Consider the following 144179-nt stretch of genomic DNA (forward strand, 5'->3'; position numbering starts at 1 on the left):
TAGAAGGAACTGTTGTAATGGTCAGAAATGAGAAAGAGCGCATGCAACCTAGTCAGCCATCTACTTCTCTTTCAGCACAAGACCTTTACCCCAGACAGCATCTGTTTAAAAAAAAGACTTACCCAACTCCAGGCTTTGCCCTTGTGCACTTTGACTTCAATTCTTCACCATTTTTTAAAAATACAAACTTCTGTCAGATCTGTGTGGAAAATCACACACAACTCTGGGAATACCCGGCTGTCTAACTCCTGGAGTTTATAAAAAAATTCTTCTATATAACTCCCTCTTTATATCCAGTAGAATTGATTAACTGATTATTTTTGAAACAATCTGTGACTTCATGGTTTTTACTGGTCAGAATATCATCCCCTCTTTAGATGATATACTTTTATGACAATACAACCACTGCTAAAGATGAAAAAGTGTTTTTATGTGTGTGTGTTTTTGCATATTCTTAACGCAAACAAACTTTTTCTTTGAGAAAATGTCTCCTTTTTCATTAAGCTCACCTCACATCTCTATCATTTTTCAAACTAAGCAGTTCCACAGTAGTTTACAGTTGATTTCTAAAGCCAATTAATTTGTATACAAATTTGTTTGTGAAAAAAAAACAACTTTTTTTATACATTAAAATGGAAGATTATTGGATGTTTTTGAAATTTTAAAAGAAAAGGCTTAAATTAGATCAGCAAATAAGGGGGAACCAAAAAGCAACAATCCTGGAAACCTTTGCCGATGACCTGTAAAGAAATATCGATGTGGACTAATTTATTTCAATAATGCAAACCAACAAGAGCACTGTAAATTAGATGATCACAGTCCTCATTAGGCAAACATAACAAGCATAAAACAGTATTTTTTTTAAAAATTTTATGCATGTGTTTCACTTTCACAGACAGCTCAAGTAAAGGCAGATAACAGATAATCTATACACTGTGATGTAAGGGCAAACCTTCTGTAAGAAGCTGAGGTGGGGCTGGGTGGGATCTTAGAGGCTGCTGTTCCCTGGAAAAATCTGGCACACAATCTGGAGCGCAGGCATTATCCAAGAAAACCTGCTTTAATGCAAAACCAGGGTGCCGTGTAAACTGGAAACTGGCACGTCATCAAAACACAGATCATTACTTCCAATCAGACCCTAAGAAATCCTTAAGTTGGTGAAGTCATGACTACTATGCCATGGTATCATCCTCATCATTTTTCCCCCACATGTGAGGCTGCAGATATTTAAGTCAAAGGGAAGAATCTGACTCAGAGTCATCTGAGAACAACAATTTCTGCAAAATCTGAACAGCTGAATAAGTCTAAATCTTACAATTTGCTGGTCTGCTAACTCAGCTCTGTCTCAGTCACGATACAATCTTGAAAAACATTCAAGCATGAATAAAGGGGAGGAAAAATAAAAGCCAAATGTATTTAAGAATACATTTGTAATGTTTGCAGAGCTCTGTGTGCAAACTGCTGAGTTTGCACACAGAGCTCTGCAAACGTTTTGGTTCTTCTTCCAGCTTTCATTATTGACTGATCTCTGTGTAAAACTGAGACTAAAACCGGACGCACCCTGACACACTCAACACGCTCAATGTAAAGAGCAACTTGGCAGCCTGCATGTGTCGTACTGGGTACGTTTATGATTCACTTAAATATTTTCCTCCCAAAATTTAGTGATGTGAAAGGGAAAACACGACATACGCAATAAATCTGTTTACGTGCCTTTCAGTCACAAACTTGTTCATGAACTTCTTCGGCAAAGCCAGACAGCAGACAGTAAGGTGGTTTTGTGGGCTGCAGATAGGAAAACGCAACATCCAGAACGCAGGAGGGAGAGAACTCGAATAAAACTCTCGCTTTAATTGGCGATTAAATAAATTCAAAAACACAAAGTCCAAAAACCTCCGATATAATCAAACACTACGAGTCAGACAAGGTAATTCTGTACAACAGAAATGGACCCAAAGCAGATGACGTGTCGAAGAAGAAAGGGAGGACTGTTTTATTTATAGCCTATACTTACAACTCGATGGGAACAAGAAACAATCCGACAATCAGAAGGTCAGAAATGAAACAAGGCACCAGTGAAAACTTTTATAAAACAAAACAGGAAGCAATCCAAAATATATCGACTAAACACACAGACAACAGAAAGGAAACAAACTAATCGAGTGGGAAGGTAAGTAAGTAAGTAAAATTTATTTATATAGCACATTTCACACTGGAACTCTTTCCCATGTTGCTTGTCTGTGTTTATTGTGCTATGGTGTGTTGATATCTGTGCATTCCTGTATTATCCTTTTGTGTTACACATTTCAATGTTTTTTTTCCCCCTAGCCTGACCTGTCTCCCCAATGTGATGTTTGTGTATTGTATGTACGGTCGGCAAGGTCTGTCATCTCGGTTGTGGGCAAAAGACCTGCAACTGACAAATAAAGGCTATCTCTCTCTCTCTCTCACACACATATAAAAATCACAAAGTGCTTCACAATAAAATCAGAAATACAAATAAAATAATATAAAACAGTGAAAAAATTAATTAAAAGCTTGTTTGTTTATAAATGTCTTCAGCTGCTTTTTAAAGGAGTCAATGGAGTCTAGACAGTGTAAAGACAACAGCAGGGAGTTCCACAGCCTCTGTGCCAGTGCCTGAAAAGTCCGACCCCCACGTGTTTTAAACCTAGTACGCAGGACCACCAGTAACCTCTGACCCGACGACCTAAGTGCTCGGGATGAAGCATGAGGTTTCAGCAGGTCAGAGACATACTGGGGAGCTTCACCGTGCAGAGCTCTAAAAGTTACAACTAAAATCTTAAAATGAACCCTAAAATTTACAGGCAACCAATGAAGAGAAGCCAAAACTGGAGTAATGTGTGACCTCTTGTTTGTGCCAGTTAAAAGTCTTGCTGCGGCATCCTGTACAGACTGAAGGCGATCCAGAGCTGATTTGTTAAGACAAGTAAAAAGACCGTTACAATAATCCAAACGAGAAGAGATAAAAGCATGAATAATCATCTCAAGTTCTGCCTTTGACACCAGTAGTCTGAGTTTAGAAATGTTTCTTAGATGATAAAAAACAGTTCAAGTTGTTTAGAGTGTTTCTCAAGAGACATTGAACTATCAAATATAACACCTACGTTTCTGAGACTCGACTGAAATGAAGGGTCTAAAAAACTGATATGCTGCTTAATTTCTGAGAGCATGTGATCAGGTGCATTAATCAAGGTCTCTGTTTTATCTGCATTTAACTGGAGGAAATTGTCATTTAACCATTGTTTGATTTCTGACAGACAATTATTTAAACACGACAATTTATAAAACAGAAGTTTTGAAAGAACAGTATAATATAATATAATAAGAAATAAAGTCAAAACAGAAAGCGAAATGTTATACAAGACTGAGTCTCAAATGATAAAGCCAAAAGCAGGAAGTTATAATGACCAAAAAAAACAACAACACAGCACTAAAGAAACAGAAACCAACCTTACCATAAACCACAAAAATAACAAATCCCAGGGACCATCACAGACAGGAGGCTTTTTCTTTAAAGCCAAAAGAGGGTTTTACCCTGGCAGTGAGCAACAGAAAATCTGCCCTGAAAGGAGGAATATCAGACCCTCGTAACCACGAACACAAATCCAAATAAATGCCACATTTACTTGAGATCAGAGAAATAGATAAGAAAGGCAATAAATATGACTAGACTGAACAGCAAAGCCACCCACGATTATTACACATTATCAGATTTTATTGCCTTGTTCTGATCAGCAGCTGCCTGTAAATGATCTAAAACAACTTCCCCCAAACTCTAAATTGCTAAAGCAGAATCTGCTTATTCGGGGGGTTTTGGTAAGCCTCGGATTTTCTGCTCTTCGCAGCAAATTCAAAAATGGATCATTTTTTAGTTTAATCATTGCGCCTTTACTTTGTTCACTGGAACTGCTGGAAATTTCATTATATTTGTCTCTGACAGGGCTTCATCATTTGGGATTGAGTGAAGAGGAGGGAAAAACACTTACTGCCATGAAAGAGTCAGGAGCTGAAATAACCTTTTTTTTCTGAATCATTACATTTTAGTGCACACACACACACACACACACACACACACACACACACACACACACACACACACACACACAGTCATCAAAAAAATCCATCAATCCTCATTCTTCTACATTAGACACATAACAGACCGCATAATCGAAGCAGTTTGACCACATTTTCAGAAACATCAGGACTCAGCTTCATTTAGTCAAAAATGCCTCTTCCATAGCTTCCACATTTTAGTATCTTCTTATTCTTAGGAAAACCCAAATTTACGGGAAGCACCAAATGTGTTGCGATATTTTGGAGATGGTTACAGACAGAAGAGAAGTGGTTAATGATGCAAGAGGGGCTTCTTCTTTGTGTTAACATAATTTCACCACCCTCAGCTCTCGCCAGAAAACCATTTGCTAAAGAAACAAAAACTGAGCTCATACGTGCTCTCTCTCAGCTACAAGCCTGCGCCTACATCAGAAGCCTCATGTATTTCATGGCTTTAAGTCTGGGTGACGTCTGGGTTTATAAAGCTAAATGGTGAGTGTAAACCAAAGCTAAGTACTTACTGGGAATTTACTTTTCAGAGATTTCTGTTCATTTAATCGGTGTTTACAAGCATGTTGGTCCAGCCATTAAAGCCTACTTACTGTGGGATCCATCGTTGCCTGCTGCGGTTATAAAAAGTCATTAAAATGTTTGTAAAAAATGTAAAAAAAAAAAAAAAAGAAAAGAAAAAAGAAACCAAGATAAATCATTTCAGAACTTTTTCCACATTCAATGTGTCCTATAAGCTATACAGTCCTGTTATAAAACAAACCAACATCTCTTAGTTTACTTTCCAGTAGGAGTTTCCAGACGTTAACTTAGTTGCAGCAAAATCCATCATCTGCGTAAGCATCAAAGAGATCAGTTGGAACACAAAAGAATTTCCAAGACATGAGATGGGTCACGGAAAACAAAGACGACGGTCATCAGTAAGTGAAGAAAACAGGGACAATATGGCACATTACATAAAAACTGGAAAGCCCCTCCAAAACTGGTGAAAAGAAAAGAAGAAAGCTGGTGAGGGAGGCTTCCAAGAGGCCTGCAGCAACATTAGAGAAGTAGCAGGGTCATGTACTATATGTGACAACAAGCTCCATATTCTGTATATACATTAGCCTGGGGGAGTTGGGTTGCAAGATGGAAGCTTTTTCTTATAGAGGAAAAACATCCATTTAGGCTCAATTTTGCAGCAAGTCACTAAAAAGCGTGTGATCTGATGAGCCCAAACATCTGCTGAACAAGGTAGTGACTATTCTTCTTTAGCTAGAACAGAGGCATCTGCTAGAAAGCTGAAATAGAAGATAAATTTCACCTTTCAGCACACCACCACTACACATGCACCCACGGAAAAACAAAAATGGCTGAACCAGAAGATGATTAAAGCTTTGGAGTGGACCGGTGAGAGCCCAGACCCGAACCCAGCAGAACATCTGTGTGGGGTCCTGGAGAGAGCTGTGGACAGGAGATGCCCTCACAATCCGAAGCACTTCCACAAGGAAGACAGTGCAAATATTACAAAGTTAAGATGTGCCACGATGAAAGAAACTTTCCCTAAAACAAGTGAATGCTGTGTTAAAACCAAAAATGTGTTTCCACAAAGAATTAGTTTAACCTCCTAGGACCTGATGTCCACATATGTGGACATCACATTTTGGATTGTCTCAACCAAAATACTAAATTTTGCTCTACAAGGGCCTGATATCCACTTACAAGGACATTATGCTCCCACTGTTTTATCGAAATTTAAAACAAATGTCCTCATATGTGGATCTCACTTTTGTCAAAAACAAAAATCTGGTAATTCTTTGTTTTTACATTCATCAGGTCCCAATCAGAACAAATACCAAAGAGAAATTAAAAATGCATGCCGTGAAAGAGTTCAGGTCTTAGGAGGTTAAGGGTGTCCGTATTTATTTACCAACCAGGTAAAGGATTTCAGTTTTCAGCTGTATTAAGTTACAGGTCACGATAAAGGTGGAAAAAGTTCTGAACTTACTGATCTTGGTCTCACTTTTTATGCACACACACAAAAACAGACACTTTCTTTAGCCACTGTACACGAGGGTCCCACTAGATGGTGCAATTGCACTTCTCATGCAGGCTCACAGTGAGAGCTGTGGACTTGGTCTGCTACTCAATCCATGAAATTTGATTTACTTGTGTGGCTAATCTGGATTTCAAAAAAAGAAAACATGAACAAAAGCAAGCAATATTTGCTGTGATTCTCTCATTGGGAAGGATTTTATAGCTTCCTTTCTTCTGTCTTATCTTCAAAGTGATTTATCCCCTAAGAAACCCTGATGTCTGCCAAAAACCTGCCTAAACTGAATCAATTAAAGTCACTGATCAAACTGTTGTCACTGTAAATGTAATGGTCCTGTACTGAACTTCATTTAACAAGGAAAAGAGTACATAAAATATCAAAACAGTGGCCAAAAGAGCGCATAAATATTACAGTACAACTATTAGACATCTGGTTTTATGCCTTTTTGTTCTAATTGAAAAAAACTTTCTTTGAAATCAACGTAAATCTATTGATAAGCGATCAATCACTCGCCAGTAACAGTAAAGATCCACTTTGTCCAGTTGTCCCAGAAAATTCTCATCACCCATTCAAAAAAACCCAAACCTTGCCCTGAAACCAAACTCAGCCGCTCTACGCTCCACATCACAACAGACCCACAAGTCGCACACACGCAAAACGAGAGTTAACCCCCATCAAAAAGAACGATCTCCTTCATGTGTGCCCCCCTCCCGCACTTCCTCCCTCAGTGTCAACCTCTCAGACCGACAAAGCTTCATCATTTGGTAATTAATATTCTAGGAAAGAGGGGAGCATCAGGAAACAATTATTCAATAATGTATGAATGTAAATGCACACTCCCTCCACACAAAAACACACACATATGCACAAGGGCATATACATCACTGTGATCGACTCTTCCTCTATTCCAAGATCAGATTACCTTCATACATTAATACAACTGGAGTGAAAGCAATGAATGTGCTGGCTTGCACACAAACACTCAGAGATTCAGCTGTGATGGGTGTTCTCGTGCAAAAATCCAACGCGGAGCACCGCGGTTTTAGCTCTCGCAAGCTGATCGGCTTTGTTTGCGAACGTGCATCTTCGTTTATCACATTAAAGCACCAGAAAATGAAAAAAAGTCAGTGTACTCCGAGGTCAGCACGGTGCGTTCACTCAGACTGAGTATTTTAAATATCAATGCAAACACTGTGAGGAGGTTATAGAATCAAAATCTCCTTTAAAAGTTTCTCGTGACAATATATTACATGCATGCAGCTCATGAAAGGAATTGATATGAAACACCCCCACGACAGCACATAGCAGCAAGTTATGGGAACGCACAATACACTACTACAGCTTATGCAAGGTTCTGGACAGCAGGGAAGACCAAAGAGCAGATACAAAAAATGTATTGAAAACAAATAATTTAGAAATTGTCTTGAAGTGGTTTGACGCTGCATTTTATCACAAAAACATATCTCTTTTAAATAGTAGATTCAGTAAAAGATGAGCTTGGAGAACAGTGAAAGGGGTCAACCAGGACACCAGAGCTCAAGTATCAAATTTCTTGGCAGTTAAATTGGCACTGTGGGTTCAGTCTCATTGCAAATAGGTCACAGGTTTGATCGAGATGTCAGATTTTAAGCCCTGGACGGTTAACCTAAATGTACAAGGTCACTTGAGGGATTATTTTTTGCTTAGATTACAGTAGTGGACAGTGTTAGGAACGATGGAGCCACGTGTGAGTACCCCTCTTTGATGTGCCACAAAGCTTAAAAAAAAAAAAGAAAGAAAAGAAAGAAATGAAGATGCCACTGGGGTTGTTGAGGTCCATTCTGAATCCTCACTGGAGTCTGGTCACACAACTCCAGTTAATATCCACACACTCTCTGTGCTGGCACTGACCCAGTCTGTTTGGTAATTGGGATCAGATGAGTGGCAGCAAAAGCGAAGCGACCAGGGTTCCTCCAGGACCCGCGGTAACCTGGAAGCATTTATTTTATGGAAAAGATGTTTAGTTAAAGTGCAGCGCAGCAGCCTACAGCCCGGCCCCTCTAATGACCCTCCAGCTTTCTTGCCCAGGCCTGGAGACAGAGCCCTGTGATGGATATGACTGGCGAAACAGGCGCGCACACACACACACACACACATATGCTTCCAACACTGCGCTATGTGATGGATATGACTGGTGAAAGCTCTGAACACTGCTTCCTGAGTCCTTCACTTCCTTCCTCGCAGGCCTCGGTCAGCCAAGCTGAGCCAGGTTTCACTAGACTAGGGCTGGATTGAGTTGCAGATTAACAGGCTTCCTGTCCAGTCCGTTGGCTGCGTTCATCTGCTTTCCTACAGGTCACTTTTATTGATGACCGAGCAGTGACGTTATTGAGGATGGATGGGTCTCTTCAGGATGGATGAAATGCTGGAGACTGGCCGGGAGTGTGGAGAAAACAGTGTTACCAGCATCAACACTTACACTTTTCCTTTTATCAGCTATTGTCCCTTATCATGAGGATTTACAGAGTACAAACTGGGTTACATTTAGGTCATCGGTAAAATAAAGGCTAAATGTTTTGCAGTTCATTACAACAGGATTTTTCACTTCTTAAAAATGTCTTAAAGGTGCTGAAAAAATGATAAAATGTAACAATGGTCTTAATGACAGATGACCTACTAAAATAGAGCCTTTTCCAAAGGATATTTTACCTGCTGTGGATATAGTACAATATATACAATATAATATTGTTGTACCACAGGTGGCTCTATTAATCTTTAGATTTGAAAATGGAAGAAAAAAAGAGGAAAAAATTATTTGTTATAACAACATTGCTCAAAAAGAATTTTTTTCATGCTTTCTATTAAACAAACTGATATATCTAGAAACCAAGTCCATTGCCATTCCCTCCACCATCTCATCACTCCAAGCCTCCAGCACCACCCACCCCACACCTCTCATCCTCTCTCCTTCCCTCTCCCTCTCTCCTGCTGGCAGCCGTTGATTACTCTCGTCTCCTGGGGGAAGGCTTAAACTCCTCAGAGATAGTAATATCGAGGGCACTACTGGCTAGTCACTTCAGATCAGGGCGGGGGGAGGAAATGGCGACGGACATAAAGCTAAATATATAATTCCTCCCATGCCGGTAATCACGATGTCCAGACGATTTGAAATGACAGTTTAACCACTTTAGACTGAGGCACGCTTTGTTCAGATTTGAGAACCGGGAGGTGTGTGTGCGCGCAAGTGTGTGTGCGCTGGAACGTCTGGTTGGTCCCTGTGATGGTTGGGGAGCCTCTTCGCGGGTGTAGTAGCTATCCAAAGAGGCCCCGTGTGGTCCTCTCTAAACGCACCGAGGGGGTGGGGCGGCGGCCGCTCCATTGAGTTAAAATGGCTCGCATACCAGACAGGAGCAATTCTGTGAATGACTGACGTGCCAACAGCTCCGGAAGGAAACACTCTCACTACCCAGTATTGGTTTACGTGATTATTAGGATATCCAGCTTCCTCCTAAAATGGTCGATCATTTCCCTGTTAGAGGCAGCAAGAGCGCCCACCTGGATTAAGCCTGAACGTGGTCCACATGCCACCAGGCGCAACCAGGCCTCACGCCACGCAGCCCACCAATTACACGCATAAATATTAATAGGCTAATCTGCGCGGATTCTTTTCCTCAGAGCCTGTTAGTACATCCCTGAAAGGGTCAGAGACACTCTAATTCATTTAAATTTTAAGTTCAATTTGCATATGCAGAGATTTTTTTTCCTTCCAAACAGGCTCTCGTTTCCCCCATCATCACATCGCAAGAGGAGCCTGCATTTTGTATTCATACACTGATTGGATCCTTGATGAGATCTTCAGGGTGGCTTCTCACACTCTGGTGCTCTTCACACTCCAGAGGAGATGAGAAGAGAGAGAGGGGAGAAGGAGGAGATGAGAGGTGTGTATGTGGGATCAATCCAATTCTGACTACGTTGAAGTGGTCCGCTCCGTCATCGCCCAACTCCACGTCCTCCTCGTCGGTTTCAGCTGCAGCAGGAGCGCCGCGGCTCGGGCTATAATCAGAGGCGGCACAGAAGGAAGAGAGCAGGCAGAGAGCCTCCATATAATATAGACTCCTGCTCCTTTTTCGAGACATACACAACATAACAGAATTCATATTACGCTATTGTCACCAGATTCCCTCAACATGTATGAATAATGCAGGAGACAAATCTGCATGAAAGGTGAGAGAGAAAGAGCACGAGTGTGAGCGCAGGCGAGTCCACACCCAAGCATTTCACATGCACTTTTCAGTCACGCACGCTGGCTTAGTTTTACTTGCACTATATGTCCATGCCCAAATGCATTTTAATGCTTCAGGTCCATTTTCCTGTGATTAAATTAATTGTGTGTTTGGGCAACGAGTTCTGCCAAACGCGGGTGACCTAAAGCTCTGGGCCTGAACACTTCCTGTGCAGACAGAGAGAGGACGGAAGCTGCTGTTCTCGTGCTACGCTCAGACACCAGAATATATATGTTTTTAAAAACAACCTGAAAGTTTTCCCTGCTAATAATATATACTCACATATCTATATTATTGCTAATATATATTGTAATATATCTATATCACTAAAGCACTTCTGGATGGATGCAAACTGCATTTCGTTGCCCTGTACCTGTGCATGTGCAATGACAATAAAGTTGAATTCTATTCTATTCTATTCTAATAAACACTTTGAGCACTAAAATGCACTTTTAGTTAATTTACCGTACAGCGTTTTTTCTTTAGCCTCTCTAGGTCTGATGGTACCTGTTCTTCAGGGGTGCTACTATCACAACTAATTGAGTGTCATAGAAAATAACAGCCAAGAATATTTGATAAATAGGCTGAACTTACTAAACCTCGTAAACACTTCACATGTATAAGCCAATGCTGAAGTCTTCACAGCAGCAAGGGTCTACACTTCGCAGCCATTTTGAAATGCTTTTGGGCACTTACCTAGGTAGTTAATTTGAAGCACTATCTTAATAAACATTGATTTCATTGGTCACATAGATGCTTTATGTTCAGTCAAATATCACAAAGATGCTCAAAAACATTGAGCATTTTGAGACTAGTTTTTTCCCTCTTGCTAGTTAAACTTATATCAGCATTTCTGCTGAAATTCTGTCAGAGTTCAGGGTTTTTTTTATGTCATCACTCAAGCTTATATACTGTATGTGTAAATACATGAAACTGTTAGTTAGACATAGTGAATAACTAATACAGAAGCTAACTAACATTAAAAAAAAGTTGCGATTATGCTAAAAGTATAGCTAGCAGCTAAACTTTTAGCTAACAATATATTAAAACTAATTCAGTAAATATAGTGAATACCTGCTGAAATACATAGATATAATCTTAGCCAGTGTCTAATTGTTTTTAAAAGCAATTTAAATAGCAAAAAAAGAAACATCACTAAAATTGTTAGCCTGCAGTACAAACCTTTCAACCTTTCATTCTTTACAGAGGAATTCATGAAAGCTAGTTTCCACCGCTGAAAAAAGATAATTTTGCCATCTGTAAGTCAAAAACTCAACTTACATACCAACTAAAACTTAGATTGAAATAATACATCAAAAATTAAACTTTGTGTGGCAAAGGTTTGTTTGTTTTTTTTAAATACAGAAACAATGCTTCCATTGGTTAAAGCAGTAAGCTAATACTTGTGGACAGCAGAGACGTTTAACAAACAGCACTCGAGAGACTTACAGTAGTATAGATCCAATTATCAGTTTGAATATGAGCAGCCTGGTTTTAGTCCATCAACAGGGCTGTTAGGGTGCAACAGTTGCAAATAGCTTAGCACCTACAGGCTAACTGTATGTTAGCAAACTTCACATTTTCTACTTATATCAGTCATAAAGGTTGTTCATGGATTTTAACTCCTCTGCTGTAGAAATTATTCTTATTTCAGTTGGTTTTGGTCCTTGTTCTTGAAAACCTGGTTTTAATAGTCAACACTTTTAAAAAACTTTTTATTTCAGTAAAATGACATTTTTATAAAGGGCGTTGTGAGTAAAAGCAGTGATTTTTGGGTGTGTGTCTGGTTATCTTTTCCTCTGCACACCAGCCTGGGATAAAAGCCTCGGCTATCAAATCAAACGTTTACTGAACTAATTTAGACTTGTATATTTTTGTGAGGAATCGCCAAAGGACACACCAAAGACACAAAGACAAACCTCCGCCGCTCTCGCTCGCACACGAGCGCAGTCTCAAGCACATGCACGCACGTCAAAAGGCGGTGCTAGTAGTAGTAGTAAACATTTGAAAGGAACAGGGGTAATTCACTTGATAAATGCCAACCAAAATGAAGCTATCAGCTGAAAGCAATTTCCTTGTGCTTGCCTGTGTTCTGTGCCAGGAACTTGGGAGATTTTCACCCCTCCATCGATCATGAAGCCTCTGTTTTAGGCCAAGGTACACAATGCCCTCAAATTGCTGACATATGGACCTAGAATCACCACGAAAACCTGCCATTTCCACCCCACCCCTCCTCTGTCCTAACCCAGCCACTCCTCTGCTAAACTCTTGTTTATCCAGTGACTCTGGACTGTTTAGGCCATTAAAGAAAAGCCATTGAAGGAGACAGAGCAAATATTTAAAAAAGTCACAACCTCTAACCAGAAACACAGCGTGGCTACCAAATACCAAAGAGAAATGTGGTTTGTTACGGTTTCTCAATTCATTTTTAATAAGTCTGAAGGCACTCTGATTAAAATGTAATTAGCTGATGCAAAATTGGAGCTCTGTGGTCTCCAATCAACTGTGTAGCTGTAGGACCAAGTGTGTGGGCAAACTTAAAATAAAACCTGTCTGACTTGTGGGCCGCCTGTGACCAGTAGCGGAAGAAGCAAAACAAATCACGATAAAGACGATGACACCGACCACATAATGGCTGTAAACAGCACATACATGAAAGCAGGGTTTGTGTGTGTGAGTGTCGCTGGGTTTCTCATTCAAACATATGTTGGTTTCAACAGCTATTGCGCTACAGTTCCTGAGTGCAGCTATTTCAAGGCAAAGGCCAAGTGCACAACATTAAAAGCCTTCTCCTAATGGACAATTGTGGTGCCAGGGCCTAGGGGTCTGTGCGCAGGAAAAGTCCATTATCACTCCAACTAATGGAGGAGGGAGCGACTTCAAACATAAAGTGGAGAAAATGAAAAGAAAACAAGAGAGAACAAGATGACGCACATGGTACAAAGCAGCGTTTCTTTAATGGACTCCATCAATAACGTTACGTTCCCAACTTTATTGTGTTTAAAAAAGAGAGTAGCCATATTATCAATCCTCAACATGGACAGAAATTAAAGCCCCCTTTTTCCCCCCCTCAAGTGCATTTTTAACAGACTTGGAATCAATGTGAAACAAATGTTTGGCAGCATCTTAATGGCATCTGTTCGGTCGACTCCTACGTCTCTGGAACAAACTCGCTCTCGCTCTTGCCACCAAGACAAACCCGCAGCCAGTTTACATTGAGACGGGTGCGCTTGCTTTTATATAAACAGACAGGCCCTGTGGCAAAGGGTTTGATTAGGAGGAGGCCCACAAATCCCATTAAAAGTCCATTCGTTGCTTTCTCGCTGTTTGTTTGAAGACAGGAAGAGTAACAAGGGAGGAGGGAGGTGACGGGTAGTCTGTTGTCGTTTTTGTACCAGTTTTTGTTTATGCATCACGACGCAGCAAAAAAAAAAAAAAAAAGAAAAAGAAGAAGGTGGTCTTACCCAGTGATGTGGGCAGGAACAAGAGCCCAAGATGTGGTTTGAACAAAAACTACCTCCCCAACATGATCCAGTGACTGTCTATTAACAAGATGAAAAAAAAAAGGAGGATATGTTGCTGCTTTTCAGTGTGTCCTCTGTTTCACGGTGACATAAATAACAAGTTCCACAGTCAGCCTAACAGCTCCTTGGTCTTGGCTGCAAGCTGCTTGTCGATGTCTGCTGCAATGTTGTCTGCCATCTGCTGAATCTGTGTAGGCAGAGAGAGGGGAGGAAAAAAACAAAAGTAATGAAAGTTAACGCTTCAGAGAGCAGAGGTCTAATAAGAGGTGGCGTGAAACAGCTCCAGAAAAGGATGAGGGTGAGCGGAGGTGAGCTCCATTCGGGTGGAGGCTAGTTTCTCATTTTGAATGTAGTTTTCAAATAAAGAAAATACGATCAATAGTTAACTTATCAGTGAAGTGGACTCACTACACTTTTCCTTATTTTCTGTAATATGTGCTCTTATGACAGTGCATGCTGATCAAGCTCAAAGAGAGCTGACATCCTATGGTCGTCTCACCAGCTCCTGCTGGTCAAACCTGTTTGCAAGGGGCAGCCAATCAGGCAAATGTTTCTTAAAGTGGGAGGAGCTAAAACTGCTTGAATTGGATAGAAGATGAACTGAGAGGCTTCACCATGTCCCCGTATAAAATAAAACTTTTTGTAACTTTGCGATGATAAAGTTATCATTTGTCATCAGCTGTATCCTTTCAGTGTTCATGTTTTGATTCCAACAGCTGGTAAACTCTAACTAGGCACTTCAGTTTGGTGGGGGGGGGGGGGGGGGGGGTTTGGAGGGAAAACCTCGGAGCAACACATTTCTGATGAGTTTTTCAAATATATTTTTTTCTTAGAGTTTTGTGCAGCACAACAAAAGTGACTTCTGGTCGTGCTGCATTCAGGGAAACATATCTGACAGAGGAAAAACTATTTGATCTTTTCCTCACCTCAAGCTATACTTTTTTTTTTTTTTTTTTTTTTTTTAAATCTCAGGGAATCCCTCGTCTCCTACCTGTTTTTCTACGAGTCGTATTGTGTCTTCTGAGTGTGCTTCCTTTGCTTTTTTGACCTGTGTGACAGCATTAGAGCGCACTCTCCTCAGTGAGTCTTTAGCCTTGTTGCCGAGCTGTTTGGCTACCTTGGCCAGGTTCTCCCTGTGCTCCCGAGTCACTCTGCAGGGAAACGGGAAAAATGTCAGAAATGAGAGGCAAAACAAAAAAATGAGAGTACAAAAAAAATATAGAATTCAAAGTTACAGGGAAAAAAAAGGGAGATGGTCTAAATACTGAAATGAGACTTCTTGCTGCATGCCAGCAGCTTTGACATCACTTTTGGCGCATGCTGCCATCTGCAAGCACAAACCGCCTGTTATGCATCTGTATTTACCATGTTTATTTAAGACGAGATGAAGTCTAATACCAGCTCGGTTTGACCGCATTTAAGCACGAGCTAGGAAGTAATTACTGTGTTTTGTAGAGTACGGTAAGAAGGTTTTATTAAAAATATCCTGGAAACGACAACATTTCAGTAAGAGACACTAACAAGCAGTCACAACTTTGTGTGGCACGAGCAAATACACTCTGAAAAACAAAATAATGAAAACTAAGGTCCTCACTTGTGCAGATGGGGACGCTAAGTGCTTATAAGCATGACGTCTGATCCTCTTAGCTCTGACTTGCAGCAACCACCAAACAATCTTCCTCAGACCTTAGAGCAGAGCCGAAACATCCGTCATCCTAACAACTTTGCATTCGCTCTGCATTTGTTAATCACTTAGAAAGTCCTACTTCCCATTTCACTCTCCCTCTTTGTCCTTAATTGGCTTTTTTTCCCCTTGTTTTTTGCCTCAGGGACTATTTGCAAACAATCCAAGTGCGCCGTCTATTTACTGCAAACAATACGGCCTAATTACCGATTCCAGGGCCAATCAAGAAGCGCCTTCTCTTTGGAAATGCAAATGTAGGCTTGGAGCGTGCCGAGACTGATTGCAGGGGGAAAAGCAGTCTGACTCTCGTGTCCCTCCTCTGCCAGAATAACACCTGCTGCTCCATGCGCACACACACACTCATGATAATGCATGCACATAACCACAAGACAGCATTCATGCACTGAGACGCACGTGCACGTGTGTATATGTAAAAAAACATACTTTATATACACAGGCAGAGCGGTTTAGTGAGTGAGTGACTGATTGTTTTGTGTCGGGTTGTTTGATTTGGCCGGGGGAAAGAGAAAGAGACTGGCCCAACCCTCACGTCGTCACACCGGGAGTCTCTATACATGTACAGGCAAAAGTCAATAAACCTGTCAGTTTAGAGCACGGAGACGAGTGGAGGAGGAAAATAGAGGAATACCAAAAGAAAAATAAAGGTGAATGAGAAAAAAAAAGAAGTGAAAGACAGAAAGTGCTAAAGGGAGCAAAAATGTTTTCTGGCCTCCGGCGTGTTTGTCTGCGAGTGCGTCAAAGAGAGACTCACTTGGGAACGGGCACCTTGATGATCGTCCCGTCCACCTCTGGGTTTAAGTTCATGCTGCTCTCTCTGAGGGCACGGGTGGCCGCTGCTGTAGCCTGGGGGCACATGCACACAGACACACACACACTGGAGTGAATAAAAAGCAAATCTACAAGTGCAGGTAGTGGCTTAGCTCCAGCTGGCAATCATTAAGGTGTTGTGTGTGGTGTGTATATGGTGTGTGTGTGTGTGTGTCAGGGAAATCCCATGTAGTGTGGAATTGCCTCGGGCCACTGTCAACACTCGGCCCCGTGGGACAGGACTGAGAGGTTGCAGGGCAGGGTGGTGACTCCTGGTGACCCCACAGGAGAGTCTGCTTGTGGATGATAGATCAACACACACAAACTTTGTGAGTTTGTGCTCAGTTGTACTTGAAGGTTTTCTGGTAGAATCATTACCACATTATTGTTATTATTATTATTATTATTAATAAAAGTTATTTATACTTTGTTCGCCTGTGTATATGGGGGTGTATTTATGCATTGTTGTTTTATTACAATGACAAACATGTATATATTTATTCACCTTAATAAACAGTAAATGCAAACATGTTTTACATATGTACATGACACAGACAGGAGCTATAAGATTATGAGTTACAGATGTGAAAGACTCATGAAGCATGAACTACACAAGTTATATTGAAGTATATGTAGAATGATTACTGTGTATAATTTTCCCCCCCGCTTCGGATACACAAAACAAACACTCCTCCCTTAACACTTGTTATCCTGTTGCCCTTTACGAGTCCTTACCAAGAAAATAGGAAGTGCTCAACTCTGCTCAGATCAGCAGGATGCTGTGTTTGTTGCAGGGCGCCCTCTGGTGGACAAACTATGCAACATGAACACTCACAGCATGGTTGAAGGGTGTTTCTCTCATTTTTACTTTTATGAATGCAGATACTGATATCAGCCTGCAGCTATATCAGTCACAGTCTAGAAGTAAGACCCCACCAATGGATCGTTTTTTTTTTATAATAATACAACATCCAACTACTGTTAGCTGCATCTCTATGGTAACCGTTGAATCCTTAAACAACAGCTTGGGATCTGTCTTGAATTTATCAAGATTTATTAATTTCCCCCCAGACTGGAGCTGTCATCATTATAATGAATTAAGATTGGGGGAGATTAAAAGGAGAGCGCTGTGTGGACACTGGTTGAAGAGGCAGCAGTGCTGCATAGAGATAGAACAACAGGATCAGAGAAACTACTGGACCACAAACACACAACAACAACAGTTACGCGAGAAGCTGGATTTTGGTCTTTTTCCCAGAACTAAGAAATACACTTAAAACTCAAAATGACATATTAAGACATGTTTACATGTGTAAAACTGAGACATTATCTACCAAGTGAAGCTTAAGTTAAGCAATGACTGCATAGGACCATAAAGCTACAGTTAAAAGAGTGCATAGACACAATGGAGAGGAACAAAGCCACACTCCTCAAGCTAGCGCAACAGCCTCATAACTCAGTTTGCAAAGCGAGCAAATGTGCAATGCATGTGGAGAAAAGAAAAAGAAAAAAGATTTCCTCCTCTTACTTCAACCGTCACTAACCCATCCTGCTTTCTCAACAGCTCCTTCTGGCCTCATCCACTGGGGAAAAGAAATGGCAGCAACATTAAAGGAATTTATTTGTGTGCATTAAATTAATTCAAGGGGTTTCTTTTCTTTTGTTAAAGTCATTCGGGAAACAGGCCTGCAGTTGCACTCTTTGAGCGAGGGGTGATAGATTCATCCCATACCTATGTTTGATTGTTCTCAGCATCAAATTCATCACCATTTCCCCTCTCTGACGACCACTCCGGTGGTTACTAAAACCCGAGTGGAATTTCTCTGTGAAGGCTGGGCAGGTTCTGGTTAATATGTTGGAAAGGAAGAGAAATTACACTGAAGTTTCACATCAAACGCTCACGACTTGGTTCAAAGCAAATAGGCGAAGGGAGAGGAATGTGTGTGTGTGTGTCTAAAAAAAAATTTAATGCTTAAACATGGACACACACACACACACACCAAATTGCCTCCGGATCCGAGCGTAGTGGTTAGATGTTGTTCTCTGTATCGTCCCAGCCTGCTCTTAATGAATGAATGGAAAACAATGGCAGGGCCTCTGTAGTTCCTGGTAATGGATAGGCATCATTATAAGCCTGTTAGCTCTGAGTACTGACGACTCACCTCTGTGTGGTACATGGGTAACACGGGACATGACAGGGTAGCGTGCGTGTGGATGAGTGTGTCCGTCAGTGTGTGTGTGGTCTGTGGTTTCTAGGGTTTCTGGGAAGGAAAAAAAAGAGACTCCGGATTCAGGTGGAAAACTGACTTCACAGATTTGAGGTGTTGATAAATACTTGGATTTGCATGTTGTTTGTATGCTGTGGTTTCACCTGGAGAACAAATGAGGGAAACCACAGCCCTCAGGTGACTGGCTGTGGAAATAGAAGGTGCAGGAAGATATTTAAAAACAGGTTTTTGTTTGGCAAGTTGTACTGGAAAAAAAAGAAAAGGAAAAGAAAAGCTCTTGGATGTCGTGTGCAAAGACGCTTCTTTTAACTTTTTTTACTGAGACAGATTTTTATCGTTTGCCTTCACTGCCTCTTCTACCCATTTTATATATAGAAGAAAAGATGCAGGCTGTATCTGCTGTCATCATAGCCAGTGTACAGTCACTTTACTTAGGACCTGCTAATGCCCCCAATTAAGGAATCTCTGTTTTACAGAGATGAGAGCAATGAATTATTCTGCCACAGTCACATTAACCTCCTAGGACCTGGCGTCCACATATGTGGACTAGAGATGGCACGATACCACTTTTTTATGTCCGATACCGATACAGATATCATAAATTTGGATATCTGCCGATACCGATATGAATCCGATATAGTGTTTTTTAATCAACAAAACTGTTTTTTAAATATCTTGCTGCATTTTGTTTAAGTTCATACTCAAGTTTAAAACAACAACTACACTAAAGCTATTCTGTTATACCTGTATCCAAAAAAAAATATTTCATAGTTCAGCAATACTGATCAATCTAATAAACTTAAACCTACACCATCCTCCCTATTCTGGTATTTTAAAGAGTACTTAGTGTAAATATTAAGCAATCTAACTAATAGGGTTCCAACTCCCAGCAACAACAAAAATAAATAAATAAAAAATAGGGAACCACCCCTCACACTCCACCTCATGATGATTAATCGACGTAATCAACCTTAATTTGATGCAGTGTGAAAAAAAATGCACAGAAATCAATTATTTTTCAAGAAATATTAAATAGATTCAACATCTTTCTTCAACAAAATTGCAGACTGCACAGATGGTACCTTCCCAAAGTAAAAAGTACTATAGCTTACTAGGGTATATATATATTAGACTTAATAGTTACTATATACAGTAATGGACTTCTATTCATTTTGCATCAAATTAAAACTTTGGGTGTCAGATAATTATTTATTAAAAGCTCGACATTTTAAATGAGAATAAGAAAGAAAAGTATGTCTTTGTGCCCCCTTTTCCCTGTTCATGCCCTATCGGCCCCCCTGGCTAAACTTTGCTAGATCCGCCCCTGCACAGTTACCAGCCGTCAGCTACGTAGAAAAAGATCCTGGAGTAGAAAGTAATATTAAATAAATTCTAACAGCAGCTTATCAAGCTTAAACGTGCTGCTGTTGTTCAGCCGCTGGTTTCCTCTTTCTGGTGCAAAGTGGGCCAAAAGCAAACAAGAGAGGTACTCCCGACAGAAAAGCCGATCAGCTGATCGTTAAGCAGTTTCATGATTGAAGTAGCAGCAAGAAGAGGCAGTAGCTTGTTAAGCTTAACGCAGGAATGCTTTACAAACATTCAGAGATGGACTTACACACTTGCTTTACTTCTCTCGGGGATAACTTTGTCGGAGATGAAATGCCAGGTTGCTAGCGAAGCTCCACATGCTATCCAGACCACCGACAGGTCCCGCATGCCACAGCCGCTCTATCACGTGATGCATACTGCTCCGACGTGCTAACGTTCTGAGGTGAGTTACGGCGTGTTGCAAGTTTTGTGAGGTGCTTTCGTGATATTTAATGGATCGGATTACATTTTTTATTTTTCTCCGATATCCGATCCAGTAATTTAGGTCAGTATCGGACCGATACCGATCGGTCCATCTCTAATGTGGACATCACATTTTGGGTTATTTAGACCAAAATCCTCAATTTTGCTCTACAAGGGCCTGATATCCACTTACGAGGACATTAAATTGCCACTGTTCTATTGAAATTTTAAACGAATATCCTCATGTGTGGCTCTTATTTTTCTTAGAAACAATAATTAGGTTAAAAAACCCCTGGTAATTCTTTGTTTTTACATTCATCAGGTCCCAATCAGCCCAAATATCAAAGAGAAATTACAAATGCATGCCATTGAAGAGTTCGGATCTTAGGAGGTTAATGTTCAGGAACATTTCTGTAGCCAACATAGCACAACAGCAAGCTGTGCAGTTTGTCCACACACTGCATAACCAGACACTTTTAACGACAGACTGCATATAAAATATTTTTGGTGTTTTTGGGGCCGCAAGTGACCATATTTGAAAAGGTAGAGTGCTAATTTATAAGCTAATTATTATTAAAGCCTGATTATTACCCATTGTGGTTCAATCACACTTATTTACAGAGTAAAAATAGTATGGCGGCCTCTTCCAAACCTCCTAGGAAAAGAATTAATGGTTGCCCGGTGATTGCAATGAGGTTTTTGCTGCTGCTGGAGACTGACTCCTAGTAGTTGGGGTGACCAACTGGTTACCCATGTTTTGAGGGTGTTGCTCATCCACCTGAGCAAGGACTGAGAGATTTATTAAGGTTTGCAAATAACTGCAGACTGATCTGAGTCAGTCTGCAGCGGTGAGTGCAACTTGTCTGCCACAGGAAACTCGACTCAATATATTCTGGTTATATTCCTACATAGAAGCAAGGTTGCTGAGTGTCTTGTTGCAGTTAAATTGCTGTTCTAAAGCAAACGTGGCACGATCTGTGGAGGGATTTCTGAATGAGTATTATTCTGATGAGGTTGAATCTGAATGTAAATGCTAATATGAATTTCTATGTATACAGACAGCAACAAAATCTTCTACAAACAACAACAGATTTGTGATTTTCACTGATTGATCCCAATCCCTGTGTTATCAAACACAGATTACACATGATTGTCGACTGGCCCTGTTCAATCGGAGACTGACAGCAGACTGACTCCATCACTTGACTGTCCTCCGCTTTGAAGACAACTTACTGCGAGTCGTCGGAGGCCTGGTCCCCGTCTTCACAGGAAACATGACTGTGAGTTCGTTGCTGTGACAGCGTACTACGGCTTCCCCCTTCGTGTGACTGTAGCATGAAAAAGCTGTGTAAAGTTGAGTGACTCACACTCTACTCGTCATCATTCAGCCCTGTTTTAATGAACACTCCGTCTGAGAATCTTCGGATTAGTCACACCTGTGTTTACTACTACTAATCTGTGTCAACATGGCTTCTGTGAAACACTGACAAGGACCGTTTTACGGCATTATAAGTGCTTTTACGTTTCATTCATAATGTCATTTAAGTATTTTTTTGCCAATATAGTTGCATAACTGTGTTGTTGGCACATTTTTTGCATTAATTGTGGCTAAACGATAAAAGTTTAACCATTCTTAACTTATCCTCCACGGTCATTTCTCAGCTTAAAGTACACTTTCTATTATAAGCAGCATCCATTAGTTCTGTCTCAACTGCCCTCGACCACAAAAAGTACAAAACACGGAGGTAGGCTGCGTACAAACTCAAGTTATGTCACAGCGACGCAACGAAGGCAGTCCAAACATGCAATTGGAAGAATGCGTCAGGTGGATCCTTCGCAGTCCACCCAGATTCACTGCACATTGGTTAATGTAGAGTATTTTTGGAGAAAAGAAAATGACGGTGCAAGTGAACAGTACAGGAATACAGTTTTAAAAGTATGTGCTGGGTTTTATCTCAGTCAAACATCCAACAGTTCAAAACGTTAAAATAACAAAGAATGTTAAAATGTTCAATTCTGACAACGTTTCAGCCAACTTATGTGACATGCAGCTCAGGTCCTGCATGCTTTTAAAGCCTTTACATTAAAACCAAAGAAGTATGTAGCTTCTGTGTGATGCTTGTGGTCACAGACAGACACCCGGTCCTAAAGAAGTCTATGGGAAAATGACCTTTAACCCTGACCTCTATAAACACTTTCCTGCTGAGATTATTCACTCAAGCACCCATTTCAGGTGATATTTTAGTCATTCTAAGTAAGAAGGATTACCCAGGATATGCTCATTTACTAACCTCTGATTGACAAGTCATTAGCGATGAGCACTAGACCTGCGAGTCTTAACACCAATACTTGGGTCCTTCACACAAACAAAGTCAAGGAAAATTCCTAACAACAAAACAAATACAGTCTATTACAGATAACTGTAAAACTAGAAAACCAGCAGCACCATGACAGGATGTTAACACTTTTGGAGGGAGAAAAAAAAACAACCACCTGAAAGATGAAGATTGTTTAGAGGGGTCTTGTTTAGAGACACGGTGGAAGGGAAATGCTTGAGGGAGCAGCTCAGGAATACTGGAGCTCAACGAGTAGAAGGAGTCTCTCTGGGAGGCTCAATGTAAACCTTAAAAAGAGAAAAAAAAAGGAGACTTGGATGCCAAACTGTAGCACTCTGGAGAGTCTGACAAAGGAGATGGCAGAGAGAGAGAAAAACTGGAGAAGGAGATGAAGGCTGTGGAGGAACAAAATAAACTGTAGGAAGAAAGAAAGTGCTGGATGAGGAAAAGGAAGAAGTTAAGGTGGCAATCAAAAAACTGAAAGAGGAGGGAAAAAAACAACTGAAGAAGGTAAAGAAAGACGTGACAGAAGCAAATAGGAAATATGACAAGAGAGAGAGAAAGATGAAAAGACCGAAGCTGAAAGGGGCCAAGAAAAGACTTAATGAAAAGCACAGGCAACTGTGGGAAGACAAGAAAGAATTGGAGGAAGTGCAAAAGGCAGTGCAAGAGTGGCTGAGAGAAGCAGAAAAAGAAAAATAAACTTGGTGAGGAAAAACAAGTTGTGGAGGACACAAAACAAGTATTAAAAGGAAGTGCAGAAGGAAACCGAGGGCAAAAAAGTGAACTGGATACAGTCAAACAAGAAATGGAAGATACAAGAAAAAAAGGATAGGCAGTGATGGAAAGAAAGTGGAGGAGGTGAGGAAGAACCTGAAGGAGACCAATATGGAGACTGAAAATTGGACCAGATGTGAGGAAAGACAGAAAAGGATGAGAGGAAGCAGCTGAAACACAAAAAATGCAGATAGGACGGTGGAGTAAACTCCTCTTCCTTGCCACTTTCTCTTTATTGGCTCCAAGCTCCCTCCGTCTCCTTCATCCTCATCGTCTCCCTCCATCAGCCTTCTACTTTACTGCCTCTTCCTCTCAGGTATGCACAGCGGTCCAGTGACTAACATTATGTTACATGTAGTTTTCCAGGTAAACTCCATCCCAGTAGAAAACAGTAGAATTGTAAACCAGTATAAATAATAATTTTTTAAAAAATGAATCAAAAGAAAATAAATGCATTTTTATTAAAAATCATTGAAAGTTCATGCGTGTGTCGGTGTCTCTTAATAAACAGAATACAGTAATTAGACCTCAGCATGGCTGCTGGTTGCTGGGAAAACACTGGTGGTTATGATTCAAGAAGGACTAAAGCGGATTGTTTGTACGAGTTTCTGTTGTTCCCAACCTTCCACTATGAAAAACACCAACTTATGATATTGTCTGATGATGTCACTGTGATGACTTAACTGAAAAAAAATAGACTGTCGGGAAGTTTAGTTTTACTTTATTTTTACGATCTTAGACATAACTCCTGAGAATTGAGTCATTCTTTTTTCATAAGTGCCCGAATTTCAGAGCGGTGTTTTCCGCAGGTTGATAATATGGTGGCTGTGGGTGGCGTGGGCAGAGTTTCTCTAAACACCTCATAGGCATTCAGAGTGACTGAAATGGGCCTTTAGAACAAACTATTACCAGAATCAGCCCATCCTTACTTTTCACTCCACCTCTCTCAGGTCTGTTTGAGAGTTCAGACCTGGTATAAGGGCTTAAACTCAGACTAAGAGTTTAAATTTAGTTTAAGAATCACCCTCAAATAAAGCAAACTGTTTAAAGAAGTGAAATCATTTATTTCCTGTTGTGTGCTTCCAGATTATACCAACACCGCTGGGCTTGGTTTTTTTAGTTTTTCCTCCACATAAATGACATTTTGGCATCCATCCAAAGGGGTTTAAACCAGAGCCAAATGGAAAACAAATACATGTTAATTTGGGTTTATTTACACAGGCAAAATAGTCAATTTTATTAATGAAATAGTCCTAAACAGTAAGAAATTGCACACATTTCTGTGTCTCTGTAGTGAAACCGGTGACCGTGCTTTATTGCTGTGCACAGCCAATCCCCCAAAGGCCCATAATGAGCCAGGAAAACCCTGGTTATGCATATTTCCGTATTGTATCCTGTCTGAAGCACTTTTCCTCATTCATACATATGTGGAGATATTTTCATTGCAACATTTTCAGATCATTTTTTTCTTGTTTGTCATTTCAAATCAAATCAAATCAAATCACTTTTTATTGTCACATCACATGTGCAGGCACACTGGCACATCACATGCGAGTGAAATTCTTGTGTGCGAGCCCCACAAGCAACAGAGATGTGCAAACACAACAACACAAACGAGCAAAATACAAGAGAATAATACAAGAAGAAAAATTTGCAAGAATAAAGGACTGTGCACATATTTCCGTTCAATATTTAATGAGATCAAAGAAAATGTAGCAGACAGCAGAAAAAGTTGAGCATATCGGTCATTAGCGTCTCTGGATATATGACTGTATAGTGACACATGCAAGCACATTCAGCTTTTCCAGACCACCAGAAAGTCTGGCCACCAAAAAACGTGAAAATCTACAAAGCAAAGGAGGCAGCGAAAAGAAGCAAAAAAAGAAAAATAATCCATTCCTTCCTAACCTGGGGGTAAAATGAGGTCATTTCCTATTCTGTGACAACTCACACTAAGACATATCCGCGCTGCAGTACACACATACAGACTTTTGTTGCTATCTTTCACCCCAGAACAAAGGGCTCCCCGAGTGATCAATCAATTAGCATCTGAGACACAGCATAGTGAGAGAGAGAGGTAGGTCAGGTTTCATTTACAGAGTGATGTGAGATTCGAGTTCTGGTCTGGCTTACTTTTCCTTCTGTGAGGAGGACCATCTATCTGTCTGTGCGTCTGATTATTTTTACAAAGCTTAGTTACTGCGCGCTTGTCCATATGAGACAAACTGATACCGGTAGGAAGAAATCATAGCTGTGTGTGCTCTGTTTGACTGTGTGTGTGTGTGTGTGTGTGTGTGTGTGTGTGTGTGTGTGTGTGTGTGTGTGTGTGTGTGTGTGTGTGTGTGTGTGTGTGAGAGAGAGAGAGATCGTCTTACTTCAGGGAAGCTGCTCATGTTGACCATAATGAGCTGAGGTGACTTCATGGAGATCTGGCCCAGCTGCTTGAGAGGGAACTTCCCATCTTGAGTCGTCACCACAATGTGATCCAGAGCTCCTAAACAAATACAGGTCAATGGTCAATGCCAGTGTTTACTTTCTTCATTTATTTACCTTCATGGACAGTTTAGGCATCATTGTTCTCACTGTGTGCACTGTAGCATCCCGATTTTTCCTTTGTATTCGTATCACAGGATTAACCGTTCTACTGTAAGGCAGATTTAACTTATACATTTAATGTACTTTAATTCTTTTTCTCTTACTGTTGTTTTTAATTATGAAATCCATCTTTCAGAAAGATATGATATGCATTGACCCCAGAATTATAATTATAGATTCATTCTCATTTTCTTTACATTTTTCTTTGAAGGAACCAGACTTTTTTTTTTTTTAAGTAGTATTAAGTAGTAGTTCTCCAGGCACTCTGAAGGTCTTTCAGAGTGTCTCTTTGGACATTGGCTGTTTTTTTCCATTTTTGAAGACCATAGAATCAATTTTAAAATGTATTTTAAGGCATTTTGTTACTAGCATAAACACATAATTTGTATAGTTGGGGGGGAAAAAAAAGCCAAATGTAACATAGTTTGATGGGAATGAAATAATAGTTTAGCACCAACAAGGTAATTCCCAAAGAGCTCTTTGCGAAAAACTTGGCAAATCATGGTTAGGAGAGAGGTACAACAGTCAGCATCCACAGCCATCTTTAAAACACGGCGGAGGCTCGGTCACAGTCTGGGGACGCATTTAAGTGAGTTGTGTTGGCAGAATCGTCTCAAAATTGCTCCAGCAGCACCTGGAAAGTATCCGATTGGCAGTTATTCATTTATCAGCAATGCCAATGATCCCAAACACGCTGTTAATGCAGTAAAAGCATACCTGGATAGAAAAATATACAATTGAATATTGGTCGTGGACTGGCCTCCCCAATGCCTGGGCCTCAACAGTGTGGGATCATTTTGATACAGAACAAAAGGCAGCCAACATTCAAAGATGAGCTTTGAATTAAACTCAAATGAAATGTGTTAAATGTTGTATTTCCATGTATATTTCAACATGTTTGAGTGAATAACTGCACCCGTTTCCCCATTTTTATAGTAAAATATAAAGAAACGGAGGCTGGCTCAAGACTTTTGCACAGCACTGTAGCTGGACATGTTTTAATAACTCATTTCTACGCACACATGCATTCATATTCACATGCATGCTTATGGCTGTCCTCTTTTCAAAACAGTAACCTAATTATCGCCTCTCTGTGACGCATTTAGAGGAAAGCTGTAAATTGTAGCTTTAAAATCAGGTGAAAGCAAATCAAAAAAAAAAAAAAAAAAAAAAAAAAAAGCAGCAGTTACCACCACGAAACAGCCCAGTTGATTACTAACAGAACAGTAACTGTATTTCTGGTTAAAGCCAGGTTAATCATTCATTCTTGCTTCACAGATGGAGGGAAATCTATCTTTAATCACTCCATAAATCAGAAAATACTTTCAAGAGCCATAAAAAAAAAAATCAAGTCTTTTACAAACAAAGTAAAATTTGTCTCTTAAAGATATATTATCAAATGGTTTCTGTAAAAGCCTTCAAAATATAAACAGAGAGGAAAATAAGAGTTTGTTAGCGCTCCTAAATTGGAAGATTTCAAGCTATGAGTATGAAAAAAGATCTCTTTTTGATCGGGTCTTCTAAAATCCTGTACTGTAACATTCGATTTGTCAATTTTAAACCAGCATTTGTATTGCAGTGATTTGCACATTTGCTTAACAAGTGAATGATTCCCAGTCTGATCCATGGAGGAGGCAAACAACGCCTTTGGGCTTGTCTCAGGAGATAAAAGAAAATCTACCAAATCAAACATGCGGAGCGATGCTACGGCGACTACTTACGAGTAACAAAGCAGCTGCAAGTAGCTTTATATCACTTTAAAAATCAATCAGAGGCTTTTTTTCATTACAACCTTTCTGAAAATATATGTATGATAATACAGATGGAGTATTTTATCATTAGATATTAACTACTCTGGAAGAACGACCAAAAGACCAGTTTTGGTCCCAAATGTGTATTTTGGAGCTTAAGCTATGGAAGCAAAATAGCTCAAATTGAAAAATAAAAATGGTCTGACTATAGAGTTTCACCCTGTGTGTTAACACCAGCACTGGCACATAGTTAATAAGATGTTGCTATGGTGTAATGGAATAGATGTGGGGAAAAATCATTTAGTCCTTTGGACAGATTAACAGATAGACAGAGGAACGTGCAATAGCACAGTAAAAAAATATTCATTTTGAGACCACTGTCAGACTCTTAAAAGTTTCCATGATCTATTGTCTCCCCTCTTTGTCAACACTGAACGAAACTAATGCATGTTTGCCAACACAAGCTGACTTCTGTCCCTCCCTCCCTCTCTGCATCCACCCACTCCTCTCCATCCTCCATCTGGCTAACCTCAGACGCGCTTGTTTCCTTCTTCTCCACCTCTGCCTTACATCACTCCCTCCCGGCTCACCCGGTGGGGGGCTGCGCTAGTGGTGTGTGATTGTGGAAATGTGAGGTGAACCGAAGGTGAGCCAGTGGTGTAGTTTTCTCTAAAAGATCAATTTATCATATGATTTCAAGGGTTAAAAGAGAGAGACATATCCAATCAAAAAGTAAGATACAGCTGCAAGGAATTAAAAATAAAAGGTTGGTATGATGTGATAACATGGATATCAGCTGACACGCTGCCTACTTTGCTGCCAATTATACCGTCTCCCTTTTTTACTTTGCTCATGCCCATATCTCTGCCTGTCTGACTTTGTTACCTGCACCTTCACAACGAGCACCAGCACATCTGCAAGTACTTTAAGCAGGCAGGCCGGCAGACAGTCGGTCATTGCTACAAAGATGGATGGTGAGAGGGGGTGGCAGCTGGTTGAGATATCGGATGAAATTTGGCTAAAATGCTCTTTATTTTTTAAACACGTTGAGTTTTTAACGATACCAAAAACAGATTTTAAGCTGTATGCTGCGTCTGGGTGTTGGTGTAATCAGGATACGTACCACATTAATTTGCACTTTTTCCCTCTGCGTCTTGTCATGTCAAATTCTCCTTTTAAAAAGGTGCTGTAAAAATTTATATCAGTTCCCATCTCCTTCGCCTATCTCAGCGAGTGTTTGTCTGAACCGTTGCAAACTTGCTGGCTGTAATGTCGTTCACCCGAGTAAGCCCAGTGCTCAGTTTGAGGTTGTTTGGATGAGCAGTTCTCGCCTTTTGGTAGTTCTCCCTTTCCTGGAGTGACTGCTGCCTGCTCCAGTCAGTTTTTTGAGGAAAGGGGTACTGTGCAAAAGTCTTGAGCCACCTCTCATGGCTTTATATTTTGCTTCCAAGAAGCCAGACTTTATTGTAATTCTTATAAAAGTGATCTTGATCAATAGTTCTCATTTTCTTTGAACAATGACTCATTTTCAGTCCAGTCTTTGCACCCCATTTTTTTGTAATTATTTAAGTCACTTAACACTGTCCTAAGAATCGTTCAAGGATGAACGCCCAACCTAACAAAACACCAATTTTAAATGCACTTTTTTGCTGAAATGAAATTTGCACCAATTTATATTTTTGCACCAACGAGGTGATTACCAAAGAGTTACTAACTGAAAACCTGTCATATATTGGCATGGAGCGCTGTGCAGTGTATGCCAAATTACAGTAGAACAGGAATGAATCCATTCTTAGCAACAGTTCTTAATGGGATGCAAATCCAAGTGGAAATTTTTCAAATTATCATCAGTATGTATGAAGGAGATCAAGACTAGGCTACAACAGTGAGTGTTTACAGGCATCTATAAAATACAGTGGAGTCTCTGTCATCTTCTGATTGACAGTGGTTCATTTTTCACCATAACGATGATTCCAAGCATGCTTTCACTGCAGTAAAAGCACATCTGCACAGAAAACACACTGGAACACTGAGTCATGGATTGCCTCCCCAGAGTTCAGACCTCAATATTACTGAAGCAGCTTGGGGTCGCATTGACAGAGAACATAATAAAAGGCAGCCAACAACCAAAGAAGAGCTCTGAATGTCCTACAAGTAGCCTGGAGAACTATTCCTGAGGACTACATAAAGACATTCTTAGAAAGTGTGACTCAGAGAGTTCAGGCTGTGTTGAAGAATAAAGATGATTACATCAAATACTGACTTTCAAACTTGTACAAACTGACTTTGGATTTGCAAGTCTCCAATTTTCCTAGCAAATTAACAAAACGAGGGGCGGCTTAAAACTTCTGAACAATAGTGTAAATGGTTTTTGTTTCACATAACAGCAAAGCTGTGGAGTAATAATACTGCATCTGTGTGTGCTGACCGGTGTTCTCGTTTACACGTGAAAAGCTTTACTTCTGCTCAGATTGTTGAGGACAAAATGTTGCACTGATTTGAATCCAATGAAAGGCAGCACTATGATTTTGTGTAAGTGCTCTGACCTGTGCCCGGTTGTGTCTGATTATAAGTGTCCTTGTTAGAAGAAATTTACAAATATAGGTGCTGTCGAGAAATGCCAACAGCACAAAAAGGGCGATTACCAACATAACCATTTTCTGACGCGCTACAAACACTAAATATGTTGGATTAGTGCTTCTTTTTTTTTTTTTGCACTGTCCTAAATCATACATCGGCTTCTTAGTCATGAAAACTTTGAGACCTCCAGTCCAAACCTAAACTAAACTAAACTCTGGGGTTTTCCTGCATATAAAATTCTGTTCTATTGGCCTTCTTCCAAAAGAAAATCACCAGGGCTGTGATAAATTAATACTTCAGACGTTTCTTTTTAAAGTGGTTTTATTTTATTTACTCCAGGATAAATATGCTTTTCTTTATCAAATGGCCAGGGGTAAAAGGAAAATGTATATAGCTCTGTTAAGTAAGACTCATTACCGTATGTGGACTGATGTGCTTTTGTGTGTAGTCTCAGCACAGAGCCGCGTTTTCAGCCAGGAAAAACTCGGTAAACCTAATTCTAAAGTTTCCCTAAAACCAAGTCTTCACCCTCAAACAGGCTTTTGAAGGAGTGTGAAAAAAAGGAGGCAGGCCAAAACACTCTTTTACAAAAACCTGTAAAAATTTCATAAATCTGACGTCCAAAACCAGTTCTCACAAAGACAGCTGGACATGTTTTTATTCAGTTTAATTTCTGCAGATCCACGCTCCGAACCAGCTCAATCACACACACACATGCATCCAATGAGTGCATCCTCATAGCCGTGCTCTTTCCAAAACGGTAATTTAATGATTTCCTACATGTGATGTGAGCAGCGGGTGTCCACATGCATTGCAGCTTGGGCGGATTACAATTACCGCAATGAGAGTATATGCTGATTAAAAGCTTAAGAAATGGCGATATCCATGTTTCAGCTTGTTGTTTTTACCCGTCTGCGAGAAACAAGAATGTGAAGTCTACTTTAAACAATGTTTTCTTGGACACAGCGCTAGTTTCCAAGTCACATTACCCATCTGCGATGACCATGAGATGGTGGGCGTAGCACTGATCTCCCTCTCTCTGCATTTATCTGTCTGACTTTCTGCTACGTGTTTGCTGCACACATAAGTACAGACTCATGGCAACAAACAGCAGTACATACAGTCATACACTCACTCTCATAAGTTTAATGAGAGCCAGATGAGAGGTTCATGAAAAACACACACACATACGCTCGGACAGCTGACGTCATCCCATTCCACCATCTCATCTCTGCTGTCAACTCTAAGTCCTGCTGCCTCCCTGGATTACTGTCCAGCTGGACAGAGGAGAGGGGGATGAATGGACCAGAGGAAAGGAGCGAGGGATATATAGATTAGGGGGAGGGGACACAGGAAGGATGACAGAACAGAGGGATGGATGCAAAATAACGGTAGAAAGGACTGGAAAAAGAGGAAGCGATGAAGGGAACTTTTAACTGAAACGTGTTATAAAATTGTAAAAAGGTGGTTTAAAAATTTCTTATGTGGTCTTATCTAGTCAAAAGACAAAGTATGAAGCTGAGAAGCACTGGAAAATTATAAGACAAAAGTAATAGAGGCAGGGCTCCACACAGAAAATGACTCAGAGCAAAAATCAATTGAGTGATAACCGGATTAGAAAAAAGAAAAGTTGGGAATGTGAAAAGCAAAGCTGGACACTGAAGGGTTCATGATATTGTATGTGTCTTCATTCTGTGTAAAAAAAAAAAAAAGAAAAAAAGGAATATTACACTAAAAGCAAATCAGATACGTGTGCGGAAGAAAAGTGGAACAAATTCAAAGTAATTTCAGTTTGAAGTCTGATTCAGGCAGCTGCCTCGTCCCCGGGGAGCTTCCATTACACACCCCACCTCTGACTCCCCGAGCGCGCCCCCATTTATTAAAATGCAGAGAGGAAAAAAAAAAAAGAAAAAGGCTGTGACCTGGATGTACTTGGGGAAACAGGGGCCAAGGCGGGGTCAAGGTAACATCAAATAGGGATCTCTTTATGCTAAGCCTTTTGGCGCCGTGTCCGAGAAAGACTTTGATTCCAAAAGTTTTAAAAACGTTAAGAAAAAGCCCCCCTGTTAACTACAGTGCACGCTGTGCACACTATATTTGGACACTTACCCATTTTTTCCCTCCAGTATGTTAATTCTGAAACGAAATAATGGATACCACATTAAATGTCTTCCTCTGGCATTAATATAACCCCTAAAAACTCATCTGTCTTCATCATAAATACATATTTTCCTTTAAAGATGTGAACAAGAGCAAGTTTTCACATTTTAGGATGAAAATTAGCCCCAACCCCACCTCTCAAAAACATGCAGCTCACCTAAACACTCTAAGGTTTCAGCTGTAATTCGAGCAGGTTTGCAGAAATCTGAAAAGAACTAAGTGGGAGACGTAATTCTTTTAACAGCTTAGGAGCACAAAAGTAAATGGAAAGATGCCCGTGAAGGAAAACAATAATAATAAATGCTTAGAATCATTTACACCATTACCAGCATGATGTCTATCGACTTCTCCAAGGCTTTAACTGTTTATCGTCATCGTCTTTTAGATTCTCTCTTTCTCTCTCGTTCAATTTTAATGGATCGTTTACTACAAAGTTTGATCAGAATTGATTGAAGACCTTTCAAACTATCGGGTTTACAGACAGAATGTCAAAAACATAACCTCCCTGGTGGTGGTAAAGATGAGCAGAGGTTTCTCCAACATCATCTGCAGTACATAATATCATCAAAAGACTCTCTGTATGGTGACATCATCAAAAATTAATATTGGCCGCCTGTGATCTCCAAGCTCTCAGGCAATGTGGATTAAAGACTGATATGATTCTGTCTTTGAAATCACTGCATGGGCTCAGGAACATTTCAGAAACCACCGTGTGTGAACACCGTTCACCGTGATGGCCACAAATACAGGTTAAAGCTCTGTCAGACGAAGCCACACGTGAACGCGATCCAGGAATGCTGCCATCTTCTCTGTTCGGCAAAGTGGAAAACTGTTCTGTTGTCAGATGAATAAAAATGTGAAATTCTATTTGGAAAATATGGACACTGGACTACACAGGAGAGGGACCGTCCAGCTTATTATAAGTACTCAGTTTAAAAGCCAGCATCTCAGATGGTGCATTAAAGCCTACAGAACTGGCAGCGTGTACATCTGGAAAGGTACCATCAACGCTCAATGGTTTTAGAGCAACATGTGCTTCAATTCAGACATCATATCTCAACCAGTCAGTAGCACGGCTTTGTAGCAGAAGGGTGCGGTGCTGAACAGGCCTGCTGGCATTTCAGACCTTTGACCAGCTGAAAATGAAAAATATGACAAAAAAGACCTAGGACTGCTTAGCTAGAAACTCATAGCAGACACAAATGGGACAACATTCCTCTCCCAAAAGTCCAGCAGCTGGACTCCTCAGTCCCCAGATGCTTAGAGACTGTTGTTAAAAGAAGAGAGGATGCAATGCAGTTTAAAGCTTTTATGAGACTTGTTGCTGCAACCACATCTCAAATTCAAAATAAGACAATAATTTTCTTAAAATGTTAGATTTCCTCAGTTGAAATAGTTGATATTATCTATGTTCTATTTTAAAATGTTGTTTCTGCATTTTGCTTCCATTCACATTTCACACAGAATCCACAGGCCTTTGTGGAAGATTCCTCTTTGTGATATCCTTGTTATGTGAGGCACTGGTGAGCTTTTCTGTGCATGAACAAAAGCTGGACGAGCACACAGGTAAAGTTTAGCTGCCACGTGTTTAACTGTCTTAATGTTTTCAGTCTGGACTGTACGTACATGAAGTGATGTCTGAACGTTTCTTTTAACTTTAGAGGTAATGCTTTCATGCTTCATCTGCCTTGTTGGTAACCCTTTGTTCTCTGCTTTGAACTTTGTACTAAAACAAGAGGAATGAAAGGCACAGTCCAAAAAAGAAAGAAAGAAAAGTACGATAAGCTCACTACCTGGCGAGGTTCGGATGCTGAGGTTTCGTGTGAAGTCATCTTTGAGCGAATCGAGAACAGTGGTCATGTCCTCCTTCACTTCATCCAGACTGATGATGTCTTCCACCAGAGATGAATTAATGTTCACCTTCCCTGACTGGCCCTTTGCCTTGGCTTTGAAGATTAAACGAGAGAAAGAAGGAAAAAACCGAGGGAAGAGTGGAGACTTATCTAGATAAATAACATCACATTTGTGCCAGCAGAGTCATGGAAGTTGTACAAGTTAACTTCAGAAATCTCCTCACTGACCTTTGGCCTTTTTGGTGGCGTAGAGCCTGATGCATACAGCAGGAGCAGGGTGGTGGAAAGCGTCAGGAGCCAGAAGAGGCCTAAGGCTGACTCTGGATGTGAGCGGAGACCTGACATGTCGCAGCAGGGGCTGACACAGGAGAGGCCGCAGCAAGCTCAGATGATTCAAAGCCATAACTGTTGACACCGGAAAGGGGGAAGAGTTTAAATTAACAAAACATTTTAAAGTAGATAAATGCCATACAGCTGAGTTTGGAAGGGCAACATGTGATTACATTCGACAGAGCTACAATTCAATCAGAAAAGCAGTTGAAAGCACAGCTGGTAATATTAATCAAAATGAGGTAATAGCTCATATCAGCCAGCAGGAGGTAGGCCTTCATCTTCTTCTAACAGTACGGCACCCTAGTCTGTGTGCACCTCAGTAAATGCATGATAATTTCTGACAGAAGTGCAACTAAATCAAAATGAATGCAACCTACTAATCTGTCATCTGCTACATTTGCTTTGTAGCATTTCTGTTACGGTCTCCATAAATTATTAAAGCATTCAAATCAAATAAAAGGGATTGACTTGCAGATGAATGATCAATATTTGCTCTTTTGTAAGTAAATGAAACCTGTTATTAAGTGAGAGCACATAATGACATCATAAACTGTTTGCTTGATAAACAGCTGATCTGATCTAATTTTTTTCCAAAGTTCTGTAACTAATTTTTTTCCCTGTGAGGTTTATAAGTGATCTTTTACTCTGTTTCTGACTGTGAACATGCTGTTATGTTACACTATCCGATAGAGGTTTTTTCAGTCCCTTTGCCACGGTTGTGTAAATTCAAGTACCTAGCCGTGCAGATTGTCTTTACAAATGTTCACTCTAAAGAGCTTGAGCGTGGTGCTGTAAAAGGGTGCCGCTGTTTCAAAAAGTCACTTTGTGAAAGTTCTTCCCTTGTAGATATTCCACAATCAGCCCTGAGTGGAGTGATATTATTGCAAAATAGAAGCTTTTAAATACCACAGCAACACAGCCAAGGAAGCACGGTGCTGTCGCCTCACAGCAAGAAGATCCTGGGTTTGAATCCAGCTGGGGCCTTTGTTGCATGTTCTTCCTGTGTCTGCACACAGTCCAAAGATGCGCATGGGGTTAGGTTGCTAGGTGATTCTAAACTGGTCGCAGGTGCGAAGGTGAATGGTCTTGATAACTGTTCATACCTCCTCTGGTATTAACATCAGCACAAAAACTGTGTGCTTAAAGTGTCATGGAGTGGGTTTGTGTAGGTGGCCAACTACGTTTACCTTTATAGTGTAACTAAGTCTTTCTTTTTCCCCACTCTGTGCAAACGTTGTAAACCTGCCAGGGACTGCAGATGAAAATCAGCCAGTGTAACTAAAGCACATTTACACGAGTCTCGGTGTGCATGTTAATGTGCACGATCCCCTTAGAACATAATAAAAAAAAGAAATAAACTCTTTTCATGAATAATCATGTGCGTGTTTGGGTTGTGAAACAGAGATAAAAGCCTATGAATAAGAAATTCTTGAGAGCAGCTCAAAAATTACTCATCAACTGATCTAAATAAATAAAAGTTTATTATTTTTCTGGTATTCCAAAAAAAATGAATCCTTCCCACCTGAATTACAGCCCATGCATTTGACCAGAGTTTCTCTCGAAGTAGAACACAGACGGTTGGTTCTTATAAATCCATCCACACGTCACTGTTTTTGTGAAGCTTTCAACAGTCAGCTCTACCACCTACATTACATTCAGTTACACTCATACACTTAAAAACATGCCATTTCTCATAAATCTGTGGGATAAAGCTAACCATTATCTCAGCCCACGCGCACTCGTCTGGGCATTCCTGAGGGAGGAACCTCCTATTCAAAAAACCCCCCAAAAAACAACAATATGACAGCAGGCCCTGCCTTTCAATGGACGAATCACACCCCACCTCACAAATAGGCTCTTGACTGTGAACTGTGTCACTGACCCACGGTGTGCACACACAAGTGCAGAAAAACACGGAGATATTTAAGCCCCCCAGACACAAACAAGACTCTAAAGCCTGTCTTTCACAGTCAGTGGTTGTGAACAGCGTGCGGTGCACTGCTGCCCGCCTGACATCTTCTATTGTGCCTCGTGTATTTATAACTGCGACCTGTGAGGGGAAACACACCGTCTGAACAGTCTTAATACCCGAATTGAACATTTTAAGTCAAAGGCTGTGTCACAGTGAGCTTTAAACAAGCCACTGGGTGTGGTTTGTCTCCAACCAGACATGACACTGACCTCACTGTTCGCCATTATACCTCCAGCTACCACTAATCCCCCGGAGTCAATCCAACGCTCACTCCAGATATTAACCAACATCCAAACTCATTCCTTTGGCAATATTTAGGCTACACAGTACACCACCACCTCCAGTACAAGCCCAAAACAGGCATCCACGGCCGGCAGGTTTCCCAGCAAGTATGATGCGACACGCCACAATGTGGCAGAGACGATAGGCCGAGATGCGGGACGGTGACAGATCTCTTTAAGAAGCCAGCCGAGCAGAAAGAGTGAGGCACAGGTGTTCAGTGGGATACTGTAGCCTCACGTCCTGTAGATTTCACACACACGGCAGCAGCTGCAGACACACCCTGTGTCTTCCAGCAGCAGAAACCAGCTGGTGAACCCGCATGCTCTCTCTCCTTTCGCTCTGCAGCCTGAGCAGCGAACAACACAGCAGAGTATCTGATGATGTTCTGCGTGGCTCTGCCTCCTCAAACAAGATGTTCATGCTGGGAGCGAAACAAATTATTTTCTTCTCATTAAAAACCATTGAGCGCACCTGGTTTAGTGTGTAATGAATTCCTAAACTTTCCTCAAATGTTCTTTTTTGTCTAATACCAAAAATGCAAAAGATCCCCAAATTTTAGAAGCAGGCACCAGACAATACTTCACATTGTTACAGGCTTGAGGATGCCATCAATTCAAACTAATCATTTCATCACATAGTAGCACTGCAGTTCGACTGATATAACAATCAATCAGCATAATGTGTTGATGAATATGTTTTTACCACAGCATAATGTAGAAATGGAGACTCATTTCTTGTGACCAAGTCTTAGTACCCAGTGTTGAAAGGTGCAGCTGGAGTAGAGAAAAGGTTCTCTGGCAGAGCTTTACTCAACGAAGCAAAAGTGCTACTATTGCTAAAGTGGTTTTTTTTCTTGTTTTTTTTTAAACCATCATAGTACAAAAACAGGAGTGGCACACAGCTGTTTATTTTGGGTGATTGAATGCGTGACTAAACCTTCTTGTCTTTACACTCTGTACGCGATTAAAATAAGGTTTGATATCTTGCCACACTGTCTCATGTTGTGAATTTAATTTTGAAAAAAGTCCCAAATTTTGAAAAAAAAGTCATGAAGAATGTTATATCTGTGATAATGAACACAATTTATACAGCAACAATTCATAATTCAGCTTTGTCACACATCATATTTAAATGACATGGCTTTACAATTAGACAAAGGCACGTGTCTCATCCCTGCTTCCCCCACACACTCTGTCTACAGAGAAAAAGAGTAAATATCCAGTCAGCAGAAGTTCTCTGGTTGAACTGTCTCTGGAGGCCAGAGAAAAATGGTCAGACTGCTTCAAGGTGACAGGAAGATAATAATAACTCTAATAGCTACTAGTTACGACCAAGGTATAGACAACAGCATCACTGAGTGCACAACGCGCCGAACACTGTGGGTTACAGGAGCAGAAGACCACACTGGGTGCCATTCCTGTCTGCTAAGAACAGGAGAGCGAGGCTATAATAAACGCGATCTCTCCAAAATTAGACAACAGAAGACTGGAAGATGAGTCTTGATTTCTGCTGCAGCAAGCATCCATCCTGCCTCAAATCAGCAATGATGATGCAACCCATGGCACAGTTTCAAATAGCTCAAATAACACCAGAACGCACTGGTTTCTTGAAAATGACAGTGGGTTTACTGGACTCAAATGGCCCCCAATCCAATACAGGTGAGATGAACCTAATATCCAGTGAGTCTAAATATGTAAAAACAGGAACTATTGCTTATGTACGTGTTTTAATGGACCTTTTCACAGACTTCCTGTTACCCAGCTGGGTATGAAAGTGATAATTTTGTAGTTTTTCCGACTATAAGAGGACAAACTAGAGCAACATGACACAGCATCACCTAGTTTTACTGACACCAACAGTAAATTCACAATTAATCAAATCAAACACACAAATCAATAAGAAACGTGCGCCCCAGCCATCTATGGGGCACATCACATATGTTTTTATATTACTGTGGACTCGCTCCTGCATACAGCACCAGAACGATTCGGTGCAAATTTCACAGCAGTTACAGCAGTTGGGAGCTATCATACAAGCCCATGCACATTTAGGTTAACCAACTGTACGACTCTATAGCTGAGGGGTTGAGAAGGTCAGTAAGACTTCTCTCCATTCTTACAGGGGGCAAACTGAACCAAAGTGAACTGTGTTCAGCACAGTGCTACCCTTAATTTCAACAACAACCCAGCAAAATAAAAGCCTCAACTGTAAAGTGCACCAGAACACACACTTACTTCAAAAAGTCTTCACAGAAGCGTGTCAGCCTGGGCAACAACCATCGGGGAAAACGCGTTTGACATCTATTTCGTCATCACCACGAGACTGTATGTTATGGCCACCTGGTAGATGTTCGATATCCGTACAGGTTACACTGACTGGGCGGGGTTACCGACTAAGAGGACACTGGAAGCGTTGTAGGAGAATGATATAGGCGATACCAAACAGTAACCGAGTGCTCCCATAGGACTGCGCATGCTCAAACAAACTACGTCATCACCCCGCGCCTTTGTTGTCAGACGGTAGCGAGGTATCGTCAGAGCTAGCTCGCCTAGTCTCTAATATAGAACGAAAACAGTTTAGGAAATGATTAATTTGACGTTTTGACGCACCAGAATCATCCCGAAGGTGGGATCAGTGGTAAATCAATTCGAAGAATTCGCCAGCGAAGAGGAAGTTTGACAAACAACGAGGTAAACGGAAACTCACTTAGCTAACTGCTGCAATCCACTGCTCTTCTATAACGAAGTGACTGAGAGCTCATCTTCATCACATATGTTACCACCTGCATAACCGTGTCTGGTTTAACTCTACCCGGGCGGATCTATCCGAAGAAGTTCCGGAGTTAAGGAGTAGAATTGTACGGTTTGTTAAACTAAGATTATTTGCTTAGCTTTTCCCAGATGTGGAGTCGGAGTTTTGCTTTTTCAGATGTTTTCAGGAACTATGTGTTTATTTGACAGTGCGAGGAAGTAACCCACACTACGTCGTTTCCTGATTCTGTTTCCTGATTAAGTTAAAACCCCTGTTATGAATACATACATCGGCACAACCTTTGCGCACATATTGCACACAACTGCTTTAAATTTTAATTGAATGAAATTAACTGAGTTAGATTAGAAAATCCCTAAAATTCACTGTTTAATTGGACACTTTTCAGAGATTAGATCATTGGCGTGGTAGTGGCTATGTCGTAGAAAGCATGTTGGTGGTGAAACTGCCAAGCAGAAGGAAGAAAAAGGTTCGTGGATGTAGGGAAGGAGGACAAGGAGGGTTGTTTTGACAGAGGAGGATGCTTGGGATAGTGTCAGATGAAGGAAGATGATCAACTGTGGCGTCCAATAAAGGGCAGCTGAAAGGCAAAGTTTTGAGACTCTTTATTATTTATGTGCAGTTAATGTGGAAGCTGTTTATCTGACGCTTTACTTTTTTGACCTTTCCTGGATTTTTCCTTCAATGAGGGTATAATTAGCTGAATATCTGTATTTGGTTGAGCGTGCAGATGCCCAATAGGTGTCCAGGTCTTCTCTGGTAGGTTCCTTCATGTTCCAGAGATTTCCAGAGGCAAACGCCCAGCTGTTGAGTGTCTGAGCTCCTCAGCTCCATGCAAATTCATACTTGCGATAATCAAAAACTCTGCCTTTTGCTTCTTTTATCCCACAGATTCCACATGTCATCGGCAGCAGAGACAGTCGAAAATGCCTCTATTATTTCAGAGAGCACGGCCCATGATGGAAACCGCTTGTGGATAGGAAACATTGATCCCAAAATCACAGAGTGAGTAAAAAAAAAGTCAGCTTCTGCTTTAACGCAAGCTCATATTTCATCTTCATTGATCCACCAGATATCACTTTAGATAGTGTAAATTATCTACAACACTTTAATCCGTTAGTAATGATTACAGGGATCTGAGCTCATAGTCAAAGAGCCACTGGGATTACAATAGAGCTGTGCCATAGTGAGCATTTTTAGGAGTTAAATGTAACGTTTTCAGCGTCAAATGTGCGAAAGCGCCACTTTAATATGGAGTAACATTTAGTGATGGCTTTTAGTGGGTGATCTGTGGTCACTGTAATAGATGGTATGAAACTGAGGCATTGGTTTGTACCTTCTACCCCATAGAAAGGCAATGTATTGTGTGTCCGTATATGATTGATTAACTGTGTGTGTAGAGTGTGTGTGTGTGTGTCACAAGCTGAGACTGAGCAGACAGGGCTGGGTGTGTGAAAGAGAGGCAGTGAAGCGCGGAGACCTGCTCGGCTAAGGAGCAGCCATCATTCCTCAATCACCTGCCCTGTTTACTGTTTCTGTGTCAACCTGGAGCTCTGTGTGTGTGTGTGTGTGTGTGTGTGTGTGTGTGTGTGTGTGTGTGTGTGTGTGTGTGTGTGTGTGTGTGTGTGTGTGTGTGTGTGATGTTTGGGTGGCAGCTGGTAGAGGCTTTGACACCCAGAAGAGTCTTGACAGAGCATCACATGCAAATCCTTTTTGTTCCTCCTTCTTTGTGTTTGCTGCTGAATGCTAAAGACATCCCTGCATATGCTGTGATGAAGAGGAGGTAGTTTTTTGGGGTGAGGGGTGTGTTTGTACGCCTGTGGGGGCTGCTGGAGAATGTACGGGCAGCAGCTCTGGTGGGCGTCTAGACAGGCGTTTCCTTCCCCTTTCCCTGCTCTGCTCTGCTTCTTCTTAAATGGCCCTCTACTTCTCAGTATGGAGGGAAAACAAGAGAAATGCTCAAGGCCCCCGTTGCTGATTGGGAAGATTAATTAGCTCCGGGATAGCACGCAGTACCCCCTGTGTTTGTCTGGGTGAGCCAAACTCCCTGCAGATGCAAGGTGCTGATGCCACAAGGAAAAATGATTGAACTGAAACAAACTGTTCTCAGCATTTAAAATCAATACAACTTTAAACTGCCCCCAATCTTAATTTATATCATTTTATTACAAAAGATGACATGAGTAATTTATTCTGTGAGGGTGAAATTTTATTTCTTTGAGCTTGGATCATTTGAAAATACAAAAGTGTGCAAAAGTCTTAAGCCCCACTTGATTTCTTTATATTTTGCTTCCAGTGATACACACTTTGTCTTTTTTTAAGCTTTCTGAAGGTCTTTGAATGATTTTTTTTTTTTTTAGATTGCACCCATCTTCAGTCCAGTCCTTGTACCTGGTCGTCCCAAAGGAATGTTTTTTGTTTGTTATGACACTTAACACTCACCTATGAAAAGTTTTAAAAAGGCACCTAACAAACTAGATGAACCAATGTTGTGTCTACACATAACACACAACTTAGAAATGAACCAATTTTAATGTGTATCTTTAGGTATATTGTGACTAGCAGCCTGTCACAAAAGTATATAGTTTGTTCCAATTTCTGTAGTTGAATCTACACTGCCAAATATAATTGGGTTTGACTTGGAGGAAACAGTATTTTGCAGTAGCAAGGTGATTTCCAAAGAACTATCAGCTGAAAACTTGGCATTTTGATTTTGATCCACAACGCAATACCATCTGGAAAACATTTGAATAGCAGCGGCTTCCCAAAAACACTACCAATGCAGTGAAAGCATACCTGGATAGACAAAGACACAGTTGAACACTGGACTGGCCTCCCCAGAGCGCAGACCTCAACAGTACTGAAGCAGTGTGGGATCATATTTGACAGAGAACAGAACAAAAGGCAGAAACATCCAAAGAGGAGCTTTGACTATCCTTCAGGAAGCCTGGAGAACTATTCCTAAAGACTTCTTGTAAAATTGTTGCATTTTTCAGTGCTGGCGTTTAGGTGAGATTTAGTTCTGTTTCATGTTTTCAGTGCTGTTTTAGGTGGTTCAGGGTAAAACGTTACACTTAATTTGAATACAGTGAAAAGCAGCACTGTGATTTTGTGTGAAGTCCTGTGCACCGTTCTGTTTGATTATAAGCTTCCCTGTTGAGAGAATTATGAAATTTTCCTATGAGTTCATCTCTTACAATGAAGAGAGAAGAATTTATTCCACGCGTGATAATTAAATTGACCTTTTCTGCTTTTCATCCTGTTCAGATATCCATTGGGTTATGGGGAAACTATGATGTTGTTTCCCTTTTAAATTTTCAGTAAAAATCCCACAGTTCCTGTCACAGTGCTAGTTGTCAGTTGCACGCTCTTTTACTCTTTACAACTGCAGATAGCTGCATTGTCAAACAGTCAAACCCTAGCTCCTCCTCTCCAAATTCTTCCCTTCTGACCTGCACTTTTCTGGACCGAACCTTTTGTCTTATCTTTTTCTGGACTTGACTCACATCCCCCCCTGTCCCTTCCTTCCTCTCCTCTTGTTTCCTAACTCTTGTATCTGTCATACCTGGCTTCTCACCTCCTCTCTTCTTTTGCCTTGTGCTCCTCTTCCTACACCTTTCACCTTGCCATCAATATCCCCTCTCTGAACTTTAGTCTCCGTTTGCTCACCTTTCCCTCCCTTTCCTCCCCCTTCTCTTCCCCTCTTCCTCTGGTGGGTTTTACAGCCCCCAGGAGGAGCTCTCCATTGTGGTTTAGCATCCAATAAGGTTCTTAGTGTGTAACCTCTGTTAAAAATACACATATGCTCAAACGTCTAACTATATAGCTTTTTCAAAGGACGGCATAGTTCACTAGTGCACAGTTTTTGTTTACTGAAGTGTAAACAACAACTTAAGTGTAATCTAGGGCTAGATGAGCCACTGTCACATGGGGAGGCTTGCAGGGTGTTGTCTGGGAAAAGCAGAAACTGTCGTCGGTCTAAAGCCCCCCAGGGAGTCGTAGAAGACATTAGTACAACCTGTAGCTTAGAACCTCGCTTCACTCTGAGAATGCCACATCAAGTCCCTTGCACATACACTGCACACTTGCACATTGACATTTTTCTGGTCTCTCACACACACACAAACCACTTGAGGATTAAAAATAACAGGCTCCTAAACAATAAAAGGCTGAAGCATTAATTTCTCTTTAACAGTTATACAAAACACCTGGGGTCACTCTGAGGCCTGGACAGTCACACAAGGCAATGGCACCAAATCAAGAACACAGGAGGGCGTCTGTTGGACTCTTTTCTTCGAGCGTTTCAGTTTTTTCCCCTGTGACAGAAGACAAGAACATGTAAACAAAAATAAAATCAACGAATTGCTGAAAATGTTTGGCTTCAACTGTTTGTGCATGTGCACGCTCCTTGGGTTGACACAAAATATTAAAGTATACAAATGTGTAACTGTAACCTTTTTTTTTTTTTTTCGTAAACTGCTGATTGAGTTGGTTTGCAAACAGTTACGGGTGTTGTCGTCTTTCATACAGTGAGGACTGCTAAAAGCCGTTTCTTTGCCTTCACTCAGGAACATGAGGAGTTAATTCTGTGGTGGTTTCAGTGACTAATCAGCAGGGCGATGTGTTGTTTCTTGTTGAGGAGTTTTCACAGTGATTCAAACTTGTTCTTGGACCTCAAACAGTTACTGTAAATGAGTCCATTGACACTCTTAAAAGAAGTCTGCAACAATTTTGCTAATTGATTTCACCATTTCAGTCATTTTTTGAGCCTGACTCACACAGTTGACCCCAGCATCTCGAATGTGTCAGTATATTGGAACTTGGGATGGACACTTTTTCCTATTTTCTTCTTAACGAAATGGAAAAGCACGTGCTGCTCAGTTTGTGTTGAAAACAATCAATCAGCCCCGGGGTATTTACAGTAGTGTAGCAGCGAATCTAGTCTCCAAGTGACCCTGAACTCATTGCTCTTTTCTGTACTGTCAAAAGAAATGTTTTTTTCCCATGGCTGCAAATTGCTGGTTAAACGCGCGCGCACACACACACCTACAATCTCACAAACACTGCATAGCTCTTCAGTGACCACATGTATGCTCATTTGTAGTCCTAAGCAGCGCCGCACAGTCAGTGGAGGTTGTTTGTGCAGATCTCTGTGCTCAGGGGGGATTTTAAGCTTCCTCTGTTTTATTCCCTCATTGTCCTGCTACTGTATCCTCAGCATTGTCTCAGTCAGAGATTTACTGTCACCGGCCTGCCACACCAGCTGGCCTGCTGCTAAAAAGGTGTCAGGGAGAGAAAGCTGTCATTCTCATTAGCCCCACTTGACAGATTTACGGGGGCCAAATACAGCATGGACTGAGACCCTTTTGCAAAATATCAAAGTCATTTTGCCTTCTTATTTCCCATTTTCTGTCTTTACGGAGCAGTCTTTTCTTACACTTTTTTTTTTGCTCTCTCTCTCTTTCGCTCTCTCGCTCTCTCTCGACAGGTATCACCTGGTGAAGTTGTTAGAGAAGTTTGGCAAAGTGAAACAGTTTGACTTCCTGTTTCACAAGTCTGGGCCTTTGGAGGGACAGCCACGAGGCTACTGCTTTGTCAACTTTAGCACCAGGGAGGTACGTGCAGCATGTTTATCTGCATATAAATGTCAGTTGTGTTAAAGTTTGTTTGTTTTTTTTAAACCCACAGAATGTGGCTTTGTACACTAGTACGTAAACTCAGATGCATGAAATACCAGATTTATCATTTCTAAAAGTAAATCCTCAGTTGGCAGGAGTAAAACGAGTCATTTCATCAATATAGGAAAAATATTTGAACTTAAAGATCTGATGAGAAACAATTTTCATCCACTATGAGTTGGATGTTTTATGAAAATGACCCAAACTGAGTGTAAAAACGTTCATGAGTCAACCTGAAGCAGTGTGCGTGTGTGTCCTGTTGAAGTGGGCTTTATAGGGAGCAGGTTTAAGCTTCACAGGTTGTTTTGGAGCGTGCTGTGGGATTGAGATAAGCATCTAGTTTCACAGCTAGTGTCTATCAGTGGGATATGAAGCCCTCCCAAAAGGATTATACAGAGGAAGTGTGTGTTTATCTTTCACACTCACACACACTTACATGTAGACACGCTTGGATAAAGAACTGCATTAATATAATTTAGCAACAAAGCCACTTGCACATTTGATTAGATAAAACTGTATTTATTCACACTGCCTCTCATACACACAGCCACACACTCAGACACCTCAGTTATGGCCTTCTGCTGTTATGAGGACTAATGATTTAATCACTCGGATGCAATCATCAAAGCTGATTTTTAATCACGACTTAAAAGCCGCCCCTCTGTCCTTCTCTCTTTTCCTCTTCCTTGTTTTCTCTGTGTTTGTGTTTCTGTGGCTGCATGCAGGAGGCTGAGAGGGCTATCCAGTGTTTAAATGGGAAGCTAGCTTTGTCCAAGAAGTTGGTTGTGCGCTGGGCGCACGCACAGGTGAGGGTAAGTATCACGCTCACTCCCAGCATACAATACTGCTCTGAATGTGGCTGACATTTTGGGTTTAATCTGCAGGTATAGAGACTAAATATAAATATTAGATCTGTGCATTAGAAAAATGTTAGGCTCTCTAATGACCGAAGGGTTGGGAGAAATCACCAAAATATGTGATGGCAGAGGTCAATCTGGCTTAGGGTGAAAGATAAAAATGATCCGCCAGTAGTGGTTTTAATTTTAGTGTTTTTGCTGTCAGAGCCAGTTTACAGAGAGCACAGGGATCCCAGCACAACCAGCATGCCTGTCTGTTAACAATAGAAAGCCTACTGGCGAAGGGTGAAAGGATATCCTGTATAGAGACGAATCACGCCCTACACACACACAAACACATGGTAGAAGGGGGTCAAGGTCAACGCTGCCGCCTTTAAGAGAACACGCTGTGAGATAAATCTGCTCAAAGATTTACCTAATAACAGTTCAATCAACCGTTTCAAGCAAAAGTAGTGGCTGTTTATATTCATGCTTCTACAAGTGTTCATTTAAAAAAAAACAAAAAAAACAATTTTTGTGCCACTAATAAAAATGACCTTGAACCACTTAAGTAACAATCTCCCAACATCTTTGCCACTCGCCTTAGCTCACATGCACTTTTTTAGGTGCGGTACTATGAAATCAAACATTTCCTTGCATAACTATTGTCCAGTTATGCAAGTCAGTTATGCAGCTTGCATAACTGCTGCATGTAAAAACACTTCCATGCAAGAAGCATCTCTAGCGTAGGTTATACTAACAGGAGAGCACGGTTAATCTTGTGAATAATTTAGTGTACTGTAGTGAGTGAATATAATCAGCTGAATGGGGTCTGGTTCTGACCCCTTTTTTTTCTTCTTTTTTTTAATAATTAGCAGTACGTGTAGGCTAATATAAATAATTCTCAAACTTAATAATTGTTTTATTCTTTTAAAGCTTAAAATGACATATTAACAGTATTTTTCAGGGTCAAGTTGGGGTCATCTTAGATTCAACAGACCCCAGACTGTAGCGTTAGGTTTGTTAATGTGAGGATTTATATGAATAAACAGGTTTTTGACTCTTTGCCTGCATGGCAGGCATACAGTAAATGCTGGTTCCTCTCAGTAAATACCATTTTCTGTCTATCAGCTCAGGCAGTTAAAACACAGTCTTGGAGAATATTTACCTTGCTGTCCTCTCTGCCGCATACGTGACTAACAGAGTCAGAGAAAGTGCAAGTTTTTTTAGGAATTAGTTTTTTAATTATAATTAAATTGTCAGTGGGTTATAGACTGGGGTTGACCTCGGCTTCCAGCGAATGTTGTTGGTATTCTTAAGCTTTGTTCTGTTAAAGTAAGCTAGATATGCGCAACCCCATTTTTCCACTCTGCTGCAGTGTGTTGATGGACGGTCGTGATCATGTGACCCAGCAAACTGTCCTGCTAGACTTGATTGCTATAATTAAAGTTTCACAACAGGGAGTATCTCCGCCTAGCCTGCAGACATGGATTTGCCCCCCTCCTGGCAGAAATGAATTCACACATCACCATTATCATGACCTTTGTGAAAATAAATTAATATTTCAACCACAGTCATCTTCACATTGTTCATCAATCTTTCTCCCTCATGTTGTAGACTCCCCCACATTTTCTTATTGTGAGTTTTAGGCGAGGAAAAGATTAGAGGTTTAAGCATGACCCATGTCGTATGTTCCAAAAAAGATAGCACCGCAACGCTCAACTTCACCCATCACCTCAGGAGCTTTTTCCTAAGAGGTATCTGATCATTAAACCTCCTTCTAAAGCATGCAATATGTGCGCTTTTCCCCTTTCTTAACCTTTGTTTGATGCATAATTTCAAGGGTTATGTTTCTTATTAGCTACAGAGATTACAAAATGGGGTCAATTGCAGATCACTGCCAATTCCAGTGAAGCCGGTATACTGATATTTCAAGTGGACTAGTCTGTGAAGTGCGAGTCACTAATTTTTGCAGTCCCGTCTTTGTGAGCAATCTTCCACTGATGGAGCCGGCTCAGGTCAAATTAAAAATGAATTACATTTTTGCCAGCCTGTCTTCATTGAGTCCAACCCAGGAGTGATGTGCTGGGATATGTGAGTCACAGACAGGTGGTGTTGAAGTTATCCAATCATCCAGGCTTACATCTTGACTTTATTTAAAGCTTTGAAATGGAGGGAATTACTCTGATGATCATTTATTTAAGGATGTCCACAATCCTCAGATTTCCAAACCTGCAAATGCAACTGTTAAAGATGGCGTATTTTATACCCATACTTATATAAGTAAGCTTATCTATGATGCATGCCACCTTTGGAGATGAAATGATTTGTGTGGCTAAAAGGGTGCAGTGCTAATTTATCAGCTTATCCTAGTGAGCTTAGTTAGCAAGTGCAACACACAAACACACTTATCAGCTTTATGCTTGTGTCAGGGCGCCTGCCGTGACCCTACCTGTAACTGAGTTACCCAGTTGGATGAGTAAAAAAAAATACCCTCACTCGGAGTTGATCTGAGGGTAAACTATTATTTTTTTTAATACCAGGTATGCAAGTTTTCTTTTTAATGCTGCAAAGTGGAGCATTTTAGCATGGGAGTCTTTGGGGTCTCATTCCTTTTTCGAGCCAACCTCAAGTGGTCACGAGAGGAACTACGGTTTTGTACACTTCTTCTTGGCTTTATTTGTTTGTACTCCGTGTTGTGTAATAGGCTTTTACTTTTAAAACAACTTGATATTTTAAAAGTAATCTATTACATTAAAGCATCATGTATGCATTAGTTACTCGTTTGAGTTTGTTTGCTTTACCAGAAACAATAAACGGTTTTCATTTAGTTTGTGCGTGTTGATTATTCATCCTGAGCGTGTGAAGTCTTCTTAGTATATTGAGTTTACTTCATGATATTTCCAGCACCTCCTCAACTATTTTACCACCCGGTTGGGTGAACTTGTTACTTGTTAGAAAGTAAAAGTTATTGGTGTCATATTGTAAGGTGATACATCCAACACTGAATGAATTTGCAAAACAAAAGTTTAACTACATTTGCTATGCATTTCTCACTTGTCAGCCAATTATAGTGCAGTTATTTAGATATTTAGTTTTATTAACCTAATTTAAAATGCTATCTCCTGAAAAACAAATTTAACAACCCAAATTTAGCTTTATTTGCAGGTTTTGGAGTGTTTTCAGATTCAGTGTGCTCTTATTGGCTGCATTCAGATCTCTATGCATTCCAGCCACATGCCTTTAGGAATAGGTGGAAGGGAAGGGTCCTGGCTGGTTGCATGGTCATTGTTTTTACTCTTATTCTTGGCTATACATGTTGTTTATTTCATGGGACTGTATGTAGGAATGTGTGTGCGTGTGCTCTGCTGCATTTATGTAACTTCATGTAATGTCATGTGAGTCTGTCTCGCTTCCACCGGCTGAACTTCGCCAGATGGTTTCCAAACGTACTGCACACGGAAACTGCTGCGCCAAGTGCTGGAGCTTATCATTACCCATCATGTGACTGTTACTTTGTTTAGTTTTTCTTTTTTCTTTCTTTTTTTTCTCCACAGGTTTCAGTTTTGGCTGTTGGAGATGTTTGGAAGGTGGTTTTGAAAGGAATGAGTGCACGCGTTGGTTGTTGCTCATCAGCTGGTCCCACTTTTATCCTCGATCATCCCTTAGGGTGTGATTACAAGCCGGACGTGCTTGCTTGCTGCTTGGTTACTGTCTGTTTGACCGGAAACAAACAAGATCAATACTGTAGTTTAGTAATGTTCATATTTGTGGGAGAAAACTGGAGCTGACTTCAGAGACCTGCTGTTAGTATTTATTAGAAGGTCTGTTGTTTTCTAAATGTCTGCCTTATTTTATTTGGCCCTGTTCAAACTTAGACCTAAAATGTATCTCAGGGGTAAAATGCTGTTAAACTGATATTAATGATTAGGAATTGGAATTTTTAGAAAGTTAAAGTTTGATTGATGTGTACTGTGAGCTGTAATCTATATCACAGTCCACATTATATCTTTAGGACATATTCAGTGTCTTCCACTGATTGTCTGCTTCCCTGTATCTTGTGTATCTTCTGCCATTACTTACTCTACTTGTTATTTTACTCCTTCTGTTTATCTCTTTTCATCTGTCTGTCCATACACGTTTCCATCATTGTTTGTGTGGGTCTTTGTTTGTTTGTTTTTGCCCACGTATGTTGTTTACAGAGGTTTGAAGGTTTTCGTAATGACAAGACGATGCCTCCCAGCCTGGAACCGTCATGCAGCGGTTCAACAGAGGATGGATCCATAACAACCAACCACCTCAGGTTGGCATCAACAGCAGACACACACGCACACATATAAACTTTCTGCTGTTGTATCAGGTTTTGTTTTTTCTCTGAGTGTGTTCACATATGAGCTGAAGGCCTGAACTTTTGTATTTGAATGGATTTGAATTGGTTTCTAATCTGTCGGCACCCAGTGCAAAGATGAGCCAGTGGGCATCGAATTGCCTTCTTCTTTCTCTACCTGTCAGTCTTGCTTAAACCTAAGAAAGAATTTCTAGCAGTGAGAATGCTGCTGAAGTTTACCGTCTCCTACTACAAGAGAGAGCTCCAACTACTAAAACCTGAGCCTCATAACAGTTGCCATCCTCAGAGAAACTTTATTGCATTGAGAAGGTGATAAAATGGCAATAAGACAGTCTGCTACCAGTCAGCCTGTGATTGAACTGGATTAAGTTGGCATGTACACATGCAGTCTATATCTGATTAACTGTGATAAATAGGTGAAGATCGCTAATCTGGTGCTATCTCCTTCAATGTAAATGCACTTCAACTGCTTACATTCAGAGTCTAGCAAGAACCTCATAGATCCGAAACAGAAATTCAGATATTTCTGTTTATCTATTAACTTTTACATAGGATTGTAACCAGTTGGCAACCAGTTGAGTCATGTCCCCAACTGCAAAGAGACCAATTGCAGACGAGTTGCAACTGACACCAGTGTGATGGCAACGTTATAAATTAAACAGCAGTTATTTGCAAGCCTTCTCCGATCTGTCTGAGAGTGACTGCACTCAGTCCGAGTCAGACTGCGATTGTTTGGAGGCAGGTTGCCTTCCACTCGGTGACCTATGCATTGATTGAAAGTGGGCACTCATAGGTTAGGGTGTTGAATGCTTAAGCTCTGGGTGACCAGTTGGTTGTTATAACTACTTGCAGGGGGTCACTGAATGGGGGAAAAAATTTTAAAAAAGTAAATGCAATCAGTAGAAAACACTTGTTTATTTTTTTCCATTCATTCTTTTCCACTCATCCAACTTTGGGGGGAGGGCTGGAGAAACCCATGAAGCATTTCACCCACTCTGTGAGTGTGACCTTTTGTTACATCCACGATCACGTCTATCTTCTGACATACTGTAATTAAACCTTAATTAACCAAGCCAGCACAAATACATGAAAAACAGAAGTTTCAGACATATTTTGGACCGCATACGGGCCTAATGTTATCTCAAGAGCTGTTCTCTTTCTTTTAGTGTAGTCCAAGTACCTTCTGAAAACATTCACATTTAATGAAACATCCATTTTAAAAACAGTCTGAGATGTCTTAAGAAGAAAAAAAGAGCTATTTCAACAATGTTCCTCAGTTTTTCCTTGCATTACAATTTTACAGATCAAAGTGGATCTTATAAAAAAAAACACGCAAAACGCACACGCTTGAAACTAAACAATAGTATTTTACTCATTTATGATTGAAATAATCATTTATGATTTAGAAAAAGTTTAGCTATCCTCACAGCTCCACCTCTCCAGCAAGAGCAGTGCAATTTGTTAAAGAAAATGAGTTATTATTAGCTCCTCAGCCATTCTGATACTTTGTAAAGCTGTCCAGCAGGACTGGATTTGACCCTTTGCCAGGATGCATGTCTGACACCTCTGCTATAAAACATTCTTCACGGTACTCAACTGTGGTGCTGAAATTATTGAAAGACCACATTGGCTCCAAAGACATCAATGGAAGTGTTGAAATTCTGTCCGACTCCAAAGTATGCCATTATAGCAGCCACATTTGCAGCCCTTATTCCCATATACACACTTGCAGGTCAACCAATTAAATAAATAAAGTGCTGTTAAGTCACTCTGTGGCGTTTTTGCCTCCTACTGAGGTAATCCAGCCTAGAGTCACAGCAAAACGTGAAATACACAGCATGAATTTTATGCAGGCTACTCAGTGAGTATACATCCCACTGGCAACCAAAAAAAGGCAACTCTTGGACTTTAACCTGAACTATGATATTTTCCTTTACTATTTTGGGGCCTTTTTACCCTTTATTTTGATGGGATGTTAAAGAGAAGACACTCAGCAATTGGCCTCACGGTGGATTCACCTTACCATTGTGAGGTAAAGCAGTGCGCTGATCAATGATCTTTTCCTTAACATAAACAACAGTTTTAGGGGGATTAATAATGCATTTGCAGCCTATTTAAAATAAGACAAATGGAGTGTAAAAACGGTCAAATGCCAAATTAGGTTCCCCGGAGTGAGCAGACTCACTGAGCAGAGTGTTTTTTACCCTTTAAATGTGGAAGCTGTTAATTTTGTGTAAATATGTCGTGGTTGAAAAAAAAAGAAGTAATTTCGTGTTGTTGTGCAGGAACCTCTCATCTATCTGCTGCAAACCTCAAAGTCACTCTATCCACACAGCACAAGAGAGGAAATATACACTATAGCTCTCTTTTTTTCCCTGATGGCCCCTCTATTGTTTTCCTCTCCAGTTTTTTTTTTTTTTTTTTTTTTTGCTACTTCTCGCGCATACTCATTCCCTCATTTCCCCACCGCCTCCCCACAAGCACTGCAATTTTTTCCCACAATCTTATCTCCTCTGCTTCTCCAAATTCTGTTTCACCATTTAAATAAAAGTAGTCCTCTGTTTCACTGTTCATTCTTCTGTATTTTATTTTAAACCTGTCCACCCCCCTCTCACTAAGACTGCTATTACCTCCTCTTTCTGTCCCCCAGAGTCTGTACATCAGTCCTATTTGTCCCTCACACTCAGTATCAACACTAGTATTTCCCCCCCAGCCTCGCTGCTAACACCTCCTCTCATTTTTTCCTTCTTCCTCCAGCACGAGTGCTAAGATCCGCGCCATCGAAGCCAAGCTCCAGATGATGGAGGAGAATCCAGACGATAGCTACTCAGGCCCGTCTGCCTACGTTTACAACAAGCCGCCAGAGAGGAAACGCTGGGAGCCCTACTCTAAATCACACCACAGCAACCAGAGCAGGCCCCGCAAGTTCAGGAGATGACCCATCCTCCCACTTATTCTATCCCCAGCCACCCACCCCTTCCTCTCTAAACCCAAAGCCAGCGTCTACACCTCAGCCCCCACCTCCACACAAACAGTTTCCACATTCAGTACTTTCGACTGTCCGATGTGGGGAAAATAAAAGCTCTCGAAGGTGAACCCTGACTGTTAAGGAGTAACCACAGCCATCATGGACGGCACCCAAAATGGGTTTTGGGTTGTTTTTTTTTTTTATTATTTCAGGTCTCAGAATCATCGGTCATTATTTAGCCGGACATGTGACCCAAACCTGGCTGACGTGCAGGTCGGGCCTCTCGTCGGCCTGCCTCATCACGATTTGCAGCGATTGAACACAGTTGAAAGTGTTAAGCGGTGTAAACGCTGCTTCTCGTTTTGTTTTGAACACATCTTCTAACTTCCAGATCACATTATTTAATTAAGGAATATGTTTCTTTTGGAGGGCGGGTTGGGCTTCGGTTTGTCCTAATTGGTTACTATTAATGGAGTGTAAAAATAATAAGCCACAAGCCGCTTAGCGACTCTCACTGCGAGTTTTAGTGTGTGTGTGTGTGTGTGTGTGTGTGTGTGTGTGTGTGTGTGTGTGTGTGTGTGTGTGTGTGTGTGGGCACGCTTGATTTCTCCCCCCTTTGTTCTTTTTTTTGTTTTGTTTTTTTTCTTGGATCTAATTTTATACGACTGTTTTTAATGACTTTTGCGTAGCATTTAGATCCATCCCTGGTCGCATTCTTGTTATTTAAAATTCTCCATTAAAGGTAAATAATCACTTCGCTCCTGTGTTTTTCATGTTGATGGTGTTCTTTGTTGCCATTAAAATATTTTGTTTCCATTTCCCAAAAGCTCCCTCTCCTCACCACATGTAACCCTTTCGTTTTGGGGGTTTTTGTTTGTGGAAAATCAGCCATCATGGATCAAATCATTTATTTATTACCAGAAAGAGCATCTATGTAACAACATTATCCACAATAATCATATAGTCTTAGCTATTGTAGCCTTTTGAGGCTCACTTTTCCCACTCTGGTATGATGAATATTAAGTAGTTTACTATTTTTGTGCAGTTCCTGTAAATACTTCCAATACTTTGTAGGCCTTTTTGTAAGACTGATTAATGTGGACACATTTTCCTTATTATAAACTGCATTTTTTTTTTTCATTTGCTGTCATATTGGGCATTTTTTCTTTATTGGAGTTTGAGGCTCTTATGATTTTTTTAAAAAAGAAAAAGAAAAAAAAGAGACGAAATCCCGATGAGACTGTAAACTGGATTTAATTGGCAGATGATTGAATTTGCTGGCCAAATGGCCTTTTCTGTTTTTGTGAGGTTACCAAGTAGGAACTGTTGGTCTACAGCTCGCAGCGGGCTAATTGTTGGAGAAGACGGAAGAGCACAATTTCGTGCAGACCGATGGACCAAATCCTACCTCTTGACATCACTCAGCTCTTCGTGGGATTTGTTTGTTGCTGTAAAATCATTCATGCGGCTGCAGAACATTTGTGAAATCCATTACAGCATTTTTTTTTAATTCTATTTTTGTTTTATTTTATTTATTTATTTTATTTTCCTTGCCTGTAATTATCTGTTTTCAATAAAGGGCCCACTGGATAAATATATCCTTTTTAGTTCATGGATACACATTCGGGTGTATTTTTTTCTTCTTTTTTTAAACGCTTGGATCATTTTTGATGGAATAATTCCTGAAGTGTAGATTTACAGATAATCATGGATCCGCTGTGGAAAGCGGGATGATTGACATATCGATCTAAACTATTGTAGGCTCAAACATATCCTGTAATTATAAAGCTCAGCCTTTTGTTTAATGGCTCCCTGAGTTTCTGTCAGCGTTTAGATTCAGTTACATCAGCTCCTATAGTTTATGTATTTATGTATATGTCTTTATACTTTTGCATAATTGTATTAAGGATTTACATTAAAAACAAACACATTAATCTGTGGATTTAAACGTAGCGCCAGCTGTGTTTGAAAGATCTGTAAATCGTGAATATTTGCCCTACTAATATACATCTTTTAACTTATTACTTAAACATCGAATTTATTCTTATTTTTTAATGAATTTTAACTTCAACCAGTTTTATTTTATAAATACATGATGCCTTGAATCGCAATATTTATGTTCTTTAAATAACTGCAAGCATAGCGACAACTGGCATAAAATTATCCAAAATATTAACGGAATTATATTTTGAATCATGGAGTTAAATTAATTTCAGTCTCAAAATTGTCTTCTCTTTAATAATGACTATTTTTTCTTTTATATATATATATATATATATAAATGAGTAATAAGAACATACATATGGTTTTATCCGCATATACACAACAATCAGCGTGTATATAACAAAAACTTTGGTTTTCGAGCGCAAACTTGTGCGTTAATTGCCGCATTGTTGTCCGCGGTCAACGCCAGCTGTATATTTCCAGTAGCAAATAAATGACAATCATATAAACAAGTATAATTTTATTTTTTTTCCCTCTGCTGCTATAAGTGTCTAAGATATCAAACATCCACCAGCAGAGCTTTGAGGAATCAGAACTGTTCCGAACTGCGCGTCCAGCCTTCTCACGCACATGAAACTCTTTACTCGCCCTCCCCCTTCTTTAACTATAAGGCAGGCCAGAGTCTCGCACAACTTTCACTGCAGCTCTGCAGAGACACTCAGGTTCTCCGCTCGCCTGTGCAGCCCCTCAGGTCTCTGCTGAACCTCAAAAGCTTTTCTTTTTGGGGGGAGTTTTTACGAGGCGCCTCGATTTGATTCACTTCCTGTGGTCGGACCCCCGATCAGAAAAGGGAAAGAGAGAAGAAGAAGACAGAGAGAGAGAGAGACAAGGGCAAACGTAAGAAATCTGTTGTGAAGAGCAGCAAGCAAAACTCTCCGGCGCTGCGTGGCTGCATCACTGCCGTGACAGACCGTGTTCGTGCTTTAAAGAGACACTTTTCTGTAAAACAAAAGTGCGCGCCACAGTTCATTCATGGTACGGATATAACTGTTTTTCCCCATTTTTTTACTTTTTTGTTTTCTTTTTCTTTTGTTTTTTCACGCCCATCGCCGACTATTCTCCTGATCCCAGACTCTGGAAACTCTGAGACGCCAGGGGTTCATGTACTGGAAAAATGAAGTGTTGTCCCCTCTTTCAGAGGGAAATAAAATTCTGTCCGAAGGAATCCCAACAAAGCAGGTACTGACACGCAATGTTTGGGCCTTTTTAAAAAAAAAGGTTTAAAATGACTCTACTTGCAGCTAGTCATATGTGCAGTGCGGATGCTATACTAGGCTCTAGCTTTACTGTGGGATATTTTCAACATGCCAGTTTCTTCTCTTACTGAACGGCACGGACGGCAGAAGCGCGCAGTTTCTTTGGCAGCCCCCCGGGGAGGGGATCGTGCGGGGATTTTTATTTTTTTGTCTCTCCGCGATCTCACAAGAATCATGTTTCTTGTGTGTATGTGGAGATCAGCTGCACGCGCTTCTTCTGCGTATGAATGGCGTGATTTGCTGTCCGTGAGGCGTGATTTGCTGTCCGTGAGCCTCTCGAGCGCTGCCAACTCGCGTGAAGAGAATTAGATTTTAATTACAGCCATTAAAAATCAAATTTGCAATTCTTTGGGTGACCGTTGCCTTTTTTCCACCCTGATTGACAGTTGAAATTGACACTCCGTGTCCCTCTTATCCCCCCAGCGTTTCAAGCTATTTGTAATTACAGGTAGTCCCCCCCACCGAAAACACACACACACACACACACACACACACACACACACACACACACACACACACACACCACTCCACTCCACTCCCCATCCTCCAGTCTCGTGTCCTGGATTGCGAAGAAAATACTATTATTCTGAGAGGCATGGGTTAAGGGCAGGGGGAACAAAATCAATCCAATTTGAGATAGCTTCATTAAAACATTGCCTTTTGTTGCAGGGGGCTTTTAAACAGGTTTGACCGGGGGTTTATTGTCAGGACTACTTTAAATAGGAGTAGCCTCGGAGAGCTGTCCGCAAATGTATCCCGAGGATTGCTCGGCTCAGCTGATGATGAGACGGAGAAAGTGATGACCCGCCGCTCACTGATCGTTTTCTTGTAGGTGATCTCCACCGAGCACCAGAGCACACCGGGAGCCTCGCGCTGCAGTGTGGACTCTAAGCACACGCCAATGGTGAGAGTTTTATTGCCCGTTTATGCTTTAAAACATATATGTTTAAAAAAGGCTCTTTCAGTGCGCCGATAGCGTGCAGCGGATGACCGTTTGGCCCACGCGCATTCGCGCTGGCGAAAATTTGTGAATTATGCGCGCACTGCAGTGCAAACGCATGGTAAAAAAAAAATGGCGACACCTGAAAACTGTCAACGCGCTGATGAGGATGATCGGTGTGTGTGTGTGTGTGTCAGTGCTGAGCTCTGCTGATGCCCTCTTGCAGTCTCACTCGGACGGAGAATCCCAGCGGTCCAACATGGAGCGGGAGGACACCCGCTCTTCCCCCAGCACTCCGTCCACCCCCTCCGTGTGCTCGCCGACCTCCTCCACCAGCTCGGTGCCGTCCACCGGGAAGAACCTGTGCGCCAGCTGTGGTCTGGAGATCCTGGACAGATACTTGCTGAAGGTGAGAGGCCGGCCATACTTTTAGACTTTTTGTTTTCCTTTTTACATTAACAGACAGAAATAGTTCGTCTGCACAAGACAATCGGGAGCTAATGAAGAAGGATGCTGTGCTGACTCTGCCCTTATTTTTGGATTTGGGGGCCCGCCGTAAGTTTGCACGGAATTTAACGCAATTTGGAGATTGAAAGCAAAAATAAATAAATACAACTTCAAACTGAAAACAGAAGAAAAAGAAAAAAAGGTTGCAATGATATTTGAAAGCAGCTATATGCCTGACTTACTTAAAACTTTTATTATCTAGCCAACTCGGAAAACAGGAAAAGACACAAGAGGCGATTTGTTTCTAAATCTCAGCTATGTTATCGCCACCGTAACATTTCAGGAAACGGAGATTAAACGGCGCTCTGTGTTTGGGAGACCGCAGACAGTCACAACAGGGATGTTTTGGTTCTTTTGCTGTTTCACAGCCAGGACGCCCTGCTTTTGTCGCGTGCGCTTTCCAACCCCAAACAATCTTCACTAGTGCGCGCGCGGCCCTGTGTGTGTGTCAGGAAGTGTGAAGATCATTAGTTCGTTATCTGCCTACTTTGTTCTCCATCCGCGGGACAGATAAGACAAATGAGATTGTTTTATTTAAATATTTAATGTCTGGTCTTAAATTAAACGTTTATGCTATTATAATAAATTAGTCACGCTGAAATTTTTATTTTATTTTATTGTATTTTTCATGTCCAGAACTATTAGTTTATCTGCAATTATCTATAGAAGACGTTTTGTCTATACATGTTGTAAATTCTCTGGATAGGTTTAATTTATACGATCTCAAAACCTAAACAATTAAAATCTTTTGTGTGCAACAATTGTTTGTCTTCTTTATTTAGCCATTTAAAAAAAAGTAATACATATTTCCCATGATTTTAAATGTCGGGACTGATCATTTAACACCGTATTCAAAATAATAATTTAAAAAACTCAAATTCATCAACGAAAAATATATCTATTAGGCCAAATAATAATAATAAGTACTAATAATCATTTAAGGTTATAAATATAAATCTAACGTTAGGGCAAGTGTTTTTGGCAGCCTCCTTTAACTCTCATATGAATAAATAGACAAGCCGGATGGCTTTGCTGCCTGTAAGCTTGCAAAAGTATAATTTTTTAAAAAAAGTTTTTAAAACATTTTTTAAATTATTGTTTTCCTAAACGATTATAGTGCTGTTTAACGAAGAAAAAAAATCCAGTCACAGAAAATATCGGTTGATGCCTTAATATTTCGTATAATATCGTAATTGCCAATAAAATATGTTTTAGGACAAAACAAACAAGCAAAAAAAAAAAAACCCTCCTAAAAAGCATATTGCTAAAATACAGAAACATCTGTGATAAGATGCGCGCCTTATAGTTTCAGCATAATATTCATAAATGGCTTAAAATTGTGAGGTATTTTTATTATTTAGAGTTTTTTGTATTTTATTTATTCATTTACAATAATGAGTAAAATACATTTTTAAAAATTGTTTAAAAAAATTTATTTATAGCTCTCATAAACATTCAAAATAAGCTCACGATCGATCGGATTTGCGCAGGCGCGTTCATAACGCATGCTGCTGCATCACGTCAGTGTTCCACAGTGTGACAGAGTCATTACTCACCACAGCAGACCTTAATGCGGCCTTATATCATCAGTTTGTGTGTGTTTGACACGCTTGGTGTCTCTTTGCAGGTGAACAACCTGATTTGGCACGTGCGCTGTCTGGAGTGCTCAGTGTGCAGGACGTCACTACGTCAGCACAGCAGCTGCTACATCAAAAACAAAGAGATCTTCTGTAAAATGGATTATTTCAGGTAGGGTAAGTTTATGGCCGTGTTTTCAAAATACCACGTCCGCCCCTCTGCCAGCACAGCTCTCTCTCTCCCCCTCTCTCTCTCTTGTCGCACACACGTGCACTCACGCACGCTTATCCTTTGAAACGTATGCATGTGGGTTGCCTCATATATTCTTGAAAAGCCTTTTCAAAAACTGAAAGTGTGTAACAAAATAAAAGCTTTTGCCTACAGCGAAGGGCTGAAAGATTCACAGTTTTGTTATGGCTATCCAAAAAACGCGACATTTTCAGCAGCTAGGCCTATAAAAGGAAAAACACTGGAGTGCTGCACTCTGGGAAAATTTCCCTAAAGTGTTTAAAAAGTTGTGGGCTGTGTAGTTTTACGCTATTTAAAGAAAAACGCTTTTGACCTTGTTATGACCAGCTTCTCTTTACCGCTTTGATCATATCAGATCTTAAAAGGCAAATTAAAGTTAGCACACTTTAGTTTCTTTTCGCTTATTTATGCATTTCCAGTGCACCGTGCCAGACTGGCTGGGCGTGTTTTTGTGTTTTGCAACTGCCCGATCATTGGATCCTTTCTCCAGCATTTAGTGCCTAAAAGCTGGTGAAATCATTTTCTCATGACTCAGTCTTGAATGAGGTACAAAATTAACACACCACGTGCCACGATGCGCGCGGATAACTGTTTTAACACCCTGACAGGGACACGTGATGTAAACGGAAATTGGCGGAAATGCCAGTTTGAGCTGTCCGGATTTAGTCGGTCCCTAAAGACAAACAGAGCTTAAGTGCAAAAAAGGAAATGCCTATCTATTCTATAATAAAAGGATATGTCTCATTTTTAAAAAACAAATACAATTTCAATTAGAGAATCAAGCCTAATAGCAATAATAATAAAAACCCCAATGATGATTGTTTAGTAAACCTTAAAAATTAAATATCTCTGATAATATATCTAAAATAATACAAAATAAAATTGTATACCGTCTGTATACAACATGCCATGAATGCGTAGGCAAATTTTGTACAATTTTATTACAATACAAGCTGGACTAAGAAAGCCTGTCTGATGTGTTGACTCAGTTTTCTATTCCCTTTTTGTGTGTTTTTGTGAGTGCCAAGAGGAAAATATAAAAATGTGTGCAGGCCTGTGTGTGTGTGGTAGTATAGGGTTAAATGGGGTTCACAGCCACAGCAGCATCAGTATGGTAAATTTCTGTTCAGTAGCCTGGAGCTGGTGTATTAATCGTATGGACACGTGTGCCAATTTGTGCTTAACGCTTTGTGTGTGTGTGTGTGTGTGTGAGTGAGTGGAGTGAGTGCATGGAGCTGCAAGTGAGCGTTAGTGTTTGTCTGATCAAAATCTGACACCAAGTCACTGCTCTGAGGTTTATAATCACCAGCAATTAGTTGTCCCCCCACCCCAGACCCTCAAGCCTCCAGACCAGCAATTAGACTTCCCCGAGTGCCTGGTCAGCATGTAACTCGTGTGAATGTGGCTTATGTCCAAACTGAAAACACACCCTGAGACAGATACCTGCACACAGACAAACATGTAATAAGAAACATAAAAACACAAATATGAAACTTTGAAATGGGCATTAGCAGAAATGCCCATTGCAAACACCTGCACACATAATCCACCTACTCACACGCACACACTGGTCACCAACACACACAGATCTCTGTTTATTTATGCATGTCTAGCAGCTGCCAGTCATTTTGCTCATATTTTCCCGAAAATGGAGACTTTTGTGTTTGCTCTGCCGCACCATAATATTTTACCAGCCCAGCTCTGGTTAAATGCTCCCTTAGAATTTACCTCCACACTGCTCACTGATCACTGAGAGACTCAGAAATGCTTTTTAAATGTGGACGCTTAAATACGTCATAGTATCAGATCTCCAAAGATGGTAATGAATAAAACAGTTTAAGCTCTCTTACAGTCAAAGAGTTTTAAGCCCTTGATTGTTTTAAGATATATTGTCATTTGTTGGTAGAGTTGTCTTTCATCAGATTGCTTCTCTTTCTCCTCTGTGCGCCAACGAATTAAAACAGAGAAAACCTCGGCAATGTGGCGTCATCCCATTATAGGAGAAGTGCAACACTGCAGCAATTATTATTTCTTTTAATCATCAAGGCATCTGACAAATATTTAGTCACTTACTCTTTAGCGTTTTAAAGGCCTGAAAGTGGCAACAAATGTACATAATCAGACGCAAAAGACCTCAATAATCTAATCTAATCTCTTTTTAGAATTACTGCAGTATTTTAGCCCCAGATATTAAAAGCCATTTGTCATTATTGTGCTAATTTAATTTTCTTTGCTCTGTAGTGGTTGATTTCTGCATCCTGGGTAAAAATGAAATGCGTTTGTTGTGTATAATGAGGGTCACTTAGGGCCTCTTTCTGGTTAATTTGGTCATAGATGTAGTTAAGTGGCATTTTTAAACCTATATGGTTGTTAATTAATTATTTAAACGCACAGAAAGCTAAGAAAATATTTAATTCATAGAAACTGGGGGTCTAAATTAAACTGTCACATAAACTGACACATTTCCCCCTAAAATAAAACGTATTATTACTCTTGTTATTTTTCCTAATTTTGTTTAAAACGTTTTTTAATAAAGGGTGTGAATGAAAAGGGTTTTTCTGGACAGATGTTTTATAAGAAAAACTTATAGTTGTTTTCACAAAATGCTAAGCAACTAATTTCCTAAATTTAGAAGTTTAAAAACTGGTCAAAGGACCTAAACTGCTCCACAGTTTACCTCACATTTGTCATCTATCTGCTGTACAGAACTATGACTCTAAAGACAGGGATGACAAGCACAGTCATAAAAGAGTTCATAATGCAGATACGCAGATTAAAAACTACTGCAATAGTTAGTATGGTTACAATATGTGGACGAAACCCCTCTTTTGCACAATAACATCAGTACTTTTGGATTCGATGTCCTTATAAGTCACTCTGAGAATGTGATGCTACTTTAAAAAATGCTGCATTGAAGCTTTGCTGCAGGGCTGGGACCTGTGCAATGGTTACTTCTGTAAATATAAACTGTAATCTGGGTTTAGGCCAGATTTAAACTAGGCTAAACACCGCTGCAAGTCCAGATCCTTTGGGCTGCTTTCAAACCTCTGGAGATATTTCCTCATCTGTGTCAGCCTCTCATCTGGCTTTGGACTGACAGCTGCTTTAATGGGGCGTAATAGCAGGAAATCAGAGTGGGTTTCCCTCCATATACGTGTGTATGTGTATGCAGAGGTTGGGTGGGGGCGATGTCAGCGTTATAGGGGTGCAGGACAGAGCCCCCGCTGTGCCTCTCAAACCCATGTCAGGCCTTGGGGGCTTGCTTTCTCTCTCTCTCTCTCTCTCTCTCTCTCTCTCTCTCTCTCTCTCTCTCTCTCTCTTAACCACACACACATACGCAAACCATTTCTATATCAGCCTCCTCCCCTTTCCCCCCTCGCCTCCTTTCAGCCCTCCCTCGCCTTGCCCCATAGAAACCCCATCCGCGTCCGTGAGCTGCAGGCCACACAGGAAGTTGCCCTAATCAGGGGCACCCCGTGACACTGACACTGTAACCAGAGTCCACGTATGTAATGAACTTCGTGGGTGAGATGAGAGCACATGTGGATGTGTGCATGTCTCTTTATGCGTGTGTGTGTGTGCGCTTGAATTTTAAAATTTTTTTGCAATAATAATTATTCATCAACCACCCACCTCTGGTTAGCTGATTAGGTCTCCATAGCAACAAAGGAGAGCAGCAGCTACAGAGATTTTTATCAAGAAGCGAATGAATTAAAATTATAATAAGACATCTGTGACACACAGTGTTACGCTGCTCAGTTAAAGCGCTGCACTACATTATTCATGCCGAAAATCAGATTGGCTGTTCCAAAGAAAACTGCCCGTATTCCTAGTTACTACAGGCTAAAAGAGCAGCGGATGAGAGTGTCAAGGACTTGTATTTTCTGCAGGGTTTATCCATAAAACTCTGATCTATTAAAACCTGTTAAAAGACGTAAAGCATATGAAACATTTCCCCCTCTTTTTCTCAGCTCAGAATCCTGTCAGCCTAATGTGAACCTCTCGCACACAAACCGCACAGCCTCTCTCAGGACAAATCTAATGGAGATTAGCATGTTCTCAGAGCACATCATAAATAATCCAAAAAACGTGTACCTCCTCAGGCCCCTCTTTCAGCAGCAGGTGAATTACTGTATAAAAAAAAGAGTAAAAATTAGACAGAATAAGGGGAGCAAATAGGAGAAGTCTGAGGAGGAAAGGAAGTTTTGCGGTGAGTGATATAAGGGCTGCGAGGATTGACACGGATCCAAAATAAACATCAGTTTTTTGGTGCAAATGGAAAATAAGATACAGAAAAAGTATGGGTGCAGAAGTAAGAGGAAGGGGAGGAAGACAGAAGAGGAGGAGGAGGTTAAAACAAGGGATGGTTTGCAGCTTTTTCTGGGTTCTGTCTCAGACCATGAAACTGACAAGCTGTCATGCTGCATTAGCTGCAACGTTCCACAATGTTTTCCTCTTTACTGTAGAAACAGGCCCGACTTCTCTGTAAGAGTCTGAAAGGATATCGTACAGTGAGCCGTGCACTCCATTTGTCTCCCGGAGCGGCTTTAATGGCACATAAGAGGTTGTTTGGTTAAATCTGAACATATCAGAGACAACTTAAGGCCTTAGTGGGTGCCATGCCAGCCAATTTTCCTTGAAGGTCATCACAAGGACTCGCTGTTACAGTTGCACTGCTTTTCCCCCTTGATGAATACCATTTTTTGCATTTGTTGTGATATCTACATAATTTGTTGACCTGTGATGATAAAAACTAGGCTGACCCTCAAACAGTAGTCGCCTAATGATGCCCCATAAATAGTCTGCACCACACTACATGCATAAAAGTGACTTCTGGCAAACAAGCTCCTGCACATAAGGAGGGTTACAAGCTTGTGAGATGTCAGGGCCTTAGTATGCTTTCATCCTAGATAGAGTGGCCTTGAGTGCACGCATACGCTGCCAAACCCACTCACTTGGCAGCCCTTGTGCTCCTCTGCACCCCCAGCTCTCTTTGCTCGCTCTCTCCGCCGCTTACGCTCTCCACTTTGCCATTTCCCCCCAGCCCTACGACTCCCTGTCTCAGTCACTTACGTCCTCTCTCTCTCTCTCTCTCTCTCTCTCTCTCCATGACTGTTCTTTTCCGGCTCCCTGCCCTCCGCCAGCTCCACTGACCTCTGACTCTAAATATGGCTCATGTTTGTGGCTGTGTATGGAGCAGCGAGCGAAATATCGGGGTGAGCACGGCTGATGAATGTACACAAATCCAGCTGTACAGTGCAGCACACTGCGCATGTTTACCCCCACCCCCTTCCACGCCAGTTTTACCCTTGAAGAAGCACTTTCTTTCAGGCTGCTTACAAATCTGGCCTCCTCCAGCAGAATTGGCAGCTGCCGACCCCAACAATGGCTCTTAACATAACCATAACCATCTCCAACCTAAAGCGTTTGATACCCATTAAAACCCATAATAGGTCCTTCAAATGAGGCGCTTAATATCTTTTTATTCTTGTGCAAAACAGGGAGCATCTATAATATTTCTGTTGCAATAAAATGGAGATTTATTTGGATACTCCACGGACCCAGCTGCACAGTAAACACAATCTCGTGAAGGGATATGAGATATTCGACATTTTTCCATCTGTATTGCCTATGTCTGATATATCTTATTTCATAAAGCACAAGTGCTGCAGCTCAATTTGACTAATTTCTACACACATATTACTAATGTACTATTACATTTGAAAATACTTTTTTAATATTTGGGATTTACATTTTTTCTTTTTAGAAGAATGGCCACCGACATACGGGATAGGAAGGCCTTTTTGTGGGATTAGTTATAAATCTACAGCAGCCTTTATTTCTTCTTTGACCCCCGTGTCCCGTTTTATCCCCCTCATTTAAAACATTTAAACTAAGCAGATGTTCAGCTATCTTATTTCTTGCTAATGAGGAATTGTCTTGAAGCATTTCTAGCCTTACATCTTTGACCCTCTTTCTCTCTCCCACCAACCACCCATCCATAACAGCAAGTCAGGTGGTTTGGGTTTATTCACCGCCAACCTCGCTGTTGCTATCAGTTACAGCGAGGCGATCTAGAATGATGTCATCTGGGTTTTTCTTCATATTCCACTGTGTTTAAAGCCAACCTGGCTTATGTGTGTTTTTGTGTGTGTGTATATGTGTCAGGGGCTTCATGCATCAGTCAGGAAATTGCAGGTGTTGGTTTGTTTGCATTCAAGGCTCAGCTTGCAGCCGCACTCAGGAGTCTTTTCTGAAAGCCATATCCTCCTCCTCCAAGGTTTCCTTTAAAGCTTCTGAGCTTTGCCAGAAATTAAAAAACAAATTCATGTCAAACTTCACTTCAAGAAAATATTCTCAAAGAAAAGGAAGTCACTGTGTATGTTTCATTTTCTGTTCTGCAACAATTTGATCTTTTTCCCTTTTTTTACCCATAATTCCTCATTCTGCTGCTCTGTTCTTATCCCCCTCACAGTAGGTTTGGTACCAAGTGTGCCCGCTGCGGGCGGCAGATATACGCCAGCGACTGGGTGCGGCGTGCAAGGGGAAACGCATACCACTTGGCATGTTTTGCCTGCTACTCGTGTAAGAGGCAGCTGTCCACGGGAGAAGAGTTTGGTTTGGTGGAGGAGAAGGTCTTGTGCCGAATCCACTATGACACCATGGTGGAGAACCTCAAACGAGCAGCTGAGAGCGGTGAGTGGTTGGGTAAATGACAAGATATATCTGAAGCTATGCTTTTCAGCAAAATTTATTGCCTGATTGAATCATTCCTTGTCATAACTATTTCAAATGATTGATATCTGTTAATTTTCTGAGAACGGTAATACCTACAGAATTAGCATGTTATGCTGCAAGAGCGGAAAAGTAGGCCACGGCTCTTAAATTTGGGTCCCTGCTGGGGCATCAAAACTCCTGAGGTCCCTTTGATATGATACATTTTTCAAGTCCTGTAGACTACCTATGTCTCCTGACATCTATAGTCACTTTATTTATCACTGAACTATTATCTGACTTGCATGTGTGTGTGTATTTTTGTAGGCAATGGCATCACATTAGAGGGAGCAGTTCCAACAGAACAAGACAGTCAACCCAAACCGGCCAAAAGAGCACGGACATCGTTCACCGCAGAACAGCTACAGGTGAGAAACGCTCTCAGCAACACCGAAGTACACAACGTTGATTTACTGTGCCAAAGCCCTGACACAGTACCTAATATTTTGTCTCATTGTGCAGATCATGCAGGCACAATTTGCTCAGGACAACAATCCGGATGCCCAGACGCTACAGAAACTAGCTGACATGACAGGCCTAAGCAGAAGAGTCATACAGGTGAGCAGTGTGTATAAAAAGCACGAATGGATGACGTCAATATAATTAAATGTTAAAATGCTAAACTAATGGAACACATTCTTACAGTACACTGAAAAGACAAACTTTAAGAATATAGCCACATGATGTCTGGTTACATTGCATCTTCATAGGTGTGGTTTCAAAACTGCAGAGCAAGACATAAAAAGCACACGCCCCAGCACAGCGGGGCTCCTCAAGGTCATCCTCAGTCCAGGATACCCTCATCTCTGCCCGATGAGCTGCATTACTCTCCGTTTGGCAGTCCCGAGCGAGCGCGCATGGTGGCCCTTCATGGGTACATTGACAGTGAGTTATCATTTACTGTGGTGTAAATAGGCACATCATTTTTAGTATTTGTTTTGACTTTTTAAATTATGGGAGTTACTTTGTAAGACACATTTTGCTTTTCTTTTTTTTAATCTTGTGTGTTTTTTATGATTTGCTCCCCAGGTCATCCCTTCTCTGTCCTGACCTCTCAGAGTCTCTCTCATCAGGCCATGTCGCTGCCTCAGCTCCCCCTCAGTCGCTAGTTCTCCGACATGGCCCTTATGACCCCTGACCTCCCGATCCCAACCCCTGATCTAACATCAGTGATGTCTCATGAACCAACTCGAAGGTCATCCAGGAGTCAGCGTGGAGAGGAGACAAATATTGCAGGAGCCTTGTCCACTGAAACCAGAAAAAAAGAGAAATGGATGAACGAGATAAAAGCTAAAAAACCATCTGTGATTATGTTCTTTTCTGGGGATAGGACTTCCAAAAACGACTTTGAAGCGTTTATCATTAAACTCACAGACTATGTATCACACGGACCCTTTTGCTTCACGTGTACAGCATCCTCCACTCTACTCAGCCACCACCTAATGTGGAGGTGAAGGGAGCTTTAAAGGGATAAACTGAGCAAGGAAACTTCTTGAAGTGCTGTCAAAACACGAAGAGAAATTTAAAGGGGAACTATCTTTGTGGCCCAAAGGCCACAGTAGACCACATTAGAGGTAAGGCTCCTGGCTCTTTTCTCTCTAAGCAACCATGAAGGAATCTAAATATAACAGGAATCTTTGATTGTTGAAATATTTTTTATTTCGGAATGACATATTGACTTTATGACGTCTCAGAAAACCAGAAACTTCCTCCTTCTTTTCCCACCGAACTGAGGTGCAGAATTAGAGACAAGAAAATATTACGTGCCTTATCTTTTCCAAAGTGATATTTCTCACTAAACATTTAACTGTTATTACGCAGGAAAAATTATGAGACTCCTAAATCTTCAATTGGCAGAAAATCACAAACTATTTAATAGACTCTGTTGTAGCATTTTGTCTGTTTACCATTTAATGAAGCTGCAAAGGACAACATTGGAGCTGTTGCGTGAATAAAACACCGGTTATAAGCAGGAGTTTGCAGACTTTAAACCGTTACAGTCCTGTTTAAAGAGGAAAGTCTGAGATGACCATACAAGTCAAACTTCACATTCCTGCAAAATCAGACCACATTTCCAGATTTTCCCACAGGTGTATTGTTACTAATTTATAATTTATAAGGTTGCTTGTTCAGCCTCTGTATGTGTGTGTGTGTTCCACACAAGCAGGCGGGGAATATTGTATTGGTACAATATGGACAGTATAAAATGACTGGGTTTGTACATATTAAGATGTGTGTGCGTCTGTGTGTGTGAATGTGTGAGTTTTGGCAGGGGTATAGAGTGTGCATTTGTATTTTAGTTCCATGACCATAGTGTGAAGAACAGGATCCAACAAGACCTCAATGTCCTTGTATTTATTGAGATGGTAAATCCCTGTAAAGCACTTTTTCCCCCATTTGAAATGTTTTTTTTTTGTTTGTTTGTTTTGTTTAAAAAAAAAACATGAAATGAAACAAAAGTTTATTTGATAGACTGTGCATCATAAATGTTTTGTGTAATAAAATGCAATAAAATAGAATGTGATATTTTTTTGGTGGCTTTGGATCATTTCTGAGGATAAACTAACAAAGCAATTATTCACGTTTAATTTTCCAAAACATGTCAACTGCGAAGCACAGACAAGTGTGTAAGACAATTAAATCGGGCTCAGATGGAATGAAGTTTCAAATGGTAAATACACAAATAAAATCCATAAATATAAAGTAACTCTGTGTTCCATGTGTATTTTTTAAAGTCAGGCATTGTGTTTTGCTGTAACTTCACTTCTTGTGTGTTTACTTTAGCATTTGTGCTTAGATTAGTGGTTAACAGTGTACATCCTCGTGTGTGTGTGTGTGTGTGTGTGTGTGTGTGTGTGTGTGTGCTGGGTCTGCATTTTTGTGCAAGACAAAGAGTGCATTATGGGAAATTTCTCCTGCTCTCAAGGGTGTTCTTTCATTATTAATTTTATTTGATATTTTTTTAAAAGATGATCTGCTGATGGGAGTTTATGGCAATATGTTGAAGAGTAATTTAATGAGTGCCTGACGCTCGCCCAGCAGATCAAAGCCTTGTCAATGTTACCTGCTAATTTCCTATCTTTGGCAAATTACCTCAGATTGTAGTTTAATACACTCACTTTTGAATGCCTGCTAAAATCTTTCATTTAGGCATGAAAAAAACCCTGCAAAAAAAGCACCAAAGCCCCTCAAAACCAACCCTCACACATGAATGGCACATTTGTGTTACACCAGCAATCTGTGGTGTTTTGCACATCATTAATTCACTGTAAATAAGTCAATTCTTATTACAGGGATGGGAAATGTGTTGTTGGATAAAGTTAGAATAACAGAGTTGTTTGGGCAGCATGTATAAAGACTGTTTAACCCAGTTGGAAACTGATTGCCTGTCCTAATTCTTCTGGGTGTGAGATGTAGATCTGAAATAATACAGTATGGCAATCAAAGCACGTAATAAAACTGGATGTATTCTGTGCTGCCTGTAAACTGATTGTAAATGTATTTCCCAGATTCTTTCCATTCCTCTAGCTCCCTCTCTGTAATGCATACAGTATTATGGAAATTAAGATGAATGCACTGAAAGGCGGCTGTTGCACCTCCCAGAATTCATAGGCCACAGCAGCAATGTGGGTGGGGGGGAAATAAAACGAGATGATTTAAAAGCATGGACTTGATCATTTACTTTTCAGTCATTAATGCAAAATGTAATACAAGACAGAAATTCCCTATAGCTCGGTTTTAATAAATAACATGCTAAAAGTTAACATTGCTGCTCTCCTCACATCTGGCTGCAGCTGATTTTTCCGGCTCAGCGCCACAAACCTCATCTCAAGCCTTCCGACAAGTCCGCACAATCCACTCATGCTCCTGGTCATCTGGTGGAAAGATCCAAAGGGAAATTATTAGAATTTGTATCTTTTTATTCTTCTTTTTATTCCAGATAAAAGTGAACCATTTAACCATTCTTTTGACCCACACTCTAATAGTACAGATTTAATCATATAAAGGCGCACAGCAAGAAGCATTTTTGGTTGAACTCGCTTAAAACGTTTAAATCAAAAACCTAACAGCAAGCATTATCACACCGCAGGTCGCACTGAGTGCGAGGCAGCACCGTTGAAGTGCCATTTAAGTCTCGGTTAAATCTGTCAAAGCAAGATAAGCCCGACAATTAGCAGAAAATAACTTCTCAGAGCCACTTCAGACACCAATAAATAATAACCCCCACACACAAAAAATGGACGCCAATTTTTTTCCCTTTCTTCTTCTTCTTCTTTTTTTTAACCGAAACGACTGCCAGAGGAGATGATAATAAACCAGTTTTTCGTTGTTAAAAACTGAAACGAGGAGCTAATTGCAGGGGAAGTCGGCTTTTCTCTCTGGAGCGCGCACAGCTGCACGCACTTGAGCGGCTCGCGGGCCTCACCCCTAGGTTCGACCGCGCGCGGGGCTCCATTGTACAGAGGAGCAGGTCTGCAGCTCTCCCGCTGATTGTGTGTAATTGCCGGCCGAGGGCGTCAACACTAACAGCCTCTTCAAGTGTGAAACGACCTCTCCCCTCATTCTCTGCCTCTCCTTTTCTACCTGCTCTGATCGGGAGGTCAATTGAACGCGACGGACACGCGGGCAGCTGCCGCCGCGGATCTTTGTAACGCATTTTGTTAGCGGAAAAGGTAATTACGGCAGCTCACACATAACTGAGCGGCCACGAGACTGACCTCAATTAACCACCAACCCCCCAAAACCTTCCTTAATGATAATTAGATTGGGGGGCATTTTCATATTTGCTGCAATTTCGCTCTCTTCAGTGTTGGCAGCGTTTATCTCTGGATTTAAGTCACGTGTAATTGGCACCTAAAGTTAGCTGAGGGTACAGGTGGCTGGCGTATTTACACGCGAGGACAGCACTTTTTTGTGATTTTTAAATTTAGCAGTTTTGACGGTGGTAATTATCAGGCAGGATGGGTATAACTGCAGTGAAATCCCGGGGTGTGCGTGTGTGTGTGTGTGTGTGTGGGGGGGGGGGGGGGTAATTATAAGAAGGAAAAGCAACACAACAATAACAGAAACAAATTCATCAACAGTTTTCTGGTCGACTAACAACCTACATGGAGAACCTTTATATGAGTGTGTGAGAGGAGGGGAGTGTGTGCAAGCGATAATGGCACCTTGTTAAAGTCTGTTTATCTTAATCCTCAAAATACACTCAGAGAGAAAAGTGTTTCCTTCCAGCCTAATGGCAGTGGTGTAGCACACATGCACACATACATACATACGTATACATGCACACAAAGATATACAGCATGGCTTGACTACAAAAACGAAAATGGGTTTTCTTATAGCACAGTGGTTGCATAAGAGATGAACAAGGTTCTGCTGAAGTAAATCCAGAATTTGGATAATATTCACAGGAACTCTGTGACTCGTTGAGAAACGACCTGACCCTTCACTGGTGCGATCGATGGAGCACACTTTTGGTTTCTAAGCAAAGGCTCTATGGAAATCAACAAAATGAACACTTAGACAAACATTCAAACATACATAAATAAGTCATCTGTCTCCAATTTTAATGTGGTTTTGTGTCTTGATGACACATGAAACAGCGATGGTTTTACAATTTCTAGCTGTAAATGTATTAATCCATCTGCCAGGGCTCACAGGATTAACACAGGAATCCTGTTTTATAGGAAAAGCAGCGTGAGGATATGTTGCACTCCCCAGCGGACCGGCTGACTTCTATCTGTCTGTGAAACACCTTGGCTGGAAGGGGACAAAGGGAGGGGCCGCGCTTTGGTCACCAGAGAGGTGTTTTCCTTGGCAGTGGAATGTGTTCGGTGTGCAGCTTGCTCTGCCCAGAGTCTCAACTGGAAGCGGTTATTCCAGAAACAGGAAAACGCTCCAAATAATATGGCAACACATGGCCCCTTCTGAAGCTGCCTGTTGCCAAGACAGAATGCAGTATTCACAACTGATTGTGTGTGTGTTTGTTTGCAGTAATAACAGAACGTATTCAGGCACTCGCCAGTGGAGATTTCCAGCGCAGATGTGACCTATGCATCCCTCATTCTTTTTAAATTACAGTTTCACAGAGCAGTGCAAAATGTCTTAGTACCTTCAAACTTTTAGCAGCAATCTTCATCAGCAATGGCTAATTAAAGTACTAATGTATGTCCCTGGAAGTCTGCAGCAAAGCAGATTAAAAATAGCCTTGTGAGCTGTTTGTATTTAAAAATATTTAGTCTGTTGATTGTGTGATTTGGATTTAACATTTAACAGTAATCATTTCCCTGTGTTGCAGTCTGTTGGTTTTAATTAAGCTGTGTTTGTCTGTGACACAGTGAGGGTGGAAAGACACAACTGTTGTAACGATCTCATCATAATGAAAATAGAAATTATTAAACAAAAAAACCTCAAACTGCTTCAGAACTGCAGTCTAAAAAAAATCTATAGTGTTGTTTGTTTTCACATCATGTGCATTTATCAAACCTTCTCACCTACAGGCTATCTGGTTCTTTTAAACTGGATTAGAAAATCTCAACTGATTTAGTGAGATCACTCTTAAATAGGGATGGGTATTGATAAGATTTTCACGATTCCGATTCCATTTTCGATTCTGTTTAACGATTCGATTCTCTTATCAATTCTTATTTTTAAAAAAGGAGAACACTAAGGTCGATTAGCTTAGAACTTTGTTTTATATCTTCTCTTTGAACAAGATAGAAATTTAGGAGTAGCATGGCCTTACAAACCCAACAGTGAGATCTTAAGAGATCCACAGCCTATGGCTCTTAAATGGGGTGTCACAGGGTCCCCAGGAAAAAAAATTGTAAATGTAAAATTGTAAAATAAATATTCTTCTGTAGCAATAACAAAGTATAACGTAAATTATTCTGTAGCAATTACACAAGAATATCCAGTAATGTCCCTGCCAACAATTAAACACATTCACTTACCGAAAATCGGGGCATCTGCTGTGGCAAATGGGTGCAAACCTTTTACCACAAACTTAGTCACTGCTCGGTGACATTCGTCTATCCTGGCCTGAAAGGAGACGCTACCGGTAGACTGCAGCGAGAACTGCCAGCATCTGAGCCAGCCAGACTCTGTCTGTCTCTCTCATCATGGTCACCTAAATGCACAGTAATGGCAGGTTTTGTAAGAAGGCAGATCGCGCTAACATAATATGCACTGTTAGTTGATTATTTACCTGCCGCATTAACGGGAGAGGACGTGCAAACGTTACCGCTGCCGCTGGGTTGAGATTCACGAGTCCGGAGCGGAATTAAAAACATGACATTCATTTAAAGTCATCATGTGTTTTGTGAGCAAATGCTTTTGCATATTCGTAGTGTTTCCTCCCTTAATTAAATATCTACTTTGCAAGTATTGCACGTTGCCCTGTTCTCGTAAAGTACAATCAAACTTTTGAGCGTTTGAGCCGCCATGTTTCCTGCCAGCTAAATGGCGTTCCGCAACGTGGTGACATCATTCGGAGTGACTGGAATCGATAAGGGAATCGTTTGCAAAAATGGCAAACAATTCCAAGGAATTGAAACAGTGGGAACCGGTTCTCAACAAGAACCGGTTTTCGATACCCATCCCTACTCTTAAAGTTAGAGCACAAAGGTGCTCCCTCTATCTGCTGCTTGACATGCACTATACTCTTATTTTCCCTTGGTTTATTCTCCAGGTGAGCAATAAGTAACCTACTGCACCACCTACAAACTGCTGTGGGACTTAAGAAGAGGTAGTAAAACCAGAAACAAAATCTGCGATAGATGAATGTGTATTTTGAATCGCTTTCAATAACTGCACAGTGCACACTTCCTTTTTTCCGGTCCTCTGTTCAAAGCAGGAGGTAGCTTTGTATCCAAGTGACCTGTCTGACTCCTGCTCGAGACCCTTTTCCAAACTCCCTTCTTCCAGTGTCATCCAACCAAAAACAATAACTGTGCGGAGCTGTGCCAGTCTTTGAAATGCCTCTCGAATCCTAATGAGAAATTATTTTACCTGAGGCTATGAAATCACTAACTTTAGATATAATAAAAAAAAAAAAAAAAAGATAATTCTTTGCTTGATTAGAATCATAAAACTAATTTAGCAGATAATTTAGGACGGATTAGCTTTTCAAGACTGTATGACCTTAAATGAAATAATAAACAGCAGCCAAGAACGACACACTGACTTCATGCGTCAGCGTGTTGGAGGAGGACACTTATCGTCTATAGGTTAAAAAGATCATTCCGTCGGCTTGCAGAGTCATTTTGGTCAATGATTAAAGTGAATATTTGTAATGGGCTTTGTGGAATTAACTGAGCAGACCACTTGGATTCAGAAAGAGAGGGTCATCCATTACTGTTGTCACTGTTTGAGTTGCAACTATTTGGCGTTGGCATTTATCCAGAGTAACTCACGTTTGAGGAGTGGTTTAGGGTTTGGTGCTGAGCTTGAGTAAACTTGAATATGAGGAACAAATTCCCAATCGTTCTATTAATGGCCAGCATCCTCTTTCATGAAATACAGCTGTATCTGTATCTGAGGCTTATAAAGCAAAAGAGCACCGTAGTTGAGAATGAGTGTGGACAGCCAGCGTATTTGGAGATTGTAAACAGACTGTATATAAAAGATGGAAGTGCATTAGCGTTGCACTCTTTCCAATGGCCAGCAGAGGGCATTAGCAATGACCTCGGTAAACATTTTTCTGAGAGGTTCGCAGTCTCAGTCACTGGTTTCTTATTGGATACAGCATTTTCTAAATTATGATCAGCATCAGCCAAAAGGAGGCGAAAACAAGGTGTTTTAGAGTAACAATGCCCTTTGAGTTCTTTGTTTCTGGTTCCAAAACATGCTTATCTCGAGTCTTTACAAATGGACTTTGCTAACCAAAAAGTACAATCAGCTTGGCTACAGCCGTCTTAATACACAACGTATAGTTCGAACTCACTCTTGAATCCTCTTCCCTGTAGCTATTTTGTATTTTGTGTCCACTCCCACCACTTTCCATTATCACTATCACTCTACATGGTCCGTTTTTGACAAATCCCTCCATACATACGGGAACTGACAAGAAAGCGCTTTGACTCCAAAAATAATCTAAAACCTCTTGGGGAAAATTATCAACAGATCCTATTGTTTTGCTGCTTGGCGCTGTTCCAAGAAGGACTGTTTGTCCAAGTTTGCAACGGCTTCTTTGCAGAAGGTCCAATTTGGCGGGTAAGGAAAGTTTAGCCAGATATATCCAAGCAGCAACATGTGGTTCCAGGGGGTAAAAATAATAATTTTTGCACCTTAAAAACAAAACTAAAACAACATGAGACTTTGTCTTCATTGGCTCAATTTTTCCCCACAGCGACATAGGGATCTCCTTCCTCTTACTTGCTGCATGCAAACTTCTCCACTGGGAGGGCGGGCCTTCCCTGTGCCCCATCATCCCCGCAGTCCTCATCCTGGGCGGAAACCACGAGGCAATAAATTCAGTCTTCACACCCACTCTGACAAATATGCCTTCACCTCCCAGGGTTGAAAAATAAATCCATACAGGATACGAAGACATTCTTCTCAAGAATTGTATACCAAGACAAAAGGGAGAGTACACATAAGCATAAAGAGTGTATGTAACAGCATTCACCACATACACAACACATCACTCCACACAAACTGCATATGAACAAAGGGGAAAAAAAGAGGCACAGACCCATTAAACAGTTCCTGTTTGACTTCATATTTATCTAAATCAAAACAGAGTCTGAGTATTGTTGGAAAGTTTTTGGTTCCTCTTCTTTTTCAACTCAACTTCCAACCCCCCCCCCCCAAAAAAATCTTTCCTTCTTATCCTCCCTTATTCTTTTCCCCCATATCTCCCTTTCTTCATCACTCTGCAGATCAATACCAGAACTATAATGATGATGAACAACTCGCATTAAGGAAAGGATCGTGAACCAAATTTTTGTCTTCTTACACATACCGATGACATCTGGCAAGGATGTGGATCTGTTTGATTCTCTCTCTACACATATGTAAATGAGGTTTGTGTACCGGTGGAAGTAATCTGCATTGTGTTACAAGTAGCTCATCTAAATACAAATATCCTGCCCCGAAATACATTAATACCTCAGGGAGCTCGTGAGTCACCTTGTAACTTGTGCCAAGAATCATTTCTTAAGACTTGTTTGTGATTCCTAAAGAGGAAAAAGAGTCAATCAGATTCAAACACAAAATAAAGCAGATTTGAAAATGGTTAGATAAAAAGCCAGACATTGAAGCTGGACTCTGTCTTATTTAACAATGAAAGGATGTCAGAAAACACTGACTTGTAGGCTTACGGCAATTAAAACCAGTGTTACAAGAGTTTTGCAGGAGTTTGTCAATACATTGCAGAGCACATGTTCAGAGAAAGGACTGCAAACCCCACAGGCATGAGGCCTACTAAGGCCTGAATAAAGTGCACAGCTATCTATGTGGGAGCTGAGATATTTATCCAGATCAGATTGTTGGATCGACTGGGAAGCCACCTGACGACAGCCTGATGTTGTCAGCCCTAGAAACATGACACTGACTATACGTCTTACATTTTCTAGTGATGAAAAATCATGGCAGGGAGACACGACAAACAGAGGATGTCAGAATTTGGGACACCCGACAGACTGCATTCACTTCGAATCAAGACTTCCAGTCTGGGCACTCGTTCAGTGGAAAAATGTGTCTTCAATTTTCCACTTTTGACAAATAACAAAAGAGAAAAAAAAATTACTGCTGTAGCCTATAGAGGCTTGCCTATCAGATGAAATGCAACAGTGATCTGCAATCAGATAATGCAAGGATAATCCATTAATGTCACTCCATGGGTTCAGTCTTATCAAGACCTTTCCATATGGCCACACTGTATACTTTGAGAGTTGTAGTTATTAAATATGATGAAAGAAAAAGGGTCCTAAAAGCGCTCTAGTAAAGCAAATCCTTCACTGATGCCATTGCCATAACTCACGTTTTTAAAGTGAGTCACTCGTGGATTTTTCCTTTGATCAGATCCACCTTTCCACCATGTCTCGCTTGCCTGAACTATTTGTGTAATCTCGCTGACAGACATACTGTGCAGGCAGATGCACAGAACAGAACGTATGAAACTCTGAAAGAGGAACTGAGGATTTACTATGTTTAAAAGTAGCTTCAATAGAGTTTAATGAAGTTTAGCAAAAGTTCAATCAGAAAGACTAATGCAATTTACATTCTCTCTCTCACCATGTCTCATCAGCAGCTCTCGAACGTCTAGAACAGCCCATTTCAAAAGTGAAAAAATTCACCTACACCCCATACCCTACTTTTTACTTTTTTTTAATCAATCAAGCTTGTGCAGTAGTATCAGAAAAGTCTTGTTTGTGAAATTCAACTGGTGTCATATGATATTTTTCACACAATTGCCCACCTCCCACCTGGATGCACCGCGATAGTCTTGAAACAGTCTTCTGCTCCTGTCAGCGGTCATTTCAGCATCCGATTAGTGCAACCCTTTTCTTCGCCTCGCGCTTTACATAACCGCCAGTGTTCACGGTTGTTGTCCTTCCAACTAAGTTCATCACATCCGTCCAGATTCTTTAGCATCACTCTTCAGCCCTGCTCCACCGCTCCCTCCATCAGGGAATATTTGTGCACAGCTCATTCCATCAGTAGCCTCTTAAATATTATGTTACAGTAAAACCCGATCACCAGAGACTCCTCACCTGTGTACCTCACGCCAAATCAATCAATCAATCATTTAACCTCTCAGCCTTGTTTTTTACTTGATTCCCTCCTGTTTGAATTCAGCAACGCGTGTTCTCAGTCACACAGAACCATATTGTGAGGAAATATTTGCTTTCTTCTATGATCCAAGCATTAGTTTAAACATAGGTGCAAAACTTATATTTGCTGTACATACACATGCGGTAAATTTGAAGCTAAGGTTAAATTAATTACATGATTACTGGAATTAATATTGTTTCTAGCTATGGTCAGTCGTAGAAACAAATGGACATACTTTATTAGGTTACTGAATAAATATATTTTAACATAAAGCAATCCATCACTGACAGGTGCTTTACTGGACGTAACACTTTGTGTACATAATTTGAAATGGAAATTTTGTGTTTGAGCTTGCCTTTAATCTTTCTAATTTACCTTGGCGCAACAGGCCACGGTGCCTGGATATTGCTCAGCAGTGGACAGAGCCAGTTTGGCAACAAAACAAGTGGAAAAATGTGCACAAAACCGCAGTGGGGTAAGCAGTGAAAGAGGAGGATTTTGTTGTGAAAATACAGATAATTCTGCTTCTTGTGTGGATCAGGGGTACAAGCTACAAAGTATCCACTAGTATATAACAAAAAATTAATATGAATGAGCACACCTCTCCTAATGGTTAGCGAGCTTTGCTCTCACCTGCGCTCCTGAGAAACCTGCCGGTGTAGGCTGTGACCACTCTGGTGCTGGGGTTATAGAAACCATCTCCACAGTCATAACATCCATCAGGAATGGCTCGTGGAGGATGTAAATCTGTTATCTGAGATTTTCCTGTATGAATAGATGGAATTATTATGATTTGACTGAGGAATGACTTAGAGGTAAAACCATCTATTTGTCAGGCCAGTGATGAACACAGACTCTGGCTCATGAAGCAGGATGACAGAACTGCCTGCATAACTTTGCTAGGTAAAAACAGGGACCGAAATAGAAAGAGCTGTTCAGATAAAACTCATAGTTTACAAATTATCCAGCACTGAGAGGAAGCTTTCAGCCAAACAATACAGAGACTTGGCTTGTACACTATATGCTCATCATTCCTTGTGTGTTTGTTTAGGAGTGGTCTAGAAAATAAGATCCAACCTGCAGGTCTGAGGCCATTGCACCTCTCCGTGTAGAAGCGTCTGTCATAACCATTGCAGTAGCTCCAGTCCTTCTCCTGGTACTGCAGTCCGTCTGCAAAGGTAAATGTCCCCTGGTGTGGAAGCACACACAGACCTGTGAAGTATCCTTATAATTAAGTCTGCTTAATAAAAACCACCTATCAGTGATATCTTACAAGTGGAAAGTGAGGGTTTTCTTTACCAAAGCTGTAATATCTGTATCCTCCCCAATCCCAGTGCACTGTTAGTGAAAGAAATGTAACGTGTGCTCCTCAAATCAGTGAAAAACCCAAGATAATGCACAGATCTCACTGATGACAGTTATCGTACGGAATATTCCAGCAAACTTTGCTGCATGTAAGGTCTGGGTCTGGGTTATTCTGCATACCCCAGGCATGGTTTCTGGAAAGATAAGTTGAAGCTGCGGTTTTCAAATGTCAGTTTTGAGTTCTCTGAGAACCCAGAAGAATTTAAATTTCCCTCCATTGTCTTTCGATTGACGCAGAGCTCTCAGTGATGAATATCTCCAAACCTCAGCAGATAAAACCAAAGCTGTCTGCACAGATACATATCTCAAGGAGAAAGTGGAAAAATATGTCTTTTGGTATTTGGGGTGAACTTTATTTATCCTCAAGGGATGATACAAGAAAGACGCTGTTTGTTGTTCTGCCTCTTTTCTCCCTCATTCCCCCCCCCCAACCAGTCACAGCAGATGGCGGCAGACGGCCGCCTGTTTTTTTTAGTTTGTTTTTTACAGCATTACACTTTCCAGTCATTTTTAGCTATATATCTATATTTTTTCATTGTTCTTCCATGCTTTCCTAATTTTTCCCAATAAAAATATCCTTATAACTGTCAAAATCTTCCAAAAAATACACACATTTTCTTTCAGTGCATAAGTAGAGTTAGATACTCTGGATAGTTTTAGAGTTTAACTAGAGTTCAACTGTTATAGTGATATTTTCAAGACCAATATTAATACTGATATTTGGCTATTTACAAATCTGGTATTGCAACATATCAGCGGATATTTTTTCCCTTTCAGACACACATAACATAAACAGACTTCCCTGGCATTTATTATGTATAGTTATTTATTTAGTTGTTTACATTCTGCATGACTCGACTGAAGCTTTTTGAGCCACTTGAAAAAATATTTTAAGCCATTCATAAGCAGTGTTGGTCAAGTTACTTGAAAATAGTAATTAGTTACTAATTACTGATTACTTCTCCAAGAAAGTAATCCCGTTCCTTTACTGATTTCCTCTTTTCAAAAGTAATTAGTTACTTTATTAGTTACTTTTAAAAAACATGATACACAACCTGAATACATAATAAAGCAATAGACCTGTAATCAAATAAAAAATACTCTTTTTAAAACTTGTTTTATTAGTTTTAAATCTTTTAACTTTATGCACATCGCATCTTGCAAAAAATAAATTATATGCAACAGTCTTTGACTTTGAAGAAATTTGTTTAACATTTAAACTGTTACGGCCCTGGGCCTTGGAGGAAGTGAGACTGCCCCTGCCGCCTAGCAGAAGGAGTCATAACAAAACCTATTTTCTGCATATTCCAGCATATAAAATAATTTTGTGTTTACACTCACTCTTTCAAATAGATGCAAGTAAAACAGCAAAAAATAAATAAAATAAAAGATCCAGCAGCACTAAGTCCTGCCGTTCTTAAATCTATTTTCACTTTTTTAGCAGAAATGGGGCTGTCAGGGGTTTGCCAGGTGCCGCAACTGTCATGTCAGCGGGGGGATCCGGGGCTTTCTCTGTGAATTTCACATTCATGGCAGTGTCCTAGATAATTGCTCAGATTTGAAGTTTAATTTTTTGCTGTAGAAAGAAGTTTTCCTCCTATGCAGAGTTTACAGTGGAGTTTATGTTTTTGTCACTTTTTGCAGAATAAAACTTGAAGTAATTTAAGTACTTCCAAGCTTTAAACGCTACATGGTCGTGCTCTCTCCTGCACTCCATACTATCCATTGTTGATCTACACACGTCTGTTGCTGCCACAGATGTCGCACACTTGTAAGACATTGTCATGAGACACTCTCACAAACAAAATCACGGTTTAGCAACGCAGTATCGTAGCGTGCTTATGGGAAAGTAACAGTAATCTAATTACTGTTTTGCAATAGTAATCCCTTACTCTACTCATTACTTGAAAAAAGTAATTGGATACAAGTAAGGACAATAAGGACAAGGATCCGAAAAGGATAACTGTAAAGTCAAACAGGAATGTCACCTAAGATAAAGCTCTCAATCTACTACAATAAAGAAATCAAAACAGGAATCCAGAAATCCAACACAGAGATCATAACGGGAAACACCTGAAATAACAATAAACCTCCACAGAAGCCCAAACTCAAATATATTCACAAGGAATTCAATATCCCCAAAACAAAAAACAGCTAAGACCTTGACATTTAGTCTAAGTCATATTCAGAGTACATCTCTGAAACCTGCACTAGGTGTGTAACCAATAAATCTGCTCCATTGAAGTGCACCATTATCTCATGTCAGTGAGCTGATAGGGATCCAGGAGCAGCAGCTTCGATTAATGCTGTTAACTATACAGCATATATATGGGTCGTAATGCTGTAAGGTCTTCCCAGGAGCATGGCTGCTCACTGGTTTCTCCTGGATCCCTGGTTTTCAAGCCTGCTCCTTATGTATTAAGACCAAATCATGCAGCCACTGTCTGACTGAGTGGAAGTGTGTCATGCTTACTCACAATCTTTGCTTAGTTTTTGCTCCCATGACTCTCTGTGCTCTAGAGCTCTTTTTGTGTGCCAGCCAGCCACATTTCTGACATATAGCCTCTCTGGGCTCCAACCTCATACCTTTGCTCCTTGGAACCTCCAGGCCTGCTCATTCTCCACTGCCAGAAGCAGTTTCAGCACCTGCACAACTCTAACTAAGGCTGTGAATAAAGATCCTGAGCGCCTGTAATCTGTGCTCTTCTTATTTTTATTTTATTTTTTTTATTACATTTGCCAGTTCTTTTAAAAAAGCTAATTGGTATTACAAAAGGATCGCATAGAAAAGGCAAAAATTGGAGGAAACTTCTGGGTTTATTGAATTGTTTAGATTTGTTCTGCATGGAGGTAAGTTGCAGGTCTTTCACTGGCACTAAAAGCAGGTGCTGGGTTGTCTGGGCCAAGGTTTGTCATGGGTAAGAGCTACTATCATTTCAAATGAACCGCAACAGCAGTGATGATAATAATTGTAGTGATTGCTATTGCAGTGAGGTTCATGAAAGTTTACTTTAGAGCAGGAGAGGCTAAAGATCCTACCGAAAAAAGGCAAACCTAATTACTACGATAATAACTGTGAGTGATTACTAAAAGGGACCAGATGTAATATCAGATAATATCAGCTATAACCAATGTGAAACACACACAGTTATGCATGTGGCTGCAGACAGTCTGACATGAAGGGATGGACACGCATACAAAACTGTTCACCTGTTTGGCTATGCCGTTTTCCCAGGTACTCTCATATTTACTTCCATTTGGAAAGTACAGCACTCCTTTGCCATGGAACATTCCATCTTTCATCTCTCCCACATATCTTGTATTTGTAGGGAAGGTGTACTCTCCTTCACCTTCCATCCTGAAGCAGAGAAAAAACACACTGTTTTATGAACTGTGTTTGAGTATACGAGCACACACAAACACACGCACACATGCAAACACTGTGTCTGTGGCTCTTTTTCACAACAACGGCCAAACTACCTGCCAAATTTTGTTGCCCCATTGTAACTGCTTCCGATATGCTCCATTAACACAATGTCCTGCTTTCTATGTAGGGTGGAAAAAGCATGCAAAGTCGATCTAAAAACAATAAAAAAAACTGAAAACAGCAGTGAAGCGGTATACCGTTACCATGGCAATGACGCAACAATACGACTGTTGAACAAGTTATTGGTTTCTACTCATCTTAAAAAAAATGTTTTTTTCATAGTTTGTTGGATTTATTCATTTTTAAATAAAATATGATAAATGTCAATCCAATTTTATTTTCTCAAAAGTCTTTTGACAGTGCGCATGCGGCTCCGCGTCGCTCTGTGAATTGCGTCATCAGAGCGCGGCCACTAGCTGACAGTAGCAGGGGAAGTTAACTGACCTTCTTTACGGCCTCGTCGCTCGCACGTCTGACGAGGACCTTGAATGTTTTTCACCAGCGGTATTTGAGCTTCTTGATTTCTTTAACTGCACATCTACGCAGTCATGCCCACAAAGCTGGAAGTACCCACCCTGCAGGAGATGAAGGTGGACGAGGTGAGCGGCCATTATTGTTTAGCATGAATGAAGAAGACGGGACAAGCCAGCTAAGTAGCTAGCTGAAGGGATAGCTGCTGCACGGTTCATTTGAAAAGCTGTAAACTTTAAGCCACTAGCTTTACTTGCTAAGATAGTTATATTATATTGATGAATGCTATACACACGTGAGTGAATATTTACTATAGCACAGGAAGGTGTTAAATATTTCGGGCGCCTTTATAACTATTTTTGACAACAATATATGGCGTTAACGTCTTGAGTCTTTTAAGTTTAGCAAATGTGCATTCAGAATGTACATTTGGTTATACCTGTCAGGGTGAAAGGAGCTTTCGATTCCATTCGGTTCTTATACCAGTCTGTTGTAGCAGTGCTATTTGACATATTGAACTTGTCCTTGGAAGTCAGGTGATAGCTGTCAGCAGCAGCAGCCTGTGCCTGTCCAACAATAATAGCACCGTGGATATAATAAACGAGCCTGCACCATTAAATTAGATCTGTCCTAACATCCTAGCACTTGATCAAGCTTTTGCTAAAGCATACTCTTTCAGCTTGTGAGACAAACTTTCTTTAAGTACAGTATGACTTTTGTTAAATACCTGGCAAGACCCCTGCAGATATTTTAAAGAGAACATGAAGAGAAGAATATAGTGTGTATATATACACAGATATATTTATATGTTGTAGAAATGCACCAACATGTTTACCTTGTTGAAAGATTTTGATATTGATATTTGATACAGATAGTAAATTCACTTATATTGGAAGTAATGGCTGAACAGGGTCAGATAGAAGCAATGCTTGTATATATCTGACCTGCATTCATATTGTTAAAGCTGCCTTACCCTCCCTCCAAAAGAGAAGACACAAAGAAAACAGCTATATCATTAACTTATATAGCCCTCAGAAATATTGTTGTAGATAATATAAATCATTTAAATGTAAATAGCGTTTAATAATGTCATTTTTACTACATAATTCAACACCAGCAACAGAGATATTATTATTTAATCTCAGTTTTTTCTTTTACTTTAGCTTTTTGTATATTTAAATCCTGAAACTGTCACAAATAATGTTTACACTCCTGTTTCATTTGTGAACATTTGATTTCACCTTAAACATTATTTGCATTATTTTTCAAAAATAAAACAAATCATTACATTTCATAATGTGTCAAATGGCATCAATGGCAAACAGTGGTTGATGTCTGTTTTTGTTTTGTTTTTTGTTTTTTCTCACATTAATTTTGTGCTGGCTAAATGTTTACATGTGTAGGGTGACGAGGAGATTAAAAAAAGTTCAGAAATAAATAAGCAAATGTTTTCCTTTGATAAAATGGAAATGCAAAACAAGTAGATGCATGCGTTGGCTATAGCTAAAGTTTTATTATAACACTGACCAGGCCGCAATTTTACCATGGGGGCAGTCCTAGTAAAATATTCAGATTTTAAAAAAGCCAGAATTTGTGGGCTAAAGTGGTCATTCTCATGTTAGAATTTGTACTTCTGTGTAGAGTTTTGCTTCATAATGTATTTATTTATTGTATAGGTTGTGTTTCTTATTGGACAGAAATAAACAGTCAACAGTTCAGATGCTCAAGGACATGTTTTCACAGCAGAAGCTCTTAATATGTTGAGCGTGCCTGCTCTTCATGAGATAATAATGCATATAGCAGCTATAAATTAAATCACATTAGTAGTGATCACTACAAGGCAGTTGTAATGGGAATATTAAAGTAGCAACACAGCTCTTTCTTTATGTCACATCATGCTGTTTTTTCTTTATTAACTGATCAATACAAGGTTCATTTACAATTCCTACTGGGAACTGCATCCAGGCTTTTGTTTGTGTTTTTTTAAACACAGCCCATCTAGAGAGAGACATTGCAAATAAACTTTGGCTTCACTGTGGTCTGTCTTATGTTTCTTGTTGATATACCAAAATAAAACTAGTACTAAGTGCTACCTTAATATACACTCTTGTTGAGTTGGTGCTATATACATAAAATTGAAGTGAACTAAAGTGTGTCTCATGAAAACACCAATTGCATAATTGTTATTTGTTAGTGTCTCTTGCAGTTATGTTCCTTTTTCATTCTAATTGTCTTCCATGTGTTGCTTTCTGTGCAGATAAAAGTGTCCTCTTCGGTACTGAAGGCTGCTGCCCACCATTATGGCTCCCAATGTGACAAACCCAACAAAGAGTTCATGCTCTGCCGTTGGGAGGAGAAGGATCCCCGGAAGTGCCTAGAGGAAGGGAGAAAGGTCAATGAGTGTGCACTCAACTTCTTCAGGTAGTAGTTTGGTGCCATATAGTTCTGGTATGAATGGACACAATATCTGAAAGTGAACACTGAAAGCAGGAGACTATATACAAACAGGACTGGATTGATGAGGTCTTAGACGTATTGTCTGAGCAGTCTGAATGGTGAAGGGATGAGCTTTGTCATTTCTGCGAGAATAACATTTTTCCTTATGCCTTGGCTTGACGTTGTCATGATATTTGACAGAAAGGCGATACTCCGGTGATTAGGCAGAGTAATTATATTTTTAGAGCTGAGGGCTGCTGCATTGTTGTCATCTGCAAAAGTGAACAGTGTGCTTGTGGTCAGAGAGTGATTGAAAATGTGGCTTGACTTTGGAGCCAGCTGAAAGTGCAGACTGTGCGAGTCCATGTGAAACTCTGGTCAGATACTTTTGCATTTCTTGGTGATGGGCATGTGGGTAAGAGAATGTGTTCTGAGGTTTCCAATGCTGCTCTTGGGCAGTTGTGCCTTCATAGTTCAAAGTTGTTGAAGACTGCAGAGTTGGGAAGTTTCATATTCTGTGTCTTCTACTGCTAATAAGGTTTTCAATCTTTTGACTTTTGGTTAAAATAAATTATTAACATAACTGAGTAAACGTCATGGTAAAGTTGAATATGTGACTTAAAAGTAGTGCAAGGGAAGAAAAAGGTGGTGATAATCAGGTTTCCATGTAACATCAAGGATGGAGAAGAGCAACTAGATTCTAGAGAAGTAAGCATTTTTTCCATTATTACCTACTCGTCTCAATGCGACAAGTCATTTTCCATTACAGTCGAGTACTACCTAATGTGTACGTGGGGTTGTTATATTAACACGGCTCAACGTCCCGTGACATCATTTGTATGCAACATGAATGCTACAACATTGAGGTGATGTTATACCTGCAGTGCAGTCAGTGGCTTTTTGTCAGAATCGGGGACCACAGTGTTAGTTCTGTTAGTGTTAGTCAGTGTTAGTTCCCTTGTTGCTGGTTTGCAAAAATGGTGGTTTTGATTTTTGTGAAGGAGACACTCTCATTATTTATCAAGTGATGCTACTGACTAGCCAATCGGTGACATGCAGTCTGACAACGTCACATTTTCTGATTGCTTTGAACCTCGATTGAGTAGGTACTAAAAAAGTACCATGTACCTGGTACTATCACCTAATACAGCGGTCCCCAACCTTTTTTGCACCATGGACCGGTTTAATGTAAGACAATATTTTCACGGACCAGCCTTTAAGGTGCCGTGGATGAATACAACAAAATAAAATGATACGACCAAGACAAAAACTGTGGTATTTTGTAAATTTATTAATAATAAGCGAATTCACTGTGTAATTGTGTAACTTTATTAGCAGCGTCCTCCTGAAATGCACCAACAACATTGAGAGTAACACCCTCCTCTCTGCCCCTTTATGCTCTCTGGTCGCTATGGTAACGGGTAAATATATCTTTCAAAACAAGACACACAACTACAACACGAGAAAAGACCCAGGGAAACCAAGCTAACAATAAAATCCCTGAAAACCATAAATTTCACACCCGAGCCTCAACTCTCGCAGCCTGGTATCAAACAACCCAGTCCAAATAAATGTGTTAATTTCCACCTTTAGCAGGAACAGGAAAGAACTGTTGGAGTTTGTTGAGGTAGCTGCCTTTTAGGTACTCATCATGGGAGGCTGATGCTTGGCTTTCAGACACGGCCGTGCTGATCCTGTTGTTGTGCACTAGGGAACATAAATTTATGGCGTTGCTATAGCAATGATATAGTGATATGACATTTTTTATATCACATAAAAATTTATATGGGTGTTATCCAAGGACCAAGGGACGATAAGTGGTATACAAAAATCAATATGCAAACAATGTATTTGTGTTTTCCAGACACAAAAGGAGGAGATGCTGCCAGTGTATTAAAGCAGCTAAAAGAGCAGCATGAGATCAGTTAAACAAATTAATTAATTAAAAAGATTGTAATGATAAAATCCAAAGTATGTCATCCTGAAATCCATGCTACCATTTGGTTTGAGACTGTGTGCACTGCTGTTGCGAAATCAGTTTTGCCTAAAATGTTTTCAATGGCTAATTTAAAGTATGTGAAACATTACTGGGTGATTCAGCATCTCGATCATGACATCACCCAGGCTCAGGAACTACAGGGAGTGCAGAATTATTAGGCAAGTTGTATTTTTGAGGAATAATTTTATTATTGAACAACAACCATGTTCTCAATGAACCCAAAAAACTCATTAATATCAAAGCTGAATGTTTTTGGAAGTAGTTTTTAGTTTGTTTTTAGTTTTAGCTATTTTAGGGGGATATCTGTGTGTGCAGGTGACTATTACTGTGCATAATTATTAGGCAACTCAACAAAAAACAAATATATACCCATTTCAATTATTTATTTTTACCAGTGAAACCAATATAACATCTCCACATTCACAAATATACATTTCTGACATTCAAAAACAAAACAAAAACAAATCAGCGACCAATATAGCCACCTTTCTTTGCAAGGACACTCAAAAGCCTGCCATCCATGGATTCTGTCAGTGTTTTGATCTGTTCACCATCAACATTGCGTGCAGCAGCAACCACAGCCTCCCAGACACTGTTCAGAGAGGTGTACTGTTTTCCCTCCTTGTAAATCTCACATTTGATGATGGACCACAGGTTCTCAATGGGGTTCAGATCAGGTGAACAAGGAGGCCATGTCATTAGTTTTTCTTCTTTTATACCCTTTCTTACCAGCCACGCTGTGGAGTACTTGGACGCGTGTGATGGAGCATTGTCCTGCATGAAAATCATGTTTTTCTTGAAGGATGCAGACTTCTTCCTGTACCACTGCTTGAAGAAGGTGTCTTCCAGAAACTGGCAGTAGGACTGGGAGTTGAGCTTGACTCCATCCTCAACCCGAAAAGGCCCCACAAGCTCATCTTTGATGATACCAGCCCAAACCAGTACTCCACCTCCACCTTGCTGGCGTCTGAGTCGGACTGGAGCTCTCTGCCCTTTACCAATCCAGCCACGGGCCCATCCATCTGGCCCATCAAGACTCACTCTCATTTCATCAGTCCATAAAACCTTAGAAAAATCAGTCTTGAGATATTTCTTGGCCCAGTCTTGACGTTTCAGCTTGTGTGTCTTGTTCAGTGGTGGTCGTCTTTCAGCCTTTCTTACCTTGGCCATGTCTCTGAGTATTGCACACCTTGTGCTTTTGGGCACTCCAGTGATGTTGCAGCTCTGAAATATGGCCAAACTGGTGGCAAGTGGCATCTTGGCAGCTGCACGCTTGACTTTTCTCAGTTCATGGGCAGTTATTTTGCACCTTGGTTTTTCCACACGCTTCTTGCGACCCTGCTGACTATTTTGAATGAAACGCTTGATTGTTCGATGATCACGCTTCAGAAGCTTTGCAATTTTGAGACTGCTGCATCCCTCTGCAAGATATCTCACTATTTTTGACTTTTCTGAGCCTGTCAAGTCCTTCTTTTGACCCATTTTGCCAAAGGAAAGGACGTTGCCTAATAATTATGCACACCTGATATAGGGTGTTGATGTCATTAGACCACACCTTCTCATTACAGAGATGCACATCACCTAATATGCTTAATTGGTAGTAGGCTTTCAAGACTATACAGCTTGGAGTAAGACAACATGCATGAAGAGGATGATGTGGACAAAATACTCATTTGCCTAATAATTCTGCACTCCCTGTAAGGCTGGTCATCTACTGATCAGAAGGTCGGTGGTTCAGTGTGACAATTATCCAAAGTACATCCTAATGTAAGATGGGGGAGGATGAGTGCTCAACTTGTGCACTAAGTTATGGGAAGAAACCTTTAAATCTTGTTGTATTTTGCTGGTTGATTTATGCAGTGACATTTTTTAATGAGATCAGTATGAGCCTCAATAGATATTTCATCAAAATTTCAGTTACTTCAACTTTAGGGTTGTTGCCGCATACGTTGAAGAGTTATTTTCCATTGTGTAATGTGTGATAATCACACAGCCGCTTGCACTTTTGCATCATTTGTCCTGTTGAGTCACTATTTGTTTCCACAAAGCTTTTTATTTATCATGTTCTCTTTACTTATTGATCAGAATATTGATTTTGACTTTATAAAAATCAGTTCCAGATTGTCATTTCTCTGTTCTGAGTTACTCAGCCTCTTCTCTAAATTATCCAAAAACATAAGAATAAATCATCAACTTGAGCTCATTAAGTGTGATGTAGAAAACACTCCAGTAATTTTCCCTCTCTTTAGTAGAAAAAGTGGCCGATTTAGAACATGAATAAGAAAATTACCCATGAAGCGTATTGTGTCCATAAAACTTTGTGGTCTGGCCTTTTTCACTCTTAAGTGCAGTGTCTGTGTTTACTGAAAAGTTTTATTCTGAGCTTTGGTTATGTTGTGACGCCTGTGCAGCAACTGAGGTGCTTTTGTGAGAGAAAAACCTGCAATTATGATAATGAAGATAGATTTGAGAAAAGTTGTAATTGCACCAGGGGCCTGTTTTGATTCTCTGGTGTTTCTGGCAACTGCCAGCCACCTTTAGGTGTTCTTGTTATAGAAAACCAGCCCATAGCAATCAGATTCAATCAACAAGTGACTGCTCACAAGCAGAGTAACCATACGCTGATATAAGTTCTTAAATACATTTGGTTTCTTAAATTTGAGCAGCTCTGTCCTTTACATTCTTGAATTATTGACTCCTATGATATGCATTCTTTTGAAAATCCCACTGACTGGTGGGATACTGGTGCTGATTGGTGTCAGCTGACTGGTGTCAGCACCAGTATCATACAACTAGGCATCAAAACATCAAAATTACCTGCCTAATATTGTGTAGGTACCCCTTATCACCCACCAAAACATCTCTCAGTGGTCGCTGGATTGATGGGATCTCTGGATGGTGTCCTGTAGGATGTGGAGAGGAGCCTCTGTGCATCTGACTTAGTTTGCTTCCTCCAAACTTCCCAGATTGGGATCTAGGAACTCTGGAGGTCAGGCCAGTGTCTTAGGCCACTTTTGCACTCTGACAGGGCACATTTCCGCAGGGTGGAGGCCACTGCTGTCGGGGAGTGCTTTCACTTTTTGGAGGGTGAAGGTGTTAGCAGTGGGTGTGTTGGTGTCTGTCTGCGACATGGGTGGTGTGCGTCAAAGTGCTAGTCACATGAATGCTGGGATCATTTCCCAGAGAACACCGCATTTAAACAATACAGTCAATATTATGAATTTCATCTTTGTGGTTTTAATGTTTCAATAATGGATGATGGATAAAAATGAATTATATTTTAAGAGAAAGATTTCCACTTCATGCGTTGCAGATTCAGTCTGTATGAAGATTAATCCTGCTTCTGCATGTTATGATGTGTGTCTGTCTGCACTGTGCCTTTTAGGCAAATCAAGGGGAACTGTGCCGAGTCCTTCACGGAGTACTGGACCTGCCTGGATTACTCAAACTTGGCAGAACTCCGTCACTGCCGTAAACAGCAGCACGCTTTCGACAGCTGCGTCCTTGAGAAACTGGGATGGGAGAGACCTGACTTGGGAGATCTGTCTAAGGTGAGACTGGTGAGGGATTAACTTGTGCATTTGCAGTGTGAGTACTGTAGCTCGGTTGATGGGCTCTATTCATGTTGATTGTGGGGTATGTATGATTGCATCTTATGCAGTCTCATTCAGCTACAGTTCTGAGCAGGCAAATAGTTTTATGCTGCTTTGTTTTTTTCTCTTTCCATAAAACCAGCATTTTTAAGGGGCTTGTATAACACTGGCAATCACTAATTTAGGTATCAGCAATCAAAACGGAGCCAAAAAGCGCTGCCAACAATAGATTATTAGACATTTATTTATGTAGTCTTTTAAAAGGACTTCTGCAAAAAAAAAAAAACAACAACCCAAAAACCTGGGAGCGTTTGAATGGTTGTAATCAACTTTCTGGCTGTCTTTCATTTGTTAGACAGAGATATTGTGCACCGACTCAAACATGTGAGCCGGCAAAGAAAAGAACAAAAATGTGACTTTGTAAAACTGTGAAAAATGTTCTTGTTTAACTCATTCACTGCCAGGGTTTTTGAGCATTTTTACTCATTTTTGAAGAGCCACAGAAAACTGTGTGTTATGATCATATAAACGCTGAACCTACCAAAATGAAGAACAGACTCTCTTCTTCCATCCAAAAAAAAAAGCTTGTTTCTACCATTTTCCGTTCTTTAGTAATCAGCTGTAGAAGAGAGGTGGGTTCCACCAAAAATGCCTGTTTTGACCAAAAAAAGGGAGAAAACGAGCTTTTTGTGAAAAATACATTTCAAGCAGTCTGATGTTCACTGACAAGCTGCCCGAGGTTGTATTCTAGCCCCTCCCATTGAAAACGTAATTGACGTCTATAGACGTCAATGGCAGTGAATGAGTTAATGTGCATCTGGACCAAGTTTCTGGCTGCTTATATATTTAAAACAGATTCCATTTTTGTTACTCATTTTGGAACTTAAATTAGCAAACTGTTTTTTGTAAGAAAGGTTAGGAGGCAAATGGTGTGAAGGTGGGACAAAGGGGACAGTCTGGATGATTTTGGGGGAAACAAAGAGGTGCAGGGATATAAATCATGACAAGGGATGAGATGGAAGGCCCAGTGAAAGGCTAAGGAAATGTTCAGGGCTTCAGCTGTTGACAACTTTTGTATGGTTTCATTTTAGCATGGACCTATTATGCGGTTTAAGCATAATCTCTTGTCAGAGATTGGCACGGAGCATGTGCTCTATTGTTTCCTAATAACTGCCATGTTTGACATCAGTGTGTCAATTAATATTTGAGTGAGTCTTCAGTGTGTTTATACTGTGTATGTCTGAGAATTTATGGTTTGTGTGTTGCTTTTCTTCCTTAGGTCACCAAAGTGTCAACCTCGCGGCCCCTGCCAGAGAACCCCTACCACTCTAGACCTCGTCCAGAGCCCAACCAAACCATCGAGGGCAAACTGGAGCCTGCCAAACATGGCAGCAGGTTATTCTTCTGGAACTGGTGAGGCAGCTCTGGAAAATCAGTCACCCTCCAAAGCCGTGGGCTCTGTCCAAAAACAGCTAGGCTTCTTGTGACTGTTGATACTTCTAAGATAGTTCTAAGGTTTGAATTTCTGACCTGCAAACACGAGCATTAAGGATGCTGGATTTGGACAGGGTTCATGCCTGAACAGTCATTTCTTTTTTTGCAGCTGTACCTCAAACATTGTCCAATAGTTTGATTAAGGAACAAAGTCCATGAGTCCACCACTTCTGTAAATGTAAAAAAGTGAACAAAAGCAACATACTGTTATTATTGTTGTCCGAAAATAAAGAGATAAATTATAAAGGAGCTTTCTGTTTTTATTTTAAATTTATTTCAATGCTCAGTTAATATTACTAATGTGTTTTAACATCTTAAGCATTTCTGACTTTTAAAAAAATATATACTTTAAGGTTATTAGGAGCTGCAAGTCTGTGTTTTGTCAGAGTGATTCAAGGTGAGGTTAAAGGTCAGGGTTCAGGGTCACTACCTGAAGCAAGAGAGCGCTGCTGCTGCTTCCTCATTTTCTCTCGGCTCACTTCCTGCCTCTGACCTGGACTGGAAGAAGACCAGAAGGGTAATTTTCAGAGATGCACGGTGAAGTGTGTTTATTGCTGCACGTGTTCATGACCTTGAGTGGAAGGAGGTGAGAAGCCTTTTGAAAGTGGCCCGCTGGTCTGTGGAACATGTAAGACTGTGCCAATGTACACACACGTGCTCACGTATCACTGGGATGGTGTCCAGGATCCAAGCTTATCTACAGTGTGGTGCGGGAGACCGGTTTGAAGACAACTTACTGTAAGGCCTCAGAGTTTGTCTCAGCCCACATAGCAACTGTTTAAAATCTATACTGGCAGCAGCAGTCGCGATTTGGTCCATTCCAAACATGAGACGAGTCTCTGACCTCTGCCATGTGGGTGCCATGGTAACATAAAATTTGACATCTTTCTCATACTCACAAGCAGAGATGTGGCCCTGGGGTTTTTATGTACGATTAAAAAACACTTTTTTTAATGGTGCAAAAACAAAGTGAGTTAACAAAGGATAGTTTTCTGCTGACGGTCTCTGAGAATATGTGTATGTATGTATGTATGTATGTATGTGTGTATATATATATATATATATATATATATATATTTTTTTTTTTTTTCCCACAAGTTACATTTTATCCTACACACAACAATTTCAGCACAGTAGGACCCCATTTCCCAAAACAATCATATTCTTTCTTTGTGTACAGAAACACTGAATGCAGTCATGTAAAAAATAATCCCTTGCATACACCCCACCAAAATTTGGTTGCCTTTTAATTATGTGTTCATACAAGCTAGCTTGTGATCTTTGTTGAAGTGGCTATTTAAAAAGGTAAGATACTTAAAAGAAATTACACTTAACTGACATTATTTGGTCATTTTCAGAATGATCCGTTTTCTTGCTTATTGAGTATAGTTTTCCAAGGGGCTTGGAAAAAGTAAGTCAAAATCGCAGGCCCTACGATCTCTTACTTAAACTTCTGACATCTACAGTCTGCTTTTCTTTCTGACGTTGAAGAGTGTGATGCTATCATGCCAAAAGCTAGGTATGATAGCAAAAGGATTCACGGGGGGGGGCCTTCTGGATACCTATGACTGTGATAAGACCTCCCATTTATTTGCAATTAACAGTTTCCATGTAAGAACTATCAAAGTCAGTATTGCCATATAAACAGGACAAAATAAGAGTTCCATCTTTGGCCCACAGTGTGCAAACGAGATGAATAAAGACTCAAATGTAAAGATATAAAAAAGATAAAGAATGCAAGAATTATTAATATGCAGTATTGCAGGGACTTGAGTGACTAAAAGGGTATTCAGAAGTGGCTTAGCACATCATTTAATGCAAAAAGAAATCTTCAATATTTGTCATGATCTTATTCAAGCGCCTGGAGGAAACTGGTGTGATGGGTTCTGTGTAAGTAGTACATGCAAAACTAGAGTTTCTAAATAATGTACTTTGGACAGATGGATGTTAGAGTTTTGTCCGCAGTGACGTTAGACCAGCTCGATGCAGACCGTAGGCGATTCTTCAGGGGAAGAACCTCAAATCAACTATGAAGCATGGTGGTGAAAATGTTATGGTTTGGGGTTGCTTTATTGCCTAACTGACTGGGCAGAGCGCATTTACAGATTTGACTATGAATTGTGCATCATATCAAAGAGTGCTGTTTGAAAGCTGAAGTTGAACCAGACAGGCACATTTCAACAGGGTAATTATCCAGATCACATTAGGAAATCCACCAAGGAATGTCCCAAAAAGAAGAGTTGGCAGATTCACTGTGGAAAGGCCTAAGCAGAACCCAGAATGGCATTTCAGAGGAACGTGGGAGGATTTCAAATGTCCACTAAACTAACAAACATCTTGGAGAATCTAACATGTTGATAGTTTCCTTGTGGATGAGTTCTGATACGCTGATACCTTTAACTGAAGGTCCTGTTTAAAGGCGGATCAGATATCTACTTGTCCAAATATTCTTAAGAAAAGCTACAATTTTCCATAAGAAGTTTTTACTTTATCAAATGACTGTATGTGCAAACATGACTGTGCGTGTCTCTGCGTTTCTATGGGGCGTCACTGACTTTAGCTGCAGAAATCCCCTTCACGAGGTGTGGTCTGGCACTGCGGCTTGCACAGGAAACGTCTGACAGACCATCTTCTGACCTGGACGGCGGGACAAAGGGAGGAGGGAAGAAGGGATACAAAAAGGAAAGGAGGTGTAGATACAGGGAAACACGAAGGAGGTCGCAAGTGATAAATTAGGCATGGAGGGGAAGAGATAGGTGCAAGAGAGATGAGAGAAGAAAAAGAAATAAAAAACAGTTAAAGGGAGGCAAGAAATTAAGGGAAACATGAAGTGGGAGAAAAAAAAGTGAGATCCAGAAAGGGCAAGGTGGCAAACGACTTGAAAACAGACAGACGGAGCAGGGGCTTGGAGGTTGTTCGGCGGCTGACGGTGAGGCCCCAGGGCTCGTGGCAGGCCTGTCTACATGCGACTTGCAGGAAGCAGAGGGTCATCGTTGTTTGACACAGCACCGCCACAGGAAACGGGCTCTGGCACAGGAAAGAAATACAATACAGGGCTTTCATAAAGCTACAGCCCGCCTGGGAGCTCAGTGTGCTAAAATACTCAAACAACCTGGCTTGTTCAGAAGACATAAATGTCACTGTATTCCTGCTGTCGAGTGTCAGGTTTGACACACTAGATGGATATATGAAAAATGATGAGGACGCTTTCAAACAGGCCAACATCTATTTTCTGCAAAAAACCAAAAAAGATAACAAATGTATAACGAGTCAAGAGATATGTGAATTATTTTCCAAAAATTGAATTTCCTTTCTCTGTAGTACATTAGCAAGTTGCAAACCTTTGCGTCAGTAACCCTCCAAAGTACTTATCTTGCTTGATACATCTGCTACATCAGTGCCGTTAAGAGCCCCCAACATGTGGGTGCACTTCAATGGACAAACTAAAATGTAGGTGTGTTTGATTTGTTTATGTTGGTGCACCTTTCTTGCTATTTGGCCCTGTGATCTTTTAGACGGTATATGTTGTCAAGTGCTGCTTTCATGTGTCCTCTTATCCCCCTCGTACTGCACAGGGGGCTTTGAACTAGCATGCAGGTTGCAGTATAAAACACCCACCCACCAGGTCACAAGTACCACCACCACATTCACAACCACAACTCAGGGGGATTACTAATCTGAGAGCATCAAAGGGGTAAATTTCCCGGGAAACACGCACATACATGCACTTGCAGACATTGTTATTTTTTAATAACTGTGTTTTCTGAGAGGAGCTATGCAGGCAGCTTTACACGAGAATAAGATCTTAGTAAGTGAGGGCTGTTGGGTTTGTTTCTGCAACCTTCAAGTCTTTAAGTGCCATTAAGGGTGAAAATTTCAGCTGCAAAATAATTCATTTGTTTTGAGGTGAAAAAGGATTTTCCCCCTTCCAGATTTCTTATTTTCGGTCATATTTGTTATGCTTCAGATCATCACACAAATTGTAATATTTGTCGCATAAATACAAATACAAAATACAGTTTTTAAATGATGATTTTATTTATTAAAAGGAAATAAACCTACTTGGCTCTTTGTGAACAAATCTTTGCCTCCTAAACCAAATAACTGGTCGTGCTACCTTTGGCAGCAAGAACTGCAATTAAGCATTTGTGATAACTGGCAATGCGTCTTTTACATGGCTGTGCAGGAATTTTGGTCCACTCTTCTTTGCAGAACTGTCTAAATTAACCTGAGTGAACTTCAGCTTCATGTACAAACTGATGTCCAGAAATCAGGATTCAGGATTTTTTTGGAGAGAGCAGAATTCATGTGTCCATCAATTACATCAAGTCGTCCAGGTCCTGAAGCAGCAAAGCAGCCCCAGCTCATCACACTACCACCACCATGTTTGACTGATCTTTTTATTGAATGCTGTATAGTTTTACTCCAAAGGTAACGGGACTCAAAAATTCCAAGAAGTTTAACTTTAGTCTCATGAGTGCACAGAATACTTTCCCAAAGGTCTTTGGGCTCTTCAGAATGTTTTTTTTCCTCTGTTTTTTTGACAAACATGTGACCAACCTTTATGTTCTTTTTGGTGGGCAATGATTTTTACCTTGGAGCTGTACTGTGGATGCCATTTTTGTCTAATCTCATTCTTATTGTTGAATCATGAACTCTGACTGAAACTGAGGTAAATGGTGTATTTAGTTGTTTTTCAGGGTTTTTTTTCTAACCTTCTAAACGAGTCATTGATGCTCTCCTGGAGTAACTTCGTAGGCCAGTCACTCCTGGGTTCACCACTGTTCCAAGTTTTTCTTCATTTGTAAATAATGACTGTCATGGTGGTTCACCTGAGTGTCAAAGCCTTAGAAATGACTTTGTACTGCAAACCTTTCCCGACTGATAGATGTCAATGACTGTCACACAGGGCAGGTTGGTTTGGAAATCTTTCATCTGTTTAATAAATAAAAATTTCACATACATCAGTGATAAAAAGGATACAGGATGGACATGAGATGTGGTTCATAGGGGTTCCCAGCATCGCATTGCAATATTTTACATATCAATATTTTATTAACACAGGGACACCAAATGTTGATATCTTTATATATAAACTGGAAATACAACGTTTTTAGTACTATAATAATAAAATGAATTACCTTTTAACTATACCAGCAGATGCTATTGAGTTTTTCTAGTGAGTGACATGAGGTCAGTGTATGGAAGGAAGAAAGATGGAGGCTTTGGAGAAAGAAATTTGAAAAAAGTGCTGTCCAGGTTTAAATCACAAACCTGTGGAACAAATGAGATGGACATGTCACGTGGGATTTGCAAGAAGTGTCATATGAAAGCAACCTTTATACTACAAAAATGAAGGTTTATCTTACGTCCCACCATCCTAAGCTAACGTTAGCCAGTCACAGCAAAGCTAACGTTAAATCAACCGAGAAACCAACCAACACTGGACACACTTAGCTTGACAAAACTACCTTACACTTCAGAGTGAAAATAAAAATCCATCAACTGCATTTAGGCAAATTTAATAAAATGTTGTGGGAAATACGTTTTTTCCCACTGGAACAATCAAATGCAGGTATGTGACAGAGCTGCACGAGCACAGCCGTACCCGGGCTAACGAAGACCTGAGCAAAGCCTGAGTACAGCAGGAAGAGCTGCGTTAAATTGTGACATGTGAACTGACTGTGCATTCATATCTCACAGAAAACTAGAGACTAAATACTTTTAATAGTATCATAACTCACACATTTTTGCTTCCACTTAAGTTAAACTTTGAAGAGTTGAACAGTTCACTTTCTCAGGTTTACCATAGGTTTCAGTAACAGTGTTGGTCAGTGTGTGTGTGTTTGATAATCCCATTTTGAAGGAATAAAAATTACTGAAGTGAGAGGAACAGAACAAAGTTTGCATAATTTTCACCTGAAAAAAAACAAAACGGTAATACATTGCAATATGTCACAATCATGTAGACTCCATGCAAAAACCAACCCGGTCGAGAATTTTAGTTTTTTTATATTCAAATTTTCCTCTAACTAGACTCTGAATAGAAGCCATATTTCTGTCTTTATTTTCTATAAATGTTTAATATGAAGATGTCAGGTGTATATTTCACAAATTATTGTGGTTTAGTGACTATTATGTATAATAGATAGTCACTTGTAGCACGTTCATAAACGATTACACTTCTGATAAAATCGCTGCAAGGTTTTCAAGAAACTGACACTTCATCACAGTCTACACCACGTTATCGCCACAGTCTAAAGATGGAAAAGTCTGCAGCATCACCAAAGGTGACTGTCCAGATTCCACCTGTAGGAGTTTGTGGCTGTGCTAAGCACGGTGGGTTTACCCTCATATTTGAGAGTTGTGCTGGATGAGTATTTAGGGAAAAATAGTGCACTGGTTAATTGCAGTTTATTCATCAAAAACTGTTCAGTAAACTACATTATTCAGACGTATGTTTGAGAAATATTTGCATTGCTTGAGTGTTTTTGTGCACAGTCTTCATCTTTCACATGCTTCATCACATATGTTGTTGTAATACTCTGCATTAAAGTGCTATAGTATTGTACTGAGAGTTGAGTATCATCATAAGGTGATTCCCACCTCTTGCTTTCACAGACCCCACCTGGCTCGATTTCAGTGAACCAATATGGTGATAAATGCTCAGCTCAAGGCTCTTACAGGTTATGTCATAGTAGCTTAATTAATCTATTATACACTTTATACACTGAAAAAAAGGGACTGGCCATCTCTTGGATTTATGTAAGCATCTTGCATGTATTTAACACAATTGCCTCATGTTTTAAAGATAAATGTAACTATATAGTGTAAAAACTACATGATATGCAGAAAGGGTGTATTAAATTGTTCATATCATGTTCAGGTGAAGTAAGTCAATAAGATAGCAACGTTAAATCTCGTGAAACCATGCGTGATTTCATCTCGCGGGCTTTGGATCGTGGTTTAAAAAATGCATCCATCTCAGTCAAGTCGAGCAGCCAACTCTACGTTTTTTGGTATGTCTTGATTTTTTGAATTAATGTTTACCATATTTCAGCCAAATGTAGTTAAACGTCTAGAGTGCCGCCATGTAACATGCTAAAAAAGAGCCGTTAGCTGATTTGCTGTTTTATCTGTTGTCAAAGAATTGGCGCTTTTTCATTTGAATTTGTCTTTGGCACAAGAGCCGTAATATCACATTAAACCTAATTACGAGGCACTCTCAACATAATTTGGTTTTCTGTGTGAATAGATTTGTCAACTGACTCTTCAGTTACATTGTGTATTTACTGCACCGTGGTGTTAGTGAGATTTTGGACATTGAACAGCTTAAGCTAATATCATCAGTGGCATTATGCTAGCTTACATCCCTACCCTTCCTGCCCTCACCTGCTGTCCGTTTGTTTTGTTTTGTTTTTTTGCTGCACATTGAGAGATGACCTCTATTCTGCATTTCACCAGGAGTCAGCTGATGGATTGTGGGTTCAAGGTGTTATGGTAAGAAAGTATATTCTATTTTCGCTTAAGGTTTCTGTAACTTAATTATAATAGATTTTTTATAGTTATTAGGTGCATGCATACTCAAATAGACCACCCTATTAATACAACTGAGAAATCCAAAATCTGCCATAGGTTTAACCTGTATGTATTGTCAGAAAGGTGATTACTGGACTCACATTAATGCACACTTGAACTAAAATGAGGTTGTAACTTGTGGGTTCTTGGGTTGCAAATCAGAAACAAACATCTTTGGATTTTTTTAATCCCATAAGATCTGGAAACACAGTTTTTATTCAACAAAACATTGCTGATTAACCAAGCACAGTGCCTGCTGTTATTTCAAAATAATTTTATGTCATTTTAGATGAAATGCAGCATTCCAGTGCATCCCAACCATGCCTTTACAGTCAAGGTTTCTGACGGAGCTGAGTTTCTCTCTGACAGTCTGCTGAAAGTGTTTGCAAAGTGATCGGGGGAACAGGGCACAAAGCTAAAGGATGTAGCTGCCATGATGACAGTAAGAACTTTAAAATTCTTTAACTACAAAGTGTATATGTATTGCATTAGGTCAGTAAAAGATTTTTATGCTGCATCCATTGAAACAGTCAACTATTACCCGTGAGTACTGATTCCACCGAAAGGATGCCATAATTTTCGTTATGCATTTACTGGCCCACTGAGAAAAATTTATCTTTTTAAAAAAAAAAAAATGTTCTGGAAACTATATATCCATAAAGTTGATGTCAAACAGGAACTTTTGATATTTCTTTGTAGATGCTGGTGTTGCATGTTGACTGGTTTAAGTTTTTGTCTGGGATCATTTTCTTCTGTGCTAGGGCTGCTCGATTATGGCAAAAATGATAATCACGATTATTTTCACTGAAATTGAGATCACGATTATTTGACGATATTTATTTAACCCTTTAAGACCTACTATAGAACCAAGTCCACCAGAGCTTATATGATTTTTTTTACATGTTGTAGTGCCATTTGTGGGAGCATTTCAAGTTGCTATACATCAACTGTTATAGCCCATATTTTAATAATATGTATGCATTAAGTCCATAGTAATTAGGGGAGACCGGGGATAGTTGTAACATTTTTGACATTTCTGTCTGTAAATTGGAGCTCGTTTAAGGTAGTGGATTCAAAATGTAATGCAAAGTATTTACATGTCTCTGCTATTAAATAGTGCAGCTATTTTCTCTGCAGCACAATTACCCATTGCATGGTATGGTCTCAAACACGAAGAGTGAAATGTTACAATTAACCCCATAGTCTGGGTTAGTTGTAACATCTCCTGGGGTAAAATGTAACACAATGAAATAAGGGTACTAACAAAACATTAACGTGTAATCTTTGTTTATTCAACACATGAATGCACTTAGAGCCATTTATGTAATTATGTGTGTGTGTGACAGAATGCAGAAATCTAGCTTTTGAACATATTCCAACCCCCCAAAAAGACAAATTATGGAATTTCCTGCAACTGAATATTTCATTAATTTTGATTGGTCTTCCTTGAGTTTGGCCTCATTGGCTCAGTGGGCATTATAACCTACAACTCTTGCACCAATTTTGAACATAACAATGAAGCTGAAAAAATGTAGTTGTTCACCAGCATCGCAATTCCATTACTTTTTATCATGGCTTACCTTGGTGTGGTTTGCAAAGTGCTTCAGAAAGATGAAGAAATCTGTTTCTTGCCCCCATCCTGATTTATTTCCACTACCAGTACTTCCTACTGGTCCATCTCTGACACAGTGGTCTGCATAATGTATGTGTGGGAACACAAACAGTGGAGGAATTGTGTTGCCAATGGCATTAACCGCATATAGAAATGCGACCAGTGAACCTCTCTCTGCTGATGTCGTTGCCCCAACTTGTTTAATATAAGTTAAAGTAATAGTGTGGTAAGTTGCAACATCTGCATTATTGTTACAACTAACCCAGACTGTTGCTGTTACAACTGACCCAGACTCCTATAGCCATGAACTAGCTAACATTACAGCCAACGGCTAAAACATTAGCACTAAAGACCTACACAGAATATATCCCCATAGACATACAAATAACATAATTTAAGTTTGATGAGTTTAACTGCAAAGCAGATAATGCTATTACAAATTGAAATAAAGTAGAAAAACTTACTTTTTGGCATACAAATCACTTTTTTTCATGTTAAATTGTCTGTGTTTGACAAAATGTGCTGATTTTTCACATGTGATAGCAGAACTGAATTGGGCACGCACAGGATGAGTCACATCATTTGAAACTTAGCCCTGATTGGAGAAATTGGAAGTGTTACAACTGACCCACGTTACAACTATCCCCGGTCTCCCCTACATAAATTGCAAAAAAGTGCAATAAACTACAAAAAAAATTGAAAATCGCTTTTGTTTTGTTTACATATATTTCTACTTGGAGAAATTTAAGAGGTTTATCCCTCAAAACTTTAAATACAATAAAGTTGCAAAAAATAGTTTACAACAACAGGAAATTTATTTTGAGTGTCTTCATAGTTTTATTTTGGAGATACAGTTTTTATATACTGCAGGAAAAACAAAAAACAATCCTATGATGCAAATTTGCAAAGAAAACAGCATGTGCATCATTTCACTGTGGGAAGTGTTACGAACAGCTGATGGATCGGCAAAGCGTGTTTCTGGAGTATTATGTTTTTTTTCCTGCAAGCGCTTTTTATGCAGTTTTTGCAAAGCTATATGTGGAAGGAAACCGTGACCGAGGACAAGCTGATGGCATAAGTTGTAAGTACAACTCCTCCGGTTTCATATGCAAAACAAATTATTGCGCTAGCTTACACGGTTCAGGTTCTACAGGGATTTAAAAATAGTTACACAACACGGAGCGTGCTGCTCTGACCGGATTTAAAGGGTTAACAATGACTTTAAAAAATAATATAAAATAGTGTGCAACACCACTGAAGTTTTTTTTTTTTTTACCTCTCTTTTCAACCAACAGCAGTCACTCTCCTCTCCAAATAACTTCTGCTTAGCTTTCCGAGCTTCCCTCGGGTCCTCTTAATCAGTGGTCTCCAACCTTTTTTGCACCACGGACCGGTTTATGCCCGACAATATTTTCACGGACCGGCCTTTAAGGTGTTGCGGATAAATGAGGGAGGGGCTAATAATCGGCTCAGTCATTTTTAATGATCGTTGAAAGCCCAGATCGTAATCGTGATTAAAATTCGATTAATTGAGCAGCCCTATTCTGTGCTACTGAAAAGTTCACAAATCTCTGTTTTCTTTGTTATAATACTTTAGGATGACATTAATGCTCGAAGGGAGTCTCATCAAAGTGCTCCGCATCTGTGTGAAAGACAATTGCAACATCTTGGTGCAGGAGTTCATGGTGAGTGTTTTATGAGTAGATTGTGGCTTTGCAACATTTAAAAATGCATTTAGTTATCCACTTGATCCTCATTGGACTGGTTAGGACCAGTAGTCCTCTTTAATAATTTGAAGTTCACATGAGGCCTGGTAGTGAACTCGGCCGCCCCCCCTTGAGGCCCCACCCCCCTATATTAGGGGTCACATCAGTGTGAAAAAACTTTAAATTTGTCATTCTAGTGAACAAAGGAAAATCCCCCCAATATTTAGCTTTTGTTTGAAAAAAAAAAAAGACCAACAGCTAACCAAATTGTGGGGCTGAAAGTCTAAATTCTAACATCTTCTGAGTGACATAACCTGGATTTCTGATGGGCCGGTGTCTTTCTAACAAAAACTAATGTAAAGCATTTGAAATTATTATGTTTTTCACTCTGTCTTAGAAACTCTGTTAGACCATGAATGGCAGCATGGCAGGCAACTCTTTGGCTATAGCTATTTACTATGTTGCTTGCATTGGTTTAAATTACTCTAACATTAGAACTGGTAGATTCAAAAGAGATGAGTTTAAAAAGGAATCTTAAAGAAATGTTTTGTGTTTAACCAGGACTTGACTGAGGCCACTGCACAGATTGAGAAAACCACAATGAACATCTGTCTCCAGAGGATGCACCAGGCAATGACTTTTCTGATGTTGGCATCATCATCGAGGGTATAGTAGTTCTTCAAGATCTGGATAACGTGACCTTTGCAGTAGCCATGCTGTTTGGACCTTTTTTATTCCTTCAACATGAGTTACCCATCACAACTCTGCTACACTTTTGAGGTGATTCAAAGGGTGGTAATGGAGTTGGATGCAACTCAGCTCTCAAGAAAAGTTCACAACTAAGACAAAACTGCTCCTGCAACGAAGCTCACTGTTATGCATGCAAGCTGATCAGCTCTAGGTGAGAGGACATTTAAATCTCACACTTGTTCTGCTGCATTTTTGAAGCTCAATTCCAGGAACAGATCGCAGGGTTCATTTTTATATACTCTGCAACTGCCATGAGGACGAGTCGTTTTTGTTGTTGTTGTTTGTTTTTCCTTTTGCTCTGTACAGCATTTTGGCAGCATTTTTAAATTTCTCTTTGTATTTTTTCTTTCTTTTACTAATGAAGAGATGTAGCATGAACAGTTATGCAGTCTAAATATCCCATATGGGTCGTGTGAAATGTTATTTTCAGTTTCATTCAGTTGAAGTAAAGAACGTTGAATATTTCTAAGTGTGCTGTTTTGAACCAAGATGTCACAGTATGATCAGTGCTGTAATTTTTGACAGTCACTGTATCAATGTTATTTTTGCATCTCTTGAATAAAGGTTTTGACCTGCAAGTGCTAATTTCTTTAGTTATTGGGGTAAAATGGGTAATGTTAATAGGAAGGTGTTTGCCAATTCAGTAACCTAATTTAATGTTAATGGAAACTAACATTACCTCAAATTGTTTAGTTATAATTGTTGTTTAACTGAATCTTGACGTCAGAGGCCTTAAATAGAATGTTTTGATTTGTTCTTTCCCAACATTTTTCAAAAGAAACAGTCTAATTTCTTTGCTGTGATTGATTCCAGAGAACACGGAAGAACTGACATTATTTAACTGTTGATTTATGTAGATTCAGTGGAGGAGTAATGTCAGTTTAATTCTTTACCTACTGTCAATGCAGTGAAATTAGACATTTTGTTTTGAAAGGTTACTGGTGGATGCCAGCAACCATCTTGGAAGAGAACAATACAATCTGTTATAAGGCCTCCATTTGAAAATTGTGTATTTGATGCTAGAATATAATAGCAAAATGTAATTTGAAGATAACATGTAGCATTTAAGTGACCAAGTAGTATTGGGTAAAAGTTATTGAATCGTGTTGGGATAAAGTGAGAAAATTGTGAAGGATTAAAATATTTCAAGAGCTCAAATTACTTCATCAAAACATGTTTAAGTCACATTTTATCAACACAAATTGCACAGGTTTATTGAACATGAATAAATTGTGTTAATTTAACTCAATTGTTTAAGTTGCTGCCAAAGCAAAACATCTGTGTGCAACAAATGTCCACCATTGAATTAAGTAAATCCAACAACATATTTTTTTCAGTGTAGCAGCGGTCCCCAACCTTTTTTGCGCCACGGACCGGTTTATGCCCGACAATATTTTGCATAAATACAACAAAATAAAATTAGTACCGGTACCGAAAAAAAGAAGATTTATTCATAACACACGTGAAAAGACCCAGGAAGACCGAGTTAACGATCAAAACGATAAAAAAATAACACTGAAAACCGATAAAGACCCTGAAAACCACACATTTCACACCTGAGCCTCAACTCTCGCGACTCACGGGCCAGTACCGGTCCGAGGGCCGGGGGTTGGGGACCGCTGCTTTATAGGATTCACATAATTTTAGCACATACAGCATAGTGAACTTTATGCCATGTGTAGATGACAGTTAAACATAAGTGAACCCATGCAACATTATTCTGTGGAAGAAGAGAGCAGTCTTTTGTTTATTCCAGCCCATAACTTTCCATTTCGTCTTTACAGGTGGATGTTGATGAATTTCGAAGTGTGTATCGACTAATTAGTCTGCTAAATTGCCCACTTCATGTCCTACATCAGCTTTTAATGGGCTTGTCACATTGTCTTCATGCACTCTTTGATATGACACAGACCTCTGGTCTTGGGGTGGAACGGACTGATACATCTAACTTAGTAGAACTGCAGATTTCAAAACAATACACATAATCGTCACATAATCAGTTAAAGTAAAAACATTCATGGGAGAATCTTTAAATAGCATCTGATTAATCTTTATTTCTGTAGGATAGATGGATACATGATCATTGCCCCCTGTTTCACACAGCAGTCACCATTAAGTGCCATGCTTAAGGGAAATTTAACAGACTGCAGTTAAAAATGAGCGTAGGTCCTTGCAGTTCAAACCTGTGCGGTGACAGGACGATGACCATGACTTGTGTTTTGCATTCCAGCGCGACACGCTTCGCAGCAGCTCTTTCACACTGCAGTTTTGCCTCTGAATGCCACGCTTAAGATAACATTTAGCAGATTTTTATGGTTTCACTCGAGATGTTAGTCAGTTGGAGACAAGACGGAGCAGGAGAGCCTGCGTTTCACAGCACGCTAATGAAACTCAGTCACACACATCTGAACACATTTGAACAAATACACTGAAAAAAGAAAGAAGCACGCATGCGTGCACATTAACAGTAGCGGCAAAAAAAAAACAACGTCCCAATGTCCCTGCGTTATGATTAAATCTTCAGGACACAGCTGACTTTTTCTTCTTTGAGGATTTATGGTAATTACAAAGGACAAGGTTCTTTCTCCAAGCTGGATTTAAATGACTGCCAAAAACGAAGAGGGATTTTCTGAAGGCTCAAATAACTCTTGAGTCTGTTTATTCGTCGTGTTTAAAAATAAAACTCCAACCATTTCTTTTGGCTTCGTGTTTACTCTGTGGTATCTGAGCAAATGGACTAATGTGAACTATGTGATGAAATGAGATGTCAAAATGACAGCCCGGCCTGTTGTCACACAGCTTAACACTCAAGAAGCTGTGGTCGGGGAGCCATACATAACTGTTTATTTTTCTGCAGGTGTGTGTGTGTGTGTTCATACGTGCATGCATGGGTGTGTTTGTGTATATGTAAGTGCATGATGGATATAAAGTGCTAGCAGCCTCATGTGTTTGGGTGTTTGTGCATTTGTACATGTATGTGCTGTTGGTCATAAATGTGTGTGTGTGTGTGTGTGTTGCTGCAGCTCCTTCTGGGCTGGCTTGTGTTTATCTTGGCCCGATCCCAGACCTTCATCACTTCTCTGCTGATAGCTCCATTCCTCCATCCCTCTGTCCCTCCGGCTATTTACAAGTCTACCGCAGACTGCTTTTCCCTGCGTGCCAACATCCAATCCTTTTTATACCCTCTCCTCTCCATGCTGTCGTCATTTGCTCTGTCTCATATTTTTTTGTGTCCCAACGTTGGTCTGAAAAAAAGGAAGCAAAAAACCCCCCAAAACCCCTTCTCTCGCTGTCAGCCAAAATAGATTGAATGATGGCCAAGTGTGTGTCCATCTCCGCCCTTTCCTCATTCTTTCCTTTGTGTTATTGGTTGTTCGTGTTTTGATTTGTGTTGCACTGGAGCACAGTCTTATGAATAAAAGTGACGACAGTGTGATGAAAGTGTGACAGCGATCCAACTGAAACTCAAACAGACTTCAGCCGTGATTAATTCAGTCGGTTACACCTGTGCTCTTCCGACTGTCATGTCAGAATCTCTTCGGTTAAATGGACAGTTTTTAACAGACTGTTTTAAAATTAAATCTCACGGAGTCCCTAAATCTGCCCCTGATGAGAATCACTATTTGTAGTTTTCTTTAGTATGTTTTACTTTGAAGTAAGCTGGGAATTGTAGTCTGATTTGTGAACTCTTAGGCGTTAAAAGGAATTGTGGGACACTCACGTTTTACTGTGAGAAGGTTGTATTTAGGGCTGCCACAAACAATTATTTTGATAGTCGACTAGTCACCGATTATTTTTGCGATCAGTCGACTAATCAGATCATGCATCCATTGGACGTAAAACTACAGCTTATTGCACCAGCATGAGTCTGCTCTTATATAACTATCATTAGCTTACAGCTTTAAGTGTTTAAAGTATGTGCTAACTAAAAATAAAGACAAGATGGTAGTTTATTAAATTTTAATGAAATTTGCAGATTGTTTCGGTGAAGTTTAATAAACTCCTTGCTATCTAAAATATAACAGGACACCGGAGTATATTCTCCAGCATCTCACACTTCTGATAATCAGCTGTCTGCTTGACGTTTATTCAGCTGTGTAAAAACTATAACCTTAATCTCAGCCAAACCGATTTACTCAGGAACAAATAAAATACTAAAAAAAGCCAAACAACAACATTTTTAAGTTATCTAAGTGACTTATATTACATGTTTAACCTGAGTAGCGAAAGACGGCGGTGGGTTTGAAAACGATTTGCCGGGAGTCCGGTGTTCTCACCGGCTCTAGTGAGCCTTGAACCCCGGCTAACACTCGAGCTAGTGGGGAACAGACGTCTCCGAAAATATGTGGTGTCTTGATAAACTGAGCAGATATTTGAGGTTTACATAGTTACATTCTCGCCTGAAAATATGTTAAACGTTTATTTTGTGGCCCAAAAAGAATAATAAGAGTAATATTAAAACTAACTAGCTGCTGCCATTGTTGGAAACTGAGCTGGGCTGCGCTATGAATTCTGGGACACAGTCCGTTATTACACTCTTAAATCCTACTATTTATTCCTGCGTCTTTTGTGATCTTACAAAGCTTCAAACGACGCGTCGACTTTTAAATCAGTCGTCGACGATTTTGATAGTCGACGTAATTGTGACTAGTCGACTAATCGTGGCAGCCCTAGTTGTATTTTGATGTAACACATCCTTTCACTGAAATGACCTAATGTTGTGACCATTGACTGTAGTCAATGGTCGTGACTAAAACAAAAATGAGGCAATATTTTAGCACGTGGCACGATTACATAAAAAGTCTATGCAAAGACTGAAGCTGAAGCAAATTTGTGCCGGATGACCAAATATTTCAGCTCCGGTGACAAATTTACTTGACGCCTTGTCGTGAAAGTGTGTAAACTGAGAGCTTCACGTGGACTGTGGATTCTCCTGACAGCGTAACAATAAGACATAGAAAACAAGCCAGTCATGTTGTTGTTTGTGGACAGCTAGTGTGATATTATTCAAGAACAAAAACAGGTGAGGGCATAGAGGCAAGTTTTAAAAACCACAATCCTAAGATCTGAAAAGGCTGCTGTTGCTAAATTCTGGTTGTTGCTCTTTGGAAGGAAGTAGTTTTGCTATTTGCTGGTGTGAAAGTTTCTGGGTGGTGAAATTGGTGTTGCAAGTATGCAACATAAATCTTTGAATGTTTGTTTTCATGTGGTGTTTGGTTGGGTTCAGTCAGCAGAAATAGATGATTTAGTTTTACCCACTAAAACTAAACGTGGTTAGGTGGAGGTAAAAAAAAATATAAAAGAATGTAAAGATGGCTTGGTCATGTTTAGGGGTCCGAATTGCTCGGTTAGTTTTTGGAAAAGATCACAGTTTGGGTTAAAATGCAAAGCTTACAACTATATTTTCAACCTGAGATTTTGCATGCACTTCTATGTACAGCCACTAGAGGTCTCCTAAATTATCTGTGTCTGTTTATCACTGGAGTTAATAACAACAGCCTGCTGAGTCAGCGCCCCGCATCTACTGCTGGTATGTATGGGATAGGTGACAACTGATACTGACCATCGCATTTGAATCGAGTGGTTCCTCACTTTCTTTCAAATCTTGGTATGACTACAGTAATACCCACCAACTAAACATGACCCAAAACCACCTCGGAGGCGCTTCGCCCTTGTCAGCTCTTATTGACTGCTTGCTGACAGCACCACGGCATCAAAGGGACTTTTACTGAGACTCATACACACACAGTTATGATCTTGCTAGTAGGCAAAGCTGTCTCATTCCCATGGATTTCCCTGGGAAGTCGCCCTAATTCTGTTGTGCTTGCGGTTTCTACAAGGTATACTGCAGCATTCCTCCGCCGTGTGTTCATCTAAACAGAGCTAGTTAAAAAAGACGCGCAGCAGCTCGGGCTACACAGTTGTGGCAGGGCTCCTGTGGGTGGTTCCTATCTGACAGAGGGCTAAGAAAGTCTTGGGTTTCCTACGCATGTCAAGATAGGTTAGCTGTTCCCAGTGTCGGTCCACTCTGAGGCCCCGGTGGGCTATCAGTCACAGTGGGTCCTCCCTACTCTCTTTCCCCGCGTCCACACCCTCCTCCCACACACCACCTCGCCTGCACTGACGCACAGGCCGTCCTCTGGCTATCATCCTAAGTTTAGTTGTCAGTTTTCGATGTCTCTTCGCCCTTACGTTCCCCTCTGTCTCACTCTTTGTCTTCCACTAAGATCATGACATCTCAAAATACAGTCCTGACACATCATCTTCAATTTACACTTGCATTGAAGCAGACTCCTGCTGTGATCGAACACTCTGCACTTTGCTGTTGGGTAGGTTTCGAAGACACACTGATTCATTTTTTGTTTTCCCAGAAACATAATCTTTGCATATTGTGCAGCCCAAGCTAAAAACAAGAGAAAAGCTAAAAACTAAACACCAGCTTTACTCACCGTCTTCTCTGTGGTGTCATCTTATTCGAGAGATCGCCAGGAAGCGAGAAGGAGACAGCCCAGTCCTGCTATCCCACCTGTCCGCGCATCAACACATAAATAATCACACCACTTCCAGGTTTTCCTAGCTCGTTAGCATCCCGCGCTTACAACACTTTTGCTTAATTGTGAATGCAGGCAGTTTGTGAGTCAAAACTAAAATAACTTTATGCAAAGGAAAAATAAACTGACAGGGATTTTTCCTGAGAGGAAACCTTTAGTTTACTATATGACATGTTTCTTAATAGTGCTAAAGTGTTCAGTGTTCTTTAAATAAACAATGTGGAGTTTTGCATAGTGGGGCATGAAAGAATGCAGGAGTCTCACAGGAGTCTCGCACAGATGTCAGCAATTTGGCTGCCTTGTGTATTTTGGATGTTGAAAAAAAAAAGGAACATTTCAAAGTAAACGAAAGAAGGAAAGTCTTATCCGCCTGGCAGCTGCGCTCTGGACCAAATTGCTTTCAGCTGATGCGCTGCAGCTCAAACTTGCTTGGGTAATGTCAAGTGATGCATTGCAATACTGAGAAAACAACACAGACAAAAAATAAATAAGGAAAAAGAAACGCTGGAAAGTTCCACTGCTTATTCAGGCAGAGCCCAGAAACGCCCAACATGCAAACATGCTTGTGAACAATTTTGTTTTCCGTGTTTAATTTTTTCCTTGTTAAAAAAAAAATTCATTAATTTGTATTTAGTGATCTCGAGTAGAAACATTAGAAGTGCTGCACATACCCAGTGCAAGTAGAAGGACATAAATACATATCTAAACAAGAGCGGGGGCACAGCTTTTCTTTGTCAGTGAACAATGAAAGAAATCAAATATCAACTTTTGCACATGAAAACTACCTTCAGAAATTACATATAGTTTAAAGTAACCACATGAAAAAAATCAATGGATCAAGTTTTGCATTTGCCTCAAACACACATCGCAGAACTGGACGTGATGATGATGATAATGTAATCGACCTCAAATGCAGCACATTGTGTAACTCCATGCTGGCATCTCTACCTGCTCGACAAACAAAGACTGGATTTCTGCACAAACTAACAAACGGGCAAACAAATTAAAGGGAGAATTAAGCATCATGCAAGATGTGCCCTTTCTGCATGCTGGCATGTTTTGCAAAGATGCACAAATATTACATCTTCCAGCACATCAATAAAACCCTCAAATCAAAAATGCACTGAAAATACACATTGGATTTAGATATTTTACTCCCAAACGAAAACAAACACACAGAGACACACACAGAATAAATCAAATGATATTTTGGGGATTTTCAAGCTAACAGCTGGAGATCATTGAATTTTCCATGTTAGGGGTCATTTGTAGTGCAAGCTCAATTGTTTCTGGCAGTTTACCCCATCTGTGAATTGAAGACTTTATTTTCTATATTTTATGGAAGTGTAACATTTTTGTTTTATTTTTCTGAGTTTAGTGTACTTTTGGATATATTTATCAGTTTTCCTGACGTGTAGGAGGAATGATTTATTTAAAAAAATCCTTTGATCAAAATGTAGGTGTTAGGAAATAATGAATAAATGTTTCAAAGCAACAGTAAATATTACCCACTGTTTAAAGACAATTTTTGAATTTTTGAGTGAATTCATTCATTTATGCACAACTTTATCTTTTTTTTTTAACTTGTGTAAAATTCTAAGTGCTACACTTACTGTTTCACTGTTGTATTCATAATTACAGTGAATCACACAAGTCTGGCTATTTATTTATCATACATAATAAATACTACTAAATAATTATGTATTTATTTGCATTCATGTATAAATAGAACTGACATATTTTTAGAAATGAAATCAGTTTTTTTAATGTATTTACATGTTTTTGCACTTTGATAACATCTTTACACTTATCACAGTTATATTTTGTCTTCACCATCTTATTCAGCAAAAACAGGGTTTCAGATTTTTTAGTAGTGTTTTAAGCATTTAGATTTTTTTATTTTAAAGTGGGAAAATCACGTATGTAGAAACCCATATGGAAAAGATACATATAAATCTTATAAAGTTTGTATCTGTCTTGTGTGAAACTTGTATGAAAAGCATATAAGAGTGAAAACAGATATAAGATCCCTTAAAAAATTATATAATGAAACTTGTATGTTTTGGATACTTACTAAAACAATATATGAAAGTAATGAGAAAGTGGCCACTTTCATGAGTAATCACATATAAGTTTTTACTATTTCTTTTCCATATGGGAAAGGACTGATGGGAGAGAATGAGTTGCTTACAAACAGCTTGACCTAGAGACACTGACATTATCCATTCAGTAACAAATACCACTGTGGGTGTGGAGCTTGACTCTCTGATGGCAGGGCCAGAAAGAAAGAAATCTACTCCAAGTCAGGAACAGCACTGGGAATCCTCCCCACACCCTCTCCATGATGTGTTGGACAGTTAGAGGAGCACGATCAGCAACCACAGGAAATGATTCCTAATACCTGTGAGCATCAAATTTTACAACTCCCTATAACACCTGGACTATTTACACTTGCCATAGCTAGTATATGTTGTACACAGTATTTTTTGTTGTTGTTGTATTGTTGGCTTTTCATTATTATGTTATATATATGTGTGCTATTTTGTTCTTTTTTATCTATCATTCTTTGTTTTAACATGTTAAATTGCACCTTGAATGGGGCACCTTAAACACATTTTATATACAAGGTTTATATTTTTCCATCTTCTATTTTTAATCTTCCACGTTGATTTTGTAATTGATTGTCTGTAACCAAGCAACCCAAAAATCCAGACTTTTTTTCCCTGTCAGCAGAAACAACTTCGGATTTTTACCATTTTTAATTTGAAACATGAAAGTGATGAAACATTGACACTATCCAAGGATATCTGGTTCATCTCAGCACTCTAGCCTTGACAAAATATTTCCCCCATTGAGAGTCACCACCCAAACACGTCCTTGACTCTTTGTGCAAATAACAAATCACTTAAAAATAAAAGGAGGGGCGTGGGGGGGTGTTTGGAAACCTTGGTCCTAGTAAACCAAACCAAGCAGATCGGTCTGAGCTATATTGTGTGACAAGAACACAGCAGGTTCACTTGCTCTCTCACAGCCCCGGCTTTGTTTACATTCTCCTGGAACGGGGATCTGGAAGTGTTTGGCTCAGCTCTGCACTCACTGGGAACTATCAGACAATTCACATTTTAAACTATTTTGATATCAGCTCTGTAGAGAGTTGCTGTTTCCCTGAGAACACGACCTGCCTCTGGGCTCTGGGGCCTGCTACACCACCAGAAGAATAAACAGTAAGAGCGAGAGAGGAGGGCGGGGAAAAAAACAGAGAGGCTGATGGGAAGAGAGAGAGTGCGCACTGTGGATATATTTCTATAAAAAAAAAATATTAAAAAATATAATCTTATGAATGGAGACAACAGTGTGAATACAACATGCAGATATTGGTGACTTATTAAAAAAACCAGAATCAGCATAATAGAGGTTTTCTGTTGAGTAGTCGGTTCTTATGTTGAGGTTAAAGGTGATGGAGTAAGAGGGGAAACCTTCAGCCTGTGTTAATTAGGTAAGTAGTTGTGCTTTAGCCTGCACATACATCGCCCAAAGCAGTTTGTGGATATGTTTATGTGCACCTATAGCGGGGGGGAAAATAAAAGAGGGTACTCACCACCATCACCAGTGTAAAAAGTATCTCAGGATAAACCATGTCAACAGATGGGGCACTGTAATGTGTGGTTACACTGAATGAAATGTAACGAGTTCTTCTAAAAGTGTGACTGAATATTACTGGAAACATCTGGGACAATGTAAAGCTAGCAGACTATAAAAGAATAACATGAAAATGTTACATAGGCTATTAAACAATTAACTCTCTGAGGTCTAGGTCATATGCCCAACATAGCCCCATATATAAGGCTAAACAAAAATCTTTAACTTTTATAAATCTTATAATAGCCACACATTAAAAAATGCTGTCTGCATTTAAATTAAATAACCTGCAGTGGTGAACCTATTTTAAACTATATCATTTACATTTAAAATGTTCAATACATTTATAAAATGCAGACATAAGAGCTTTGGCACAGAATAAACCATGGTTTTTAAAAGTAAAGAGTATATAAGGTTACTTAGACCAGCTACAGGATTAAGGATGTGGATTTATAACACAGATTCCATCATATATATCTCATCTGCTCCTTTTCTGCCTAATAAGTAAAGCCCCTTTTCATGCATTTAATACATGATGATGACATTAAGCTGTTTCTTAAACTGTTTAGTACTATGTTCTTTGATTGTATGGTGTTGGTCCAACCTTATTTTGCCAGAGGCTTCTTCCTGTTAAAAGCAAGTTTTGCCTTCCCACTGTCGCCAAGTGCTTTCTCTTAGAGGGTTGTGTGACTGTTGTTGTTTTTTTTAATAACATAGGGTCTTTACCATGCAATATTAAGCAGCTTATGAATTGAACTAAATAATAACATGACATAACTCAATGATATAATAGTTATCATTATTATATTGATCATTAATAATAACTTTGAGGCACTGAACATTATAGTCTTTATTACGCTAATGAAATGGATTTGCTTAAAACACAGAAATGCTTTAAATATACTTGCGTGAAACAATAGATAGGTAACTATTATATCTGTCATTGTCTGACAGTTTCAGGAACAAATTAACTTGCCTATTCCTGTGCAGCTGTGTTTTGTTGTCCCAGATGTTGAAGCATTCTCCCCTTTACAACACTGCATAATTTAAAAAATGAATAACGATCCAGAAATCCAGGCAGGAACTGTCTGCGTCGAAGTGCCTGTGTTTCCTTAAATGCTATTAAAGCTGACACACACACATTGCTAATTGTAAGTCAGCAGTGTGGCTCATATGTGTCACTTGTTTCCTTTGAAACTGTGATTTACAGTGTTTGCTGTAATTTCATGTGACAGACTGAACAAAAACCAAATGCCACAAGCTGTTTTATAAAGTGTTTGTGTTGCTTTCTTTGCCTTTTGTCTTTCCCATTTCAGCACTTCAGAATAAGTAGGCCTACTTAAAACAACCTTCGAGCCAATCAGCAACCCCAACTTCTCCCCTTCAGGTTTGAATGACCTATTAGCCAAATGTGTTTATTCAGTGTTTAGTCACTATTACCCTCGGTATGATCCCTGCACTAAAGGGCTAATGGCTGAAAATTTCCCCCCAGCCTGACTTCAACGTAAAATAATTGATCGCATGTGAGCGCAACTGGCACGCGTTCCCTCTTGTTTTCCTAAAGAGGTGATATCATGCGGTCAGGCTGCTTGTTCGTCACCAAGATAGTGTGATTGCTTCCGGTACTGCAGAAAGAAAGATGGGAGATGGATGAGAGGGCAATGTGGTTCTCAGTGAGGATTTACCGCTGCAGTAAATCACACATCAAATTATTTGGTGTTATCGTTTAAAGGCCGACAAGCACACAAAAAAAGCCCCTCTGGAGCAAAGCCAAAGTCAGAACATGATTTGTTTTGCAAGCTGTGTTTTAAATGCTCCGTCATTACATCGGCAGGAAATTGTCCTTCATCAAAAAACAAACTTTTGTAGTTTTTATCTTTTGAAGATAAAATTTCAGCTGCAGGGATTTATTGTTGGTTTTTTTTTTTCCTGAAACGTAATGTCAGATAAAGATTTAGCCAGTCAGAGCTTCCCTTTTTAAAGGCAATTATTAACATTTTTGTTTTAGCCTAGGTTATTTAATTATTTCTGTCCCCATTCAGCCAGATACTTCTTCAGTGTTTCTTCTGTTTATATTGCCTGGTTAATATCTGGCCTATCCTTTATCAGTAGGGATCATACTGATGCAATTATAACGTAGACTGACTTTGCACTTGTAGTGAAGTTAGAAGTCGTAAATGTGTGTTTTTGTGGTCAACGCCAGATATCGTGTAGATATGTATGTGTTTGTATTTGCAATTATTTATTGTGTGCATCCCATGTTGTACAACCCAAAGTGTGGCTGTGTCCACAAAGTGAAGGGACATGTGTGTCAGTGTGCCTTGGCTGCCAGTTTGTGTTTGTCTGTATGCTGGTGCGTGTGTGTGTGCGTGTCCTATATGTTACATTTACCTAAACTGCTGCTCTGTCGTTTTCTTGCTTCATTTTGACAAATTTGCGTTTCCAGGAAGTCTCTGAGGTCAGTGCAGCATCTGTTGCTAATTAGGTGCATGATGCAGCCGTGAGCACCGGCGTGCACACACTCACACAACACACACATACATGATGCAGGAGCTGCCCTGTATGGGTTACTGAGGAGCTGACAGCCAATCAGACATAAAGGCGTGTTTAAAGTTTCTAAAGTGACGTTAAAGAAAAGTCCATGACTAGACGTTCAGGTAAGATGCGATGTGGTGTGTGCTAAACCTTTAGAAAATAATTTAAGCATTATGGCCTTTAAAATAATAGATGTGTCTAATGCTTATTGCATGTAATATTTAAAATGATGTAATGTGAGTGTCGGGGCACATGGCTGCAGTCTGAGAGTGGTTTAGCTTTTCTTCCCCCTGTTTCCAAGTGCTTGCTCATAGTGGATCATTGAATTTATTTATATTTTGGTTAATACTCTGCAGTCTTTACCTTACAATGCAAAACGATAAAAGCTGTTTGACTTCATGCTCCTCTGCATTTGTCTGTTTCTTCTTTTGATATTAGATCACTGACATACAGACAGTAGTGCTTTTCTCTGACTTCACCGAGCAAACACTACAGCCTGATAGTTACACCGACCACATTGGTCTTTCCTTGGCTGCCCACCGCATTAGCTCTTCATCTTCGACTGTTTAACTCTGTCAGTTTTCATTCCCTTTCATTCACGTCTCTTTGCCCCAAACCATATTCATGCCCAAACAAGGCCTGATCCCATCAAAAATGAAGCTTCAGCATACATCAGTGAAAACCCTCTGATATTTCAGCAATGCCACAGCAGTAGAAGTGCATAAGAAGATTACGCCAATTTCGCTTCCATGGTTTCTGGAACGAGATCGAGAAGACACTGGGTAGTAAGATGAGAGAAGCCAGACGTGTAGAAAAACTCTGCAAGTTTCTTTTCTTGGTTTGGGCTGAAGCCACAAGAACTGGGCTTCACAGCCAAGTCTCTGAGCCGAACCGAGGTAACCTCAGTGGGTTAAACAGATCCCAGAACTGCAGATTGCAGACCTCTGTCTCTCTATGTACAGGGGCCGGGATACCAGCTGAACCTCAAGTTTGTTAATAGAATTTGTGCAATGAAGAGAGGCACAGATTAAAATACACATATTTAAATAGATTGTAGTAATTTCATTTCATTTTCATTTATTTATTCATTTTCAGGCACAACAAATACCTATATTGAACATAAAATACACAAAACAAAAAACAAAACTTGCCTGAAAAAGGAGTGGGACGAAGAAAACTTATTAAATCCCACCCCTATACTCACTCATCAACAAAAAAAAAAACAATAAACTTCCCGCAGCTACGCCCATCATTGCATACAGACCCATCAACAGCCCCGGGCAGATACAAGCATCTAAGCGGCAGCTCGCAACCAACAATTAGAGCCTTCATAACTGAATACAGAATATATAAATTATAAATTGCATTACCACAGGTAACAGGCAGTAATAACTACAAGTAACAGACACACATACATATACATACATATATATCTACACACACAAGTACATATATGTACATACATACGCACACTTTATTTTTTATTTTTTATTTTGGAATCCATACCAGCAATGGTAAGAGGACAGACATTACAGAGCACACTAAAACCCATCATTGAGTATACTGTGACCAGACCAACTGTTTGTAGAGAAATTTAAATCTATGAATATTTTTGCATTGTTTCAATTGTAAACTCAGACTGTTCCAGATTTTCACACCACATACAGACACACAAAAGCCTTTACGGGTTGTTCGAGTTCTGGGTAATTTGAATTCTCCAAAGCCTCTCACATTATAAACCTTTTCTCGAATTTCAAATCTAGTTTGTAAATTTGCCGGTAAAAGTTTAGTAAAAGCTTTATACAAAATTATGGATGTATTGTAATTAACCAGATCCTGGAATTTAAGTAACTTTGCCTGAAGGAAGAGTTTGTGAGTATGATCTAGATAACCAGCCTTGTGAATAATACGCAGTGCTCGTTTCTGTACTGTGACTAATGGATTAGTTGTATTTTTATATGTATTTCCCCACACTTCCACACAATATGTAAGATATGGAAGAACCAGGGTACAGTACAGAGTACGAAGTGCATCTTTATCAAGGAATTGTTTCACTTTGTTCAAAACTGCGAGGCTTAATAGATCACACAACTAAATTTAATGCACAGCAGACAGCATTCAGTGCCTTGGATTGGGCTTTCTGAAAGCACCATCTTTAGGTTGTCACCATATGCTTTGAAGGCTGCACAGAAAAAAATGCATCAGATAGCAACTTTTAATGTTTTGTGTTGGGAATTGACATTTTGAATGAAGCATATAGCAGCGTAGTATTTCTTTTTCATGCTCAAATCATGCAAAAGAAGTCTCCGGGGTCTCCTACTGGATATTGAACTGATAGATTGAGTGATTAGAATTGATCGTTCTCTTTCTTTAAGAAATGCGGTTGTTTAATTTTGTGAAACTGGTTGTTTATTTTCTTGTTGGGCATTAGAAGAGAAGAAATCACTCTTGTGTTTTTATGCTAGATTTTGTCTTAAGAGCTTGGACCCGTGCTCACTATAAAACTATAGAAGTAGCTGTTGTTTTTGGGGTAGGATTACATGTTGGACTATCACTTGCACGGGTGGAGGACGTCTCATTTACTATTTTCGTGTGTGTTGATTGAAAAATTAGACATTGTAGCAGTGATGAGGGGGGCAGGCAGTGCAGCAGGGCAAGGTTGCCACGGCAACTTCATCTGATCATGTAATTATTTGGAAAAATGCATAGCTTCCCAAGTCTTCAAATGACTTTCTGTGTCCATACATTGGGGTTGGAGTTAGATTGCATAGGAAAGATGGAAGTAGCCACCATGTAGTAGCAGCCGCGTGTGAATGTCCGTCTTCAACAGAGGGAATTAGCAAGTTCTGCTTTGCTAGATGATGTCATCTGGTTGTTAAGTGATGACATCTCAAGTCTGCTTTTGGGCCCAAGCTCCTACTGCGTTCATTAATTTTGTTGTGTTTTGATCATGCGTAATGCTTCATATCTTGTTTTATTTAATATAAATAAGCCTCTGAAAAAAATAGTGGTCACTTTAGGCTTCTCTACTACTATTCATGTGCACCGCAGCCTTAGGTTAAGATTTCAATGGGTATATAATGCTTCAGATCAGTAATCCAAACCACGAAGAAGCATATTTGTGACTAACCTTGTGCTAAGGATGGATCATTTCAGGTGTTCTCTTGACTGACGTTTGGTCTGTTTTCAGCATCTTTTTCCTCCCCTGTGGTTGCATTTGTCCATTGGAGATCTTCACATTCACTTAAAGTTAGAGCTCATCCTACATATTCGCTGGCTAGCTCTGTACCCAGCCACCATTATATGCCAAATTCAATAACCAAATAAACATTGCTGCTGTTTAGTTTTCTGTCTTCATTTATATCGGCAGAGATAGGAGAACTGCACGTTGTAGTGTTTTAGGAACCCCTCAGTATCAGCTTTAGGTGGAAACTAGCAAGCTAACTTTATGCTAACTTCAAACTCCATTAAACTTTATAAATCCTGTCTTTCTTATGGATAGTGATAACAATAAAAGTATTTGGGCTGTTTTTAACTCTCAGTGTTGCCACAGTGTCTGTTTGGGTTTGGGAACTGAAGAAGAGTTTGCACCAGAAACGGCTAACGACGTCACGCGTATTGCTCCACATGAAAATAAATAACCCTGCTTCCTATCAATTTTCACATGCTAAACTAACAGTTTTTAGAGTCTTCTTTCTTAGCTGCTTTTGCACTGCTACAGTGAGCCGTGACTGCTGCTTCTACACTCCACACACACATGCAGGGCACACTAAGATGTTCGGATGTTTCCCTGCAGGTGATGGACTCACCGTGGCCTGCCATGTTAACAGGCTAGATGTGTTCAAGGATTGAGGACCACCCAACTGCAGCTTCTCTCCACAAAATTCAACCAGATGTTTAATGAAGGCCAGTGTATGTGTGAGGATGGTGTGTGTGTGTGTACTGTATGAGTGTGTGTGTGTGTAATCATTTTCACCTGTGTGCTGATACAACCCCTTGTGTGGAGGCTAATGGATGCAGGCTAGCTACACCGTTTCTGCATGTCTCTCTCCCCTTTGTCTTGCTTCCTTCCCGTCACATTTCTGCAGCTTTTACATCGCCTCACCCTTCACTTTTCCTTTTCTTGTGTCCAATCCTTTCATTTTACTATTTGCACCATTTTGATACCCTCCCCACCACCACCACCGCTGTGGCTTACATGAGGAATTAATTTTCATATTCCACTTCCCTTTTTTCCAAAATCCTGCTCAACTGACAGCCCTCCTGCTTCCCTCACCTCCCCTCCGCCCTCTCCTCCCCTTCATCCCTCTAGCCCTACCTTACAGCTGTTGTTTTGGATTAGTCAAATGGCTCCTGTCAGATCCAGTGATCCTTTTCCTTTGCCACCCACTGAGCTGCACTGCATTGTCTGCTTGCTGCCTTTTCTGTCTCCTCCTCGCTGTGTCTTTCCCGTGCACGTGCACACAAACCACACTGATGTCTCTGACAGGTGCGTGTCAAGGTGTCTTTGTGGGCAGAGCCGTGAGTTCGCTGCAGTTTCTTTCCTTTCAGGTCCAGCAAAGCGCGACGGTGCTGGCATACCACTCACACCTCTTAACAAAAAAACAAAACAAAAAAAGGTTTGTTGTTCTAAACCGGACAAGAAGCCTAACCAGGGTAAATTCCCGACGGCTTCCCTCTCTGGAATTCACCTTACTTTTCAACTACTCCTCGATTCCTCTTTGAGTTCTTTCTTACAACCAACATTATTTTCTTTTTCCTTTTTTTTGTCTAATTTTGACAGCTGTAGGTCTGGTCATCCACGCTGGCTGAGACAAACTGACACTAAAAGGCGTTTTGACATGATGATGGCGAGAGTAATAGTGTTATTTCAGTCATTTGGAGAGAAAGGGGAGCCAGTGTGTGCGCAGAGTCCGGCTGCAATAGTGCAAGCAAAGATATGCATCGAAGCAGAAATGGGAGAGGTGCTATATAATAATTTGACAGATTCACGTCAAATCAGTTATGTTGTTTCAGCGAGTGAAGAGACAGTGCCCCTTAGTTTTCAGTTTCAGTGACACGACACCTGGGTGGCGTGCAATGATTGCAAATGTATTGGCGTCAATGAAAGAGTGCTAGAAATGTGTGTTTTAGATTGTATGACATTTAAATGTTTTGAAGGTATCCTTTTTTTATTTGAAATTCTGTGCAAAACATTGGGTTTTGATGAAGCTTGCAGCCAAAAAGAACATTTTTAGGATGCTGGAGAACTGTGAGCTGGTTTGAGACTGTGTCAGTAGCCACCTGAAGAGATGGAGGTGCTGATGTAGGAGTGGGATATCTAGGTGGGTCCTGTGAAGTATATGTATGACTTTTTATGTCATTGTTTTACATTAAATTCACCATTTGCACCTTTACCTTTAGCGCTTTGAATTCAACTTTAATAATTAACATAGACGTCTTTGACAAACGCTCGCTAGCTTTGTGGCTTTCATTGCTGTATTGCACCTCTTACACAAACAAGCAAATCAAAAAATCAAAAGCCAATCGTGGTTCATTGTTTATGGCCTCCGTATGCTGATCTGGCTGTTACAAGATTAATTGCTCTTGGGGGAATGAATGCTGTGTTGATTTTTTTCCCCCTCGACATACATTAAAACCTTCTTCAAAAGTCTAGTATTCTTTGAATTAGGCCACTGTTTCCTTTGTTTCAGGCTGCACGCATCAAACATGGTAGCTGTTAACTCTTTATGATTATATAAATACTGTATCAATCACACACACACGCTTACGCACACAAAGATTGATGTGGTGGCTTTAATCAGCTGAATGTTTCTGTGCCAGGGAGGGCATTACAGTCCAGTTAGCCGACTCTATTATAATGCCATCAGATCCTTGCTTGTGCGATAGAGGTGCATTTGTATGTGTCAGAGAGACTGCTGACCTATATGTTACAAAGACTGACACAAGTTTTGTTCCCCTGCAAACATAAGCTGTCTCGACATAAGAACAAAATATTGTGAAATTTGTTAACTCAAAAACTGAACTATTTCTTTGATCTTTGTTGTGTACGTACACATAGATTAGCTAACAGTTAAACCTGGCCTCCTCCTGTTTTTTTTGGTCCTACCTCTTCTTTCTTTATCTCCTCTTGGCCTCATCTTTCCATCCCTGTGTTTTCTCTCCATCAGTTGCCCCATGTTGCCCTCCAGCTGAGGGCAAGACTGACCTCCTCTTCCTCACAGGCATCCTCTGCAAGACAATGGCAGGACAAAGGAGGCGTGTGTACAGAAAGTTAGCAAATGAATGCATGAAGGTGTAATATTATTGATCAATAGTGTGTATTTTAAATATCTGTGCATGCGTGTAAAGTAGGATTTTTAGGGTGATTAAGAGGTGTGATTTTACTTATAAATTACTTGAATGTTATTGAGTGTGTGTGTGTGTGTGTGTGTGTGTGTGTGTGTGTGTGTGTGTGTGTGTGTGTGAACATGCAGATTTATGATGCAGGAAACAGCAACTGTGTCACTGTAAAACAATAGAAGATTCACGGCGCTACTGCAAACACACACACGTGCACTCTTTTGGCACTTGTCCTCAGACCCCTGTGCGTCTACGGCAAGGAACTCCCTTCCTGCTGCATTGCTGGAAGAAACGCACACACTGAGTGACACATCCCCCTGGACTCACAAGTCATCCGGATAACTTCGTACATCCTTTTTTCCAAAGTGGGTACAAAAAAAGAAAGAAAGAAATAAAGCACAGGGGAGACGACAGAGACAGGATACAGGATATAAAAGTGAGATGTATGTCAGCATGCCATGTGTTAGATTTATGAAGCTGCGAGGGGGGCAAAAAAGAGAAAAGTGTGTCAGGTGTGTGTGCACCACTCATACATCAGCTCGCTCGCCTCGTGTGTCATGTGCAGCCATATTGCAATCACTGCATTATTGTTGCAAAGAAAATGATAGATTCCCAGGGTGGCTTGTGCTAGCCTATAGCCTGCCCGCTGTGTGTAATCGTCATGAGACAATGGCGTTGAGTGCCAGTGTTCACTTATAATAAGCTTTCTTTCATGTAACCCTTCCCCCCTCTGTTTCGATGGAGGCACTGAAGGCCCTCTTCAGACGGTCAAAGATGTTGCAGCCACTGTTCCCCTTCCCCCTGTGAATAGAGACAGTCAGCCAGAGATAAAGGTGATCGAGAATACAAGAGATTATGGTTGTTTCATTGAGCTTTTCCTCCAGTTCTCTTTCACAATGCAATAACAGTCAATCACCTGCATAAAGAAGCCTAAATATAGGGTTTAAGACTTGTTACACCACTACCCGCAGCCTTGGCTTATAATTGAAACTTTTCCATTCTTTTTTTTTCCCAAATGCTTTGGCTGCCGAGGGGAGATTGGCAGCTCTGAGTGGCCAGCAGATGAAGCGGCTGGCGCGGTAATGAATAGAACGCTGATTGCAGGATCCCCAAGATGCAAATTACCATGCCTGCCACCCCTGACGACCGGCAATTACCGGGCCGCCGCGGCGGACGCCTCGTGCATATTCATTGCACCCGCTGGGCATATTGATCAACAACTTACTTCAAGCAAGAAGCACTGAAATGTATCATGTCGCTCTGTCACTGCTAAAGAAACACTCTTTCCTTTCCTGTTGTCAAAATTGACACAGTAATATCTGGTAGGACAAGCCCTTTAACTAGGCAAGGAGTATTTATTTTAATCAGGCTCAGGTACAGGCTAATTATTAACGTGTCACATTGAAAAGGAAGTGACAAAACATGCCATTCATTAAAAAATAGTCTTAATTCAAATATTAATTCCTGCTTGTACTTAACCTAATTAACTGCACTTAAAGTTCACTGCCCCTAACAATGCTGTGCCGGGTTAGAATTAAAAAAAAAAAAAATCTTTCACAAACACTTGTATATCAGGCGTTTCTTCGTTCATTTATAGCAAACCGATGTGCGTAATACATTTATTTCTTAAACACTCTACATCAAAAAAACGGTTTTAACTGAATAATTAGTCTTATTATCCTTTACAAAGTGTGTTTAAAATATTTTTCCCCTTTTTTCATGCTGCTCAATATTTAACCCTCAACTTTGGACTGCAGGAGACTTTTTTTCTTTTAGTTATGAAATCATTCCCGAGGAAATGCACACACACAAGCACACACACACAGAGTGAGTGCAGACTTCAGAACATGGCATATGAATATGAAAGGGCTTCTTTCAACAACAACGGAAAAACAAGAGTGCTGCCAGCAGTTAATGGGACCAAATGAAGGAAAGCTGAGCAACATCGGATTTTGAGCTCTCTGCCTCAAAACAAACATTCAATGATCGCATTAGCGATGGATGACAGAGATATATCATTATTGTCTTGTGTGTCTTCTCTGGTTTACGGCCTCAGCCTCACTCGTTTTCACCAACATAAATACATTTTTGGAGAGTTTCAGTAAAATTAATTTACACCGGTTTCTCATGGCCAGTGTAAGATGACTGGCCTGCAAGTGACATGTGTGCTTTATGACAACAATTTGGATTTGAGCTCCTTATACCATCCGCTATGCACAGTATGGAACTTGTGGGACCCAGTGCTGAAAACATCAGCTTACTGGAAACATCATGCTTACAGTTTAACAGTGTCTAACATGCGTCTGTGCACATTTGTTTATACCTGGCTTCATTTAAAAATGTAAAAAGTAAGCATCTTGAAATCCCATGAAATCCTGTTGTCACATCTTTAACATTTCTATGAATATTTGTTGATATATGTCTAAATTATTAAGTTACAGGGTTAAAAAAAAACCAAACCCCCATCTGACTATTTTTTAATGAATTTAACGGCCAAAGAGTCAGTTAAACTCCTACAGTAGTGCGCAGGTGTGGATTGGTCAGACTGAGAGTGCTGGCAGTGTTTCCAAAACTGTCATCACAATTTAATACAAATATCATTTAATTATGTGGGGTGTGCAGCAACATGTAACAGCTCCTGTTCTGTAACTTCCTATAAATGAATCATCATGTGAAAGAAGAAGAACTGCTGCAGCAACACTTACAGAAAAAAGCTGTTGTGGGAATCATGTAAGACAGGATGTAGATGTAAAGCATCAAATCTAAATACTGTTATTATAGAAACACTTCATATCAAGAAGAAGCGATGGTCCGATGGTTGTCTTTCAAATATGTGAACAGAGTACTATATACAAATTTAGATAAAAGTTGAGGTCATGCCCAGTATGAGATAAACACGTTTAATTGTATGCAAAATATGTAAAAACCACGCAATGGATTAAAACAATCACACACATTCAAACTGAGAAAATAGTTTTCAGAGCATTTAAAACTTAGCGGTAAACAAAAAAAACTCCCCTGTAATGCAAAACCTGCATCAGTTGGTTGTACTTCACTGGGAAAAATGCCCAAACATATTCCATATTCATCAGATTTACATAACTGACAGACGCACGGTTAAATAGGTAGTTTTGTGGTGGGACAGTTGCCTGCTATGCCCATTCAGCTGGTACTGCTGCCTTGGCAGGTGAGCTTGAAATCAGAGCCTGTGCGGTTCAAACCCTCACTCTGACTGTTTGTGGGAAATATTACAGCTGCCAGAGCGCCACAGAGCACAGCACCAAACTCAATACAGTGGTTCAGCTGTCGGCAAGATAGGTTTGTATCGCTAAGCGGCTCCCGAAGGTGCCGCCCTGCCTCCTTCTGTTGCTACTTCCCCAGGTCATGTACAGGATAAAACAGTTCTTAGCCAAGTTTCCCCGTGGTTTAAACACACACACACACACACACACACACACACACAGACCTCTTTCCTTTCAACTTTTCATACAGTCACCAGCAACGCATATAGATCTGTATCTTAAATATTGCCAAACCCCTTTTGATAAGAATCTACACACACACACAGAGGTCTGACGTGTTTCCGTCAGACAAAAGCAACCTGCACTTAGGCGGCGGTGGGGGAAAGGAAAGCCCAAATGAGGAGGGGGGGACCTGATAGTAACAGAAGAAGAAAAGAAAGAGCAAGTGCAGGTGCTGACCTCCAGAGTTGCTCACATATGTTGTTATCTGTGTGTAATTTCTCCACTGCAGATTGCTATCTCCTTATCAGAGAACGGCTGGTGAACTGAGGTCCGCCTATCAAACGCTGACTTGGGGCCCAAATTACATCAGGGTTTGGAGTTCCTTAAACCACGGGAATAATGAATTCACTTCCACTGGTTACCTTAGATTTAAACATTTGATGAGGAACTGGAAGAAACAGAGCTTGAGAAAAGCCTGCAGGCTCGTTTGTATTACAGTAAGGTGTTATGAGTAAGGTAGTCACAGTGTGTTATGGTAATCAACACATTGCTTTATGCATAATTCAGGCAAAGAGAGATGGCTCTCAGGAGTTTGTTACATTTAAGAAACCTCCCTTTATGCTCTCCTTCTCCCATCATACCTCATTTGAAGGAGGACAGATATGTCCAAATGAAAGGCTTTATGATATGAACAAAAAAGGAAAGCCTCTGTGTCGCTAACACAGTAGCTGCTGAATAATAAAGTTGGAAAAAGTGTTATTAGACAAATTATGATATTGTCTGTCATTAAACTTTTAACATCTTTTAACATCTACCACGTCTCCGGAGGTATGTTATGGTGTAGGACTGAATAATTATTTGGCCAAACTTCAAGCAATGGGCTTTGTTTAATAAGAAAAAGCTTGTGCTTCTAAAGCTTGTGGCTAAAACACTTCCTAACATGAAGCCTGAATGGGTCATCGTGGTCTGGCGGATGTTAAAAAGTTAATCTGAGACATGACTAAACACAGAAGACGAGCATAAAATGTTTGCTAGTCTTATTGGGCATGAAATCCATTATTTTAAAAGGTCTCATATTTTTTTAAAGAGGCATCTGTGTACAAAAAATGCACATAGTATAATATTTGTATATAAAGTTAAGGATAGACAGACTCACAGATGATGCGCAGAGATACATTAGACATTTCCCCAGGTATGAAAAGCATGTGCAAGAGTGATTCCAGGCACAGGAAAATGTTCGGAAGAAAATAATGCCGAAACGTTTTGCCAAGCAGTGAACTGAAGCATTGAAGCACGTCTTCACACAGACTACCTGCTTAAAAAAGGTTTTCCTTAATTTTTACAGACTTGCCCCCCTAAAGAAAGGAAACCTTTATATGTAGCTTGATTTCTCAAAGAAGAAAACTCATTACATGGTTTTCACAAGAGAGAGGAGCACTTCACTTGGATCAATCAGTGAGTGAACTTTAAACTTGGACTTGAATTACTACTAGTTTTCAATCATCCCACGTTTTTGGTTTGATCAGCTTGAGAAACGAAACCCTGCATTTTTCTGAGCACACACACACACACACACACACGCACACACACACGCACGCACGCACGCACACACAAAAGCTGAGATATTTTTCAGTCTTACATTTTTTTTCTGGACTGAATTATTATGGCAGGAAGGCTCCAAAGCTCGTGGAGCTAAATTTGTCTGTGTGTCTGTATTTGTTTGCCTGTCAGCCAAGCAACATGAAAGCTTGTGAGGGGAGCAGCAGAGCTGTAACAGGAAGCAATATCACTTCAGGAGCAGAATTATTATTGGGAGGTGACTTTTCACGAGAGAAGAAGCGAGGATGATGCACAGCTCCAAGTCATCTGAAGTTAGTTTCATGATGGTGACCTGCTCCACAAGCCAAAGAAAGCACTTCTGTGGTTGTGTATAAGTGATGGCTGTCACATTTGTGTATTTCTTATGACTTTAGTCTGCATGTGGTCATCAACTTACAACACAATATGTTCCCTGAAATTAAACGGTTATATTCACAAAAAGTATAAATCATAAGTGGTGTTTTTTCACACTGATTTCGGCGTAAATTCAACATTTCATTGTAATATTTCAGAATCAAGATGAACCATCGAAAGACTTTTACAAGTGTAATTTGTTGCATATTGCTGTAAAGTGATGATCTTACCTGGACATCCTCAGTACCACAGTATCACAGCTCTACTTTCTTTTACTGGTGTGCAATTTGGCTGATATGGCCATATGATCATTTGTGACAGGGGTCATGTGGGTCAAGTGGGGTCATGAGTAGTATCCTGACATCCTGGCAGTCTAATCACCTGTTTATTTATTTAACAGCCAAACTCTGATCGACACCGACTAAAGCAGAGAGCGAGAAAGTGAAAGTAGCAGGAGGGGTTGATTAAGGTTCAGAGCTCCGTGGCTGGTGTTGGCGTGCATATCTCATATCCAACTGTTTGTCCAGCTTGTTATTCATTTTATAGATTGCAAAAATACAGATCCAAAAGTTCATAAAGATGTGAAAAAGAAATTTGGGAGGAAATAAAAAAAAAATTAAGCATCGTGTGCATAAAATGATGCCCGATTCATCTACCTGTAAATTATTTTCATCTGAATTAACGTTTCACCCAAATAACAGAAAAAAACTATATTAATTAAACTGCAAAACTATATGTGAGAGGGTTAAAATAATACTTTTTTGTTTTTAATATCAGTCATGAGCTCAGTTATTGTGAATTTTGCCCTTACTACATTCAAAAAGGAATACAGCCTTTCATCTGGACTGTAAGGGAAGTGCAGGAGCAAAGCTTGCTGCTGCCCTCTTTTGGAAAGTTCTGGTGCTACTTTTAGATTAAACTTCGCTTGTATTTACAAGCCTTTGCCACACAGTGGAGACGCATGATGGACTATTATTTCAGTATTTAAACACCTCTTTCAACCACTCACATAAGTATGTCCACTTTGGTTTTTGGTTATCTTACTGCAAAGTCTTCCTACATAAATTTCTGCACTTTATTATTTTAATGATCAGTTCTTAAAACTAAAGTTTACCCATTTGTTTCCTGTTTATAATAATAATAATAATTATTGCATTGGTTATAGATCTTGTGTAATGACTACAGCTGAACAGGTCGTCCACTGATGTCGGAGGTTCGATGCCCAGCTCTGAACCTGGCCTGAATACATCCACCAGCAAACAGTGCGTATGGCGGATGAGGCTCTGGATGAATGTGTGTACAAATAGGCAAATGGGGCCTAAAAAAGCAGGGCGTGTACAGTTACATTCATCACAGGACTGATGTCATCTTTCTGATGATATGGTATTTAGCCAATCACAAGAGTGCTTGGTGTTTATAAAATCTATTTTTTTCCTCCTTTCTTTAAGGAGGAATCTTGAGTGTTGATTTACTAGTTTGCACAAGACACAAAATGTAAAAGTTATAAACAAATGTGTTTTCATTTTATCGCATGCAGGACTGAAGAATTCTGAAAGTCTAAGAATGAGATGCAAATAAAGATATTTGCTATGCTGTGAGACGCACGCGTTATTTTCATCAGACTTCAATTTGAATATGATAATACAGGCTGGAATCACATGCTTTACCTGCATTTTAATATCAGCAGCACCACTATTTCTCTGAGACTTTGCATAGACAAAATTCACAAGACCAGAGTAAATGGAGTCCCTGGTCTTTCTTCCTCTGTGGGAATTTGAGGGTATAAGCATGAAAAGGAGCTTCCATAGTAAAGAACGCATACACAATTAGTTTAGAGGTTAAAATTTTAAGTACACTGAAACATTTTTCTGTCTTGTTCCTCAGTGCACCAATTACAGAAAGCACTGATCGTTTGGCTAATTTTCTCATCCTCTACCACATTTGTGTATAAGTGCTTCCACCAGCAGCTTTTCCTTCTCTGAGTGACTTTTTGAATATTTCATCTCCAGCGTGGAGAAGGAGGGTTGAGTTACAGCAGGATGAGTGACTGCAGGGCAGGAGGGTTGCAGAGATCCACAGGTGGAGCCTCGCACACATACGTGCTAGCGGTAAAAGGCTGGTGGGGCTAATTAGATATTCAATAGCACAGACACATGAGAGCACACACATTATTGTGATGAGAGGTGGAAACTGAACAGCACAGTAGCTACGTTTTGAGGATATGCTGGTTAAGGAGTATTAGTTACTCAGAAAGTTACTCTAATCAATGTCTTTATATCACTAATAAAAAATTATTGTAATGCCTTGCGAGCATCTTTGTGCTCACTGCTTTATGGTTTTACACCGCAGCTCTTTTACTCACTACTTTCATCAGCCAACCACAACAAGCCATTGCTACCCAGCAGACAGGTTATCAGCCCACGGAATGACTGTTATCATCTGTTAGCGTCATTCAGTAGGTGACCTAAAACAAAAGACATATGAAACTCAAGTCTCTTCAGTGAACATCACTGATTCTCTTAATGCAAAATTTTATTGTGCTTATAAAGCGGAAACACTGGGCCTGGAGGAGATCTAAAGCTCCTATCCCTACCATCACCTCCCAAAAATGTAGCACCTGGTTTTTTCATTATGTCTTGCGTTTAGTTTACCTGTTCACTTTTCATCGGAGTTTAAACGCAAATAACAATGACAAAGACATAAAGTGAGCAGGCATGAGTGGGAAGAGCACCCTACCTTTCTCAAGACCTTCAGGTGCATTAAACACACCTCTACTTGAGAGTTAGATCCTCCCACTCCCGCTCACCTGCATATAAGCACACCTGTAGCATCAGCAGCAAACAGAGCCTACTACATTCTTCTGGATCGTAGACTGACTCTACCTGAACAAAGTCCTGGTAAGGAGAATATATATCTTGTTGGTTTTATTCTTTTATTCTTTATTTTTAGGAATCAGACTTAAATGAAACAGGTAAATATTAATTAGTGGTTTTGCTTGCTTGTTTAATACATTTAATTAGTAATAAGGTTGTTATCATGGAATAATTATAATAATGCACTGACATGAATCCAAATAAAACTTCTAAACTTCTTGCTCAGTTTCATTCAAATGGTCAGCACACATATTAGTCAGTTGATAGCGTGCTGATGATCCCACATTATAAAATGCCCATTTCCTGCTGTACAGCGTGTCCCGTTGTGTTGCTGGAATTCACTCTGAATATTTTCTAGATCATTTTCCCAAGCTCTATCTCTCATCTGAACAAGGACTGTCTGTCTCCTGCTGGGTCCTTTGTAGTGTTGTGGGAACGGTGTTGTGAGGATCAAGTGACAGAGAGACAGAGAGGTTCCCTTGACCGCTAATCTGCTACTGAAACTTTGCGAGCGTACACACACACACACACACACACACACACACACACACACACACACACACACACACACACACACACACACACACACACAAAGCCACCCTGTCCTTCACTACGTTTGACATCCAAAAAACAGTTAACCTTTTGTAAAGTCAAGGAAATACCATGAACACCTGTTGCGTTGGTACTAATATTAGTTAGTTAGTTTATTTGCTTGTTTTAATCAATTTTAAATCATGCTTTTTATTTGTTCTTGTTTCTAATGTCTCTGTAAAGCACTTTGAATCACCTTGTTGTTGAATTGTGCTATACAAATAAACTTGCCTTGCCTTGCCTTGCCTTGCCTAATATTACTGACAGTAACATCATTGATCATTAAAAACCGATTACAAAGACGTGCCATTTGAAGGCGCATAGACACCTGTATCCTTCTCTGTTTGCTTCTGTTCTTTTAGAAATCCTCTATCAGTCTCTTCTTGAATATAAAACACATCTTATTATCAGACGTAAAAGAATATGTGAGAGTCCCACAGTCTCAGTGAGAGGCTCTTCTTCAGCCCATAGCCGAGCTGTGGTCATTTGCATTTAGATTTTATGCTGACTTGAGTTGAATTATGTCTGCACAGAGCTGAGACTGACAGACTGAAGAGTCTCCGGCCACGAAGTCAGTCATCTCTTGATGCAGATGCTTAGGATGAACAGCCACGAGGCAGCCGTGCATACGCTCATTGAAAGACTCCTTTCATCATTTTCAGTGGGCGATCAGTGGTCTTGAATATAAGACCCTACTTGTATTTCCATCAAAGTCTGCTGAAATGCTAGAATAAAGCACATTTGCTCAAGGATCACAAAAGAGCTTTTCTACAACCGGATCTCATGCAACACTACATTTAAATGACTGCCAAAGGTCAAACAGACTGGCTTTTGAAGTTATGATGTGTGTAATTTAAACATTCATCTGCTCTCTTCGAAGATATGAACCTGTAAGAGACTAAACCTCTGTGATTGTGCTCTGGTTCTGTTTCTCAAGTTTATGCATTTCCTCCGTCTTGTCTTCGTAGTTAAAAATAAACGTATAAGTACCCCAAGGGTAAGTCATGCTACATAGCCAAACTTAGCTAATATGTAATAACAGAAATTAACCATTTAATGTAAGATGAGAGCAGGTTTCAGCATTAAAGACAACTAAAAGTAATGGCTAGCAATGGAAATACACAACCAAAATAAATGTACATATGCTTTAAATACAAACAACTGGCTGAGATTAGTAGCTAACATTATAGCTAACTGTCAGCTAATAGCACAGAACTACTAAAATCAAGTTTAAGCTGCTCACTTGTTAACTTATAGGATGGATAAATAAATAAATAAAACACATTTAAAAGTTGTCATTAAAGTTATTCTAGTCAGTCTTGAGGAAAAAAATATCTATTTACCAACTGGTTGGCGAGTGTTTGCTGGAAGTCGCTGGCTGTCGGTATGAAATCAGCTGCAAAGAGGAGGCTACCTTTTTAATGTTTAATGCAGATTGCCACAGTTGCCTGTAGTTTGCTTGGAAGGTGCCAGTTGTCTGCAAATAGTCACAAAATACTTGCCGAGCAGTAGTAGAAGTTTTAAAAGTTTGAGGCAAACCTTAAACGAAGAATGTTCATCTTTAAAGTAAAATTTGTACTTCGTTGCCCCAACCAACACGTTTCAAAAGGTGCAGCTTTTACTCTGAAGGCGCTCAGAGAGTAGTTAGTGAATCTTTGCACTCAAGAGCACATGCTCCACGGAAACTACCAACCAACAAAATCAAGCTTTTTGCCAAATGGTCGGGTATCTGGCAAGATCTGTCGCTGGCTGACGGGGCAAGGCCTAGCATCAACCTCCAGCGACCATTTGCCATCAGGTTGGGGAATACACATTTTGCCCTTGCGACCAATGGTGTCCAGGGCTGTGTAATTGGCGTCTTGTTCAACTGACCTGACATTTGTCACATTTACAAAAAATGCTAGACAAGTTAACGCCATGCGGTTAGTGGTCACATGACTGCAAAACCTTGATATTGTAAGGTAAAAGCTGTCCAGATCCAGTTTAAATTGAGTTGATAAAGGGGCCGTGAGGCATATCAGAAAGGTTGGGAACCACTGGCTTGAAACACAACATTGTTTAACCCCCGAACCTTTTTGCTTTGTTCTTTACGCCTTCACAGCCGCCAATCATGGCCTCCAGTATTTCAATGAAAAGCTACTCTATTGGCCGTCAGCCCTCCTTTTCCAGCCGTTCGCTGATGGACACCGGCCGTGCTCGCTCTCGGGCTTCTGTGTCTTTCGCTGTAGCGAGCCCGCTCACCCGTTCAGCTTCCATCAGCCAGGATCTCAACGGGCCAGCAAGCCTTCAAATTAACGGACTGCATGGCAACAGCACCAATGAGAAGGAAGCTATGCAGAGTCTCAACAACCGTCTGGCCAACTACCTGGACAAGGTCTGACAATAACACAGCACTCCACTGTTACGTTATCAGCCCAGGAAATAACACAAGCAGTAAGCTGAAAGACTTTGATCATTAACTTGTGTCCTCCCTTCTCTGTGGCTCTTTGTATCCTCCAGGTGCGTTCACTGGAGCGCTCCAACGCTGATCTGGAAATGAAAATTAAGCAGCTGATGCTCGAACGCATTCCCAAAGGTCATGACCTCGATTCCATGATGGCCCAAGCTCATGCTGTTGAGCAAGAGGTAGGCATCGAGTGGCAGGCAGGCAGGGGAAAATGTCAGGTCAGCATAAGATCTGAGTTTAGAAGGGGCAAACAAGGCTCAAGGTTATAATGACTGATCACTTTACATAGACAAAACATTCATGCAAATATCAGATCTATTTTAGCAGGAAGTGCACTAGGGGAGTCATCACAGGCAGAATCAGCTCATACTTCTAGTTAACAAGTAGTAAAAGAAGCCAGGCCAGAGTTAATGATTGTTTTGTGCTTTTTAAAACAGAATTAGTCACAGTTCAATGAAGCTCGAACAAATCCAACTCTTAATGTATCATTTAGAAACCTTGTTGCTATTAGTGTAACACACAAAGGTAACATGAACATACACTAAAGTTAAATTATATTATATAAGCTTTAGTCCAGGATTTAATGCTATTATTGACCTATGTTAATATTTATCAGGTGAGGAAGAAGACCTTGGAAAATGCTCGTCTCATGCTAGAGATCGATAATGCTAAACTGGCTGCCGATGACTTCAGAATCAAGTGAGTGATTAATGATTGCACCATGGTGATATAAAGCTGTTTTCGCAGAATGATACAAAGAGATGTTTCTGTTAATAATGTCATTGACGCCTCTGTCAAACATTTGCTCAATCAACAAAAAAATGTTTGCACATTAACACAGCGTTCTTTGGAAAAAGTTATTTAAGTACTGATTATTAAATTAAAAGATTACTGTAGGAACACTAAAAAGCATAAAAAGGATAGTATGTCAGCTAACATACAGTTTTCATTACATACAGCCAAATATTTATCAGTATATATCAGTAAATGTATATTTAATACAAAGTTTTTCTTATTATTAGAAAATGTTTGTGTTCTTTGAGTTTTTATTGCTGTATTAATTAATTTCAGGCTACTTTTGTAAGACTTCCTGACTGCATAGGCATTTCTTACTACTTTGACTAATAAATATTATGCAAAGGGAAGTCAGAAGCAGAAGTACAGCAACACAAATGCAAATGTTTAACTTTAATTATGAAAAAACAAAACATTAAAGTACTTTTTCCTGCAAACATGTCATATCCAATCATATCCATAGGCAGTTTCTACCGCAGTAAAAACAAGGGGGGGGGAAAGCAGTTTATCTGTGGAGGTAATGAATAAAAGTTTACTGTAATATACGATGCTGCTCGTCTTTCCAAACTACTAGATGGGAGACTGAAATGGTGATGTGTCAGTCTGTGGAGCGAGACTGTATTGCCCTGAAAAAGGCCAAGACCGATCACGAGCAGATCATCGCCTCTTTGAGGGGAGATTTGGACAGCCTGAAAGAGGAACTTTACTTCCTCAAGAAAAACCATGAAGAGGTTAGTGTGTTTGCCACCATCCCCATGTTCTCGTTTTCTCTTCTCACTACTTGACATTTGTGTAGTCTCATTTTCATTTTGGCCCTCTCCCTTCCCCAGCCTGCCCTCACAAACACTTGCTTGAAACACGCTTGACCCACTTTGGTGGACTCAGTGGGCTTTTTTAGCGCCAACATAGACAGAAAACGATGTGTGGTTGAGGAGAGCGCAGCGATAGGTGGTCCTCTGGTTACTGTGGACAAAAGCAGCAGGTAGATCTGGTTGCTCACACCTGCTCTCTCTGTCCAGTCAGCTGATCCGAGGTGTTCTCCAAGGCAAAGATAAACTTACCCCCTCACACCAAAGGAGGAACTGATCTCCCTTTTACTGAAACAAGACTGTGTAGATCCTATTTGGTGCCACTTAGAGGCCACTAGAATAATGTGATGCAAAGAAAGAAGCAATATGTCCGAGACTGGAGGTTTTTAAAACCTCATTTTCACAATGAAACAATGAACTGCTGCAAATATTCAGCATGAATTTAACCAAATAAGAGTAGATTATTAGAACAGATCACATATTCTTAATTTTTATGTATTTTACCCATGTGGTGCTTGCTTTGTGAATGTGAATCTCTGGAATCTATGCCTTTTTGTTGAATATATGGCAACTCATTTAGATAAGCAGTGTCTCTTTGGGGAGCATTGGGACATTAGATAGACCCTAAGCAAGAATTCAGTGACTAAGCATGAAATATATAAACTATAATTCAAGTTTGTTGCCCAATAAAGTTTAGAAAAATGTGTATAAACATATATCAAGAGCTTTAGTAATACACTACTTTAGAATAAAACAGACTAGTGACAGAGAACAATGTAACAAAGAAGAGAGAGTGAAAGAAATCCACCAAGCATGCTTGAGCAGGATTATTTGTGTGCAAGTTGAAAGGCCAGGGGTAAGCTGAGCTCTTTCCCATTCAGTATTTATGAGAAACATCTAAATAATTAAAGTGCCATCACATCCTCTCTGTCACTCTGCGGTGTAGGGTTCAGCGATCTCTTCCACGCCTTCTTCATATGCTGACTGTGGAAACCAGTGTTGGTTACATTTAATTAGAAGTGACATTTAATACACAGTGCAACTAAAATAATTTGGTTTAAAAATGACAATGTGAGCAATGTAATAAAAACAATCTCCTGTGTGCCTACAGGAACTCGAGCAGATGAAGTCTCGTATTGCCAGAGATGAGGTGAACGTGGAGGTGGACTCTGCCACCGGGCCCGAGCTGGGCACCATTCTGTCCGAGCTGCGTTCCCAATATGAGGGCATTGTGAAGAGGAACAAGGAACAGGCGGAGCAGTGGTATCGCAAGAAGGTGTGGGGAGTAATATCTAGTGTGAATCACTGTAATAATGTTGAATGGTCCTCGCAAAGTTACACAAAAGGTCACAGAAAACACTTCTTTGCCAGCTGGAGACGATGCAGAATGAGGTGAAGGAGAGCAACGAGGCTCTGAGGGGAGCTCAGGGAGAGCTGACCGAGAGGCAGCGCTTCCTGCAGACCCTGGAGGTGGAGCTGGAGAGTCTGCACAAACAGGTGAGCTGGGATGCAACAGCAAGATGAAACAGCGCACGGACATACTGTAAATTCCTTTAGCTTCCACTCATCACCAACTGGTCATGTTAGATGGTTTTTCCTTCCGACTGTCTTGTGCTTGCTCATAGGGGTTGTCTAATTGTTGGAATTTTCCCAGTTAGTGTATTTACCTTTAAATACAAAGCACCTTACTGTCATTTGACTGTATGTAAAATCGAATTGAAAAAGTCACTGTGTAGACAGAGAATGTCTACACAGTGACTACAGCAAGAAAAGTCGCCCATCCCTAGGAAAGGTTGTGGTGGAGGTGAGGGTGTGGTCTTACTTCACTGCTGTTTTTCCTTTCTGCAGGCAGAAGAGTGACGTGTCTGTGTTTCGGTTAAAAAAAACCATTTTGAGTTGTGCAAACATAGCCTAATACCCGCAAGAGCAGTGCAAACACACCTCAGGCGTGATTCTAAATTTATGGTTACGAGTATTAACTTTTCAAAAAGCCGCACTGAAATATGGTGTTGTATTAAAGAAAGAGATTTGTCCAACAGCAACAGAAAATCCTTACAGATGTCCAGATAAGTTTCGTGTACATTCTTTGTACATTTCCAGACCACTGCATCTTATATTCTGGGAAAAAAATCATTTTGTTTTTCTTTCGTTTAATCCTGTGTTGACAGTAAACATGTTTTACCGTGCAGGGACATATCACATTCAGTTGCAAAATAGTATGGGGTGAGGTTCAGTGGCGAGGTGGGTTAATTGTGTCTGAGCAGCAAATGTTTGCTTTAGGTGCCAAGGACTTGTCCGTTCACAGGAGTTTGTTGATATGGGCTTGGGAAGCAATTTCAGAATCAGGCGACCTACTATGTCATCATATTACTGATCGCTGGTTACAACACAACACAGCAGAGTCACTGTTATGAGGAGAATCATAGGGTTATCATGTCCGGTGGACATGCCGGTGTTTTTTAACTTGATACTGATATCACGACTATGAGGAATATTCACGGCAATTCCGGATATAGATTGCTTTGTTTTGTTCCCTTTTGCTCCTCAGATAGCAGCTCTGGAGGGAAACCTCGGTGAGACGGGTCAAAAGTATTCTGCTGAGATGGAGCGGCTGCAGGTCACCCTGAACCAGCTGGAGGAGGACCTCTCTCAGCTCAGGCTGGACATGCAGCGCACCAAGACCGACTACGAGCAGCTTCTTCGCATCAAGCAAAACCTGGAGATGGAGATCGCCACCTACAGACGCCTGCTGGAGGGAGAGGACTCGTAAGTATAGCAATACTAATAAAGATGTAGCGCATGTCTCAAAGGGAAATTATAATTAAGTATGCTTTACCCAGCCCTTTAAAATAAATCTGTATGTTAGCTTTGGCCAGCAGGTAACACAGAAACTTTAGTGAAGAAGTTAGAGAAGGACAATAACACACCTGATATACTCAGAGATTATGGTGCATCCTTGTAGTTTGATGTTCAGTCAGAATGGGGATAATTTGGCTACACTGTTGCCTTGATCACAATACCTGTATGATCATCTTACATCAAGCGTTTCTTAGCCTGCCGCCTGGCATTGTTGGGTGTAGCCGTTCTCAGATGTCAGCTTTGGTGAGAACACTGTTACTGTGGCAATGTTCTCAACAGACAGGAAAACTGACGAGAGTGTAAACTGTACTGCGTTGTTTATAAAACCTAATCACAAAAAAATATAATGATAAGCAAGTTGTAAGAAACTGAAGCTTGCTGTCAGTGTCCGGGCGTGTTTCATGCTAAGAGTCCTTTTAGGGCAGTGTTTTTCTGATTGGCTGCCCCTAACAAACCGAAGGTTTGAACAACAAATGGGTGGGGCTTTTGCACTCACAGCCAGATCTGTGTGCCTGAGGTGACTATATTAAGGATATCTGCTCTCACTGACATCAAAAAGAGCTAAAAACTGAAATAAAGCTGCATGAAACCAGCTATTATAAAATATATATAAGTTCCCTTTAAATGATTGCTTTGATTGTGTTAGTCTTGCTTTAATTGAAAGGTAATTCTAACAGGTTTTCTTTCTGCCCTTCAGAGTCAAAGAAGTCCCTCCTCCACCAAAAAGTGAGTGAGTTATTGAAAACTTTATGGAAGGAAAGAATGACCAAAAGTGAAGTTATGAGAAAGATAAGTCAAGCAAAAAAGGAAAACTGTATTCAAAGTCAAATGTGGATCTGAGCCAGCATTGTAGTAGACAGACAGACAGACAGACAGACAGAAGGGTATATCTATCTTTTACCACACCCAGGAGGCCCACAAATAATTATAGTTATGTAAATATCCAAACAATGCACAAACCACTTACAGCTCAGCTCCTATAGCAACTAATGTGGGTCTGAAAACATTTCCCCCGTGTTGTGTGTCCTAATCTCTCTGACTTGCACTGCTGGATTAAGAAACTGGAGTGTGATGTGATGTGAGATGAATAGGTAACACAACTTTTACAAACTCTGTGCTTTAGTAGCAGTCACATATCATCCTATATGTGAAACTACTGAGATTTTACATTTTTTTAATGTATTTATATGCGTAAAAAACTAGTTTAGTCAGCCTCACATTCTCTTCTCATGTCTTTTAAACACAGAGGAGCCCGAAGTCCGCACCAGAAAGATCGTGAAGGTGGTGACTCAGACCATGATCAACGGCAAGGTGGTGGACGAGTCCAGCGAAGTGGAGCAGATTGAGGAGTCGAAGAAATAGAACAAGCAAAGAGCCAGCTGAAATTTTAAAATAAACAAAATAAGTAGAAGTTAGAACTTTTTTCAAAAAAAAGGAGAAAAGGAAAAACAAGAAAAATTAAGAGTCCGCCCTATTACTCATGAATTGTGAAAATGAAGCTGAGAGCATTGTTGGAGGTACAGTAATGACTGACTATGAATGTCCTGTGTTTCCTATCATCTCACATGAAACGTGATTCAGACGTCACTACAAACAAGCTATGCTTTGCATGAGTTCATTGACTTTTAGATAGAAATGTGTGAAAACTGACTGATCACTGCTAAACTCTGTTTTACTAATAAAGGGTTTTGTAGTCAAATGATGTTTAATTCCTAGTGCGATAACATTCATTTTACTAAATGAACCTCTGTTCCTTTTACAACAATTTCATGTCTGCTGTTTACTGTTTGCATTCTGAATACAAAGACAGAATAAATCCACAATGTGTCCACCTTCTCTATTCTTACATCACCTTTGATAATGGCCTAGATTTTGGGATTTTTTGAGTCTGAATTGAGCAACTTAGAGTCAGCCTAAAGGCTTCATGAGGCTATTCTTCAGCACAGAAGTGCTTTGCCATGTTAAACGTCTGTGAAGGTTCTCATTCAACCAGGTCATCTTAGTCTAAGAAGATTGGAAAGAAAAGCGCCTGGACTTCTTTAAGTTGTTTGAAGACATTTCACCTCTCATCCGATAGCTTTTCTTTCCCAGCTCCTTAGGCCATGTTTAAAAGATTTTATTTAATTAAACAAGTTTACTGAAGTTAAGCATAAAGTGCAGCCAGGTTTAAAGGGACAATATATAAACAGTCATGAAAAGTACAACCTAGGGCGATCGTGGCTCAAGAGTTGGGAGTTCGCCTTGTAATTGGAATGTTGCCGGTTCGAGCCCCGGCTTGGACAGTCTCGGTCGTTGTGTCCTTGGGCGAGACACTTCACCCGTTGCCTACTGGTGGTGGTCAGGGGGCCCGGTGGCGCCAGTGTCCGGCAGCCTCGCCTCTGTCAGTGCGTCCCAGGGTGGCTGTGGCTACAATGTAGCTTGCCATCACCAGTGTGTGAATGTCAAATCAAATCACTTTTATTGTCACATCACATGTGCAGGTACATTGGTACAGCACATGTGAGTGAAATTCTTGTGTGCGAGCTTCACAAGCAACAGAGTTGTGCAAAATACAATAATGTAAACAAGCAAAATACAAGAATGGCTACATCTGAAACTAATAAATATATGTACAATATATAATAGTATATGCATTTCTGGATGTGTATACTAAATATTTTTCTACGTGTGTGTGTGTGTGTGTGTGTGTGTGTGTGTATACACATATTTTACAAATTAAATAGAGTAAACAATAAATAAAATATATAAAATAAAATGTACAGAGTTGAGACATGTGCAAAACAGTGGCATTACTGTACAGTATGGAGTGCATAATGTTGAAGTTCCAGTAGTGAAGCTGAGGTGTCTATGACGTGTTCAGCAGTCTGATGGCCTGGTGGAAGAAGCTGTCTCTCAGTCTGCTGGTACGGGACCGGATGCTGCAGAACCTCCTTCCTGATGGAAGCAGTCTGAACAGTTTATGGCTGGGGTGACTGGAGTCCTTGATGATCCTCCCCGCTTTCCTCAGGCACCGCTTCCTGTAGATGTCTTGGAGGGAGGGAAGCTCACCTCCAATTATCCGTTCAGAGCACCGCACTACTCGCTGGAGAGCTTTGCAGTTGTAGGCGGTGCTGTTTCCATACCAGGTGGTGATGCATCCAGTGAGGATGCTCTCAATGGCACAGTGATAGAAGGTCCTGAGGATGCGGGGGCTCATGCCGAAACTTTTCAGTCTCCTGAGAAAGTAGAGGCGCTGCTGCGCCTTCTTCACTGTTTTGTTTGTGTGTACTGACCACGTAAGATCCTCAGCCAGGTGTACACCAAGGAACCGGAAGCTGCTCACTCTCTCCACAGCAGCGCCGCTGATGGTGATGGGGGTGTGTACTTCTCTGCACCTCCGGAAGTCCACTATCAACTCCTTTGTCTTTGCGACGTTGAGGGTGAGATGGTTGTCTTGACACCAGTGGGTCAGGGCGCTGACCTCCTCCCTGTAAGCCGTCTCATCACCATTGGTGATAAGACCCACCACTGTAGTGTCGTCCGCAAACTTCACAATGATGTTGGAGTTGTTAGTGGCTGTGCAGTCGTAGGTGTGGATGATGTAAAGCGAACTGGATGTGTAAAGCGCTTTGGGGTCCTTAGGGACTAGTAAAGCACTATACAAATACAGGCCATTTACTTGTGGTACCAGACAAAAAGTATGGCGATACCAGAAGTAGTAGGAATCATCCAAAGTAACAGACAGTGCACACGAGAAGTGCGGAAGAGAGTGCAGGCGGGTGGAGATGAGTGTCAGGGGTTATTTGTGACAAATAGATGGCAGCAAGAGTGAAAGGGAAGGTTTACAAGATGTCAGTGAGACCTTCTGTGATTCATGGTTTGGATACGGTGGCACAAAACAACAATAATGTGGCATATAGTAGGGTGGGCCTTGATGACTGTTTCCCTCTTTTGTTACAGGATTGTGCCATACTGCTGCTGTCTTGTTGTGTCTTGTTGTTGTTATCTTACAAGCGTCTATGGACTGGCCATGACTGACTCCCGGTTTTATGGTCTTTTACTTGGAATTGTTTGATATCTTTTAATCTTGCTTTTATAAAGAACTGTATCTTAGGCTGTATTTGTTTTATTTATATCTCTTTTACTAATT

The 144179-nt window shown here is 40.2% G+C and overlaps 6 protein-coding genes and 1 long non-coding RNA gene across 18 annotated transcripts; 5 read left to right on the top strand and 2 right to left on the bottom strand.

The window, feature by feature from the left end:
• Positions 1-13321: 13321 nt before the first annotated feature.
• Positions 13322-39551, bottom strand: mrrf (mitochondrial ribosome recycling factor). Of its 2 annotated transcripts, XM_085463533.1 has the most exons (8): positions 39312-39551; positions 34719-34895; positions 34431-34583; positions 32587-32613; positions 25927-26045; positions 16364-16455; positions 14899-15058; positions 13322-14094 (listed from the first exon to the last, which is right to left on the bottom strand). In XM_085463533.1, exons 2-8 carry the CDS (start codon positions 34891-34893, stop codon positions 14017-14019), a joined length of 804 nt encoding a protein of 267 aa, XP_085319659.1. In that variant the 5' UTR covers positions 34894-34895; positions 39312-39551; the 3' UTR covers positions 13322-14016. The 2 variants fall into 2 exon arrangements, with proteins under 2 accessions (XP_085319659.1, XP_085319660.1); XM_085463534.1 differs by lacking the exon at positions 32587-32613 and having other exon boundaries at positions 39312-39549.
• Positions 39521-55298, top strand: rbm18 (RNA binding motif protein 18). Of its 6 annotated transcripts, XM_085463540.1 has the most exons (7): positions 39531-39767; positions 40738-40851; positions 45335-45461; positions 46250-46336; positions 49918-50030; positions 50563-50663; positions 53466-53528. In XM_085463540.1, the coding sequence occupies exons 2-6, from the start codon at positions 40745-40747 to the stop codon at positions 50645-50647; spliced, it is 519 nt and encodes a 172-aa protein (XP_085319666.1). In that variant the 5' UTR covers positions 39531-39767; positions 40738-40744; the 3' UTR covers positions 50648-50663; positions 53466-53528. The 6 variants fall into 6 exon arrangements, with proteins under 6 accessions (XP_085319665.1, XP_085319664.1, XP_085319666.1 ...); XM_085463535.1 differs by lacking the exon at positions 49918-50030 and having other exon boundaries at positions 39536-39767; positions 53466-55298; XM_085463537.1 differs by lacking the exon at positions 49918-50030 and having other exon boundaries at positions 39537-39767; positions 46250-46330; positions 53466-55298.
• On the bottom strand, positions 44011-83904 carry morn5 (MORN repeat containing 5). 5 transcript variants are annotated; one of them, XM_085463545.1, is made up of 6 exons: positions 83608-83902; positions 83338-83485; positions 79840-79951; positions 79396-79527; positions 70807-70859; positions 44011-44162 (listed from the first exon to the last, which is right to left on the bottom strand). In XM_085463545.1, exons 1-5 carry the CDS (start codon positions 83652-83654, stop codon positions 70813-70815), a joined length of 486 nt encoding a protein of 161 aa, XP_085319671.1. In that variant the 5' UTR covers positions 83655-83902; the 3' UTR covers positions 44011-44162; positions 70807-70812. The 5 variants fall into 5 exon arrangements, with proteins under 5 accessions (XP_085319671.1, XP_085319669.1, XP_085319672.1 ...); XM_085463544.1 differs by lacking the exon at positions 44011-44162 and adding an exon at positions 68169-68232; XM_085463543.1 differs by lacking the exon at positions 70807-70859 and having other exon boundaries at positions 83608-83904.
• lhx6a (LIM homeobox 6a) lies at positions 56330-69510 on the top strand. The gene is made up of 9 exons (XM_085463532.1): positions 56330-56859; positions 57769-57840; positions 58103-58285; positions 60011-60132; positions 66686-66906; positions 67252-67352; positions 67447-67542; positions 67695-67869; positions 68014-69510. The coding sequence occupies exons 1-9, from the start codon at positions 56782-56784 to the stop codon at positions 68091-68093; spliced, it is 1128 nt and encodes a 375-aa protein (XP_085319658.1). The 5' UTR covers positions 56330-56781; the 3' UTR covers positions 68094-69510.
• A 16-nt stretch (positions 83905-83920) lies between the features above and the next one.
• Positions 83921-93796, top strand: ndufa8 (NADH:ubiquinone oxidoreductase subunit A8). Its single transcript, XM_085463542.1, has 4 exons — positions 83921-84153; positions 86283-86446; positions 91846-92011; positions 93333-93796. The coding sequence occupies exons 1-4, from the start codon at positions 84103-84105 to the stop codon at positions 93468-93470; spliced, it is 519 nt and encodes a 172-aa protein (XP_085319668.1). The 5' UTR covers positions 83921-84102; the 3' UTR covers positions 93471-93796.
• Positions 93797-100489: 6693 nt separating this feature from the next.
• Positions 100490-105261, top strand: LOC146705741 (uncharacterized). Of its 2 annotated transcripts, XR_014921412.1 has the most exons (4): positions 100490-100566; positions 100984-101047; positions 101415-101567; positions 105005-105261. It is a non-coding gene; the product is annotated as an uncharacterized LOC146705741 (long non-coding RNA). The 2 variants fall into 2 exon arrangements; XR_014921411.1 differs by lacking the exons at positions 100490-100566; positions 100984-101047; positions 101415-101567 and adding an exon at positions 103511-104422.
• Positions 105262-132505: 27244 nt separating this feature from the next.
• LOC146705742 (keratin, type I cytoskeletal 18) lies at positions 132506-141879 on the top strand. The gene is made up of 10 exons (XM_085463548.1): positions 132506-132574; positions 135243-135515; positions 135641-135766; positions 136204-136286; positions 136957-137113; positions 138303-138467; positions 138563-138688; positions 139740-139957; positions 140748-140776; positions 141297-141879. The coding sequence occupies exons 2-10, from the start codon at positions 135252-135254 to the stop codon at positions 141410-141412; spliced, it is 1284 nt and encodes a 427-aa protein (XP_085319674.1). The 5' UTR covers positions 132506-132574; positions 135243-135251; the 3' UTR covers positions 141413-141879.
• Positions 141880-144179: the final 2300 nt, after the last annotated feature.

This window comes from Copadichromis virginalis, linkage group LG7 (genome assembly GCF_057382275.1).
Source record: "Copadichromis virginalis isolate Kocher_CV1m ecotype Utaka linkage group LG7, C_Virginalis_male_GT1.1, whole genome shotgun sequence".
Lineage (NCBI taxonomy): Eukaryota > Metazoa > Chordata > Actinopteri > Cichliformes > Cichlidae > Copadichromis > Copadichromis virginalis.

What these genes read in the sequence shown, in the direction of transcription:
- mrrf (XM_085463533.1), bottom strand. Translation starts at nt 34,893, where the DNA reads ATGGCTTTGAATCATCTGAGCTTGCTGCGGCCTCTCCTGTGTCAGCCC. An exon ending in CGCCACCAAAAAGGCCAAAG is followed by an intron (nt 34,584 to 34,718) that starts GTCAGTGAGGAG and finishes TAATCTTCAAAG; the next exon opens with CCAAGGCAAAGGGCCAGTCA. An exon ending in TACGACTCGTAGAAAAACAG is followed by an intron (nt 14,095 to 14,898) that starts GTAGGAGACGAG and finishes CTGCCTACACAG; the next exon opens with ATTCAGCAGATGGCAGACAA.
- rbm18 (XM_085463535.1), top strand. Translation starts at nt 40,745, where the DNA reads ATGTCATCGGCAGCAGAGACAGTCGAAAATGCCTCTATTATTTCAGAG. An exon ending in ATTGATCCCAAAATCACAGA is followed by an intron (nt 40,852 to 45,334) that starts GTGAGTAAAAAA and finishes CTCTCTCGACAG; the next exon opens with GTATCACCTGGTGAAGTTGT. An exon ending in GGGCGCACGCACAGGTGAGG is followed by an intron (nt 46,337 to 50,562) that starts GTAAGTATCACG and finishes TGTTGTTTACAG; the next exon opens with AGGTTTGAAGGTTTTCGTAA.
- lhx6a (XM_085463532.1), top strand. Translation starts at nt 56,782, where the DNA reads ATGTACTGGAAAAATGAAGTGTTGTCCCCTCTTTCAGAGGGAAATAAA. An exon ending in AAGGAATCCCAACAAAGCAG is followed by an intron (nt 56,860 to 57,768) that starts GTACTGACACGC and finishes GTTTTCTTGTAG; the next exon opens with GTGATCTCCACCGAGCACCA. An exon ending in CAAACGAGCAGCTGAGAGCG is followed by an intron (nt 66,907 to 67,251) that starts GTGAGTGGTTGG and finishes GTATTTTTGTAG; the next exon opens with GCAATGGCATCACATTAGAG.
- morn5 (XM_085463543.1), bottom strand. Translation starts at nt 83,654, where the DNA reads ATGGAGCATATCGGAAGCAGTTACAATGGGGCAACAAAATTTGGCAG. An exon ending in GGGGCAACAAAATTTGGCAG is followed by an intron (nt 83,486 to 83,607) that starts GTAGTTTGGCCG and finishes TCTCTGCTTCAG; the next exon opens with GATGGAAGGTGAAGGAGAGT. An exon ending in CAGGTTTCTCAGGAGCGCAG is followed by an intron (nt 44,163 to 79,395) that starts GTGAGAGCAAAG and finishes CTTCTGTCACAG; the next exon opens with GGGAAAAAACTGAAACGCTC.
- ndufa8 (XM_085463542.1), top strand. Translation starts at nt 84,103, where the DNA reads ATGCCCACAAAGCTGGAAGTACCCACCCTGCAGGAGATGAAGGTGGAC. An exon ending in TGTGCACTCAACTTCTTCAG is followed by an intron (nt 86,447 to 91,845) that starts GTAGTAGTTTGG and finishes TGTGCCTTTTAG; the next exon opens with GCAAATCAAGGGGAACTGTG. An exon ending in ACTTGGGAGATCTGTCTAAG is followed by an intron (nt 92,012 to 93,332) that starts GTGAGACTGGTG and finishes TTTCTTCCTTAG; the next exon opens with GTCACCAAAGTGTCAACCTC.
- LOC146705742 (XM_085463548.1), top strand. Translation starts at nt 135,252, where the DNA reads ATGGCCTCCAGTATTTCAATGAAAAGCTACTCTATTGGCCGTCAGCCC. An exon ending in GCCGATGACTTCAGAATCAA is followed by an intron (nt 136,287 to 136,956) that starts GTGAGTGATTAA and finishes CCAAACTACTAG; the next exon opens with ATGGGAGACTGAAATGGTGA. An exon ending in AGTCCCTCCTCCACCAAAAA is followed by an intron (nt 140,777 to 141,296) that starts GTGAGTGAGTTA and finishes TTTTAAACACAG; the next exon opens with AGGAGCCCGAAGTCCGCACC.